The 144,179-nt window shown below is 42.6% G+C and overlaps 2 protein-coding genes across 2 annotated transcripts in view; one reads left to right on the top strand and one right to left on the bottom strand.

Moving 5' to 3' along the window:
• LOC137371293 (mitochondrial intermediate peptidase-like) overlaps window positions 1-7,635 on the bottom strand; it is a 252,397-nt gene extending 244,762 nt beyond the window's left edge. Inside the window, exon 1 of the mRNA XM_068033632.1 lies at window positions 7,444-7,635. Coding sequence (XP_067889733.1) covers window positions 7,444-7,593 — 150 coding nt within the window. The 5' untranslated portion in view covers window positions 7,594-7,635. The remainder of the gene's footprint in view (window positions 1-7,443) is intronic.
• Window positions 7,636-42,081: 34,446 nt separating this feature from the next.
• On the top strand, window positions 42,082-134,417 carry LOC137371291 (anoctamin-7-like). Its single transcript, XM_068033627.1, has 21 exons — window positions 42,082-42,360; window positions 54,667-54,834; window positions 55,764-55,818; window positions 57,862-58,005; window positions 67,087-67,300; window positions 69,732-69,854; window positions 71,917-72,012; window positions 75,018-75,106; window positions 79,311-79,432; window positions 81,597-81,644; window positions 88,822-88,911; window positions 89,977-90,129; window positions 105,956-105,992; window positions 109,097-109,206; window positions 109,292-109,443; window positions 122,908-123,088; window positions 124,396-124,525; window positions 129,333-129,466; window positions 131,184-131,264; window positions 131,626-131,706; window positions 134,358-134,417. The coding sequence occupies exons 1-20, from the start codon at window positions 42,082-42,084 to the stop codon at window positions 131,692-131,694; spliced, it is 2,475 nt and encodes an 824-aa protein (XP_067889728.1). The 3' UTR covers window positions 131,695-131,706; window positions 134,358-134,417.
• The last annotated feature ends 9,762 nt before the right edge of the window (window positions 134,418-144,179 follow it).

Here is a 144,179-nt window from a genome sequence, read left to right as displayed (position 1 = left end):
TACCTGAATGCACAGAGCATGCATAATAAGATGAATGAATTGATAACACAAATAGAAATGAATAGGTATGATTATTAGAGAGACGTGGCTGCAGAGTGACCAAGGCTGGGAACTGAATCTTCTTCTTTGGCCTCCTTATCTCGAGAGACAATGGGTAAGCGCCTGGAGGTGGTCAGTGCTGTGTGGAGCAGCACCTGGAGTGGCTATAAAGGCCAATTCTAGAGTGACAGGCTCTTCCACAGGTGCTGCAGAAAAATGTGTTTGTCGGGGCTGTTACACAGTTGGCTCTCCCCTTGCGCCTCTGTCTTTTTTCCTACCAACTGCCAAGTCTCTTCAACTCGCCACACTTTAGCCCCGTCTTTATGGCTGCCCGCCAGCTCTGGCAAACGCTGGCAACTGACTCCCACGACTTGTGATCAATGTCACAGGACTTCATGTCACGTTTGTAGACGTCTTTAAAGCGGAGACATAGACAGCCGGTGGGTCTGATACCAGTGGCAAGCTCGCTGTACAACGTGTCTTTGGGGATCCTGCCATCTTCCATGCGGCTCACATGGCCAAGCCATCTCAAGCGCTGCTGACTCAGTAGTGTGTATAAGCTGGGGATGTTGGCCGCCTCGAGGACTTCTGTGTTGGAGATACGGTCCTGCCACCTGATGCCAAGTATTCTCCGGAGGCAGCGAAGATGGAATGAATTGAGACGTCGCTCTTGGCTGACATACGTTGTCCAGGCCTCGCTGCCATAGAGCAAGGTACTGAGGACACAGGCTTGATACACTCGGACTTTTGTGTTCCGTGTCAGTGCGCCATTTTCCCACACTCTCTTGGCCAGTCTGGACATAGCAGTGGAAGCCTTTCCCATTCGCTTGTTGATTTCTGCATCTAGAGACAGGTTACTGGTGACAGTTGAACCTAGGTAGTTCAACTCTTGAACCACTTCCAGAGCGTGGTCGCCAATATTGATGGATGGAGCATTTCTGACTTCCTGCCCCATGATGTTAGTTTTCTTGAGGCTGATGGTTAGGCCAAATTCATTGCAGGCAGCCGCAAACCTGATGATGAGTCTCTGCAGGCACTCTTCAGTGTGAGATGTTAAAGCAGCATCGTCAGCAAAGAGGAGTTCCCTGATGAAGACTTTCCGTACTTTGGACTTCGCTCTTAGACGGGCAAGGTTGAATAACCTGCCCCCTGATCTTGTGTGGAGGAAAATTCCTTCTTCAGAAGACTTGAATGCATGTGAAAGCAGCAGGGAGAAGAAAATCCCAAAAAGTGTGGGTGCGAGAACACAGCCCTGTTTCACGCCACTCAGGATAGGAAAGGGGTCTGATGAGGTGCCATGTTGAATTGTGCCTTTCATATTGTCATGGAATGAGGTGATGATACTTAATAGCTTTGGTGGACATCCAATCTTTTCTAGTAGTCTGAAGAGACCACGTCTGCTGACGAGGTCAAAGGCTTTGGTGAGATCAATGAAAGCAATGTAGAGGGTCATCTGTTGTTCGCGGCATTTCTCCTGTATCTGACGAAGGGAGAACAGCATGTCAACGGTCGATCTCTCTGCACGAAAGCCACACTGTGCCTCAGGGTAGATGCGCTCGGCCAGCTTCTGGAGCCGGTTTAGAGCGACTCGAGCAAAGACTTTCCCCACTATGCTGAGTAGGGAGATTCCACGGTAGTTGTTGCACTCACCGCGGTCACCTTTGTTTTTATAGAGGGTGATGATATTGACATCGCGCATGTCCTGAGGTACTGCTCCCTCGTCCCAGCACAGGCATAGCAGTTCATGTAGTGCTGAGAGTATAGCAGGCTTGGCACTCTTGATTATTTCAGGGGTAATGCTGTCCTTCCCAGGGGCTTTTCCGCTGGCTAGAGAATCAATGGCATCACTGAGTTCCGATTTTGTTGGCTGTATGTCCAGCTCATCCATGACTGGTCGAGGCTGGGCTGCATTGAGGGCAGTCTCAGTGACAACATTCTCCCTGGAGTACAGTTCTAGGTAGTGCTCAGTGCACAGTGGCGCAGTGGTTAGCACCGCAGCCTCACAGCTCCAGCGACCCGGGTTCAATTCTGGGTACTGCCTGTGTGGAGTTTGCAAGTTCTCCCTGTGTCTGCGTGGGTTTTCTCCGGGTGCTCCGGTTTCCTCCCACATGCCAAAGACTTGCAGGTTGATAGGTAAATTGGCCATTATAAATTGCCCCTAGTATAGGTAGGTGGTAGGGATATGGAATTAGTGTAGGATTAGTATAAATGGGTGGTTGATGGTCGGCACAGACTCGGTGGGCCGAAGGGCCTGTTTCAGTGCTGTATCTCTAAATAAAATAAATAACCCAGCGGTCCATTTGTTTGCGTTGGTCAGTGATTATGTCCCCTGATTTAGACTTGTGGGGGGCGATCTCCTTGATGGTTGGCCCAAAAGCTCTCAATGCCATCAACATTCCTCTGATGTTTCCGGTGTCTGAGGCCAGCTGAACATGACTGCAAAGGTGTTGCCAGTAGTCATTTGCGCAGCGCCTGGATGTACTTTGTGCAGTGCTTCTGGCTGCTTTAAGTGCTACGGATGTTAACTCGCTGGGGGCTTTCTTGGAGTTCAACAGTGCAATGCGCTTAGCGGCTAGCGACAAGCTCTTCATTATGAGATTGAAACCAGTCTGCATTTCTCTTCGCACGTTACTTAAGCATATTTGACATTTTGGAAGGGTAGGAAGAAAGGAAAAGGAGGTGGGGTAGCTCTGTTAATAAAAGATGAGAGCAGTACAGCAGTGAGAAATTATCTTGGCATGGAAGATCAAGATGTAGAATCAGTTTGGGTAGAGGTAAGAAACAGCAGGGGAAATAAGTCACCATCGGGAGCAGTATATAGTCGAGGCCTGCTACCCGACCCGACGATAAGTGTCGGGTTCAGGTTGGGTCGGGATGATATTCCGGGGGCTGCCCTTCAGGCTGGGGTCGGGTCGGGCCAAGTCCAGGTCGAGTTGAGTCGGGTCGGGCCGGACACACACGGCAAGTGCTCTGCTGGAATTAAAAAAAAACTTTACCTGAGCTGGGAGTCTGGGATGAAACTGAGTCTGCGCAGAGCGACTGGCGTCACTATGACGTCATCACGCATGCGCTGCAGCTTCTTGCAGGTTCGACATCAGGAGCGTAAGTAAAGGGATGGTTCCGCTGTAGTTCAGTTGGATTCGGGTCGGGTTCTTTTTCCCGATCTAAAACAGGCCTCTAGTTTATAGGCCAACTAGCAGTAGCCACGCTGTAGGACAGAGTATAAATCAAGAAATAATAAAGGCTTGCAAGAAAGGTCCTGCAATAACTGTGGGTGATTTTAATCTCCTTACCGATTGAACAAATCAAATTGGCATAGGTAGCCTTGAGGATAAGTTCATAGTGTATTTGGGACAGTTTCTTAGAACAATACATTCTGGAATCAACCAGGGAACAGGCTATTTTCGACCTAGTAATGTGTAATGAGACAGGATTAATGAATGATCCCACAGTAAAGAATTCTCTAGGCAAGAGTGATCATAACATGATGAATTTCACATCAGTATGAGAATAAGAAACTGGGGTCTGAAACAAGTGTCAAACTTAAATTAAGGCGTGGAATGCCCTGCCTGCAACAGTAGTAGACTCGCCAACTTTAAGGGCATTTAAGTGGTCATTGGATAGACATATGGATGAAAATGGAATAGTTTAGGTCAGATGGTTTCACAGGTCGGCGCAACATCAAGGGCCGAAGGGCCTGTACTGCGCTGTAATGTTCTATGTTCTATGTAAGGCAATTGCAAAGATACAAAGACAGTTGGCTAAAGTGAACTGGGAAAATAGGTTAAAGGTAGCCCGGTAGATAAGCAGTGTCAGACATTAATGGAGATATTTCATAACTCTCAACAATGATATATACCATTGAGAAGGATGCACCATCCATGGCTAACTAAGGAAGTTAAGGATGGTACCAAATCGAAAGAAAAGGCGTACAAATGCTGTATAGATTAGCAGGAGGCCAGAAGATTGGAAAAATTTTAGAAACCAGCAAAGGATGGCTTTAAAAAAAAGGGAAAAATTAGAATATGAGGGTAAGTTAGCAAGAAATGTAAAAAAACAGATAGTAAAAGCTTCTACAAGTAGTGAAAATAAACATTGGTCCCTCAAAGGGTGAGAATGGAGAACTAATGGAAAACAAAGAAATGATAGAGACTTTAAACAAGTATTTTGTATCTGTCTTCACAGTAGAAAACCTTCTAACTTCTTAATTTAACCTAACTCCCCCATTCACAGAGATACACTCAAAAATCACAGTAAACTGGTTTTCTTTTTTTTTTAAAAAAGGATACTTTAAAATATCTTAAGCTGTTTCTTAAGAATAAATAAATAAGTCTTTGTGGGTTACGTTCCTAATGGGTGAGGTATTCTAATGTGAAAATAATCAAATGCTACTCGCAGTCTCCATGCGGAATTTGATGAAATAGTCTGTTCTTGATAGGCATTCAAAACACTTCGGCTGCGGCAGGCATCAAACAGTTCTTTCAATGATGAGCACAGCAATAGGTCAACTTGATTTTTAAACACAACAGTCTCTCAGTTGAAACTTTACTTCGAATTCCAGCAAACAATGTCAGTCAAGAGAGATTCAATCTTGAAGCAAATACTTCCTGGCTTGGAAGAAAAGGAGTTTGGCTACCTTCAGCAATTCAAATGGTCTCTTCAAAAAAAAATTAACTCGACCTCTAGCTCCTTGTAGAATTTCTGCTGAGAGACAATAAACAGCTCTTTCCTTCAGCACCAGCTTCCTGGTGAGTCTCCCAAAACAAACTCGTTCAGACCAGTTTTTGCCAGTTTTACACACAATCAAATTGAAGCATGTGACCTCTCGCTCCTGCTGTGCCCTAGGTAACAAATGCAGCTGGCACACTTGGTCTCAGAAATCCAAAAGCTTCTCTCCCTGTCTTAAAGGCACACTGTTTCAAACAGAGTCCTAAAGGCACACTGTTTTAATCCGAGGAGAAAATCAGTATGGTTCTGTGACACAGAACATTTAGAAAAATCATAATACAATCAGGCAGAGTCAACGTTTTATGAAAAAGGAAATAGTGTTTGACAAACTTATTAAGAGTTCTTTGGGGATGTAACAAGCGGGGTAGATAAAGGTGAACCAGTAGATGTAGTGTACCAAAAGGCATTTGATAAGGTGCCACATAAAAGGGTAACATATTAGCATGGGTAGAGGATTGGCTAACTAACAGGAAACAGAGTCGGGACAACTGGGTCATTTTCAGGTTGGCAAGCTGTAGCTAGTGGGGAGGCCCCAGTACTGATCCCTGTGACACAACTATTTACAACCTACATTAAAGCCTGGCTCAGGTATAAAATTAAAACCTGACCTGGGGCCGACCTAACCATAGCCAACCCAAACCAGGCACAGAGTCCTTCAATTGTTTTTCATGCCCGACCCAATCCGAAAGTATCAAACACCAACCCAAAAATATCAAACATGTTATTAATACAGCCGAAGGGCCTGTTTCAGTGCTGTATCTCTAAATAAAAAATAAAAATAAAATGTCAAAACATAGATGAAAAAGAAAACAATACAAAACAAAACCCGACCACAGCCAGCCCGAACCCGACCTGGGCCCGAATGCTGGACACCAAATATAGACCCGACCGGACCCGAACCCGACACATAGTCGGGTTTGGGTCGGGTAGCCAGGCTTTAATCTACATCAGTGACTTGATGAAGGCACTGAGTGTATTGTAGCCAAACTTGAGGACAATAAAAGATAGGTAGGAAAGCAAGTTGTGAGGACACAAAGAGTCTGCAAAGGTTAAGTGAGTGGGCAAAAATTCAGCAGATGGAGTATAATGTAGGAAAATGTCAGGTTGTCCACTATGGTGGGAAGAATAGAAATGCATATTATTTAAATGGAGAGAAACTGCAGAATGCTGCAGTACAGAAGGATCTAGGTGTCCTCGCACATGAATCACAAAATGTTAGCATGGAGGCACAGCAAATAATTAAGAAGCCAAATGCTAAGGAAGTCTTGCTGCAACTGTACAGGGTATTGGCGAGACCACACCTACAGTACTCTGTACATTTTTGGTCTCCTTAAAGAGGGATATATTTGTATTGGAGGTAGTTCAGAGAAGGTTCACCAGGTTGATTCCTAGGATGAAGGCACTGCCTTATGAGGAAAGGTTGAGCAGGTTAGGTCTATACTCATTGGAGTTTGGAAGAGTGAGAGGTGATCTCATTGAAACTTACAATTCTGAAGGGACTTAACAGGGTAGACGTTGAGAGAATGTTTCCGTCATGGGGGAATTTAGAACTAGGAGGCACAGTTTCAAAATAAGGGGACTCCCATTTAAGATGGAAGTGCAGAGGAATTTCTTCTCCCAGAGGGTCATTAATCTTTGGAATTCTCCACCCTAGAGAGTAGTGGAGGCTGGGTCACTGAACATATTCAAGGCTGAGACACAGATTTTTGGCCTACAAGGAAATAAAGAATTATGGGGGCAGACAGGAAAGTGGAGTCAAGGTCATAATCAGATCAACCCTGAGCTTATTGAATGGCAGAGAAGGATCGAGGGGCCAAATGACTTATTCCTGTTTCTATTTCTTATGGATCTAGAATGCACTGCCTCAGAATGTGGTGGAGGCAGATTCAGTCGTGGCTTTCAAAAGGGTATTGAATAGTTATAGAGTCATAACATCACAGAAGCTGGCCATTCAGCCCACTGAAGAGAAAAAATTTGCAGGGCTACAGAGACATGACGAGCCAAATGACCACTTTCGGTTCTGCAACCATTCTGTGATTCTAGGATTCCAACAGTGCAACACTTCCTCAGTACTGCATCAAAGTGTCATTGTATGGAAATAAACACGACCATCTCTTTCATTGTTAAAGATGAACATATTTCAAAATTGATGAAATAAGAAAATAATTTGATGTTGCAATGTAAGTTTGCAATCAGCACTCACTGCATTTCTTTCCCTGCTCACTACACAGCAAAAATTTAAAACAGAATGGTATAGGCTGATACAAGGACTACCAACAGCCAATAAAAATCCCTCTTCCTGCAGCACGAGATTATTTTCCCAGCATTCATCAGTTCCTAACATGCTTTTGAGGCAGAAGGTTGGAGGTAACATTCCAGTGTGAGAGGCCATTCCCTGGGTTGTAGAAGTTAAAGCAAGGTTGCTATTCTAATAGTTCAAGTGCCCAGTAGCACTATTCCGAGATCCCGGGGCAACCTGGCCCATAGACCGTCTCAAACAGTATCACCAAAAAGCAGATAAACTGGACACTCATCTCTGGGATCTTGCTGTGTACAACATGGCTGCTGCACTGACCAGTAAAGAAACGGCACACGGGGTTGGTGACCGCGTTCTGAGCTTTTAACAGTTTAACGTGCACCAACCTCATGCTCATTTCACTAATAAGCTTCACTCACCACGTTCTTCCCAAATAAATTCACTTTCCTCTTCGGTTTGGCATTGAAGGCCGCTCCCACGGGAGACCACGAAGTAGAAACATTTCTGAACGCTTTCAAGCGACGACCCCGAATCCATTTAAAAACCGTCAGGACGCGCCTGTTCAACATCTTTGAGAACTCGCGCACCGACACTCGCCACGTGACCCCAGAACAGCACGCTGGAGGCTTCTAGCTTAGAAGTTACTGCGCCTGCGTGCTGGATTCTGGGAGTTGGGGTTTTTCCGTCCCTGGTAGTTTTTGAAATTGGGCATGCGGGGAATCGAACTCCTGTCCCGTAACCTGGCAACGGAGGCCACGCGGATCAGGCTTGTGCTGCAGCCCTGGCATTGACCCATTGTTCGGCAGGTTAAAGTCATGTGGCTGAGTGAGAGGAGGATTATTGACACGTTTGTAACAGCCATGCAAGGTCTGAAGGGGGAATTGGGAGTCAGGAATGATGAAGTCCGGAGAGGGACTTAGAAATGGGGAAGAGGACTAGGGAATGGGGGGTGGGAAGTGTTGGGGATGGGCTTTCAGGGGAAAAGAAGAAGATTCGGGCTCGGGGGCGAGAGAGGTAGACCAGGAACTGGGAGTCGGGGAAGAGAGCTCAGGAGAGAGGGAGACAGGGGCGCTGGGTGGGAGAGGTTGGGCTTGAACAGGGGAATCCTTGAGACTGGGATAATAAAAGCAAAATACTGCAGATACTGGAAACAGAAAGTGCTGGAAATACTCAGCAAATCTGTCAGCATCTGTGGAGAGAGAAGCTGAGTTAACGTTTCAGGACCGTTCTGATGAAAGGTCACCGACCTGAAACGTTAACTCTTGAGAGTGGGATCTTGGGGAAATATATTCGACATGGGAATCACTATCTTCTGCAGAGTCGAATTCTGCAACGTCGACCAGCAACGTAGTTAGTGGGAGCAGAGCCGACAGAGGAGCACCCAGTAAAAAGGTAAAGTAGACCTAGGGGTAAATAGGGACAGAGATGAATGATTCTCTAAAGAACTAAGGAGTGTTACGTCTTCTTGTTTTCTGGTTCCCAGATGTTGGAAATAATCACACTTTAAAGGCTGAGTCAGATAGATTCTTGATTGACAAGGGAGTCAAAGGGTATAGGGGATGAACAGGAAAGTAGAGTTGAATCCACAATCAGATTAGCCATAATTATCAAATGACAGAGCAGGCTTGAGGGGCTGAATGGCCTACTCCTGCTCCTAATTCGTATGTTCATATGTACTCATTCTCTTATGTTGCCCTGAATACAGATTTGCCTTCCGCCTTCCTCCTCCCACTTTTCGTTGCTACGACCCCAAATGGACATGACTTGACCCCCTCCTCTCCCCCCACTATAGCTAGACGCCCATTGCTGCCTTTCCGACCATGATCTGGGAACCACTTCAAGCTCTTCAAAACACTCCTCCACTTTTACTAAGATTGTTGAAGCACAGTAAGCACTATAAGAAAAAAATCCAGTTGCACAGTCATGGATACAAATGTGACTATAATACCTCATTACCCCATTCCCACTGTTCCCACCACCAAGATCCACATCCATTACGACTACACTCAACAATGCTTCTCTCCAGTACTGTAACACCCTACCATCACTCCAGCTCTTCCAGACACTAAGACCACCCTTCCACCTACACATCTCATTCTGCCACTTTTACATTTCCAGCACTCACTCCCATAATACAAAATCTAAGAAAGCTGCCTCCTACCATTCCAATGCCCAATGCCCCGCTTCCCGAATACTCAAACATTCTTTTGCTCCTCCAACTCCCTAACACTCGGTTCCCAGTACTTTGACAACATTCCCAAAAGTTCAAAAACACATTTATTTCCCGCCTACCGTCAAACTTTTAAAAAGACATAAAATTCACTAAATACCGAAACAAACACATGATAATAATGAAGACACAGCACTGTCATTTGATTTCACACTTGCAGCCACCAGCTCTGACACAGGCACTACATGTATCTTAGAGGATTGATTATGTGAGACACCAACACGAGTAGGCTGCAGCCAGGGCAGAGAGCAAGGATAGTGCAGAGGTCAGCTCACCAGAATGTGAAGTCACACACAGGTTCTGCTGCAGAGGACCCACATGAACATTTGGCAGACCAGCCTACAGAAGAACGCTGATGGGTGTGCACAATGAAATGCTTGGTGCATGGGAAAACTACCAGAAAGCCTGTCATCACTAGAGGATTCCAGCACCAACTTGACAAAGGGCTTGGCCATGTAGTGCAGTGTTATATAGGGTTGTTACTGGGCAGAATATGTAAATAGACTGTGAGCATCATCACAGGAAGTGATGTAATGTAATCGGTACAGAACCTTATGGAAGAGTTGTAGTGGAAGCATTACATGCAAGATGTGTGTAAATAAACTGTTACTTTAACCCTCAGACTACTATATATATTCTGTACTAAGTCACTAGTTACCAAAATCTTACAGGCCAAAACTTGTAGCCAATCCTTTCCTGCATGTCCTTTATGTCACCTGTGGCTTGGTGTGTAGCACTCTCACATATGAGTCATAAGTTTTTGGGTTCAAGTCTCACTCCCGGACTTTAACGTGATTCTTGACAACACGGCCAGCTGGTAATGTCATCAGACTGCACCAAGCTGCGCATGTGCGCAAATGGGCTCCTGCTCTCTGCGCATGTGCAGATAACGTCATCACGTAACGCAGGGAAGCAGGGAAAGAGCGGCGGGGAAGCAGGGAGAGAGCAGGGGGGAAGCGGGGGAGAGAGCGGCCGAAGACCTTGGTGGCAGTGGGTGCGCTCTCCTCCCGCCTAGTCTCTCTGGCCACTCGCCCCCCGCTCCCCCCCACCCCCACTCTCGCTCTTCCCCCCCCCCTCACTCTCCCCACCCCCCCCACCCCTCACTCTCCCCACCCCCCACCCGCTCTCTTTCCCCACCGCGCTCTCTCCCCCCCCCCCCCACCACCCCCCACCCACTCTGCCCGGCCATTGTGAGCGGCCATGGGTTTAAGTTGCCTTTGTGTGATTATTTGAGCAGTGCCATCTTTAGGCCTGGCAGCTGCCTGAACGTCACAGACTGTGCAATTTTAGTGGAACAGGCTGCATTTGCGCATGTGCCAATGCAGCGCCACCTAGTGGTTGCATTGTCAGCAAACGCAACCCCAGGACTTGAGCACAAAAATTAAGGCTGACGTTCCAGTACTGAGGGTGTGCTGTACTGCCTAGGTGTTGTATTTCAAATGAGATGTTAAACCAAGGCTCCAACTGCCCTTTCAGGTAGATGTAAAAGAGTAATAAAAGCAAAATACTGCGGATGCTGGAAATCTGAAACAAAAACAAGAAATGCTGGATTCACTCAGCAGGTCTGGCAGCATCTGTGGAAAGAGAAGCAGAGTTAACGTTTCGGGTCAGTGACCCTTCTTCGGAACTTCGGTCCCTGGCACTACCTCAAAGAAGAGCAGGGGAGGTGTCCTGGCCCATATTTATCCCTCAATCAACATCACAAAAAGAGGTTATCTGGTCATTATCACAGAGCTGTATGTGGGTGCTTGCTGTGTGCAAATTGGCAGTAACATTTCTTACAACAGTGACTATACTTCAGAAGTACTTCATTGGCTGTAAAATGCTTTGAGTCGTCCTGTGGTTGTGAAAGACTCTATATAAATGCAACTCTTTTTGCATGAAAGAGGTGGCCAACTCCGTTTGCACACTTGTGGACCCAACAATGATGCCCAATGTTGCAGGTTCCATTGCAGCATAAGTAGCAGCCACCCAATGAGTGCTGCAGTGGAAGTTCAGACTTGAAGGACATGAAACAGTTAACCTTGAGGCACAGGACGAATAAGTTAACTGAAACTCATGCTTAGCCGGAAGGACATTAACAACTGGACAATGCAAGAAGTTAACTGAAATCATCAGTTCCTGGCAAGAATGGAAGACACATTAATAACTGAATAATGCCATGAGCTAAGCGTCCATCACCTTGATAGAGATCACATTATCTTTATGCTGTGTAGACAACAGGGGAGGAGATGAGGAGTTGTCTCTGACCTTGCAATTCTGCATAGCCCAGGAGACTGAAAAGACCAAGATAAAGAGGTGTGAAAAGCCAGGCAGCTCAGCAGGCTGGTAACTGATACTACAGCCTGAGGTCCAGGTGTGGGACAGCATGACTGGATCACTATAAGAAAGGACAACATCAGAATGTGGGCACTGCAGTCAGGTGAAGAAGGACAGGGACCAGTCATCTCCAAATACAGGCCTACAATTAACAGCGGTAACGACCAGCCGCATGGGTGATTGTAAGTTTCAGTCAAATGATAGAGGGGTTTGTACTGTGGGTTTGTTGGTTTAATAAACTAATGAATTTGGGTTGAGCCAAAACCTGTTTGTCGTGTGTATTTTGTTCTTGTAATTCCGGGGTCCAAGAATCATTCTAAGGAGGAAGGGAAATGAAACCCTGACAGACTGCTGATATGGAAGTTCAGACTGCTGCCATCATGGCTGTGGATTACAGTGCACAAAAGGGCATGCAGGGTATCACAGCAGTCCAGCAAACTGTCCTTGAATAGATGGCTAGAATTGCTGAGGCTCCACCTCGGGGGAATGCCACAACTCGATGGAGCACAAACCTACTGTTCTCTCTCAGGAAGATAGCATTTATCCTCCCACCCCTGCCATTCTGCCAATGCCCTTGCTGTTACCTGTCAGCTACCCAGCCAGCTCAGACTGCTGCCATCCATGTTGATGGTGCAGTCCACAGCCAGACCTTTTATGCTGAGATGATGCAGTCCACAGCCAGACCTTTTAGGCTCAGAGATGCTTGAGGTCAACCTCCAAGGCCATCTGCACTGAAATACAGCAGCCTTCCACCAGCCATGCCGCAGCTACTGGGGTAACATTGTAGGAGCACTAGGACAGGCACTAGCACATGGAAGACAGGCACTAGGGGAATGCACAAGGGTGTTAAGTTGACTTTTGTATGCAATATGGAATGATTTCATTTATAAATTTGGTTTGGAAAGTTTATTTTGTGATGGCTTTTATTTTTACATTGTAGACAAGCAGATGCTGTGATGGTCAGTGACGGAGGGAAGGTGGAGTGCAGCCTTTCGTGAATGAGGAATTGATGTTGCAGTTGCTGGTATCGCACTTGGATGAGTTCTTCACGGACAACCCAGCCAGAAAAAGGTTGTCTAGGTTGCTACCTCCCTTCCTCTTCCTTCTCATGTTCCTATTCCTCAGCCACTCGCCGTAAAGCTGGTGGCAAGGCCTGTCTCGTCATGATGGCGAGGTTGTGCAGCACGCGCAGACCGCCACAAACCTTGATACCCACTCTGCTGAGTACTGCAGGGTTCTTCTAGAGCAGTCCAGGCACCAGACGTGTTGTTTCAACATGCCAGTGGTCTGCTGTTTCACATTTCACGTGGCAGCATGGCTTTGATTGTATGTATGCTGTACACCGCACGCCTGCGTCATCAGCCATTTCATTAGCGGAAAGCTATTGTCACGCAGTAGCCACCCTTAGGTTTGTCATGGTGGCTCAAATGCAGATGGCACATTGCATGCTGTAAAATGAAGGCATCGTGACTGCTGCCAGGATTCTACGCATTGATCTGCATGATTTGCTGCTGAACATTGAGGGAGTGAAATTCCTTACGATTCTGGTATGGGACAGAGTTGACATGCAGCACCAGCAAAGTGATATGCATGTAGTTAATGGACCCTAAATCATGGGGAAGCCTGCAATCCTAGCAAAGCTGCCTACTCGATCTGCGTGCTTTTCTCTGGCAAGAGAGAATAAAATTTAGTTAGCTCTCATTGAATAAAGAGCCTCAGTTACCTCCCTCACACAACAGTGGATGACAAACTTTGCGATGTTGCAAATATCTCCAGCTCCAGCTTGGAAGGTGCCAGACACAAAAGTTCATTGCTACCATCACCTTCACTTCCTGCAATACAACGGTGGCTACACATCAAAAACTATTTCATTGGCTGTAAAGGGCTTTGAGACATCCAGTGGTCATGAAAGGTACTCTGTAAATGCCCTTCCTTCCTTCCTTCCTCCGTCCCACTGGCAATGTGATCTTTGCCCTACTCTGAAGTTGTAGTTATGGGTGCAGTAGGTGGCAGATTTCACTGAGGATGTCTGTACTTTCTCACACATTGTTCCTCACTGGCGGCACAGTGGTTAGCACCGCAGCCTCACAGCTCCAACGACCTGGGTTCAATTCTGGGTACTGCCTGTGTGGAGTTTGCAAGTTCTCCCTGTGTCTGCGTGGGTTTTCTCCGGGTGCTCCGGTTTCCTCCCACAAGCCAAAAGACTTGCAGGTTGGTAGGTAAATTGGCCATTATAAATTGCCCCTAGTGTAGGTAGGTGGTAGGGAAATATAGGGACAGGTGGGAATGTGGTAGGAATATGGGATTAGTGTAGGATTAGTATAAATGGGTGGTTGATGGTCGGCACAGACTCGGTGGGCCGAAGGGCCTGTTTCAATGCTGTATCTCTAAACTAAACTAAACTGAAGTCTAGGTAGGAAAATTGTTCCCTAAACACCCTGGGTGGATATGACTTCCTACTGAGAGCTCTTCTCCCTTTCCACTTTCTCCCTCTTCCAGTAGCTTGTCCAGCTCTCCGTGGTGTTACGGCCAAGTTGAGGAGGGGGCCGCAGTCGCCCCTCTTGCCCTTCCTCTTATTTGACCACAGCAGTGTTTGTTCCTTTTTTAAACAGTGGTTGTAGTTACCACCTCAGTGAGTGTTTTACCGTCAACTTTTAATGTGATTGTGAAAGAACCAATCCGACAGTTTTCTTGAGTTTAAACAAGAGGTAAGTTTATTATATTCAACAAGCTACACCTGATCTAAAAATAATAAAAATACGCTACACATTCACTCACACATTCACACGAGAGTCTCACACACACAAATAGATTACAGGGTGAAAAGTAGTTTTTGTGGCCGAATTAAAGTCCAGAATAAATGAAAAATTAAATACACAGTCTGAGAGGTTGGACAATTCGACTGTCTCCTGGCGGGAGTTGTATCTTTGAAGTCTTTGCTGGTCAAAGTGCACTTTGTGGCTGGCCCGCTTTGCTCAGGGTTTTCTTGGAGACAGGCTTGTAGGTGACTCTGCCTGGTCTTTGGCTGTAGCAGTTTGTAGGCTTGGAGGGTCCACTGAATTTTTCTGGAGAGAGAGAGAAAGAAATGGAGGCACACAGCCTTCTCTGCTGCTGCAGTCTCAGTTACTGCTTGTCTCTTGTGTGTGTAACAAAACTCCCAATTTTTTCAGAGATAGACGCATGGACATGACGGCCTCAGGGTAATTTCTGGGACCTTCTAATGAGATACAAAGTTCAGAATTGGCTCCACAGGCCCCAGTATGGCAGTATTTACACTCAGAGGTGTTTGCTCTTTCAAAGTCAATGTGTCAGGATTGCCTTGACAGTCTTGCTAATGAAGCAGTCCAAGATAATTCTTGGACTGTTGTAATTGTTCTGGGTCCATGGCTTCTCAGACTTCTGGCTCTGGTTTTGGCCTTGGAATGTGCAAAGGTGTTTCAGATGCAAATTGCAGTGACAATCTTGCTGCCAACTTTTAAAAAAATTAACTAGGATTTTCTCCATTGAAAGTCTAAGTTTCCAACCAATGAATTAATATTTCTCATTTGGCATAGAGTGGTTTTTTGACAATGGTTTCCATTCATTCTGCTGTATTCTAAGGGGAATGTTGACAAGTGCACCCATATCTGGGAGCAACTGCTTTGTGCAGAAGCCTTGAAGTCAGCAAAAAAGTCCTTCAGCACCTGCCATACCGCTCACAGTAGACATTGGCAACTTTAAACAACAATAGACAGCACCAAACACTTGTAGAATTGCAGCGACAGCCAGAGTAAATCAACCAGCAATTGACCCGTAAGCAGTTGATTGATGTCATGATCTGCATGCTCCTCTTACCTCTGGCGGACGTTCACTGCACATGTGCTAATGCCCTCACCAATATGGCATCTGACAGAATTCTCCCCACAGTATGCACATATCGCATGGATGCTATTTTGGAACTCTAAGAGTATTCATTGTGCCCAAAATGGGGCACTAATGAGCCCAGGTTTCCACCCAGTGAGTCTTTCAATGCACAATGAACAATTCCATGGTTGTTCCTTAGTTTATTTTTATTTTCAGGCATTGTCATTCTGCTGAGAAAGTTGGAGTAATGAGTGATTTTAAAAGTAACTTAGAATACTATAATGTTACCAAAAACAGTATCCAACATAGTAAAGTATTAGCTTACCCGAATTTTCTGAAGGAACTATCTACTGCATAGAAGCTCATTGGGTGAAATACATAGAAATATTTAAAAGTTACGACATAGAAACAGGCCATTCAGCAAAATCAGTCCCTGTCGGCATATGCCTTCCATGTGAGCAAATAATTTTCACCCCATTTTCCCATATCCATTCAACCCTTTTTCCTTCATCTGGCTATCCACTCTCATCTTGAATTTTGACATAGTTTCTGCTTCAACCACCAACCCTCATAACTCTCTGTATAAAGAAGTTTCTCCTGTCCTCTGTTCTAAATCTCTTACTTAACATATTTTTCAGCAAAACCACACCTGCACTAGAGGAATACCTTTTCACCATCCCAAAACATAATTAGTTCTAGACTGTGGTGTAGCCTTCCACTAGACCTAACCCTCTGAGGCTGCATCTGTTTGTGACACAAAGAACTACAGGGAATTTACTGCAGCAGTTTTTTCTGTTTTTGTTTTTGCTTTTCTCCTAAGTGAATATGCAATGGAGTCTCACAAACAGCCACCACCATGATATCACAACAGTCACGAGAAAGGGCAGAGACTTTGAAAAACAAAAAGCAAATAAAATTTATGGCACTGCATATGCATGAATTCTTGAATATTGACTCATTCTGTAGTTTTCAAATATAATATATTCTGAAGAGATGAAAAATCAACATTTTTAATTGCAACTCATTTAAAATTTCGGGCAAACATGACTCGAGATGAAATTTTAAGCAAAGCCCAAAATTACTTATTCATGCTATGAATATTGAATTATTTAATTGCAATGTGAATACTGAATCAAAAATTATGATTTTTTTTATTAATTAATGGTAACTGGTTGAGTTTAGCAGGAATATGTTCCTTTAGCTCCATAACTTGAGTCGTAACAATACTAGTTAGCATTCCCATTAAATGGTTGATCGTGTTAGAAATTGCATCACTTCAGAAGAACTCAGCCTCAAAATTCTTCAGAGGTTCTGCTAGTCTCTTGCCAAAATTCCAATGGAAAACCAACAGGATTCCCGGGAAAATGATGGAGAACTGGTTTCAGCAAAAGTGACTGGGCAACCCCACCCCACAGCCAGGTGCCCTGAGTTTCTAACCAGCATGGGCAGTTAGGTAACTGGATTTGTATGTAGAAATGCACTTTTATTTGTTTGCACAAATTTTATCAGTTGCATTCTCTCGTAGAATTGTCAATGGTCTTTCCGATGGAAAGTTTAGGTATAAACACCTGAGCTTAACCAATCATATCCTAACCATTGAATTTGTACATAATTTATTATACTGTGCATAATACTTATGTAATAGAATTCAAGCATTTGTCTATTCTGTTAATCTTGTGTCAACTGTGGCTCTGTTGATAGCACTCTCACCTCTGAGTCACAAGGTGTGGGTTCAAGTCCCACTCGAGGACTTGAGTATAAATAGCAAGGCTGACACTCCAGTACAGTACTGAGGGAGTGCTGCACTGTTGGAGGTGCCATCTCTCAGATGAGAAGTTAAATTGAAATCCTGTCTGCCCGCTCAGGTGCATGTAAAAAATCCCATGGCACTATTTCGAAGGGGAGCTGGTGAGTTATCCCTGGTGTCCTAGTCAATATTTGTACCTCTTTCAACATCACAAAAACAGATTATCTGGTCATTATGACATTGTTGTTTGTGGGACGTTTCTGTGCACAAACTGCTGACAAATTTCCGACAACAGTAACTACACTTCAAAAGGTACTTCACTGGCTGTAAAGAGCATCGGGATGTCCAGTGGTCGTGAAAGGTGTTATATAAATGCGTGTTTATTTTTTCTTTGTCTTCGGGCGGCACAGTGGCGCAGTGGTTAGCACTGCAGCCTCACAGCTCCAGGGACCCGGGTTCGATTCTGGGTACTGCCTGTGCGGAGTTTGCAAGTTCTCCCTGTGTCTGCGTGGGTTTCCTCCGGGTGCTCCGGTTTCCTCCCACATGCCAAAGACTTGCAGGTTGGTAGGTTAATTGGCCATTATAAATTGCCCCTAGTACAGGTAGGTGGTAGGGAAATATATAGGGACCGGTGGGGATGTTATTGGAATATGGGATTCGTGTAGGATTAGTATAAATGGGTGGTTGATGGTCGGCACAGACTCGGTGGGCCGAAGGGCCTGTTTCAGTGCTGTATCTCTAAACTAAACATATAACTTGAAAGGTTATCCCCATACTTTGCAGTGAACATGTCTTACCATTTAATTAGTTTGTAATTAATTTAATTACATATGCATACCACATACTAAATCTTTGACTCAATCTGAATAGCTACTCTTTTATGTAAACTGTGATTAATTTTTCTTAACCTTTCACCAATATTGATACCATCTATATAAATTTACAATGAGCACATAAGGTCATAGAGAGATACAGCACTGAAACAGGCCCTTTGGCCCACTGAGTCTGTGCTGACCAACAACCACCCATTTATACTAATCCTACATTTAATTTCATATTCCATACCACATCCCCACAATTCTCCTACCACTTACCTACACTACGGGCAACTTACAATGGCCAATTTATCTATCAACCTGCAAGTTTTTGGCTGTGGGAGGAAACCAAAGCACCTGGCAGAAACCCACATGGTCACAGGGAGAACTTACAAACTCTGCACAGGCAGTACCCAGAACTGATCCTGGGTTGCTGGAGTTGTGAGGCAGCAGTGCTAACCACTGCACCACTGTTCTGCCCCAATCTTGCCATTGAATTGATCATGTATAATTTATATGGTTTGTGATAAAATGAGCTAAAATAAAGCAGCTCCCATGCTATGGAGAAAATGAAGGGTTCATTTTTATAGACCAGGAGTAATTGTTTTTTATCAGCCTTGCCTTCTAGAGACATTGTTCTCTGTTCTTCTGCTTTACAACTAGTTAGACCTACTTTACTACAAAATCCATATATGACACATGTGATCATGCATAAGAACCTCACACTGAATGCAATCCTATAGAGTTAATCAGATCTTGTAATGTTTTTGCCAATTTTGATGCTGAGTACATATGGATAATATACTAATGGCGCCTTGTCATTATTGCATTTATGCATTTAATCTTATTCTGGTTTATCTAATAAAATGGTCACTTATGTAAACTACGAATAAAGAATTAATGTGTCTTGGGAATCGTAGCTTCCAGAAATGTGTCCATACTGTCATTTTACTCTTCATATTTCACCATTTCAATGTGGGCAGTGCAGCTGATAGTACTGAATAGATGTCCTCTACAATTAAAAGGAATCTGATCTACCTATCTGGCTTAATGTTATTTACTTCTGAATGCAAACATCTTGTAAGTTAATTTTTAAGACTGTCATCTGTATAAAAACCAGTCATAGTCATAGTCAGATGCATTTTGGCTTTGGTAACATTGATTCTATAATTTCTCCCATAAAGACAAACATTATAGTTGTTGTTGAGAAGGTTATTTTGTGTGTCTAGAATGGCCCTTCACAGACAGTTTTTCAGATGATTGGGGGCATCGAGGAGTATTAGAAAGGTTCAATTCAGAGAGACCAGCTAAGCTAAACTACATCATCAATTTTTGGAATGTTCCAGATGTTAGAGTGCCATATTAAGAAGAAAGATTGGGTAACTCCAATTGTTACGTGATTGGTTTTAGTTTGAGGTTATCTTTTTTTATTTTGATTTCAATTTTTCTATCTGCACTTCTTTTCTTGACACTGTATATATTTAATAGAATATCAAGGACAGAATCAACAGTTCACCAACAATTCTACAATGTTCAGCTCTATTTACAACTCCTCCAATAATGAAAAGTTTATGCTAGCCTCCAGCAGGACCTAGATAACATCCATGCTTGGTTCATTAAGTGGCAAATAACATTGGTGTTACATAAGTGTCATGCAATGACTGTGTCCAACAAGAAAATACCTAACTATCTTCCCCTGACTTTCAATGGTACCGCCAACACTGAGTCTCCCACCATCAATATCCTGAGGGTTTCCATTGAAAAGAAGCATAACCGGAGCAGTCATATTAATACTGGCTAGAATACTAGGGTAGAGGCTCCATACTATGCCATTGGTGGCTTACCCCTCATGTCTTTTCACCATCTACAAACCTCAAGTCAGTAGTGTGAGGGAAACTTACCACTTGCCTGGAGAGAAGCAGTGGCAATAACATTCAAGAAGCTCGACAGCATCGAGGATGAAGCGATCCACTTGATTTGGATCTTGCTTCTGAACTCAGTGTGCATCCCTTACATATCAGACTGCAGTATGTATAATCTGAAGATGCACTACAGCATGACAATGTTGAAAATGCTGGTCCCTTTAATTAACCAGGACTTAGTTCAGAGTTAATAGAGAGCAAGTGATGCTCATAGCAGCTTGTATTTCAGGGCTGCAATTTTCTCCAGTCAGAGGGACCGGGAATTATTGCAGAAAGGAAGAGTGGAAACTGGTATTTGTACTGAACTGTGGATTGAGAATAAAACAGTTGTGGATCACAGACTGTCTCCTGATTCCTGATTTTGGTGAGTGGACATCTGCCAATTGATCATGGTAGCAGAGGATTAACTTCAACTTCTTCAGGTGGGAAGATAAAGAGAAAAAAAAAGTAATTTCTTTTTCTGACAAAAGCAAAGCTCCCGGCATATTTCAAGGTGAAATGGCTGAGTCACGCTGCAGGCTCTCAAGCTATGATTACCCACCAGTCTTTTCAGAATTGGTACCATACGAACAATGGAAGAATGAGGTGGCAATGTGGACTCGGGTCACTTTCCTAACCAAGAGGAAGCAAGGTATGGTTTTGGCTTTGTCTTTACCAGGAAAAAGTAAGATTAGATACAGTATTTTGAGAACTAGATGTTACTGACTTAGATACCGAAGAGGGATTGCCTATTCTAATACAATTTATGAACAAGATTTACAAAAAAGATAATTTGTTGGAAGCCTATGAAGCATGGTCGATTTTTGATAAATTTAAGAAGATGGACAATCAGTCCATGGAAGAATATGTCGTGGAGTTTAGTAGGTTATATAACAGACTAAAAAAATAAATAAATCCAGAAATTCCTGAGTCTTACTTGTGTTCAAATTGTTAGATTGTGCACAAATCTCATTCATACGGATAGACTTTTGGTTTTGACAGGGGTTCAGTTTCATGGTAAAGATTCTCTTTTTGAGCAAATGACTGCTTCCCTAAAGAAATTTTTGGGAAAACAATCGTTTCCATCCACCTTTATATCACAAATTGGAAATTCTGCAGTGATACAGAGAATGGAGGACTCCATGATTACAGACTCAATCAATTGGGGCCTAGTTGCAAGCGCTTGTACAAAGAGGGAGTTGCTGAAAGACGTTCTGAGATGCGTCGTACTTTTAATAGATCTATGGATCAAAACAAAATGCACAATTGAGATGATAGCCAAAAGTGAATGAATCCTATAAATGTACGGGGAATTATTTAAGAGGTGTTTTTGGTGTGAGTCTAAGTACCACGACGCAAGGAATTGTCCAAAAACCAGGAATCTGGTATTTGAAGTAACTCATGAAATGGACAGTACTGATGATGAATATGATCAGGATGAACGGCATGAATATATTGTACTAGTAACCATAAACTTAAGTCAGGACAAGAGCATCTTGGTTGATGTTTTATTCAATTGTGCAGTATTATAGCAGCTGTACCTCAACAGTGTGTGGGGTCGATTGGCTAAACATACTTGGAAACCCTTGACCAAGCAGATAAAAGTAGTTAAAGAATATGAGCGCGCTACCTGCTTTAGGTTCTGGGACGATAATACATTAACATCTTTAAAGAGAGTGGTCCTCCCATGTGAAATAGCAGGAATGCGTCATTTCATCAGCACTGATGTGGTTCAGTGACATACCGTTATTGCTAAGTATTCGATTGAAAAAAGTGAAGATGAGATTTGACATGGACAAAGAGCAGTGGTTAGCACCGCAGCCTCACAGCTCCAGCGACCTGGGTTCAATTCTGGGTACTGCCTGTGTGGAGTTTGCAAGTTCTCCCTGTGTCTGCATGGGTTTCCTCCGGGTGCTCCGGTTTCCTCCCACAGCCAAAAGACTTGCAGGTTGATAGGTAAATTGACCATTATAAATTACCCATAGTATAGGTAGGTGGTAGGGAAATATAGGGACAGGTGAGGATGTGGTAGGAATATGGGATTAGTGTAAGATTAGTATAAATGGGTGGTTAATGGTCGGCACAGACTCAGTGGGCCAAAGGGCCTGTTTCAGTGCTGTATCTCTAAATCAAAAAAAAATCAAAATCATTTGGCCTTGGTAGAGCTGTAAATTTACCATTCACTGCATCAGGACATTATTGTATTCCGTTAAGGATGCTGAGTGCTTCCTGCCGAGTAGTTCAAGAGTATTATTGACCTCTGGAGACAAGAGTCTGGCTAACAAGAAGAGAATTATCTAAGTTGCACAGACAATTTGCCTATCCTTCATCACAAAAGTTAAAGCTACTGCTTAAGGATGCCAGAGTTGTGGATAATGAATATGAATCTCTTGTTGGACAGATGGCATCTCAATTTGACCTGAAAGTATGGAACCAGGATCGAAGTATTTATCTATTACATTTTGTAGATATGGTGACTAGGTTCAGCATATCTACAGTATTAAACAACAAGGACAAATGGACGATAGTGGATAAAGTTATGGAAAAGTGGGTTGGCATGGGCCTTGGAACGCCAACAAAATTTCTAACAGATAACGGAGGGGAGTTTGCAAATTACGAATTTAAGGACATGTGTGAGAATTTCAAATATTGTAGTTATGAACACTGCTGCAAAAAGTCCATTTCAGCAATGGCTTGTGTAAGAGAAATCATGTGATAGTTGATAATATGTTACACAAGATACTGGGAGATCAACCAAACTGCAAACTGCAAATGGCTCTGGCATGGGCAGTACATGCAAATAGTTTTTTTTACAAATGGTCGGGGTAGGGCGATACAGCCCATATCAATTGGTATACGGCTGTAATCCAAAATTGCCTTCCATACTATGTGACGATCCTCCAGTCCTAGAGGGAACGGCTATTAGCTCTACTTTCTCTGCCCATCTAAACGAGCTACATGCCGACAGGAGAGCATTTATCAAAGCTGAAGCGTCAGAAAAAATTCAAAGAGCATTAAGACATTGCATAAGAGAGTCTGGGGAAGACTTTAGTTCCGGCAACCTTACTTATTATAAGAAAGAAAGGCATAGGGAATGGAGGGGTTCATGAAAAAATTATAGGATGTGACAAGAAAACTCGAACAATAAAACATGGGAATCAGACCATAAAAGTACATTCTTCATGAGGAATAGGGATGCATTGTGAATTTTCAAACACTGAGAAGGTGGTGATCAGGAGGCAGCTTGTACATCGCATATCTATGAATTCTGGTTTTTTTTGAGCCAGAGGGGCAGGATCTGAGAGCTTAAGAAATAGATACCGATACACATACTAATCATACAGAACAAGAAAAAGCAATCTCATCCAGGGATCATTTGCCTAAACCAGATGGTGTACTGGTCAGATAACTGAAGGGAGGCTACGATACTTGGATGAGCAGGGAAGTCTACGGGAAAATACAAAAATTGGTTAAATGTCCAAGAAGAGTGACAAGAAGTGAAGGCCATGGATTGGCATATGGGAGTTCAAGGATGGAGGACAAGAAAACATAGCTCAAGTTCAAGTAGTAGGAGATATGTCTAGGAAGAGGAAAAGATCGCGTACAGTGGAAAGGACCTCTAGTAGACATCCTGCTAGGAGTAGTCCAGAGAGACCTCAACAAAAGAGAAGAGGCCACAGCCTGATAAGGCGATGGCATAGCATGGGTAGTGCAGAGCCTTCTCGGAAAAAGGACAGAAACAGAAGTCCCCATGATCTAGAGGTGTTTTGTAGCTGCTAATAGATTAGAAGATAAGGCGATAAGAGAGGCTAAACTAAGAGTTAGACAGTTGGATAGAATTAGAGGTATATTCAGAGGCCAAGCTGCTCTATCACACAGATGGATCTGTACTGAAAAGGTCCTACCAGATGGGACCTATAAAGCCAAGGCCAAGTTGGTGGCCAGAGGTTTTGAGGAGTGCTTAGAGGATAAAGATATCAGGGTGGACTCTCCCACAGTGGGAAAGGTGTTTATGAAAATCTTTTTGGCCATTTTAGCAACCTATTCCTGATTCTTGGAGGTGTAAGTCCATAGATATCAAAGTGGCTTTACTTCAGGGTGACCTGCTTCAGAGGGAGTTGTTTCTCCATACTCCAAAGGAAGCATCAGACGTAGAAGGGAAGCTATGGAATTTGAATAAAAGTGTTTATGGGTTAAATGACATTTCTCAAGTGTGGTATTTTTCAGTGAGGGCATTTCTGTTAAAGGTTAGGGTGTTCACAACTGAAGGCGGACCCTGCAATGTTTAATTGACACTATACTAGAAAACTTTTCGGGCACCTTTTATGAATCATGTGGACGATTTTCTTTTGTGGGGTGACACAAATGAGTTTGAAAATAATGTTATTCGTTGGATTACGAAAGAATTTAAAACTGGCAGTTAAGCGTCTGGGGCTTTTAAATATGTGGGTTTGGAGATAAAGCAGGGTGAGTCAGATGTAATTTTACATCAACATTCTAACTTGGAAAATGTCAATCCCATCACAATTGGTCGCACCAGATCCAGACAGAAAGATGCAGCTGCTTCCAAGGATTAAATGGAACAGCTGAGGAGTCTTTTCGGACAACTCAGTTGGTTAGCCACACAGACAAGACCAGATGCAAGTTTTTGATGTGCTGGAACTTAGTGTTGTGATGAAAAAATCCAAAGGTTGAGGACATCCTGAAGGTGAAAAAAACTTTTTAAAAATTAAAAATAGAGAAGCGTATGCTGAAGTTCCCAGCTTTGGGTGATCCCAAAAATATGAAATTAATCATTTTTTGGTGATGCCTTGTATGCAAACCTTCATGATGGATTTTCTAGTGCAAGAGGGTTTGTGATATTCCTTGTGGGAGAGAATGGGAAAAGTTGCCCTTTGGCATGGGAAGCCAAGAAGAGTGGTGAAGAGCATACTAGTCACTGAAAATCTTGCACTCATTGATGCTGTTGACCTGGCATTTTATTTGTCCAAGATCTTGGAAGAAAAGTTATATTAAAAAAGAGACTAAAAGGACAATACCAACAGAATGTTACATAGATAATTGTTCCCTGTGGGATAATGCACATTCTACAAAAAGTGGGCAGCCATAAAGACGGGGCTAAAATGTGGCGAGTCGAAGAGACTTAGTAGTTGGCAGGAAAAAAGACAGAAGCGCAAGGGGAGAGCCAACTGTGCAACAGCCCCGACAAACAAATTTCTCTGCAGCACCTGTGGAAGAGCCTGTCACTCTAGAATTGGCCTTTATAGCCACTCCAGGCACTGCTTCACAAACCACTGACCACCTCCAAGCGCGTATCCATTGTCTCTCAAGATAAGGAGGCCAAAGAAGAAGACAAAAAGTGTAAATGGAAAAAAGGCTGAGGATAGACATAAAATAAAAGCAAAATACTGCGGATGCTGGAAATCTGAAACAAAAACAAGAAATGCTGGAACCACTCAGCAGCATCTGTGGAAAGAGAAGCAGAGTTAACGTTTCGGGTCAGCGACCCTTCTTCGGAACTGAGGATAGACATAACCAGTTTAAAGAAAATGTTGGAAAGGAACTAAACCTCTAAGCTAAGGCATGTAATTATTAGTCATCAACAATCAGACTGTTTCACCAAGAGGAATGTCTCTACCGAAAAGTTGTTGAAGATCCTAGAAGGAGGACACCTCGCTACGTAATGTTTGAGGATCTGAAATTTTACAGGGAGTTAGTCGAGAAAGGAAGAGTGGAAACTGGTATTTGTACTGAACTGTGGATTGAGAATAAAACAGTTGTGGATCACTGTCTCCTATTTCCTGATTTTGGTGAGTGGATATCTGCTAAGTGATCACAGCAAATAATAAAGCCTGCTTTGACAGCACCTCCTAACTCCACAACCATTGCCACCAAGTACAAAATCAGTACTATCAGGGGAACATCATAAACTGTAAATTCCTCTCCAAGTTACATATCTTAACTTGGACATATGATGATCACTGGGTCAAAATTCATCTAATTCCTACTTAAACTATTATGGGAGCATCATCACCACATTGACTGCATTGGTTCAAGGAAAAATCCCACACCTTATTAGTGCAATTGGAGATTGACAATAAAGGTGGCCTTGTCGATATCATCTATGAGTGCTTTATTGCCATTTTTGACTTTCCTCTTTTTAGGTCTCTGCACTGTGCTCCATTCCCTAGACAAGGGCATGGGTTGCTGAATGTTCGCTTCAGGCCTATGTGCAATGTAACTCTTAGTGATGCATGACAGTAAAGAACATTCATTCTGCAAAAGTGTGTCTGCTCTTTTTTTTTATGTAAATACTTCACCCACATTTTCTGTCTACCCCTCTCCCTGCTTCTGCCTCTGCCTCCGTCGAGGACTACCAGATCATCCACTGTTTAGTTAAGTTCCATTTATTCTGGCCTTTACTTCAACCACCAAATCTATTTTTCCCTTTGTAATCTATTTGTGTGTGTGATTCTCTTGTGCATGTGTGCGTCAATGTGTAACTTTTTTTATTATTTTTAAGTCGGGGTTATATTATTAAGTATAATAAACTCAAGAAAACCTGTCCGATTGGTTATTTCAAGGTCACAGTAAAGGTAAAACACCCAGAGGTGGTAAGCACAATCACTGTTTAAAAGCACTAAATCCTGTTGCGATCAAATAAGAGGAAGGACAAGAGGGGCGACTGTGACCCCACCCCCTGCTCACTTGGCTGTAACAGTATGTATTACACCCTTCTTTTTTGAGTTAAATGGACACAACATGTACCCATTTACCAGTAAGCCCACTGCTAAATTAATCAGGCCCATTCTTTAAGCATCCCAGGCGCCATGTAAAACAGGTGTTAGACCCCTTGCATATGTGAATGAGGGGCCTAACATCTGTTGAAGATTCTGGTACTAAAATTAGTTTAGGATGAACAGACCAGTCATTAGGCCTTCCCTGCTCAGAATTCTTCAGTCGCCCTGCAACTGCGAACAAGTGGTAAGATTTTCATAAAACTTTCCTGTGGATCCAGGAGTAGGAGTGCTGCTCAACTCCACAGTCATCAGAATCAGCACTCCCTCTACCCCATAGCCTGTTCCAACCCCTTGACCAGGATATATCTAAGGATTGCGGGCGGGCCACACAGCCTAAAATTGATTTTTCTCATCATGTGAGCTGGCTGCAGAGGTGCGACAGGCGCCAACAACTCTCCGAATATGTAGATGAGGCCCCAGGATCAATTCTTGCTAATTCTCAGGCCTCTCAGTTCAGATGTTTGGCGTCGAGTCTCGGGTCAATAACAGGCCCAGGTGAAAATCTACCCCAGATGTCAAATATGGAACCTTCCTCATCCGTTGGGCTCAGTTAATCACTAGTTAAACTTGCTGTCATCAGGTAAACCTTGAAGGATTTGCCTCTCCATTTTAAGAACAAAAGAAATAGGAGCAAGAGTAGACCATACAGCCCCTTGAGCCGCATTCAATCCAATCATGGCTGATCTTCGGCCTCTACTCCACTTTCCTGCCTGCTCCCCATATCCCTTGATTCCCTGAGAGATTAAAATTTATCTATCACATTATGGTATTATGTAACTGTCCTGGTTGGATTCTAATTTATTGGTCCAGTTGCACACCATTGAACCGTATTGACACCAGGGGCAAGATTTTCCCCTTAGGCTTTGGGACCCGGACAAATGGGGGACAGAAGCCTGCATTGTGCAGAAACAGTCATCGGGCTGTGATTTTCCCTGAATTGGCCAATTAGCGGCAAGCATCCAATTAAGTATGATGGGCATGCTGATCTGTGACCACAACAAGAGCTTCCTCCATGTGTGCGCTCACTTTCCTGGCAGCTGCCATGACTCCTTCACCCTTCGCCAGTCCAAGCTGCTGCAGCTCTTCACTCCACACCAAAAGTCCGTGGATGGATCCTAGCGGACAAGGGTTATCCCTTGAAGAGATGGCTACTTACCCCTCAACGAGAGCCCATGACAGAGGTACAGAGGCAATATAAATGAGACCATCTGCTCACTAGGGCAACCATTCAGCAAGCTTCTGAAGATGCGGTTCTGGTGTCTAGACCAGTCAGGTGGTGCCCTGAAGTACACTCGCGCATTGTGGTGGTCTGCTGCACTCTGCCTTCCAGAGAGATGTGGACCTTGACTTTGAGACCCTGGAACGAGATAGCTCCTTGGAGGAAGCGAAGTAGCAGGAGGTGGGAAAGAAGGAGGATGAGGAGGCGCCCGGGGGGCTGCAGAACACTGAGGTGCCCGGCTGCACAAGGAGGTAGCTGACGACGGCACGGGGCGTGAAGGTTTTGTCAGGATGCCATGAATGTCAAGGATTATCTTATTCAGGAATGTTTCAACTGAGTCCCTCTGACTCAGGATGAAGGGCATGGAATGCAAGTCACTCTGAGGTACTTGTGTTAACACATCCATTGAAGATGCAGCCTGGAACATCTAAATTCTTACCTCCAATGAAGGATGCATATCTGCCCAGAACCTTTGCCCTCACCATGTACGAATCCTTGACCGCCTTTGTCACATTATACCACTTTTCATGTCACACCAGCAATAAAAGGAGCCTCAGACATGTGCCTTGAAATAATTATTTAGACAGTGATAAGAAAGAGGAACTCTGCACAGAGACAGTAAGAAGACACCCTAGTGGCCTACTCCGTGCTCTGCATGACGCGGTGCTTGCCTTGGAGGAGGTGAAGACACCCTGCTCTCTTGTCTCTGCCTGCAGCTGAGATGCATGTGGCGGTCGACCTTGTTGTGGAGGTGGCCATGGGGGCATCTCCAGAGGCTGCTGTACCTGCATCATTGCAAGGGCAGCCTCCATCTCTTGGCTCTGCTGCACAAAAGCTCTCACAGACAGAGGAGTCAAGGAGGTCAAGGATGATGACGGTGCCCCGTAAGGGGTGGCACATTCATCCTCCTCCATGACATCCTCAGACCTTGGCCGGCACAGGGGTAGGTGGTGGCGTCGTGGTATCATCACTGGACTAGGAACCCAGAGACCCAGGGTATTTCTCCTGGGACATGGGTTCGAATCCCACCACAGCAGAAGGTGGAATTTGAATTTAATTAATAAATCTGGAATTAAAAGCTAGTCTAATGATGGCCATGAAACCATTGTCGATTGTTGTAAAAACCCATCTGGTTCACTAATGTCCTTTAGGGAAGGAATTCTGCTGTCCTTACCTAGTCTGGCCTACATGTGACTCCAGACCCACAGCAATGTGGTTAACTCTTACATGCCCTCTGAAATGGCCAAGCAAGCCACTCAGTTGTACCTAACCGCTATGAAGTCAATAAAAAAGAATGAAACCGGACAGACCACCTGGCATCAACCTAGGCACTGGAAACGACAACGGCAAGTCCAGCCCTGTCGACCCTGCAAAGTCCTCCTTACTAACATCTGGGGGCTTGTGCCAAAGTTGGGAGAGCTGTCCCACAGACTAGTCAAGCAACAGCCTGACATAGTCATACTCACGGAATTATACCTTACAGACAATGTCCCAGACACTGCCATCACCATCCCCGGGTATGTCCTGTCCCACCAGCAGGACAGACCCACCAGAGGTGGTGGGACAGTGGTATACAGTAGGGAGGGAGTTCCCCTGGGAATCCTCAACATTGACTCCAGACCCCATGAGGTCTCATGGCATCAGGTCAAACACGGGCAAGGTAACCTCTTACTGATTACCACCTACCGCCCTTCCTCAGCTGATGACTCAGTACTCCACCATGTTGAACACCACTTGGAGGAAGCACTGAAGGTGGCAAGGGCACAAAATGTACTCTGGGTGGGGGACTTCAATGTCCATCACCAAGAATGGCTCGGTAGCATCACTACTGACCGAGCTGGCCGAGTCCTAAAGGACATAGCTGCTAGACTGGGTCTGCGGCAGGTGGTGAGGGAACCAACACGAGGGAAAAACATACTTGACCTCGTCCTCATCAATCTGCCTGCTGCAGATGCTTCTGTCCATGACAGTGTTGGTAGGAGTGACCACTGCACAGTCCTTGTGGAGACGAAGTCCTGCCTTCACATTGAGGATACCATCCATCATGTTGTGTGGCACTATCACCGTGCTAAATGGGATAGATTTCGAACAGATCTAGCAATGCAAAACTGGGCATCCATGAGGAGCTGTGGGCCATCAGCAGCAGCAGAATTGTACTCAACCACAATCTGTAACCTCATGGCCCGGCATATCCCCCACTCGACCATTACGATCAAGCCAGGAGACCAACCCTGGTTCAATGAAGAGTGCAGGAGGGCATGCCAGGAGCAGCACCAGGCATACCTCAAAATGAGGTGTCAACCTGGTGAAGCTACAACACAGGACTATCTGCATGCCAAACTGCGTAAGCAGCATGCGATAGACAGAGCTAAGCGATCCCATAACCAACAGATCAGGTCTAAGCTCTGCAGTCCTGCCACATCCATCCGTGAATGGTGGTGGACAATTAAACAACTAACTGGAGGAGGTGGCTCCCCAAATATTCCCATCCTCAATGATGGGGGAGACCAGCACATCAGTGTAAAAGATAAGGCTGAAGCATTTGCAACAATCTTCAGCCAGAAGTGCCGAGTTGATGATCCATCTCGGCCTCCTCCTGAAGTCCCCAGCATCACAGATGCCAGACTTCAGCCAATTCGATTGACTTCGCGTGATATCAAGAAATGACTGAAGGCACTGGATACTGCAAAAAGCTATGGGCCCTGACAATATTCCAGCAATAGTACTGAAGACCTGTGCTCCAGAACTTGCCGTGTCCCTAGCCAAGCTGTTCCAGTACAGCTACAACACTGGCATCTACCCTACAATGTGGAAAATTGCCCAGGTATGTCCTGTACACAAAACGCAGGACAAGTCCAACCCGGCCAATTATCGCCCCATCAGCTTACTCTCAATCATCAGTAAAGTGATGGAAGGTGTCATCAACAGTGCCATCAAGCGACACTTGCTTAGCAATAACCTGCTCAGTGACACTCAGTTTAGATTCCACCAGGGGCACTCAGCTCCTGACCTCATTACAGCCTTGGTTCAAACATGGACAAAAGAGCTGAACTCAAGAGGTGAGGTGAGAGTGACTGCCCTTGACATCAAGGCAGCATTTGACCGAGTATGGCATCAAGGAGCCCTAGCAAAACTGAGGTCAATAGGAATCAGGGGGAAAACCCTCCGCTGGCTGGAGTCATACCTAGAGCAAAGGAAGATGGTTGTGGTTGTTGGAGGTCAATCATCTGAGCTCCAGGACATCACTGCAGGAGTTCCTCAGGGTAGTGTCCTGGGCACAACCATCTTCAGCTGCTTCATCAATGACCTTCCTTCAATCATAAGGTCAGAAGTGGGTATGTTCTCTGATGATTGCACAATGTTCAGCACCATTCATGACTCCTCAGATACTGAAGCAGTCTGTGTAGAAATGCAGCAAGACCTGGACAACATCCAGGCTTGGGCTGATAAATGGCAAGTAACATTCGCGCCACACAGGTTCCAGGCAATGACCATCTCCAACAAGAGAGAATTTAACTATCTCCCCTTGACATTCAACAGCATTACCATCACTGAATCCCCTACTATCAACATCCGAGGGGCTACCGTTGACCAGAAACTGAACTGGAGTAGCCATATAAATACCATAGCTACAAGAGCAGGTCAGAGGCTAGGAATCCTGAGGCGAGTAACTCACCTCCTGAATCCCCAAAGCCTGTTCACCATCTACAAGGCACAAGTCAGGAGTGTGATGGAATACTCTCCACTTGCCTGGATGGGTGCAGCTCCAACAACACTCAAGACGCTCAACACCATCCAGGACAAAGCAGCCCACTTGATTGGCACCCCATCTACAAACATTCACTCCCTCCACCACCAACGCACTGTGGCAGCAGTGTGTACCATCTACAAGATGCACTGCAGCAATGCACCAAGGCTCCTTAGACAGCACCTTCCAAACCTGCGACTTCTACCAACTAGAAGGACAAGGGCAGCAAATACATGGGAACACCACCACCTGCAAGTTCCCCTCCAAGTCACACACCATCCTGACTTGGAACTATATTGCCGTTCCTTCACTGTCGTTGGGTCAAAATCCTGGAACTCCCTTCCTAACAGCACTGTGGGTATACCTACCCCAAATGGACTGCAGCGGTTCAAGAAGGCAGCTCACCACCACCTTCTCAAGGGCAATTAGGAATGGGCAATAAATGCTGGCCTGGCCAGCATCGCCCACATCCCATGAATGAATTAAAAAAAACATCGTTTGGCCGGAGGGGACACCAGCTAGAGCGGAACTGGCATCCACTCCAAACATCTTTGCGCCACCAGCTCTACTTGTAATTTGTTCAGTTTTTTTCTACTGTGCCTACCCACTTTTTTTTATGTTTGTGTTTGTGGCTGTTCAGTTTTCACTCCATTAACACCCTATCTGTATTAATGCTTTGTCTTTCAACACACCATTATCATATTGTTTGCCTTTGCTCCATGACCTTCTGGTCAGTTATTCTGTGACCTTGTCCTATCAACACCTTCTCTTTTGTTATCTCTTGCCCCAACCCCGCTTTTACTTGCTTAAAATCTTTTACATTTCTTATATCTGCCTGTTCTGAAGAAGGGTCACTGACCTGAAACGTTAACCCTGCTTCCCTCTCCACAGATGCTGCCAGACCTGCTGAGTATTTCCAGCGTTTCTTGTTTTTATTTCAGATTTCCAGCATCCGCAGTATTTTGCTTTTAAATTATCAGAGATCTCAGTTTTGGCTTGCCTTTTTTAGAATTTTGAGAGATAATAATAAATAAACAGACTTAATTCTCTTCCTTCAGTTTAAATGGCTGAGAGCTCGTCTTTGAGGTGTTAACACCAGCTGTCTGTCTTCTGTTAGAACAGACTGTTTACACTATAAGCCAGTTCAAAATTGAATTGTAACAAATGTATCTCTCGATGCTCAGTTCCAGTGGCTGTATCCAAGGCAATGAGAATGCAACTTCTTGGTAACTCCTGAAGCCTGCTTATTCTTAAAGCAGTAGTGATCCTTTGCTGTCTTAAAGACACACCACATGTTTTCCCCCAAAAAACTACAGGATCAGAACAGTGGACACTCGCACCTGTGGAGACATAAGAAGAGATCATGAGAGCTAGCCTTGGAGAGCAGAAACCACTGCAGTGCTGAGACGACCCAATACAACTCAGTGCTTGACATGCTATTGGACGGGGTAGCATCCACTGCACCCCCTTAATGAATGCTTTTCCCTCTGTAATAAGCATTTCCACCATGAGTTCCCATTTCACCAGGGCCGACTTCCTCTTCATCCAGGATCCTGGCTATCAGTGGGTCTTCCATTGTTGTTATGCTCTGGAAATGCCCCACCTGTTTGTACCCTTTCCCAGGCATTATGCACCCATTTTTCCTGCAAGGACAAAAGAGAGCGAAATAATGCACTGCTGTCCTCTGTGGCCAATTGCATCTGCCCCTATCCATTAGAAGCTGCATGTTTCAGTGATGACAGCTCCTCAGCAGCACTATGGCTATGAGCCATTCTGAAGGGTCAGTAAGTGCCCAGGGCACACACCCCTCCCATGTTCAGAAGCAGGACGCATTCTGAGGGTCCTCAGTTGGAGTGTCTGCTGGAGGGTGCATGTCCAAAAGCCTGTCCTGAGGGTTGGGGTGCATTCACCTTGCCAGAGCTTATGAGGTCAATTAACCTTTTGTGGCACTGAATCCAGGATCTCCGATGACACTTCTGCTGCTGACAGTGGTTGCTATCTGAGCCCAGCCCTGTTTTGTTTGTATCAGTGGCCTCCTCCTGCCACCCTCCGGGAAGAGGATAAACCTCCTCTCCCTCACAGCCTCCAACATCACCTCAAGGTCGTTGTCTGAGAACTGAGGGGCTGCCCTGCTCCAGGTGCCAAGCCTTCAATTTTCCAACAACACTTAGTGATACTGTAGTCCAGTCCAAGGCTCCCTCAACACTCACACTTCAGCTATAGTAATAGCTTTCATGGAGAATTTAAATCGGGCCCACACTTCATCTAGTCCCCCTCTGCTTTCATCCCCAGGATCTCTAGTTGGCTGCTGAAACTGACTCCAATCCAATTAAGGAGTTGCCCTTGCAAAAATCGTGAGTTTAATCAGCCTCCCCCTGGGAGTGACTTTGGGACCTGGAAATAGTCCCGACTTCCATTTCTCTCTCCAGATTCTTTCAGACCTGCTGAGTATTTCAGATTTAATTCAGATTTCCAGCATCCGCAGTACTTTGCTTGTGCAGTTTTATTCCCAAGTTTTCCCTGCCTTCCAGAACACCATGTGTTATATTGGGATATAATTTCACTGGTGCTGGCAGCAGTACATATTTCACCCGACAAGCTATTCAATCAAGCAACTCATCAAGGGTCCTTCAACAGCACCTTCCAAACCTGCGACCTCTACCATCTAGAAGGACAAGGGCAGCAGATGCATGGGAATACACTACCTGCAAGTTCCCCTACAAATTGCACACCATCCTGACTTGGAACTATATCGCCATTCCTTTGTTGCTGCTTGGTCAAAATCCTGGAACTCCCTTCCTAACAACACTGTGAGTATACCTGCACCACATGGACTGCAGCGGCTCAGGGGCAATTAGGGATGGGCAACATGTGCTGGCCTTGCCAGCGAGGCCCACATCTCAAGAACAAATTAAAAAACAACAGAGTTCACCACACTGAGTCTGAAATTGTCCTCAGCTGTCATCCATATACATGTTTCCCAATATATGACACTAGACCAGCAATCAAGAGCAGTAACCTTTACTCATTTTTCACTTGTAAGGATGCTGAGGACATTTATGGTGCCTATTACTATCCTGCAATAACTGCATAGGTCAAGGACTGAACTTTGGTGTTTGTGGTCTGTGTTTCTTAGTCCCAGATTATGTGGTAAATATATGCACATGGGCCATTAAGAGATTACCCCAGAGATTTCCCACTCTAAATTCACTATAACTGTGAAGTGGGACCAGTAGGGCAACATTAGTAGATTATTTAGCATTAGGATACCCTAACAGTCTTAGAGGGAATATGGAAACACTGTAGTTGTGGGGAACCAGGGCATGATGAGATGCATGGCAATGGTCATGGGAAAAGTTGTACAACCCAGAGCCTAATGGCCTCTACATCTGTGTAAACATGCTGTCCTTGCTTCACTAATCAGAGAGACAAGGGTACGACTGCAGGAGGGACAGGATGCCATAAACTATGAGAGATGCCAGCTTTAAGGCTGGGGAGGAGACGGCAGGGAGATGATTAGTGGGGCAATGCAATCCAGTTTATTGATCAAGCTGCAGACTTGGAATGTGTTGGGGGGTAGTGTGAACAAATGAGTAATGATAATTGAATCCTATGAATGTGAGTTTTAAATTCTATTTCACTGAGAAGCTGTTTGGGTGACCAGAGACCTTCTCCCTTGCACCGTGCTTGAATAAACCTTTATTTACTTTAATCTTGTGGACTTGAGAGTGGTTAATTTCCCCACAACACTGTAATTTAGAAAAAAGTTCATAAATTTTAATCTGGCCAACAAACACCAGTTGTAATAAAAACAAGAAATGCTGGAACCACTCAGCAGGTCTGGCAGCATCTGTGGAAAGAGAAGCAGAGTTAACGTTTCGGGTCAGTGACCCTTCATCGTAATGTTGCACTCCACGTTTCAACTCTCATTTCATATCTTTTTGCTAAATGTGAATTGAAATATAGGCTACAAATTGGTGATGTTGACAGTTATTCAACATTTTAAATGCAGGAATTTCCTCCCACTACTCCATTTTTTGTCAACGAAGGAAAATTCTGTGTTCAGTGTTGTAATGATCTGTTAAAATGTTGTTTTTTGGAGTATGAGTGCAGTTCTTGTGGAAACTAAGGGTCTCGAAGGAAATTAGACCAAATTTCCAAGCATTGGGTCCTGCAATGAGCAGTTTTGAGTCTCCCACTTAGTAAGGGTCGTCAGAAACAGGTGTGTGTTGGCAACCAGGTTGGAATTTTGCACCTTCAGACCTGCAGCAATATCTGTACTTTGAGGATGTTCCTGGATGGTTTGTGTTGACGACATACTTCATACGTCAGCTGCATGGCCTGAATTATGACACGCAGCTCCTGTTCATTAATTTGTTAGACATCCATGCATCCTTGCAGGAGCTGCCTATCTTTGGGCAGCAGCCATCCCATGGGAGCTGCTGCTTAGGAATCTGCACTTCACGTGGTTGGCTTCGGCGAAACACAGCTGACTGAGACAACAGCCCTGGCTGCCAAGGTAACCAGAGTCAGGGAGATACTGGATGATGGAGGATGAGATTGGATAGCTACATTGGTATTGGCAGAACTGATGTCCTGGTGTTTCATCCAGCCAGCCGGCAATGCCATCAAGGCGCTGAAAGTCGCGCTTGACCATGACTCCACTAGGGTGTATAGAGGAGGCTCTAGAGTGTGAAGCGATCTTGTCTGAGATGAGTCTCAAACAGATGGGATTTCTCATTTGCACAAGGCCCTGAAATCTCCCTCGGAAGTCTATGCCTCATAACCTGAGCTATCTCTCAGAAATTTCCTCTATGCCATTCCATCCTTGAACCCTCTGTCCTTGCAAACTACTGTCACATCTCCAACCTCCCATTCCTCTCCAGGGTCCTTGAATGTGCAGGCACCTCTGAAATCCATGCCCAACTTTCCCAGAATTCCATGTTTGAATTCCTCCAATCAGGTTTCCACCTCTGCCCAGTACTAAAATGGCCCTTTTCAGATCTGAAAGTATAACATTAGGTTCCACATATACGCTGACGACACCCAACTTTACATCACCACCACCTCCCTTGACCCCTCTCTACTGTCTCAAATTTGTCACTGCTTGTCCAATATCCTGTACTGGATGAGGAGAGATTTCCTCCAACTAATTATTGTGAAGAGTGAAGATAAATTCTGTTCCCTAGCCACTGACTCCATCCCTCTCCCTGGCAACTGTCAGAGACTGAACCAGACCGCTCGCAACCTTGGTGTCCTATTTGACCCTGAGATGAGTTTCCAACTGCATATCTACACCATCATCAAGACAGCTTACTTTCACCTCCAGAACATTGCCTGACTCTGCCCCATCTCAGCTCATTTGCTGTTGAAACCCTCAACCATGCCTCTTGTTACATCTAAACTTGACTATCCCGATACTCTCCTGGCCAACCTCTCATTTTCCACCCTCCGTAGACTTGAGCACATGCAAAACACTATTGCCTTTATCCTAACTTGCACCAAGTTCCATTCACCCCCGCCAGCCCTGTGCTTGCTAACCTACATTAGCTCCTAGCCAGGCAACACTTTAATTTTAAAATTCTCATCTGTGTTTTCAAATCTCTCCATGGCCTCTCTGTAACCTCCTCCACCCCAACAACCCTCTGAGATATTTGCACTCCTTCAACTTTGTCCTCTTGCGCATCCCCAATTTTAATTGCTCCTCCATCAGCATCCATGCTTTCAGCTGCCTATGTCCTAAGCTCTGGAATTCCCTCCCTAAACCTCTCTCTCCTCTCTACCTCTCTTTCTCCTCCTTTACGAGACTCAGTAAAACCTACTTCTTTGACCAAACTTTTGGTCATCTGTCCTAACATCGGCTCATATGGCTCAGGATCAAATTTTATTTTATAGCCTTCCTGTAAGGCACTATATAAATGCAAGTTGATAGTGTTGCATGGAGGGGTTTCATGTTGGGGTGCTCCTATAAACTCTTCACTTCCTCACCATCATCTTCTGTCTGGATACAGCTATCTTGCCATCTGACAGAGATGATGGTCCCCTGTGGAGAGCTCTCTATGTGGAAATCCTCCCCGTTCCATTAGGGATCTGCGCGGAGAGTGTTGCATGGAGCAGTGCCATCCAATAGATTTTTAAGTCAATTCATGGACCCCTAGGACGCCTGTAATTTCCGTGGCCTTGATGATACCTTGTTCCACATTCACACAGATTGTGTGAGGTTGCAGCCCATGTTCTGTTATTTGAAGGAGCCGTTCCTCAATTTGTGGCTGCAATTCAGTCCCACCTTCCTGATCTTTGACAATCGGTGCCAGGGGGTGGGTGTGGTGTTGGGGGAGTGGCAGACAAGTCAGAGTGCCTTCTCATGGGTCTGTTCTTGAGTCTTGCAAAGTAGCTATGAACAGATTCAGCTTAGGCACGGCCCATGGGGATGACCGCTCTGGGTGCCTGCCTCTCCTCATTGGCTATGTCCCCGCCAGGGTGTCCTCAGAAAAGGAGCATGCGGAGTCTGCCAGTACGCTTGAGGCCTTCCATGACTGATGGATACTACAGCGCATTGTTGACAAAGAAAATATTATTTTCATTTGATGTTTCCTTTATTTTTAAATTGAGTGTTTATTGTTTTGTGCCCCTTTTAAAGAAAGCTTCTGTTAGATTAACTTTATTTTGATTGATAACTTCTAGGGCAACCCAATGTCATCATGATTGGCCAATAAGAAGAGAAGACCAAATTTCCAAACATTGGTCCATTGGTGCAGTTCTGCTTCCCACTTAGGGAGGGCAGTCAGTCATTGGACTGCATTCGCACCCAGATTACAACTTGTTACTTTCAGACCCTGCAGCGATACCTGCACATCGAGGGCCCTCCTAGGTGGTGTACGCTGGTGACCTATTCTTCCACCAGCTGCATGGTTGAATTATGACATGAAGGTACTGTTCATTAAGTTGCTCAACATCCACATGTCCTTGTAGGAGTTGCCCATCTTTTACCAGGATCTGATTAGGGTCTGGAAAATGTTTGCCTCCAGCTGCAGCTCTGCCTCATTTGAGGTAGTGGCTATCCTACCCGAACTGCTGTTTAGGAATCTACACCTCTGCGTAGTTGACTTCGGCCAGTCGACAAATGGCTGGCAGACAAGAGGGCCAAGGTAACAGGAGTTAGGGATATACTGAATGGCAGAGGAGCAGGCTGGATGACCTGAGGAACATTGGCAGAAAAAGATCCCAGTGCTACGTCTGGTCTGTGACCAAAGTGATCCAGGTGCTAAAAGTTGCCCTCGGCCCTAACTCCACTAGGTGTGTTGAGAAGCCTCAAGCATGTGAGCAATCCCATCTGAATGGAGGTCCGCTCAGACAGAGTTTCTCATTGGTGTGAGGCTCTGAACATCCATTTGGGGCCTGTGCTGCACAACTTGAGCCATCCCGTAGAAATTCCCTCTGCCATTCTACTCTGCGGAGCGGTTTCCTGTATGGGCTGCTCTTGCACACTCTCCACTTCCTCACATTCATTTTCCATCTGGACACAGGTGTCCCCATGGAGGGCTCTCTACGTGGAAGTCCATCCCTTCATTATTAGGAATCTAGGCTGGAGATTGTTTCAAGGTGCAGTGCCAGCAAATCATGTATTAAGTCACCACAGGCTCCCAGGCCGCTTTTAATATTTGTGGTCTGGATGAATCCGTATTCCATGTATGCACAGAGTGCGAGCGATTGCAGACCCTTAATTTCTGGCTGCACTTCAGTCCCATGCTCCCAATCTATGGTTACATGTTATGGCATGGTGGGGTGGGCAGGTTGGATGGGGGGAGTCGAGCAAGTCAGAGAACCTCCTTGTGAGTCTGCTTCTGGGTCTGGACAAGGTTTCTATCCACAGGTCCAACTTAGACATGGCCCATGGGATGGTTGCTTTGTCTTTCTGCCTCTCATCTGTGGTTATGTCCACACCATGGTGGCCTTAGAAAATGAGCATACCACATCTGTCAGCATGCTTCAGGCCTTCTGTGACCGATGTGCATTGTTGTTAACATATTAGCTTATCCAATTTGATAAGTTTTCTTTGGTTTTTATGATTTAGTTTTCTATTAGTTGTGCCTTTTTAAAAGGGGGCATTTTTATTGGTTTATTTTTTAATTGTGTTTTAATTGAGCAACCCAGTGTCTCCTTATTGGTCAATTAAAAGAGTAGACCAAATTACCACAGCTGAATAAACTCTGTTAGTGAGGCAGCATTGAATATGCGCTTATTCTACAACTTACACTAGTAGTCTGCACAAGTGGTACTCAGCACTCCAAATAATTAGCAATAAGGAAATAAACCAACTCTTTAGGGACTGTCTTAAAAGTTCTCATTCCAAGCTAAATGTATTGTGTAAACTCTCCCTTCAGTTTAGGATTGTGAAGATTTGGCTCTCTTATGAAGTGTGTCCCAAATATTTACCTTTCCATAAACTTTACATTTTTATTACAGAAAATGGAGGATAATTGTAGAATTGTGTACTATTTGTCTGATCCGTTTTCAGAAAACTTCCATACAAGTAGAAATTGAGGGCCCCAATGATGATGAATTTTAATTTTCTTCTACCCTTTCTTGGCTTGTCTCCAATTTTCTTTCTTTGTCCTCTTGCTTACTCGAGTATAATTAGATGTAAAACTGGCAGAATTAAGTTACACTACTAACTGGGCCTGGCACTGATTTAGTGTCAAATAAATTCTGCACATAAACATTTGGAAACATTCAGAGTTTCTCTCCTTGGGTAACTAATCTTTAAAGGTAGGAGAAAAAATCATAAGGAGCAGACCATTCTGCCCATATTAATACATCCATCTAGAAAAAACATCTATCATGGCAATTGCAACACTTAAAAAAAAAGCACTATTATTTAAATAGCACTTTTCATGACATCAGGATGAGAGATAAATATTGGCCAGGACACCAGCAAGAACACCTCTTCTCTTCTTGGAATAGTGACATGGGAACCTATACATCCACTTAAGACAGTAAATAGGGCCTAGGTTTAATGTCTCATCTGTAAGTTGGACCCTCCAACAATGCAGCACTCCCTCAAAAGTGCACTTAATTGTCAGCCTAGACTATATCTAGTCATTTCTTAAATAAATCCAGCAGTTTTGCTTTCAATAGTTTGCCCAGAAGTCCAGTCCAAGTGTTGATCTTTGTCAGCATGAAGAACTCTCTCCTAAAATTAGTTTTTACTAGTTTGAACCAATGTTCTTAATTTCAGGACCTACCATTTTAATTGAAGTAATATTCCAAGTTTACTGTATCCATATCACTGACTATCTTATGTACCTCTATAAAATCATCACTTATGTGCCCGCTCTTCATGGTGATGCCCAAGCGTCTCCAGTTGTTCCTCATGTCATAGATCCCTGACACCAAGAATCAAACTTTTGGCTTTTGTCTGCATTGCCTCCAGTGCTTGTTTATCTCCCTTGTGTCCAGTGCTTGAATGGCTCCTTTGTGTCTCAGCAAACAGAACCAGGCCAGATCAGGTAAGGACAGCAGACTTCCTTCCTTAAAGGACAATTTGATGATGACTTACATTCTAATGCTTGCTTATGTAGTTCAACATCCTTTTGGCCTGTTGCTTGCTACTTCGCATTGGTTGGCATATTTAGCAATAGAGTCTATTAAGGCTTCCAGGTCTTTTCGATTGCAACACTATTCATGGAGAATGTGTGTGCTTATTTTTCCATCTTATCTGCAGTGCTTCACACTTGTCTCCACTGAAGATAAACTTTTTTTTTAATTTGCCTACATACTTATTTAGTCCAAGTTTTCAGCTAAGTCCATTGCCCCCTTCCCGCTTGGCATTGTCAGCAAACTTGACCACTTTGCACTTAGCTTGTGGATCTATCATTTATGTAAATAAGGAACCGTAGTGGTCCCAACATTGAGCCCAAGAGACCCTACTTTATGCTTTCCTCCCACCGCCCCTCACCACCCTCCATGCCCACCAAACCCAACCTAACCTCTCTGATCAAGTACATGTTGCTTCTGTTCTTTCAACCAGTTTCTTATCCACTCCCAGGTGTTTCATAAAGGATTTCTACCAGGTTGTTAAGTACACCTTAGCAGAATTGTTGTCTCTCCTCTCGAGCAAACAGGAGAGTGAGTCTGAATCAACTAGGAAGTGGAGAGGAAAATAACATGCAGACCAAACATAGTTTTTGAAGCCCCCAAAACAGCTTACAAAAAAAGGAAAGGGACAGCAGCCGAAATTTTTTTTAGAAGTATACGTTTGCGAGCTAATTGTGAAATTTGGAGATAACCCCTTACAGTGCAGTGCCGGAGAATGCGCTGGGGAGCTGCTGTGGTACAAATACGGGGTAGCCCAGGGAGAGCGGTTTTTTTTTATTGGTGACATACTAGTATATTCTGCGTTGAAGTTAGTGGATTGCTAACAACATAGACGAAAATGACGGAACATATCCCAATTATTGACTATGTGTTAATATATGAGCTTGAGGCAGGACGCAGTGACCCTTTCGCCAAACAGAGGATGGCGTTTCTGAGCCAGGTGAAGAAGGTCGGGTTGCATTTAAACATCAATATAACCCAAGAGGAGTGGAATAAAGAAGCGAAAACTGAACAGAAAGTAGCCGCAGACAAGTATCGTATTATTAAAATCTATGCACCCTTTGAGCTGTTGAGTCAAACAGCTGAGAGGATGAAATTGAAGATGCCTTTGGCTGAGGTAAGGTTGTACTGACCATTAGTGACTGAAAGATTTGATGTAATGGACTAGGGGTTTCTGATTGTAACCTTATCTCCCGTTTTAACTATTATTTTAACAACTAGGACGCAGTTATAGGTTAAATATCACTTGTTAGAAATGTGTTCTTTTGATGGAGGAAACCGGCTCTTGTTGAACAATATGCTGAAGCTGGACTGCTTTTAAACTATTGCTAAGTTTTTGGTTTACAGTAAATCTTCATAGATTGAAGGTATTCGGTATTTTTTTAAATGAGTGAGAAATGATGAGAAACATATTGAGTGACCGATTATATTGCATGGAAATACTAACGCTATAACATACTGCGGATACTGGCAATTTGAAATAAAACAAAATGCTGAAAATGTTCAGGTCGGGTAGCATCTGTGGTGAGAGAAATAAAGAAAGATAATGTTTTAGGTTGATAACTTTTCTCAACATTTTTTTTGAGAAAAAGGTCAAGAGGTCATCAACCTAAAACATTAACTTTGTTTCTCTCCACAGATGCTGTCTGATCTGCTCAGCGTTTTTAATGTGTTCTGCTTTTACTAATGCTGAAACATTGTTACAGTTTTATTGTCTATCAGCCCTTCAACACGTTATATAGCCCAACTTTTCTCTGGGGCATCTTGATCTCCCAACATAAAGTGTAAGCATCAGATTGGGGATATTAAATTTGTGCCTAACTTGGGTGAGTATTGGGCTGGATCCCAGTGCCACTGATTTGGATGTAAAGTGAAAGCTGCCTGTTTTATGGTGGTTAGCTTATTCTGAAGCTACTGGGTAAACCGAAACAAGCAGGCATGAAATATATAATACATGACTTTGAGCCCCCAGTGCACCCTAACCAAGCTCCTGGGTGTGGGAAGCTGCACCCTCTTTTATAATAGATGATGCTGCCTGTCTTACTACAAAAACTTTGAAGTCTGGATTTGAAAACAAATGTACAGAAAGCACTGCAGAGACAATTGGCACCAAGAATGGCTTCTGTAATATGTTTCCTGATAATGAAATAGATAATTAAGTACCTAGATGTGTAAACAATTATTTTCAAAAATAAGGTCCTCCCCTCCAAGTTTTTTTTAGTCTTTTTTTATATAAAAATCATTTTACTGTAACCTGGTTCTCTAGCCTAGGAACAGGATTACCTGCTTCAAACTTCTGTTTAGATCACCTGTGACTGGAGGTGCTTGCACAAATCTAGTGACCCTCTAATCTATAGCTTATAACGCCTTGACATCCCACCCACCCACTTCAATTCAGACACTTGACTTTTACTTACCATAGAAGTTTTGCAATACTGGAAGGGAGGCCATTTGGTCAATGTTTGCCAGCTCTGTATGCCAGACAGGAGACAGTCTGTGCATTAGAATTTAGATGTATGTAAGCTTTGACCAGCTATAAGCCATGTATCACATTGGGGAAATGTTGGTTTAGCAGCAGACTGTAGTATTAAAACTTTTTTCACAGCAAATGTGAAGATTGCTTGAGCAATTCAAAACAAACCACATTGCCATGCTTTCTTTACCCATAGCCCTGTATTTTCTTCTGTATTGAAAAATATATACAATTTTCCCTTAAAAGAAGCAATGTGCTCTGCCACAGATAGTCCTTATGGCAAAGCTTTCCATGCTCCAACAACCCTTTTGAGTAAAGAAGTTTCACTCAACTTCTCTCCTCTGAGTTACTGTTTTAAGTTGATTATGTAAGGAAAACCTTCACAAATGTAAAAACCTCAATTGAATTGTCTCTTGGCCTATGTTCCGCTGCAAAAAGTCCTAACTTAAAGAATGCAAAGTCTGTCTGGTCAATACTGCAACTACAAGTCTCCCTTCTAGTAACTGTAGTTTCAAATTTCTGAAATCCAGGCTATATAAACTGTAGGCTTTAATATTGTTATAGCATGCACAAAACCACAGACAGGAGTCTGACCGAACATCATTAATCTTGTTTGTATTCTTCAACTAACTATAGAAGTCATAAATGCTTTTTGATGCACTTTTAAGGAGTTGTGCATTTGTACTATAAGGTGTCTCCAACTTTCATTTTTATATATTGCCCTTAATGTAATATGTTTCAAGACACTTAACAGGAGTGTTCTAAAACATAATTTGACACCAAGCCATGTGAGATGTCGAGGCAGATGACCAAAAAGCTTGGTGAAAAGAGGTAGGCTTTCAGGAGCAGAGGGAATTCCAGAACTTGAGGCCTTGGCAGCTGAAGGTATGGTCACCAATAGTGTAGCAATTAAAATCCAAGATGCTCAAGAAGCCAGAATTAAAGCAGTGCAGATATGCAGTTTGTGGGATTGGAGGAGATTGATTGTATAGATAGGGGGTGGTAAGGCATATAAAGAACAAAGAAAATTTCAGCACAGGAACAGGCCCTTCGGCCCTCCAAGCCTACGCCGATCCAAATCCTCTATCTAAACCTGTCGCCTATTTTCTAAGGGTCTGTATCTCTTTACTTCCTGCCCATTCATGTATCTGTCTAGATACATCTTAAAAGACACTATCGTGCCCGCGTCTACCACCTCCGCTGGCAATGCGTTCCAGGCACCCACCACCCTCTGCGTAAAGAACTTTCCACGCATATCCCCCCTAAACTTTTCCCCTTTCACTTTGAACTCGTGTCCCCTAGTAATTGAATCCCCCACTCTGGGGGGGGGGGGGGGGCGTGGAAAAGCTTCCTGCTATCCACCCTGTCTTTCCCCCTCATGATTTTGTACACCTCAATATGAAAACAAGGATGAGAATTTTAAAATCAAGTCCTTGACTTCCAGTTAAGCAATGTAGGTCAGTGACCATAGGACATCTCCAACATCACCAGCTGAGTGGGATTGTGCTCAGCTGCTTTCATTCTTGTCTTTCTAATAGCTAGAAAAATAACCTGCAATGCCTTCTCTTTCTGCTCTAGCAGCATTACCTCTGGAGAACAATCCCAGCTTCTCCAACCTAACCTTATAGCTAAAATCCCTTGTTGTGGGACAACTCAATCACCACATGAGACTCTGGAATAGGTTTCGATCGTTTATTCTAGTGTACGTGGGGAGAGATTATCTCGGGCAGTCCAAACTAGCACTCTGATTTTGTTTTTAATTCAAAGTTGCCAGTTTATGTATGTTTCCTGTCACACAATATGGTTATACAATGAGTAGTTCTTCATGTAGCTGTCTGATTAATCAGTTTTGTCTTTATCACATTAGCTAGACCTTCCATGACCTGTTGATTGTGCAGTCTGGGTTGCATTCTGGTTTCAATCACTCCTAACCTTGCCCCTAGCAGCTTGCTTGTTTATTTCTCATCTTACCTGTTGTATATTCTGCTGAATTGCCTTTCTAACTCTCATGTTATTTCTTCTTAACCCCTTCACCCTCATCCCTGGAACCATTCTGGCAAATCTCCTCTGCACCCTCTCAAGGACCTTCACATCCTTCTTGAAGTGTGGTGACCAGAACTGAATGCAATACTCTAGTTGTGACCTAACCAGAGCTTTTATAAAGGTTGAGCATAACTTCCCTGCTTTTGTACTCTATACCTCCCTATTTATGAAGCCCAAGATCCCAATGGCTTTTCTAATTATATACTGTCTGTCCTGCCACCTTCAAAAATTGATGTACTTGGACCCCAGGTGCTTCTGTCCCTGCACACCCTTTGAAACTGTGCCATTAACTTACATTTTCTCTCCCTAACTCTTCTGCCAAAATGCAGTGGTCCTAGGTCTGACCCTTGGAACATTACTATCTACCATCCTCCATTCTGAAAAACATCCATTTAGCATGACTTGCTGTTTCTCTCTTTAAGCCAATTTTGTTTTCACATATCCAGTTGGACACTGACCCTCCTTTGAGTCTCAGTTTTGTTAACCAGTCTTTGACAAAGTACCATATAAAACACTTTCTTAAAATCCATATAGACTATAGACAACATTCACTGCATTCCCTTCATCAATCTTCTCTATTACTTCGTCAAAAAATTCAATTAGATTAGTCCAGCACGATCTGCCTTTTACAAAGCTGTGCTGGCTCTCCTTAATTAACTCAAACCTCTCCAACTGCCTGACCCTTTTTCTGGTTTATTATTTCCAAAACCTTACCCACCACTGATAAACTGACTGGCTTGTAATTACTAGGAATATCCTTGGACCCTTTCTTGAATAAGGATGTTGCATTTATCACTCTCCAATCGTCTGGTACTGGGGTCTGCAACCTGCAGCTCATTAACATCTCCTTTGCAGCTTCCAACCTTTACCAGTTGGATAATGTTAACAAGAAGCCAAAAAAGTCAGAAAAGTGCTTTTTTTTTATTGTGTGGATAAAATGCTAATCATAATGCACTTTATGCTTTCAAATGATTTTAACAGAACATCAGTGCTCTAAACCTATGTGAATGGTATAGCTACACTATGGTTATAGGTCATGCCTTTGGTTCGAAGAACAGCTTTTATGGTTGTGACCATTGTTTCTAATATGGCTGACATCAATTATTCTGAATGTGCTATTGGAAGCTATTTTTAATCACAAGAATCAATAGCTGAAAAAAATTCTTAATTTTACGTATCTTAAGTTTCAAGTTTGTTTTAAAGATGACTTTACTGACCATTATAATAGTCAAACATGATAATTCAGAGTTGGGTCTCGGAGTCATAGTGTTATACAGCACAGAAACAGGCCCTTCAGCCCATCATGTCTGTGCCAGCCATCAAGCACCTATCTATTCGAATCCCATTTTCCAGCACTTGGCCCATATGCTATAGTGTTTGAAGTGTTCATCTAAATACTACTTCAATGTTGAGGGTTCCTGCCTCTACCACCCCTTCAGATAGTGTTCCAGATTCCAACCTACCTCTGGGTGAAATTTTTTTTTTCCACAAATCCCTTCTAAACTTCCTGCCCCTTACCTTAAATCTATGCCCCCTGGTTATTGATTCCTCCGCTAAGGGAAAAAGTTTCTATTATCCTATCAATGCCCCTCATAATTTCGTATACCTCAATGATGTCCTCCCTCAGCCTTCTCTGTTTTAAGGAAAACAGCCCGAGCCTTTTCAGTTTCTCTTCATAGCTGAAATGCTCCAGCCTAGGCAACATCCTGGTGAAATTCCTCTGCACCCTCTCCAGTGCAATCACATCCTTCCTATAGTGTGGTGACCAGAACTGTACACAGTACTCCAGCTGTTGCCTTACTGGCATTTTTATACAGCTCCATCATAACCTCCCTGCTCTTATATTCTATGTCTTGGCTGATAAAGGCAAGTATCCCATATGCCTTCCTAACCACCTTATCTACCTGTGCTGCTGCCTTCAGTGATTGATGGACAAGTACACCAAGGTCCCTCTGATCCTCTACATTCTAGGGTTCCACCATACATTGAATATTCCCTTGCCTGGTTTGTCCTCCCAAAATGCATCACCTTACACTTCTCAGGATTAAATTCCATTTGCCACTGCTCCACCCATCTTATCAGCCCATCTATATTGTCCTGTAATCTAAGGCTTTCCTCCTCACTACTTACGACACCACCAATTTTCATGTCCTCTGCAAACTTACTGATCATACCTCCTATATTCACTGAATCATTAATGTCTATTAATTTGTTTTTTCTATTGATTCATAAATTCAATGCATGCATTAACATCCTTGCCAAATTCCAGCACTTAGCACTGTCGCTAGAATGCTTGCTACCCACCAAAACCTTAACTGGAAACACTGCCAGCATTGATGAGTTTAGTGACTTACAAGCTTCAATCATCTATGAAGCGGCAGAAGCATAATTTTTGTAAAGACAAAACCTGCAACAAGGTTTGAGACCTACACAGCAGGGATGATGTCATTGATGCAAAAAACAAAACCTACACAATGCACAACATTAAACCCAACAAAGACCTTGCATGACCTGAAAGTAGCCAAGACAACCAGGCAAAGGAGAGGGAGATACTGCGCAAACAAATACAGGATCAGCTGATGTCAAAAAATCCAAACTACATGTGACAAAGAAAATCTATGAGCTATGTACTAAGGGATCACAAGGGTGCTTAGCCCTGCCATCACCAAAGTTGCTCACTGAAGTTGGCAGATGGTGAAGTACACAGTAAACAATGCCCTGCTGGGCTGAACGCTACTGAGTTGGATATCTCCCAGTCTGTGCTTGATGCTTTCCCACAACTTCCTGTCATGATTGAGTTGGATCAAGAACCCTCATCTCTGGAGCATGAAGGCCATAGACTGCTGAGCAAACAGCAAGGCATGCAGCAAGGACAGAATTGCAGCTGAACTGCTCAAGCACAGAAAGACCCATCTATTGCCACTCCTTTTTATGACCACCTTCTCTGCTGGAAAGTAGGTTCTGTTCCACAGGAGATGATGCCAAAATCATCCCACTGTACAAAAGCTACAGCAACAGGAGATTGCAACAACTTTGAGCAGGTGACCAAGCAAGTGGATGAGGGTAAACCAGTGGATGTGGTGTACATGGATTTTAGTAAGGCATTTGATAAGGTCCCCCATGGTAGACTTATGGAGAAAGTCAGGAGGCATGGGATAGTGGGGAATGTGGCCAGTTGGATTAAGAATTGGCTAACTGATAGAAGGCAGAGAGTGGTCTTAGATGGTAAATACTCAGCCTGGAGCCCAGTTACCAGTGGCGTGCCGCAGGGATCAGTTCTGGGTCCTCTCCTGTTTGTGATTTTTATTAACGACTTGGATGAGGAAGTCGAAGGGTGGGTCAGTAAATTTGCAGATGATACAAAGGTTGGTGGAGTTGTGGATACCGAGGAGGGCTATTGTCGTCTGCAAAGGGACTTGGATAGGTTGCAGTGCTGGGCTGAAAAGTGGCAGATGGAGTTTAACCCTGAAAAGTGTGAGGTCGTCCATTTTGGAAGGACAAACACGAATGCAAAATACTGGGTTAACGGTAGGGTTCTTGGGCATGTGGAGGAGCAGAGAGACCTTGGGGTCTATGTGCATAGATCGTTGAAAGTTGCAACTCAAGTGGATAGGGCTGTGAAGAAGGCATATGGGGTGTTAGCGTTCATTAGCAGAGGGATTGAATTTAAGAGCCGTGAGGTGATGATGCAGCTGTACAGGACCTTGGTAAGGCCTCATTTGGAGTACTGTGTGCAGTTCTGGTCGCCTCATTTTAGGAAGGATGTGGAAGCCTTGGAGAGGGTGCAGAGGAGATTTACCAGGATGTTGCCTGGAATGGAGAATAAGTCTTACGAGGAAAGGCTGAACATTCTAGGCCTCTTCTCATTAGAACGGAGAAGGATGAGGGGTGACATGATAGAGGTTTATAAGATGATCAGGGGAATAGATAGGGTAGACAGTCAGAAACTTTTTCCCCGGGTGGAGCAAAGCGTTACAAGGGGTCATAAATTTAAGGTGAAGGGTGGGAGATATAAGGGGGATGTCAGGGGAAGGTTCTTTACCCAGAGAGTGGTCGGGGCATGGAATGCCTTGCCTGGGGAAGTTGTTGAGTCAGAAACTTTAGGGACTTTCAAACGGCTTTTAGATAGGTATATGGATAAAGGAGAATGATGGGGTATAGATTAAATTGTCCTTGACAGAGGACAAAGGATCGGCACAACATCGTGGGCCGAAGGGCCTGTTCTGTGCTGTATTTTTCTATGTTCTATGTTCTAACTACAGGGGCATCTCCCTTCTTTGTCACAGGGAAGGCCTTTGCTAGGGTCATACTTAAAAGACTCCATTTACTTGCAGACTGAGTGTACTTAGAAGCACAGTGTGGTTTGTATGCCAGCAGATCCACTGTGGAAATGATCACCTCTGTATGCCAGCCACAAGAGAAGTGTAGAACTTTTGCAGATCTTGCCTAAGGCATTCAAAACTGACGGAGCAGGGCTGTACAAGATTTGTGGGGAGGGGGGGGGGTGGAAATAGTGGCTGTCCACCAAAGCTCCTCTGTCTCGTCTCATCCACTCCTTCCATGACCACATCCACTGAACTGTACAATTTGGCTACACTTCCGACCATTTCGGAGTGAAGAATGGAGTGAAATGGGGTTGTGTCCAGTCCCAACCCTGTTTGCTTGGCAGCATCTCCATGCTCCTGATCTTTGCCTTCCCTGCTGATATGGAAGGAGTCTACTTGCACACTAGGTCAGATGGCAAGCTCTACAATCTCTCAAGGCTGAAAGCGAAGACAAAACAATCAAATGCTGATCAGAGAACTCTTCTATGCTGACGCTGAGCTAGTTGCTTACATGGAAACTCTGCTACAATTTCTCATGGACTGTCTCCCATGCCAGTAACTTGTTCTTGACTAAGCATCAAGACAACCATGATTATGGGACAAGGTGTTGCATCTCTGCTCCTGATCACACTAAAGACACCACTGGAAGTCATTGGCAAATTTTGCTACCTTGGGTCCACACTGACAGACAATCTGTCCTTTGATGCAGAGCTCAATACACAGTAGAGAAAACAGCTACAACCTTTTTTTCTTTTGGCTAACTAGTAAAACACACAAGGGATAACACCAAGCTGATGGTTTATAGGGCCTGTGTTTTCAGCACCTTGCTGAAACATGGGTGACTTGCATCTACCAGGAAAAGCTCAATTTCCATCTTCACTGTCTGCAGCACATTTTATGATTATATCCTGGCAGGACAAAATCACAAATGTGGCAGTTCTCTCTCAAAGGCAGAGCTTCCGAGTGTTGGCAATAAACAGATTGCTTCAGCGGATCAGACATGTCTGCAGAATGGAAGACGGTTGCATAACCCAATGACCTTCTGTATGGTAAGGTAGCCAGGGCCAGGCGACTAGTGGAGCACCCAAAGCTCTCCAAGTATGCTTGCAAGCATGTCATGAAGGCCCTAAAATGTTAACTGTCACACCTGGGAGTCACTAGCTGCCAAAAGAGAAATTGCGATGCATTCTGTGGACTGATGTGCACTACCATGACCAGTGGCTACAGCAGCTTGGCAACAGGTGCTATCATCAAAAATGACAACTCTGCATCAGCTTGGTAGGTTCATGTGCAGCACTTGTGGTTGAACGTGGCTGTTGAGGATTGGCCTTCACACCCACCAGCAAAGTTTGCACCACACCTAAATGCAGAAATAAAAATAGTGCTGGAAATACTCAGCAGGTCAGGCAGCATCTGTGGAGAGAGAAGCAGAATCAACGTTTCAGTTGTGACCTTTCATCAGAACCTAAAAAATGCATGGTTTGCAGTGTCTTTTTGTTTTTGGTCAATGAAAGGATGCCAACCATGCCTTTTACCAGAGACACTTGGAAAATTGCTAAGTATTTGGTTTTGAAATGTTGAATTTGTCTTGCAGCTCCCAATTTGTATTTTCTCTTCAGGTATAAAAGGTTGTTGACCCTGCTTTGGCACTTTTCCTCTTTTTTTCCCTTCTCCACCTTCCCTGCCCTCCGTGCCCCACCACCCCCCCAGCCATATCTAGGAAAGGATTGGAAGATAATGGGAAGTGTTTTTCTTATCTCCACTCTTCCTTTAGCAACCTGGGATGCAAACCATTTGGAACAGGCAAATTACCTGCTTTTTCAGCAAAGCTAGCCTTCCCAATACTTCCAGCCTACCATCTCTGCTTCCAATATTGTCAGCATCCTGTTTCTTAGTAAACATCAATACAAAATACTCTCGTGTTCTAACTGCTCTGCACCTCAAGTTTATATTACGACCTTTATTTCTAGTAAGTCCCACCCTACTTACAATTCACAGAAGAAAATGTAATTTAACAATGCTGTGTTCCTAAAGCAATTTGCAAGTCATTCTATGGCTCTTCCTGGGTGTTCTGGCACTTTTTTTTAAATAAAAAGTTACTCATCTGTTATAGCTTCCTTTTTTTCTGGAGGATAGGTCTATCTCTGAATGTTCTCTCCACAGATGCTGCCTGATTTGCTGAGTTTTTATTGTTTTGGGATTTTCAAGCATGGAGTATTTTAGTTTTCTTGGATCTTAATGGGACACCCCACAGAACCAAGTTTAGACAAAAGTGAGTTGGTATTGAAGGGCAGATATTTTATAAATATAAGCACATTGTTTTCTCGTGAATTAAACAACCTATGGATTTTAGTGTGGGAGGCTGCATGATGTAGAAGGAAGAACACTTCTTGGTAATGGATAAGCCTATACTTGAGTAGTTTTCTCGACATTCTAAGGTTAATGACAGCAATGGCCATTTCTCTCCCTTTTGCTTTCTGGAATATGGGGTTGCACTGTTAACTTATTGTCCTTCTGAACAGCACTTCCTGCAAAATGAGTCATACTCCCATGTCTACAAATACCTCATTTTATGAGCTAATTGTGTACTTTGTTCTGAGCAGTATTACAAGAACAGAAGTAGACCATATAGCCCATCGAGCCTGCTCTGCCATTCAATACAATCATAGCTGATCTTGGGCTTCAATTCTACTTTGTTGCCTGCTCCCCATATCCCTTGATTCCCTGAAAATAAAAGCAAAATACTGCAGATGCTGTAAATCTGAAATTAAACCAAGAAATGCTGGAGATACTCAGCAGGTCTGGCAGCATCTGTGGAGCGAGAAGCAGAGTTGACATTTCAGGTCAGTGACCCTTCATCAGAACTGGTCGGCACAGACTCAGTGGGCCGAAGGGCCTGTTTCAGTGCTGTATCTCTCTATGACCAAAAATATCTATCAATCCCAGCCTTGGAACATCCACAACCCTCTGGGGTAGAGAATTCCAAAGATTCACAACCCTTTGAGGTGAAGTAATTTCTCCTCATATTAGTCCTAAATGATCAGCCCTTTTTTATCCTGAGACTCTGCCCCATGTTTTAGATTCCTCAACTAGTGGAAACAATCTCAGCTTCTACCCTATCCAGCCCTTTCAGAATCTTGTGTCTCAATTAGGTGGTGTCTCATTCTTAACTCCTGGGATATAGGCCCAATTTACTCAGCCTCTCAGGACAGGCCCCTCATCCCAGGACCAATTTTTAGTAAATCTTTTTGCTGCACTTCCTCCAGTGCAAGTATATCCTTTCTTCAACGTGGAGACCAAAATTGCATATAGTGTTCCAGGTGTGATCTTCATGAAGCCCTGTACAATTTTTTATTTTTTTAGTGATACCTCTTTATTCCTGTATTCTAATCCCCTTGCAATAAAGACCAACATACCATTTGCCTTCCTAATAACATGCAGGTGCAGCAGGCTAACTGTGTTCCGTGTATGAGTACCCCAAGTCTCTCTGAACATCTTGTGTGTGGGGGGAGGGAAACTGAGAGACTGTTAGGGTTGGGATGGAGGCAATGATGGCAGCCGTTGAGGGGATTTTCAGGTTGAATTCGTTTTTTGCGATAAATTGAGCGATGCCATCTTTCACCCTGGCAGCTGCCTGAAAAGTCGTTGAGTGACATTTCAGTGGAAAGGCTGCATTTTCACACTTGCTAGTTACTGTACCACCTAATGGTTGCATTGTCAGCAAACTGCCTTTTTTTTTGTTAGCCCCTAGGTTACTGCCTACTTCTGGTATTCAGCTTGTATCTTCTATTGTGAAAACAGATACAATATTTGTTCAATGCCTCTGCCATTTCCTCATTCCTCATGATGATTTCTCTTGTCTCTGCCTTTAAGGGACCCAATGTCTACTTTAGATACTTTTTTCCCCTTTAATGTACTTATAAAAAGCTCTTGAAATCTGTTTTTTTAAAAAAATATATTGCTGGCTAGTATACACTTTTCCTTTTTTTTTTCATCAGCACTTTGGTGGCCCTTTGGTTTCTAAAACACTCCCAATCCTCAAACTTGCTTTTTCTTTTTTGCAACATTGTAAGTCTCTCCTTTTAGTCTAATACACTCCATTTTAACTTCCTGAGTGAGCCATGGATGAGTCTTTCTTGATTTTTTTTGTTTTTGATCAGAATGTACTTTTGTTAAACCCTTCGAATTGTTTCTTTTAAATGTTTCCCACTGTTCGTTTACTGCCATACCTCCCAGTATATTTACCCAATAAACCTTAGCCGTTTCTCCCCTCATACCTTCATAATTGGCTTTAAGATTCTTGTTTGTGATTGAAATGTCACTTTCAAACTGAACTTGTGGATTATTGGATAAATTCTGTTTATGGGGCTCAAAAGGTGAATTTCTTGCTTTACTGTATTGATGAACTGTAATTGTAGCGAAGTTTTTTTTTAAATTTCTGAAACTTAGTGAATGTTTTATGGGATTCAAAGAGGAATCAATGACCATCATTTTTCTCCTCAAACAACTGCAAAAGAAGTGGCTCACAGATTGCAGGTACTCAAATAACTAATGGGCTTTGTTTTTTTTTGTTCTATTAAAGGGTGTGGATGTGAAAATGCCTGGACGTTTTCAGAGATTCATGGTTCACTTTGCAACTGAAGTTGTGGTCAACTTTATCGGTGCACATTATGAACATGACAAAAGACATCTGTTCCGAGGAATTGAAAATAAGGAAACGTTTTTTCGCCCTGCACTGAGATCTTTAATTGTAAATGGAGAATTTTGTTATAAATTCTTGCTGTGGGAGTACTTTCAGATTAGTCATCAATTATATATTCTATCTGAATAAAAGGCATTTTTTTAATGTCAAATTTTTCATCTCCATGCTTTACTGATCAAATCACAGATTTGAACCTCACCAGAGTGGCTTCATTAATTGCACTGGAGACTTTAATTTTAAACTGGCCTGCAGGGTAATTTTGGAGTGTCCAATTGTTGATAGCTGGGTCTGCAGTTCTGACTGAGTTGTACTAAATACTTTGTGTAATTTTAGCATTTATATTTGTGCAAACAAATATTAATACTAATCAGTTAATTTGGCTCATCTTGTGTTTCCATTATCTATATAACTCATTTGCTACATAGAATTCAGAAGTAGTGTATTGTTTTGTAGAATGAGAAAAGTGGGTGTTTTGATCTTGTCAGAGCCCTACAAAAGATATATTTGGGCTGTTTGAAGTTTGTTCTAAATGGACATAACACCATAAACTCAAATCTGTATAGGATTCTGACAAGGTGTTGGGGTGATAAGTGATCAAGGATTTGTACAGGATATAATGTGGAGCATAAGGCCGAAATGAGTTTAGGATTTGAGTTGTAAAACTGAGGAAGTTGGCCAAGAGCATAAAGGAAAAATTGAGCCTGAAGATGGCAAAAGTGCAACTAAGCATTCTGCAGTCATGGAACTGAGATTGGGGGTAGATCCACTTATAAATGTTCAGAGTTTTGCACAAATTGTGGACAAGACAAGATGGCTTCTGTTTCCACATGTGTATGTTGCCTTAACACCAGACACATGAATGAATTGTTGGTTGTTATTCATTACCATCAGTTACAAGATTCTCATTAAATGGGACATTTTTATATGAAAAATTAATCTGGGCGAATGGATTAAAGTCATTTGTTTTGTTTTTGTAGGTTCACTATATCCTCACTAACATACCTATAGATATTGGAAGTGATGATGCAGAAGGTAACTTCAGTTTTAGTAAGCAATTTAAGTTATAACCTATATACTTTAACAGTCTCCTTTTGTTTACTTCTGTGGTTAAGCTGCCCCAATTTAAAGCATTCTGTAGAGCCATTAGATTTTGAGCTATAATTACTGTTAGAAATTTAAAATGTTTGTTAAAGATGGCTAATATTTGATTTAAGGCAGAAATGGGCCTGAGATTCCTTTTTGTCAGTGTACATAGCCAGGCCACACTGCTTTCTCTGAGCTAGAACAGCTTAATTTCTCTTGTATTAAGTGAATATGCTGAGCAAGAGCTATGATCAGTTAGTTCATTTGGTACAACCTGTTGATTATTTGATATAAAGATATGCTGCACTATATCAGTGGGTCAGTAATATAAATGGTCCCTTATGAAAGTCTACATGTCATCACTCTTGAATTATGGATAGTTGCCTATGTTCCTGGCCAACCATGAAATAGTACAGCTTAGAAAGAGCCCATTAGCCCGTGGAGTATGTGCTAGCTCTTTCAAAAAGAATTCACTTGGTCCCACTTCCCATGCTTTCCTCATTCTTGCAATTGTTCTGTTAAGTTATTGAAAACTCGTTTATAAAAAAAAATCTGCTTTCACCACCCTTTCAGGCAGTGTGCTCCAAATTCTAACCATTCATTTGTATAAATGTTTTTTCCCCTCCTGTCACCTGATTTTTTTTTTTTTTGGAGTGTGGTGGGGGGAGAAATCGTCTTTAAGTTTGTGCCCCCATTTATTGACTCTTCTGCCATTGGAAACAGTATTTCCTTATTTGCTCTATCTTAAAACTGTTCATGATTTTTAAACACCTATCAAATCTCCTTTAAGGAAAATAACCCCACATCTCAAGTCTATCTGGATAACATCATCCTTCATCCATGGAACCATTTTAGCAACACTCTTCTGTACCCTTTCCAAAGCCTTTGTGGGGGGGAGTGGGTGGTGAAAATCTCTTATATAGGCGACAGGGCTCTCTGCCACCAGCTGAAGAGCTGGTGAGAGACCTGTGTCGCCTCTTTGTGAAGACCCTCCATGTAAATCTAACTACATTGTATTGAATGAATAATTTAGTTGCAACTAAATCCTTTTCTTTCTTTCCATCTTTGATATTGTTCCTAATCTTGTAATGAGTTCTTTATGTGCAGCAGAAAAGATGCATGGAGTCCAATCTGAAGATTTTAGTATTATTAACAGCTAAACAAGTATGTACTCTACAGAATAAACCATTTACAGAACCTTCATCTGGGTGTTAGTTGCAGAATGACAAACGTCTAGTCACATGACTATATCCTGGTACTTGGCTTATTAGCATACTGAGATCTTAAATGGACATCACTCTTAAGGCAATCCTACAACAAATCCCAAAATGTATTGGCCTACTTAATGGGGACCAAAACATTTTTTTTTGGCAGAATTTTACACTTTTATAGTCAGTGTAAAATTCCTTCTGCAATTCTTTAACCCTTGGTTTGATTAGTATATAACTTCTTAAAACCTGTTTGTCTTGTATTTGAGCCCTGCCCACAGCTTGGTACCTCTGACAAAACTGGGTATTGTTACAAAATGTTTTCTCTTGTATGTTAGCAGGATCAGGAGTTTACATGAGGGAACAAACCATATTATTCCAAGTCCTTCTACAGAGCAATACATTAGCAGCAATTTTCCAACTCTCTTCCCCCGATCGGAAGAACTTTCCTCCTAGGAATGCATATTGGATAATCTGCAGTCTTGTTTTAAAAATGAATTCATTGTCAGCTGTATCATGTAGTGAAGGTACCCACCAGAGTCTAATTGCTCCTCCATAGAGAGGAAGGGAAACCTGAAGTGAAGGTCATCCCAGCACTAGTAGTAACCAGTTACACAGTAGCATTCAGAAAATTTTGGATATCTGTCACCAGCCTTTTTAACTGGGGAAGGTGCAATAATCAAGGCAAGAAAGTGATAATGTAAATACATTTGAACATTACTGCTCTTAACTAACCATAAGCACTTTATTGAAATAGTTTACTGTATTTTTTTTTTTTTTGCAGCAGCAAAACCCAAAGTTACAAGAAGGGTTCCAGCTCTCCCATACCTACTCATGCAGAAGGCATTTAAATCTGCTTTTCCACTGCACGATCTAAAAGTATGCCAATCTGAAGTAGATTCCAGTCAGTTGTTAACGCAAAACAGTGGTGAGTAAAAGAAAACTTCTGCTGAAATTTGGAGATGGGTAATCTAATTTAACAGGCTTTTACATTTTCTTTTAAAGACTAGAAAATGCTGGAAACCCTCACCAGGTCAGGAACTATAGGCTGAATTTTATTCGGGCGCTGCATGGTGGCGCCCTTTCAACTCAGCCGCAGAGCCCCCGTAATATTGTGTGCGGGGGCTCATTAGAATCACAGCGCTGAGCCGCCCTCCCCATATTACGTGGGGAGAGGTGGGACATTTGAAGCAGTGCAAACATTTTTGACAGTTGTACAGCTACTGCTTTCTGACAGCTGTCAAAGAAATACTTACTGGACTGCTGAAGAGTGGAGCTGCTGTCAATCTGGCTGAAAAGCAGAGTGCTGCAAAAATCCAGCAGGTCAGGCAGCATCTGTGGAGAGAGAAGCAGGGTTAACTTGTCCAAGTTCACAGACTTGAACTTCACTGGGTGAAAAAGTTTTTCCGCATGTTCCCTCTAATCCTTCTACCAATTGCCTTAAATCTGTGCCCCCTAGTAATTGCCTTACCAGAGAGGTCAATCAGGTCTTTCCTGTCTACTCTATCTAGGCCCCTCATAATTTTGTACACCTCTGTTAAGTTTCCCCCCCCCCCCCCCCCCCTTGCCCCCAGCCTCCTTTCTAAGGAAAAGAACCCTAGCCAATCCAATCTTTCCTCATAGCTGCAACTTTCAAACCCTGCCAACATTCTTGTAAATCTCCTCTGTACTCTTTCCAGAGCCATTACGTCCTTCCTGTAATGTGACCAGAACTGTACGCAATGTTCCAATTGTGGCCTAACCAGTGTTTTATACAGTTCCAGTATCACATCCCTGCTTTTGAATTATATACCTTGGCCAATATAGCAAAGCATTCCATATGCCTCCTTCACTGCTCTCTCTACCTGTCCTGCCACCTTCAGGGACCTGTGGGCATGCACTTCTACCCCTCTCAATATCCTCCCATTTATTGTGTATTCCTTCACTTTATTTGCCCTCCCCAAGTGAGAACCTCACTTCTCTGGATTGAATTCAATTTGTCACTTTTCCACCCACTCAACCAAACCATTGATATTTTTCTGGAGTCTGCGGCTATCCTCTTCACTACCAACTACACGACCAATTTTTGTGTCATCAGCAAATTTCTCAGTCATCCCTCAAGATTTAAGTCCAAATCATTAATATATACCACAAACAGCAAGGGGCCCAACACTGAGCACACTGCCTGACCAACTTCAGTGTTGAAAGAACATATTTAGCCAGGTTAATTGGAATCAAAGATTGGCAGACAAAACTAAATAGAACAATGGGCTGCCTTTTAAGAGGCAATATTTCATTTACAGCCAAGGTACATTTTGTGGGGGGGGGGGGTGGTTGCGAGTAACCAGGGAATCCAAAAGTGTTGTACAGGTGTAAAAATTGCAAATAAAGAGTGGGGTTAATTAGGGACCAAAAAGAAAAAAAAGTGGGGAAACTGCTTTCCATTCACAAAAATATCTGTTGACTAATACCCTTTGTTTCCTGTTCCTGAGCCAATTCTGGATCCAACCTGCCACATTCCCCTGTATCCCATCGACTTTCATTTTACTGACCAGTCTATGTGGGACCTTGTCAAATGCCTTTCTAAAATCCAAGTCGACCACATACACTGCACTGCCCTCATCAATCCTCGTTACTTCCTGAAAGAATTCAATTAAGTTAGTAAGACATGACCTTCCCTTAACAAATTCATGCCTACTATCCCTGATTAATCCGTGCCTTTCTAAGTGGCAGTTTATCCCGTCCCTCAGAATAGATTCTAGCAATTTATCCACCACTGAAGTCCGACTTACCGGCCTATAATTATTTGACCTGCTGCTTGCACCCTTTTTAAACAATCGTACAACATTCGCAGACCTCCAATCATCTGGTACCTCGCCTGTATCTAATGAGGATCTGAAGATGATCCTCAGTGCATCTGTTATTTCTTCCCTGGCTTCCTCTAACAACCTGGGATGCAATCCATCCGGCCCTGGCAATTTATCCACTTTCAAGGATGTCAGTCCTTTTGGTACTTCCCCTCATTATGCTTATCGTATCTAATATTTCACACTCTTCTTAACTGCAATGTCTGTCTACATCAGCCCTGTCCTTTGTGAAGACAGACAAAAATCTCATTAAGAACCCTGCCCACATCTGCATCCATGCATAAGTTCCCTTGTACATCTCTGGGCCCTACCCTTTCCTTAGTTATCCTCTTGCTCTTAATGTACTAATAAAACATCTTTAGGGTTTTCCTTGATTTTACCTGCCAATAATTTCTCATGTCCTCTTTGCTTTTCTAATTTCCTTTTTTTACTTCACCCCTGCACATTCTATACTCCCCTAGGCTTTCTAAAGTATTAAAATTTTTGTAATCGTCATAAGCTTTCTTTTTATGCTTTAACTTGCCCTGTAAGCTTCTAGATAACCAGGGGGTTCTAGATTTGGCTGTACCACCCTTTATCTTTGTGGGGACATGCCTACACTGCCTGTAGTATCTCGCTTTTGAATGCCTCCCAATGGTTTGCCACTGATTTTTTTTTTTTTTTTCCCTTCAAGTAGCTGTATCCAGTCCACTCAGTTTCTTTAAAATTTGCCTTCCCCCAATTTACTCCTGTTTTATCTTTGTCCTTTTCCATGATTATGCTAAAACTTTTTTGCTTGCTCTCTAATGCCTTCACATCCTTCCTAAAGTGTGGTGCCCAGAATTGAATACAATACTTCACTTGAGGCTGAACCAGTGTTTTATAAATGTTCATCATTTCCTTGCTCTATGCCCCAATCTATAAAGCCTAGGATCCTGTAAGCTTTATTAACTGCTTTCTCAACCTATTCAGTGATTTGTGCATATGCACCCCCAGATCCCTCTGCTCCTACACCCTATTTTGTTTTATAGAATTGTGCCCTTTTTTATTTTATATTGCCTCCCTTCATTCTTCCTATCAAAATAAATCGCCATGTGTCTGCCATTCTACCAGTCTGTCTATATCCTCTCGGTTTATCACTATCCTCCTCCAGTTTGTTTTTTTTATTCCTTCAATACTTCCAAGTTTTGTCATCTGCAAATTTGAAATTGTGCTCTGTACACCCAAGTCTAGATAAAGAAAAGCAGTGGTCCTAATACTGACCCCTGGGCACCACCTTCAGTCCAAAAAAAAATTGGCATTACTGTTTCCTGTCGCTCAGTCAATTTTTTATCCATGCTGCCAATGTCCCTTTTATTCTGTGGGCTCTAACTTTGACAAGCCTGTTACGTGGCACTTTATCAAACTCATTTTGGGAGTCCATGTACACCACATCAGCCACATTACCCTCACCATCACCTAATCAAAAAACTCCTCAAGCAAATTAGTTTTAACCATGATTTGGCCATAACAAATCCATACTGGCTTTCTTTTAACTAATCCAGATTTTGACAGTTTTGTCCCAAATAGGTTTCTCAAAGCTTTCCCACTATCCAAGTTAAAATGGCCGGGATTCTCCTTTACACTTGCAAATGTTTACACCCTACAAAAAAAAATGCAATTGTCCAGTCTGCTGGCACCACCCATGTATCTAAGAAGGATGGCCAGTGCCTCCAATTTCTACCCTTCCTTCGCTCAGTATCCTCCGACGTATCTCATCTGGTCTAGATGACTTATCAACTTTAAATTACAGCCAGCATATCTAATACCTCCTTTTTATAAATTTTTAGGCCATCCAGGTTCAACTACCTCCCCTTTCACTTCTTCCTTGGTAAAGACCGATGCAGAGTAGTCATTTTAGTACCTTTTTAGCTATGCTACTTATCTTGTGTAAATTCCCCCCCTTTTTTCCTTTTTGGTCCCTAATTAACCCCACTCTTTATTTGCAATTTTTATGCCTGTACAACACTTTTGGATTCCCTTGTTACTCGCAAACCCCCCCCCCCCCCAAAAAAAATGTACCTTGGCTGTAAATGAAATATCTCCTCTTAAAGGTAGCCCATTGTTCCATTTAGTTTTGTCTGCCAATCTTTAATTCCAATTAACCTGGCTAGATCTGTTCTTTCAACACTGAAGTTGTTGTCCTTTTTTTTTTCTCTCTCCTTTTTCCCCCAATTAAATTTTACTCCTAGATTGCTCTTTGTCCTTTTTCTATAACCAACCTAGACCTTGTGATCACTGTCCCCTAAATGTTCCCTGACTGACACAAAAGCAAAATACTGTGGATGCTAGAAATCTGAAGTTTAAAAACAAGATGCTGGAAATACTCAGCAGGTCAGACAGCATCAGGAGCAAGAAATGGTTAATATTCCATTGATCCTTCATCAACAATGTGTTTTAAATAGGTTAAATGGGGGAGGGTGGAAAAATGACAAAAGGGAAGGCCTGTGATAGGATGGAAGACAGGAGATGTTAATGGGGCAGAGCCACAGGGAATAGTAATGGGACAAGTAAAGAAACAAAAGGTGTGCCCAGAGGAGCTATGAGTGGCAGAATAATGAACAGCTGCTATCCAAAAGCAAAAGCAGATCAAGACTGAAACATTCAAGGAAAAAGAAACCATGGTGGAGGGGTGGGAGCAGGGCAGAGAATACAGTCTCAAATTGTTGAACAGTGAGTCCAGAAGGCTGTAAAATGCCCAAAGATGAGGGGCTATTCCTTGAGTTTATTTGGAATGCTACAGTGTCCCAAGGGCCAAGATCTCAAAGCAAAGTGCAGGATTAAAATGGCAGGTCACCAGCAGCTTGGGATCATGCTAGCAGACTAAATGTAGGTGTCCTGCAAAGTGGCCATCCAATCAGCATTTGGTCTTCCCAGTGCAGAGCAGATTGCATTGAGCTGTGAATACAGTATACTAAATTGAGATGCTTACTTTGCTGTTTCAATTGGAAGGAATATCTGGGGCCTTGGCTAATAGAGTAGGTGAAAGGGCAAGTGTTGCAGCTCCTGTGCTTGAATGGGAAGGGGCTGGGTGTTGGTGATTGAGGAGTGGACCAGAGTGTTGCAGAGGGAACAGCCCCTTTTGGAATGCTGAAAGGGGAGGGGAAGATGTGCTTCGTAGCATCACGCTGGAGGTGATGGAAATGGTGGAGGATGATCTGTTGAGGCTGGTGCTGTGAAAGATGAGGACTAGGGAGCCCTAGCATGACTCTGGGAGGGGGAAAGGATGAGAGCAGAAATGTGGGAAATAGGTCGGACATACTAAAGGGCCTTTTCATTTACAGTGGGGTGGTGTCCTCGGTTGAGGAAGAAAGACCTATCGGAAGCACTGGTGTAGAAGAATGCACCATCAGAACAGATGCAATGGAGAAACTGAATAGAATGGAATCCTTGCAGCAAGCAGGGTGTGAAGTGTAGTTGAGGTGCAAATCCACTGACTGCTGCAGCTAACAAATATATGTTCATTTCTCCATTTCTGGGGATAGGCTGAGAATTTGAAGGGAAGAGTTGGAGATGGACCATGTGAAGCTGAGGAGGGTGAAAATTGGAAGCAAAGCTGAAGTTTTCCAGTTCAGAGTGAGGGAGAGAATGTAACAGAAGAAGTGAGGTGCGGAGGGGGTGCTAGAAATGTTCAACATGTATTTCAAAGGCAGGCATAGTTGGGACTCGTGGGTACCCATGGCAGCACCTTATTTGGAGGATGTGAGACATGTTAAAGGAGAAGTTGCTCAATGTGAGCACTGGTTCAGCCCAGCAAAGGAGGAGGGTGGAAGCTGGTTGAACCTCTTCAAAGAAGCAGCAGAGAGCCCTTAGACTGTCCTGGTGGAGGATGGAGGTGTCGAGAGATTGGACATCCTTGATGAAGAGGTGACAGTTAGGGCCAGGAAATTGGAAACTGAGAGCTTTGGAAGAGTCACTGATGTAGGTGGGAAGAGACTGGACAAAAGGAGAAAAAATAGTTGAAGAAATCCGTTTGGTCGGGCTACCAGGAAAGTCCTGTTTGGATCTTGGGAAGGAGGTAGAAGCAGGATGTTCAGGGTTAGGGTCTGAGGTTGGAAGCTGTGGTGCAAAGATCTCGAGGAAATGAAGTCTGACAGTTCTGGGACAAAATGGTTTGATCAGTAATGGAGTCGTGGTCCATGGGGAGGTAAGAGGAAGTATCAGAGTTGGCGTTCAGCCTCTGCTAGGTAGAGGTCAGTTTGCCAGGTAACAGTACCACTCTTGTCAGTGGGTTTGAATTTAATGTTGGGGTTGGATCTGAGATTGGAGTGCTGCAAGTTCAGTAGGAGATGGATGTGAGTGAAGTGAACAGAGAAATTGAGACAGCTGATACCTCACTGGCAGTCCTCAAGGGAGGAGATCATGAGGGGGAGTGGCCCAGGTGGAGGGAGAATACTGGTGAAAGGGTCCAGTGTGCTCTGGGAGGTTCCAGTCCTCCTGAGGTTGGTGTTGGCTGTTGGAGGGGGAAAGAGAAGAGCAAGGGAGGAGTGTCCCCTAAACCTTTTTTTCCTGGTATGTGGATGATTGTATAGATGTCATTTCCTGCTCTCCCTCACAGACACACGTGGTTGACAGGACCTTTGACTTTTTGTCCAGCCCATTTCCCGCACTTCTGCTCTCTCTCCTCTCTTTCCTCCCCACCCTGCTCTCCGAACCACGATAGGGTTCCCCTTGTCTTCACCTTCCACTCCAGCAGCCTCCATATACAATAATTATTTTCTGCCACACCCAGTGTGGTGCCACCACTAAATGGATCTTGCTGTCCCCTTTCGGCATTCTGAAGGGAGTATTTCCTCGACAACACCCTGGTGCACTCCTCAATGACCCACAGCACCTTTCCACTCTCCTCCCCGTCCAAGGCCCCAAACACTTTCCAGATGCAACAGTAATTTGTGTACTTCTCTTAATTTAGTATGCTGTATTTGCTGCTCTATGTTGGAGAGACAAAACAAAGATTGGATGGGTGACCAATTTTGTGGAACACTTCCATTCAGTCTGCAAGCATGATACCAAGCTTCTGGTGGCCTGCCTTTTTAAATTCCCTTGCTCCTTGCTCTCATGCTGACCACTCTGTCCTCTGCCTACTTTAGTGTTCCAATGAAGCTTGGAACAGCACCTCATCTGTTGATTAGGCACTTTACAGCCTTCCGGACTCTACTTGAGTTCAACATTTTCAGACCATAATCTCTGCCACCATCGCCCTGCCCATTTTTGTTTCGTTTTTCTTTGCATTTTTCAGTCTTAATCTTGTTTTCTCTTCTGCTTTCTGATGGCAGCTGTTGATTTTTGTTTTACCATTCACACCTACTCTGGACTCTTTTTTTTTTTTTTCCCCCTTCCCGCCCCCCCCCCCCCCTTATTACTCTGCTTGCCTCTGCCCCACTAATTTTTTTGTTGTTGCCATTTTAATGTTTCTTGTCTTCTCTGCTATCATAGACCTTTCCCCCCCCCCCCCCACCCCCACCCCTACCCAACTACTTAAAACCTACTACATTTCTAACTTCTCTCCATTCTAATGAAGAGTCAGTGACCTGAAACATTAACTCCTGTTTTTCTTTCTCTCCACAGATTCTCTGCTGCTGACCCTTGATCCACTTGACCCACCTCATTCCCCAAAACCCAATCCAGCAATACCTCCCTCCTTTCTCCTTGGGCTGGAAGCATAGTGAATTAAGCGAATTCTCCTGAACGCACTTTAGAAATTCTTTCCCCTCTCTGCCCTTTACACTTGTACTATCTCAGTCTATATTAGTTTTTCTACATCTTTCCCTCTGGTTGGTGGCCTGTAGCATACACTCAGTAGTATAATGGTACTTCTATTGCTTAACTCCGTTTTCTGTCTCCACTGATACTTATTGACCAAAGTGTTTCCAGAGCTTTCTAGATTTATTTCCAAAATATCTCATCCATAGTTTGCTTTTTGATTTCAAATTTTTTTTCTAAAGTTTAATTTGAAATGCCAATTGATTCTTATCTGCAGCCTTCAAGGGCAGTCCATTCCATTTTATTACACTCATTTGTGTGAAGGATTTATGTATTATGCTTTTTGTTCTGGAATTTCATATCAAAATGGAGAAGTGTTTTGCTATCTGACTGACCAACAAATCCCTACATTTAGTCACCACCAGCCAGCCCTGTCTCCCTGTCTTCACCCCCTCCTCCCCACCCCCCCCCACCCCACTCTGATCACGCTAGTGATGGCCAGAATCCTATTCATCCTTTTTCTGTTCCACCCCATGCCCACACTTCTCCATTTAAACTCTATTTCTATCTGCTATTCTTGCATGCAAAAGCTACTACCTCTCACACCTTTTAGTGAATTGAGCTACATCTATTTCTCCAGCTACAAGAAGGCATGCCGTATGAAAATCAGGGCAAGTGGCTTGAGTTGGCACACTTCTGACTGCACATACCACCTTCAGGCTTGTTAGCTAGGCTGCCCAACTGTGAAGCATAGTTTTTTTTAAACCTAATAACTCTTGGTAGTGATCTGAATCTCTTATTGTACTGATGTTGCTGTTGGGCTGCAAATTCGGTTTTGATGCTGTACAACCTTGGGCAAACAATTCCTGGCAGGATTATTGAAGCCATATAGGAAAGGTCATCTTTCACCATAAGCAGTGGTTGTTATCCAGAAGTAACTAATGGAAAAGCCCTTGCCAAAAATGTAAACCAACTTCAATCATTGAAGAGAGATATGAAGTTTAAAAACATTACTGGAAATGGGAGGTCAATGAAAACCATTGTTGCAAATATTTAATACATTTGTAAAGCTTTGACCTCAACAATATGAGCATAAAGTGCAAACACTGGTTTATGCTTGTACTGCTGTGAAAAATCAGGCCAATATTTGAATCCTTTGATTCCAGGTATATAAAAATAAAACCATTCTCTTGTGCACTTATTTTTTGCTTTCCATCCTAATGTTTTTTTCTATTTCTCTTGTCTGGTCCCTATTGGAATGGGGAGGCAAGACCTTTACATCAAAATGGTTTTTGGTTTATAAAACTATATACATAATGTAAAATATTCTGTTAACCTTTGGGTTTAACATGTTTATTAACAGCAGTCTTTTATATTGTGCAGTTTTCATTGCTAATATCAATGCTTTTTTTTCTGGATGTGTCTTGTCTGACTTTCTGCAGGTCGTACTAAACCAGCCAGTCCTCCGGATACATGGTCAGAGCTCAATGACTTGTGGGCAAACACTTACCTAAAGTTCCAGCCTCTCTGGAAAATCCGAAATTATTTTGGTGAAAAAATTGCACTTTATTTTGCTGTGATGGAAACACTTTTAATTACACTCATTATTCCTGTGCTACTTGGTTTGGCTATTTTCATTTATGGCCTTTATTGCAGGTATTGTAATTTTCTCACTTAACTTTTCCAGCAGGATGTGATTTTTGTATGAATTTTGTGAGCTGCTAATGCTTGGGTGGTACAATAGGATGTTAAATTAGTTTTTGTTTCCCAAGGATCACAATTGTGTCTTGTTAAGAATAAATAGAATTTTCTAGCCAAGAACATTTTTACTGTGAGGTGCTTGTGAAGTTTTGTGTTGGCTCCCTAATGGATTATTCTGCAAGGTGGCATGACATGGATTTATAATGGTGTGATCTTGATTGTGTCCTCTGAAGCAGCTGAACTGAGGCTCATTCCCTTCCTTACTTACTGGAAGGGAAAAGCTACTGGAGGCAAGTGAGTTGGTTTATAATTGTATTTTTGACAACAATGGCAAAGGTCTGCCTAAACAGTTCTTTTCTCCTTCCTATAATACAGGCTCAGCCATGCAGGTGATTTGTAGCTGCCTGAAAGTCCATTCCCCTCCAGCAGTGTTGTGCAACCCCACACTTTATATAAAAAAAAATTTAAAAAAATCTCATGGGTAAAGTGACTGGGACAGCTCAGTTGGAGCAAGTGATGCATGGGAGTCGGTCCTGTGCCTCTTTTTGAGGAAGCTACAGTAAATAAAAATTTTCTTCCCCATGTGACCCCCCACCCACCCAAATTAACTGCAAGAAAAAGCATGCAAGTCCCATGGATAACCTATACTTCAATGACGACAACAAATTAGGTAGCGCCTCTTCCAGACTTCATATTTCAACTAGAGCAGAGCTGCTTGGACACTCGAGCAACTATCTATGTGCACGCAGTCTAGAATTGGGGGTCATAGCCTCTGAATAAAGGATCAGCCATCTAGGACTGAGATGATCAGTTTCTTCAAAGGGTTGTAAACCTTTTGGAATTCTCTACCCAGAGAGCTGTGGATGCTTAGTATATTTGAGGCAGAGATTGAAGATTTTTGGATACTAAGGAGATGGAGGAATATGTGGGTAATATGGGGAATGTGTAGCAGCCATGATCTTGTCAGATGGTGGAGCAGGCTTGATGGCCCTATTTCTTGTTACATTAACTGAGTAGCCATGTAACACTATGTAAAACTACATACAAGTTACTGAGGTGTACAAAAACTTACTGAAGTATGTAGACAATTACTTAGACTTATTGGCAAAGAAAGCTTTCTTTTTAAAAAAAAAATTTGGCTGCAGTGTGGGGACAAAGGGTAAAACGTCCCCTTTTTGTTTTTGCCATGATTATTAGAAGAAAACATTAGAGTCCTCCATTTGATGTGTAGAACATAACTTAAAGACAAGACATTGTATTTATCAAAAACAAATTTTGATTCATGAGTTACATGTCCTGAAGGTTCATATGACTTGCCTGTGGAGTTTGCATGGAAATACAATTGCAGATCCAAATTCTCTTATACAGAACTTCAGCATTTTTGCTGAGTAACTTCTGCTTCAGTGATGCTAAAGTTGCTGAATGCTCCATATTGTGGGCTGAACTCTACTCCAGAACCCAGCACTGAGGATCTCTCCACCTCCCCCCCCCCCCCCCCCCCCCCCCCAAAAAAACAGGTGGTGGTCCCACACCACTTAGATTTAACACCGTAAGGAATAAAATTCCAAGGCACCACCAAATCCATTTATATTAAAATAAAATGCTGGGTAAAGTGTAGATTTAAATCTTGAATATAGCTGCTCGAGCTGTCCAGCACAATGCAAACTGTTTATCCTGGTCAGGAAACTGCAGTTTAAACCAGGCAGTATTGAAGTGGATTCTACCTGGCTGGAATCTTCCCAGTTTGGGGTAATGTCTACACTTATGCTGCTATATCTGCTTTCATTTTTTTTTTTTTAAATAGTTGTATTGGATATTCAACTTGTACATTCACTCTATCCGATAACTCCATTTTCTATGAGAAGACATTCTATTAAATCACAAACTGTTTCCTTGTCTGTTCGATGCAAAAGGTTTGGCTCCATGAAAGGAATTTTCAAGTGACAATTAACAGCAAAACCTAGTCATAGGAAGCAAATGGTCACAATAGTATGAGATGTTGTAAACTTGTGTACAAACTTTGTTTTTGCTGGGCTGCAATGGTAGTACCTCTGACTCTAAGATTAACATAATCCAGATTAACACTTCAGTCCAATACTGAGTGCACCATTTTTTCAGATGAGGCATTAAACAAAGGCCTTGTCTGTGCTCTTGTAGATATAAAAGATGCCATGGTCAACATCTACCCTTCAGCTCCCTAAAAAACCAATTATATGGTCCTTCAGTGCTGTTTGTGGGAGCTTGCTGTGTAGAAGTTGGCTGCAATGTTTCTTGACTTGCAACAATGACTACTTCAAAAGTGCATCATTTGGCTTTAAAGTGCTGTGAAATTAATGTACCTTTTTTCTGTTGATCTAATTCTTAACTATTTTTCTCCTTTTTCCAGTATATCCTGTAACAATGCCAGCAATAACCTAGATGATTTTTTGAGTGGGCATAATTATAATGAGCTCTGTTCATCTCCAGACCTCCTCTCTGAAGTGGTAGACAAGGCTGTGGCTAGAATTCGGTATAATCATTTTGAGCATGACTCTTAAATGTATTGTTTTATTTCAGAAATAGATGCTATAATCACTAATCCTTACTATCTATTTAGCTTGAATGATGAAAGGATAATGTACTGCAGGAGTATTTATACAAGTTTGTTACAAGCTGATCAGCTGTAACAGCCTTTTTCATGAGTGCATGCACCATGTAATAAAACAGCAATGTTGAAATTTTTGCTTTATTACATTGACATTTCATGGAATGTGTTCTGAAAAATCTTCTGCAGTTCAAGAAATTGTAATGTTAATTCAGAACCGCACAGAATAATTGAGCAAGTGACATGATCTCTCTGAAGCCTAAAAGGCCCTGCAATTCCTCTATCTACATTCTGGATAAGATGCATATAATGGTATTGAGCAAATCTAATGGGGGAAAACGATGCAAAAATCAATATGCAGTATTCAGGCCAGCTACATATTTGCTTGCAGACTGCTGGGAAGTAATTCTTATCACCCTGGGTCTCTGTGCACATGTGATCTACTTGATGCATTTTAATAGAGTAAGCAATCCACTAAAGATTCACCACCAAAGAAACAACTTTCCCAGGCTGACCTAAAGAAGACTTCACTGCCACTATCTAGTCTCGCATCAATATTACCAAACCTCTCCAATCATCAAACAGACCAATTTTATTAAGAAAATGATTGTACAGGAACAGAAAAGATAACTTCAGTCCACTTAGTTGGGTCCCCAAACCTCAAATGTCATTCATCACTTGCATCTTTCAATCACTCTATTTTTCTGAACATTCCACCCAGCCTTCTTGCTGACATTATCCAATCCCACAATCTTTTCTGGGAAGTCTGTTCTACCCTCTGCATGAAAAGTTTCAATAACTTGTCTGATCATCACCCCTCAGCTGAAGTTTATGCCCTGGTTAGAGTTTATAATAAACTGAACTGTTTTACGTTTAACTATAACCCATATAATTTTTTCCCAGTATAAACACTTCTAAGCTTTTTTTTTAGTCTTTGCTCTTTCCCTGACTTTTTTTGTTGTACTACTTGATACCTTCTCTAACATTTCCCCACTGTAGTACAATAATCAAAAGTGAGAATGTCACAGTCCAGCACACTGATCTCTCCATGCCTCATTGAGACTTTGGCTGGAATTTTACAAACCCCCCACCCCCGCAAAAGAGCAGGAAGTTGGCGGCAGGGGCGTAAAATGGAGCGGGCGGCTTTGGGGGGGCCTTCGTGACCTGCACCTACCTCCACCTCCACTTTACACAGGGTGGCGGCAACAAATGACCTGTCCGCCCCAGGCCAATCAAGGCCCTTAATTGGCCACTTAAGGGACCCTGCTGCTGCCATGGGATTTTCTGTGGCTCGTCGGGTGGCCCAGGCCCGAGAGAAGCCACCTGACAAAAGCAGGCGGCTCTCTGGCCTGGGGGGTGGGGGGCCCCTCATGCTTGGGCACTCTGTGCCTGACAGAGGCCACCCCTGCTGTCCCAACCATGCCAACAAGCCCGTCCCACCCCCCCCACCCCATCGACCACCTTTGGTCAGGCCCTGGTGAGGCAACAAAAGCTTACTTTTGTTCTGGGGTTCCCTGACATCTTCGTCACAAAGCTGGGCTGCAGTCGCCACAGCTCCTGGTGGAACTAAGACTGGTCTTCCTGCCTCAAATTGGTGGACACTCGCCTCAGAACAATTAAAGGCCAGGGCACTGCAAAATGCAGGTTGGATCCCCAGGCCAGGTGGAAGCGGGTGCACCACCAAACTTTCAGTTGGTGGATGGCTCCTGTCCGCTGTGGGGAAAAGTCCCGGACTATGTGTGCATTGTGTTGGTAATGCAGTTAGATATTTGACAAAGCAAGTGATTGATGGGAATGTGAGCCATAATGGCGAACAGTGTTTCTGGACTTTTGGGACCAACTCAATGAAGCAAAATGGCTTTTTAAAGTACTGTAAGATGTATTCCTATTATGGGTAGATAGTGTTATTGCCAGTGGTTTAATACTCATAGCCACATCAAGACACATTGTGGTAAACTTAACCAAGTCTTGTGTTGCTTTATTTCAGAGATGTATGTAGTAACATTGCTGGAAGAAAAATTATAATTGAGAAAGCACTTAATACAACCTGTACTACTAAGAAATGGAAAAATGCAAATTTTCAGTAAGTGTTTGGCTCCTGATTTGAAATTTTTGACTATATGTATCCATATCTGTTTACTTCTGTGATGTGTAATCTATGCCATTATTTTTGCTGATCTTTTTGTGTCTTTTTCCTCATTAGCTTCCTATGTCCACATTTGCAAAGGATTCACTTGCGTAAATGTATCATGCTGATTCTGTAATTGGGTGGCTGAGAGGAATTTGAAAATTGATTTCTCTTGCTATAATGTTAAAATGATGCAACACAGAAGGAGGCCATTTGATCCATCGTACTTGTGCTGTATCTGTTAGTGTTATCCAATTAGTCCCAGTCCCCTGTAAATTTTCCCTTCAAGTATTTGTCCAACTCCATTTTAAAAGCTTCTATTGAATCTGCTTCCACCACCCTTTTCAGGTAATGCATTCTCGATCACAACTCGCTGTGTAGCAGAAATGTTTCCTCGTCTTTTGTCTGGATCTCTTGCCAGCCAGCTTTTTAAATCTGTGCCTTCTGGTTACTGACCCTTCTGCCATTGGGAACAAACACAGGAGACCAACACATGTAGCAATGAGGCTTTTATGTCAGCTGGAGAAGATATGCAGTAAGCCATGGTGGGGTAGCAGGATTCAATGGTATTGAACAGGGAAAAATGGAACGGTAAACATAGGATATCCAAGATGGAGGCATTTGGGATTAGGTGGTCATAACCTGGGGTATGAGCCACGATGGATGACCATTGTAGAGTGCAGGATATAGGAGTGACTAGGGTGCTGCAGAGACTGTATGCAATTGGATGGCCTTTTCTAGGAAGGGAATGGGTTCTGCAATGAGATTACAGTACAATTAACAGTAATTTACAATACAAGGCATAAAGAACCGTTTCACTCAAACAAATTTTGAATGGATAGGGAATTGGGTGTCTGTGCCCTGACCACATTCTCTGATCCACAACTTGAAACCTTCCTTAAAAAGTATATCTCCATTCCAACATTACACCCTAAATTACAGCTATGACACCATGCCATATAATGGAGTTTTGCTCCTGATGATTTTTATCACAAGTCTTGCTCTTTTTTTGCCTATTTTTGTAGTCTTCTGCCATTTCTGTTTTTGAGCCCTACTGTCTTCTGTTTTGTTTCTAAACTTTTATTTTTGGTATTGCTGCCAATGTTTCTGTATTTAAATAAAGCTCTGCTATTTCCTTTAACTCTCTCTTTATTTTCAAACTACAGCTCTGCTCTTTCTCTTTCCCCTACATTTTTTAAGAACCACTTTTTTTAAAATACTGCCACTCCAAGTCTTTAATGTAGCTATCTTTTTCATATTAATCTTTCTCCCACTCTTGCAATCTTTTTACTCCCACTTCTGGTATGTTTCCCAGTGTTTCAGTGGTTTATAATCCTACTCCATTCTTTCAGGGGAAAAAAATCCACCAGCTCATTAAGTCCCACATTCTGCTTTTATATAGATTTGAGTGGATACGGAGTTAAACTTTGCATTCCCTGGTCCGATTGGCCTACCTACTAAACCCTGTTCACCTATAGCCTATTTATTTTTGGCTCCCTCTGTACACAACCAAGATATTTGGGCAACTTTCCACAAACTTTACTTTCTGTCAACTTTTGGTACCAGCAAGATTTATTTACCATTGCAAGTAGTGCAATTGATTCTCAGCTGGCAGCTCTGTCATAATGATGACACTTCTGTACCTGACAACTAATGCAATTCTTGCATAGACAATGGTTAAACTGTTCCAAAACCATGAGAGATGCAAAATCTTTGTAGTTCTCTTCAGAATCATTTTTGAGTTCTTTAACGAAACATTGCATGAGCTGAGCCTTTCGTCACTACTGCGTTTGAAAGTAAGCAGTTTAAACAAGAATTAAAATCTTCTGTGAAGCCTGTTTACTTTGTATGTATCACTGCCCCAAAACATGACCTGATCAAAGGCATTGTTCAAAGTACAAAATGTAACTTGCTCAGGCCTGAAACACTGCATGTTGGAATTTTGACTAGCATGAATTTTATAACCTTGCATACATTAACATTTCAGAAAATTTAAATTCTAATGCAATTAACTGCTGACAGCAATGTGTTCTAACAATTTGCTGTACATGGGAGGTCAGATGGCTTCCTGGAAATTATGGATAGCCCTAGAGGGTATCTTTATTGGTACGAGCAAGGAAAAATAATTGTCTCCACACCAACTACACGAAGTAGTACAAGTGTCATTATTTGATCCCAGGATGGGTTACTGGTCATATATTCAGACCATCACTAAGACTGTCTATTTTTACTCCTGCAACATTGCCTGACTCTGCCCCTGCCTCAGATCATCGGTCACTGAAACCCCCCCATCCATGCCTTTGTAACCTCTAGACATGACTATTCCAGCATGCTCCTGGTGAGTTCTACCACATTCTACACTCAAACTTGAGATCATCTAAAAATCTACTGCTTGTATCCTAATTCACATTAAGTCCTGTTCACTCCTCATCCCTTTGCCAGCTGATCTACATTGGCTCCCACTTAAGCAACACTCATTCCACCCAGTACTTTTTCGCCCTAGTTTAAAAACTTCCTCCTTTTGACTCTACCTTTTAGTCACCTTCGTTTAACTCTTACCTCTTCAAACTTTTTTGACCCCTGCAAATTACTTTGGGATGTTTTAACTGAAAGGTGCTACCTTTGGGTGAAATGGACAATGTGTGACGCCTTTTATTTTTCACTATCTCTTTGATTACATAAACAATAAAAATTGTTTAAAATCTTGTATCAAGCTACAAAGATCTGCTTTTAGCACAGATGTCAAACCTAGACATTGAGGATATCCTATGCAGAGTTTTTTCTTTATTCTTTGTGCATTTTTGTAAGGAAATCATTCCAAATTCATTGGTTTAATAATCCAGAAAGATCACATTCATACTTGGATTTGAAGTTCTTGCCAGGCATAATCAAATAATTCTTGCTCCAGTTTATATTCATGAATGTCATTATTTTCACTCATTATTTTGTTTTTTCCACAGGATCTCTTCAGATGATTTCTTTACTGTAATCCAGTCTTCCTTTGATAATGATGCAACACCATGGTTTGGTCTTGTTATTTGCCTGTGGGGTAAGGAATTTCTAAATGGCAATAATAGAAATTGAAAAAATAATACTTTGAAGTGCTTTTATCAGGTAAACTAAATTTAAGCTGGAGCAATCACTCTGTATCGCTTTAGTTCATAGTCACACTATTGACTTCATGCTAATGAAATAAAGATTTTGGCCTTGTATATCTTAACTTTTCATTGAAGTATTACCAAATTTATATTTAATATTTTAAGATTTGCAATGATTGATCAGTTAGAATTTGGATACAATTCAAAGTTTTAAAATTGCCTGTTGGCATAAGCTTCAGTAGAAACCATTGTAATCCACCTCCAGTGTTTGATTCTGGCCAATAAGTGGTAATTTGATGAAAGCCAATGGGGGTGTGGGACTAGCTAAATTGTTCTTGCAGAGAGTTGACTTGGACTTGATGGGCCTCCTTCTATGCTGTAACCATTCCATGATGCTGTAAATAGAATCGGTTTCCTTTGGTCAGCCAGTTCACCTTGGCTAACTTAAATGAGGCACATGGTATCTTTTTTGTAACCATCCAATATCAGGCCAACCAGTAAAATGCATCGAAGGCTGGAGTTTACCAGTCCTCCATCAGGGGTTGTGGTGGTGGTGGGGGGGCCAGAAAATACCTCTAGGAGAGCCCTGCCATCTTCCTCTATGCCAGGAAGGCCCTGCCCCATATTACCGGTAGCAGCGACACCCTGCTGCTTGATGATGGGAGCAGGATTTAAATACGTTAATTAATGTAGTAATTACCTACCTGCTCCCGTCAGCCATCCCACTGCCATATTCTGGCCGGTTGTCAGGACTCCCATGCCTTTGGAATCTCCAACCAGAGAAACTATGTGAGACACTGATGGGGAAGGAGGTAGGTTTGCAGGGTGAAACCACTTTGGTCTAGGGGGTGGTGGGAAGGGGTAAGGTTCAAAGTGTGTAAACTTTGGGGTGGGGGAAGGTTGGGACGGAAAAGTAAGTTTTATTTTGGGGGGTGGGAGGGGGTTTGAAACTTAAGTTTTTAAAAAATTTTAAATCCACACTCCCTATTACTCTAAAAATGTTTAATGAATTGGAAAGGCTTGAAGCCCTTTAAAAATGGTGCCTGCATGGTGGCAGCTGATGATGTTGCTGGGGATGGAGTATCCACCCCCTCCACGTCAACTGGTTGGGGCGGATCCATCCCGGCCATTTGAGCTGCCATTCTAAATGGCACAGTGGCTCTGTGGTGCACATCTCGTGTGGCGGCGAACTTGAAAAATTCAGCCCCGAATCATAAAATAGTTACAGCACAAACAGGCCATTTGGCCTGTTATTTCCATGCTGACTCTCTGCAATAGTAAGTCACTTTAGTCATGAAGCCCTGCAAATTTTTCTTCAGGTAATTATCTAATTCACTTTTTTTTTTTTTTTTGAAGGCCTCATTTGAATCTGCCTCCACCATGTATTCAGGCAGTGCATTCCCGGTCCTAACCACTCGCTGCGTGAAGTTTTTTTTTTTCTCATGTCGCCATTGCTTCTTTTGCCAACCACCTTTAAATCATTCTACTCTGGTTCACATCCGTTCTGCCAACAGGAACAGTTCTCCCTATCTACTCTTCCCAGACCCCTCTTTTTTTTGAATAAAGTACTTATCGTAGTCTTATCTTGCAGTCTTGTGCAAGTCTTGCCTTTCTATTTGTACTGTTTACATTTTGCACAGATTAACATTATGAAGAGTAGTCATATTTCAATTTTTTATTTACTGGGCACCATGGTAAAATAAAGATTCAAAATTCTGCATTTTTAATTTAAACAAAATACGTTATTCAATAAAATAAAGGTTAGAGTGCTGGTAGTTTCCAAACTAAATCCAGCAGTGTGCACTTGCCCCTCTGATTATATTATTTGCTCTAAGATTTCATTGTTATGAACTGATGACATCTTGTAGCATTTCTTAGCAGACTTCTTCGAAGATGACGTCCCACTGACTTCAGTTAAACTGAGAATTTAAAGCATAATCATCTTTCTGCCTTGTGTATGATTTCTAGTGTTTAATAACTTAAATCACCCTGGTCAGGGTGACCTTTGGACTCTGCTGAGTTAGCCGATCCTTGCAAGAATGCTGGCAGCAGAGAGAAGATGAATAAACTACAAATCTCAAATAAAAAGAGAATATGAAATTCATAGGTCTACTGCATCTGAGAAATGTAGGTTACACCCCAAATATTAGATGCTTCCTCTCGGCAGAGGAAGAGTTTTTTTTTTGGAAAGTTTATGGTCTAGATTTTAAGAGCCTGCCGTCGATCTCCCATGCGGCGGCTCACTTAAATAGCCGGGTGACCTGCACACACCACCCCCCCCACTCGTGAAGGGGGTGGGCTGTCTGTCACCAGTGATTGCATCAGCTGCCTGTGTGCAAGCACTGCTGTCATTTTTTAAAGGGCAGCCAGCCCTGCTGTATTATTTAAATTTTAAGACAATGCCCTCCCCCGCAAGTTATCAAACGTCTAGCGCCCCATTACCACTCCCCAATAACAATTATGTAAATTATTGACCCCACACCCCCCTTGCCAAAACACTTGCCTTTCTATATCTGACCATCCCCACCTCTCCCAACTGCACAATGTTTAAAGTTCACCCCCTTCCCACCAACCCCGACACCCATTATGTTTGTTTGACCCCCTCCCCACACTGAAAATCTTAATTCCTGCACCGCACCCCCCCCCCCCCCCCCCCCCCCCCCCCCACCCGGCCCGGTGTTTCAACGGCTTTCCCCAGACGGGGAGTTGAAGGCGCGGGAGTGCTGCCAGGTCGAAGATTGCGACAGACCTGTCGCGATCTAAGGTAAGTTGATTTAATTTCAATTTGTGCATGTCAGGAACTTAAATATTTAAATCCAGTTTCTGTCACTCAGCGGCAGGGGAGGGGACTGCCACAGAGCCTTGCCATGGGCAGGAGAATCGGCCAGGCCCTTCCAGTGTTGGCATCTGTGATGGACCCCTGCCAGAACCATCTTTCGGCACCCTCCCCGGCCGTGGAGCTCAACATTGTGGGCTCAGTAAAATTCAGTCCATGGGCTGAGTTGGTGGCAAGCTTCCAAAATTGCGGCCTGGCGATTCCCAGCATCACAGCTCATTTTGAATAGCTGGGGCAGGCTGCACCCACCCACCCCATGATCACGTTGAGGGGGTGAGCAGTCTGTCCCCGGCAATGGCATAAGCTGCCTGTGTGCAGGCGCTGACACCATTTTTAAAGGGCTGTTGGCCTACCAGCAGATTTAATACTTAAATAGAGATTTTTATTTTAAAAAAAATTTTGTTCTTTTTAGTTCCTCTCGCCCTGCTAATAACAAGTTAATTATTGGCCCTTCGTGCCACCCCATCCTCCCCAAACCCTCCTAAAAACACTTGCCTTTACCATCTGATCTTTCCCAGCCTGAAACAGCACAAACTTTAAACTATAACCCTTCCCACCATCCCCTACACCCATGACATTTATTTGACCCCATTTCCCCCCCCCACCCCACCCCACCAGTGTCGCGTCTTTCCCCAGACAGGGATCCAAAGGTGCAGGAGTGCCAGCTGCTGGGCCACAGATCGCAGCGGGACATCAAGATTCATGGTAAGTGTATATGTAAATCTCTATTTTATTAATTTGCATATGCTGTGTGTGGTCCCATCACTGAACAGCAGGAGGCTGCCGCAGTGCCTCACTGCCAGCATTGAGGCCCATGGTGGGTCCAGAGCCATCTTCAAGCCTTCCCTGCTGTGGATCCTGATGTTGAGGGCTCCTTAAAATCCAGCCCTATATCTTTTGGGTGAGAACAGGATTGCACTCCATTGTGATGTCCTGCATATCTCCACAAAATCTTCCAGCATTCACTGCTTAGATCCAGAATGTGTACATGGGGAACAATACCCCAGCTTGTTTCCCTGCTTCTAGGAAAATGAGGCAAATGAAGAAAATTTGCAGGGCTCCAGTAGAGGAATGAAGGGGTAGGGAAAACTCCATGTGATTGTCAACTTGGGCAAACAATTCAAGCAAGTTACACTTAATAAAAAAAAAACTAATGTCTAGTGATTTCATCTATAATTTGAATTTTAAAATAACAAACTGCATTGAAGATTAAGAAAATATAGTTTTGATTCTTGGCCATGGTGCTCCTGTTGTGATCATTTGGGAACAGTACAAGTCTTGGGTCAAACTGACTGAATAAAAATATGCATTGCTTTCAGGAACAATTTTTCTGGAAATGTGGAAAAGGGTTAATGCAAAACTAGTGTACGAATGGGATGTTGACAACTATGAAAACAATGAGCCAGTCAGACCTGAGTTTTATGGAACAACTGTCAGAAAGGTACATGTTTTTCTGCTACTTGTAAATTCTTAATCTGTTTAATTGTTATGCAACTACTTCAATATATAAGGTTGTTTACTCAGTAAATTCTGTGATTGACTTTCAACAAAGTGGGGGAAAAACATAACTTCATGACAGATTTGGATTTTATTTGTCATTTAATATAAATCGGCAATTGTTTGGGTGTCACTACACAGGTTCATTCAGTTAGAGGATAGATCGAACATACTATTTATGATTCACAGGCCTCTATCTATAGCACAAGAGCCTTTTTTTAATCATCAAACCTTTCCAACCCTGATGGAGATTGTACTGATATTGCATTATGAATGATCTCAGAAGGTAGCAATTTAAACTTTCGTGGTGCATACATTTTTCTTGTCAGTAGTTGTCAAAACAGCAGAAACTCATTCATTGAAACTATACTGCTGATGCTTTGTGTATAGTTCCCTACTCAGTGCAGTATGCAATAGCAAAATTTCCCATAAATGGAAGCTGTCCTTACCTGTACACCCATAAAAATTGGGGATATCCTTTGGTCTACATCAGTCCTGAATTCCACAGCCTACAATATAGAGGGAACCTGTAAACACAGAATGCATATGCTGAAGGTAAGCATGTAGGTGCAACAGGTGGTAAAAAAGGCAAATGGTATGTTGGCCTTCATAGCAAGAGGATTCAAGTGCAGGAGCAGAGATGTCTTGCTGCAATTATACAGGGCCTTGGTGAGGCCACACATGGAATATTGTGTGCAGTTTTGGTCTCCTTATCTGAGGAAGGATGCTCTTGCTACAGAGGGAGTGCAGTGAAGGTTTACCAGACTGATTCCTGGGATGATGGGACAGATGTATGAGGAGAGATTGAGCCGGTAGGATTATATTCGCATGGAGTTCAGAAGAGTGAAGTTGGGGAGGGGGGGGAAATCTCCCAGAAACCTATGAACTTCTAACAGAACTTGACAGGGTAGATGCAGGAAGGATGTTCCTGATGGGGGGAGTCCAGAACCAGAGGTCATAGTCTAAGGATATGGGGTAAACCTTTCAGGACTGAAATGAGGAGAAATTTCTTCACCCAGAGAGTGGTGAGCCTGTGGAATTCGCGACCACAAAAAGCGGTTGAGGCTGAAACATTGTATGTTTTCAAGAAGGAGTCAAATGTAACTCATGGGGTGAAAGGGATCAAAGGGTATGGGGAGAAAGTGGTAACTAATTACTGAGTTGGATGATCAGCCATGATCATAATGAATGGCAGAGCAGGCTCGAAGGGCCGAATGGCCTACTCCTGCTCCTATTTTCTATGTTTCTATGTTTAACAAGGTAAACTTCGTCAAGGATATGACTTGAAACCATAGTCCATTTAATCTGAAGTCCACAAATGGAACCTGGTCCAATTGTAACCAGCATTTAAATTCAACTGGGCATAGATTTAGAATACTGAAACTAAGGCAATTTTGGGATTGATCTAGTGGTGCACTAATTGTCTGATAGAGCAAAAGTGTGCAGAATGCAATGTGAGGCTTCAAATGGAGCTATCTGTGTAAGCAGTAAAATGTCACTGATCTCCTGCAGTGCTGCAATATAATTGGAATTGAGACTATGATGAAAATGGTCCTGTTAATGTTGGTCCGAACAGGTTCACGTGTTTGATTATAGAGTTCTCAAAGCTGTCTTCTATGTCAAGCAGCAGTCTGGCTATTACACCGCAGGTGGGCAGATGAAGCATTATAAAGATGAACTGAAGGCCACTTCGAAATTTTGTAATGTTAACCCCAATACCTTTTGGAAAGCATGGTCATCAATGGACCACGATGGTGGCACACCTGCGAAGTATGTTTGAATGAATTTTCAGGTTACAAAATCTGGCTGGCAAACAAGGCAACTCCATCTGTTGGCTGCATCTAGCTTTAAATGGAATATGTATGTGCATCCAGGATGTGGCTTTTCTCAATTAGCTGAGACTCCATCAGGTCAGTAAAAGGAAATTCAGCATATCTTCAGGTATATCTGTTGAAGGTATGCAAGTCCTCCACAGAGCCCAAAGAATCCAGCACAAAGCTTTGCATGAACAATTGCTGGATTTAATGGAAGTGACACTTTATTGTTTACTGAGTCAGATATTATTCATTGATGCTTTAAAAAATAAGAATAAATAAATCTTTTTTCAGCTTTACATGTTGCTACTAAAGATGTTAAATATGTTTGAACATGCGACAGTGAGTACAAAGCCATTTTAGCACTCTCATCTCAGTTGTGTAGACAAGATAGATTTATTATCTATAATTCTCATTCTGATTCTTTAAATTGAAGGTCCTTTCCACAGCAACACTGGCTTTGGTTGCAAAGTCGCAACTATTTGGCCCTTCTCCCCCCACCTGCCCTTCATTTCTGCTATAGGTAGGACAATCTCCAGGTCAGCTGTGTTTCCTGAAAGAAAGCCATCATTGTGCATCTGCAGTTCAAATTCTGAAAAAGTAGCCATTACCTTGGGGGTGTTTTAAAATTGTGGGGGACCTTCTGCTTAAAGAATACGCAAGCTCTGCTTGTAATAGCTTTTCCTGAGATCTTCAGTCAAAACATTGGCAATCAATACCCAAGTAATATTACAATGCATGAGGCATGGTGTAGTGCATGTTGTTGAGACCCATTCGTAAACAGTGGTAGATAACACAATTACATCCACATTAACCTGATCTTTTCTAGAATCATCTAAGCAACAATGATTTGATTTTTTAAAAATGTGATGAGATGACCAAGTGTTACCAAATAAATTTGTTAAATGGGCAATGGAAACTGGATTAATTCCTCTTCAAAGAGGAATGAGGCAACATTGAAGATGGATGATGGTGAAACCATGATGTTTGCATGGAATAATTTAAGAATATGTTTTGGAAACTTGGGAAAGAATTGCTCGGTTTCTTCTAACCCAATATTGTGTTGGCATCTCCACCTGGAGATCTATTGCTCTACTCGCAACTTTTGAATAATGGGCTACTCAGTGGAGTTTGGTGGTGGATACTGCCAAATGCAAGATTATAACTTTATACAGTTTGGGAGGATTTCTAAAATATTGATGCAATCTGTTCCAACTGTTGACTGACTGACTACCTGTGGGCTGGTTGTATTGATGTCAACTTCAGCCTGCATTTGGTCTTCTGGAACTGTTGAGGAATAAAGGACACTTGTTGGTCTTTCTCACTTTTCTTTGATCGATAACAAACAGTTGTCTCTGTTCAGTACTCCTTCATTTTACACTAGTGGTTACTTTTTTCTGAGATAAAGGAACAAGCTGTGAGATGGATTTATGGCAAAAGCCAAAAATGGTTGCAAAGGCTCTGGCCTATAGCAACCTGTTGGAAGTCAACACATCTCTACCCTTGCACAAAAACCTGGATTAAATATTTGAACAATGAGCATGCATGCAATTGGATTTGGAAAGTTAAAAATGAAAAGGTGCTGTCCCTTTTTTATATGGATCCTTCTACTACATAGAAAGTAAAGGTCCATCATGCACCCAAGATGTAGCCAAGGCTATAAATAGTTGAGTGTATTGAGCTTTGATTTTTGAAGGGAAGGGTATGTTCATTTTAGTACCAGTGATCGTTGCATATGCTTGCCTGCCAGGTTCAGTGGTGAATGCTTTTATGGTTGGCATCTAAAGATGATGGACACACAGCAAACAATCCATTTAAGTGGTGTGTTTTCTCATGGTGCACCTTTTAGCTGTGAAGGCCTGAGAGGCAGGTTCTGCTACAAGTGCTGCATGTGAAGCTGCCAAGTGACGCTGTGAGTTGGTTTTGACATTGGCGCCTGTTGCCAAGCTGCTGTAGCAACTGGTCATCGTGGCAGTGCATACCAGTCCACAGGATGTCTCGCCATTTCCCTCTTTCGCCAGCAAGTGACTCCCAAGTGCAATAGTCGACATTTGGGGCCTTCATGTCACGCTTGCAAGTGTCCTTGAAGCAGAACTTTGGACGCCCCACTGGTCGTCTGGCCCCATGCTATCTCACCATACAGAAGGTCCTTGGGTATGCGACAGTCTTCCATCTTGCGGATGTCTCCAATCCACCGAGGCCACCTCTGTTTGATTAGAACCAACACACTTGGGAGCTCTGCCTTTTGAGAGGACTGCCGCATTTGTGATTTTTGTCCTGTCAGGATATGCCCATAATGTGCTGCAGAAAGTGAAGATGGAAATTGAGCTCTGCTGGTAGCTATAAGTCACTTTGTTTTAGCCATACAGCAAGGTGCTGCAAACACAGGCCTTCTAAATCATCAGCTTGGTCCTAAGGGTCAGCTTGGTTATCCCATGCACATTTCACAAGTTGGCCAAAGGTTGTATCCGCTTTCCCTATACGCGCATCGAGGGACAATGTCTATCTGTCTGTCACCATGGACTCAAGGTGGCATAATTTGCTAACCACTTCCAGTGGGGGTGTGTTTAGCGTGATCGGGGACAGATGCAACACCTTGTCCCATGATTATGGTTTTCTTGACACTTGTATTCAAGGAGAACAAGTTACTGGCACTGGAGAGACAGTCCATAAGTCTTTGTAGTTGAATTTCTGTGAGCGATGAACACAGCATCAGTGTGGAGGAGTTCTCTGATCAGGACGTGATGTACTTTATTTTTGTCTTTGCTTTCAGCCTTGATCGATTGTAGAACTTGCTGTCTCTACTAGTGTGCAAGTAGACTCCTTCCATATCTGATCAAAAGTAGAAACTTTTTAACACCCTTTCCAATTTGGGATTTCATTCTGGAATACAATATCCCAAGGTGAATTATAACTGCCTTACTTTAGTTATTATTGATCAGTGCTGAGCACTCCTGACCTTGGGAATAAGGGAAATGCCATCTAATGGTGAATGTAGGGGGAGTAAAGTGATCGCTCAGACAGCCTGACCTGAAGAGAACCGAGGCTGAACCATTTCTCAATTGTCACTATATAAACCGAAGAAACAGGTGATACAAAAGCAAAACACTATGGCTGCTGAAAATCTGAAATAAAAACACAAAATGCTGGCAATTCTAATTCTGGCCTCTTGTGCATCCTTGATTTTTACTCGCTGCACTATTGGTGGCCGTGCCTTCAGTTTCTTGGGTCGCAAGCTCTGGAATACCCTCCCTATACCTCTCCACCTTGCTTTCCTCCTTTTTAGGATGCTCCTTTAAAATTTACCTTTTTGACCAAGCTTTTGATCAGCTGACTTAATATCTCCTTATGTGGCTCAGTGTCATACTTTTTGATAATGCTCCTGTGAAGCACCCTGGGACATTTTATTACAGTAAGGTGCTATAAAAATGAGTTGAACTCCAAGTGTGGCAGAATCTGGAGAGAGAAACTAAGTTAATGTCTCAGGTCCATAACATTTCACCAGAACTGGAAGAAATACAATATTTGGGATTATAGTGTTATGGACAGGTGGTAAGGGTGTGGGTGGTTCCCACTGTTCACTTCCCACCTGACAATTGTTAAAATGATGCTATAGCCCCTGAGAGTCTTCAGGGACAAAAAAAACCTACAGGTTTTCTTGTAGGTTTAAAAAAAAAAGTGTTTAACAAATCCCGAGATGATCGCAGCCTTACTCATTTGTCCACGTACTTTTTTTATTCATTCATAGGATGTGGGTGCTGCTAGCTAGGCCAGCATTTATTGCCCATTCCTAGTTGCTCTTGAAGGTGGTGGTGAGCTGCCTTGAACCACTGCAGCCCTTAAGGTGTAGGTACACCAGTGCTGTTACAAAGAGTTCCAGAATTTTGACCCAGTAACTGAAAGAACGGTGATATGGTTCCAAGTCAGGATGGTGTGTCGCTTGGAGGGGAACTTTCGAGTGCTGGTGTTCCCATGCATCTGCTGCCCTTGTCCCTCTAGGTTGTAGAGGTTGTGGGTTTGGAAGGTACTGTCAAAGGAGCCTTGGTGAGTTGCTGCAGTGCATCTTGTAGATGGCACACTGCCACTGTGCACCAATGGTGGAGCAAGTGAATGGTGAAGGAGGTGAATGGGGAGGGGGCGGCAATCAAATGGGCTGCTTTGTCCTCGATGGTTTCAAGTTGCTTCTCCATCCAGACAAGTGGAGAGTATTCCATCACACTCCCGACTTGTGCCTTGTATATGGTGGACAGGCATTGGGGAGTTTACAAGAATTGATGGAGAGAAAAAAGTAAGCTAGTTTAAAGTCCCAAGTGAGGTAAGTTTCAGAAGATTATGGAGTCTTCTCAGGAGGCTACCACCAGTCTGGGTGCCATTCCTCATCGCTGAGTACTGTTTTTGTCTAAAAGGCTGCTAGTAACAACAAATTGTAAAGTATCTACAACAACTGCTTGTATTTACTATGATCAAGCTATTCTTTGCTACCATTATGGAGTCCACTATTTATGCATATGAAGATTCCCTCAAGATGTTGAAGTGCTTCACTGCCTGATGCATACCCTGGTGATGCAATTATTTGTCCTGATTTGAAGACTCTGCATATTCTGGTTGGGAGCCAGCAAATGTTTTCAAAAAATTCTTTCACAGGTTGTGGGCGTCACTGGCTCGGCCAACATTTATTGCCTGTCCCTAATTGCTCTTAAAGCCAAACTGGTAGTATTAATTTTTCTGTGCTCATGTGCAGATATCTAATGGATATTTGTGAAGATGATATTCAGGTTGTGTTTTTGTGGTACCGATGTTGCTGGAAATGATTTTTGACATGCTGTGGCAAAGTTAAGTGTGCGTGTGATGAGAATATGAATGACACCATGGGGAAATATTTGAGTTTATACACTTTTTTTTTCTGCCTTTTTTCCTTTTGGCTTGTGGTCATCTTGTGCCACTAACAATTTATCTGTTGAGGTAACAGTTTGTGCTTTTACAATCTCCCGTTGAGCCTCTTGCTTCAGTTTTTGGGATCCTTTTTTATTTAATTACTGCCTCCTGCCAAAAGCATTCAACTTCCTCTTTGAACCTTTTTTTCCATTGTTAATGGGATGTGGATATCAATGATCAGGCCAGCATTTATTGCCTTTGCGAAGGTGGTGGTGGTGAGCCTCCTTCTCAAACCACTGCAGTCCATGTGTTGTAGGTATACCCACTGTGCTGTTGGGGAGAGTTCCAGAATTTTGATCCAGTGACTGTGAAGGAATGGCTATATATACTTCCAAGTCAGGGTAATGTGTAACCTGGGAGGGGAACCCACAGGTGGTGGTGGTCCCATTGTTACAACCAAATGCTCAAGTCAAAGCCCCCAATCAAATTATCTAATTATGATTTGTGGTGGGAGAAACACACTGATTCAATCGCCAAATTGTACCATCTATTAACCCCTGAATTAGGGGGAACCAAACTAGGTGTCTTTAAATCAACAAATTAACTGTTTAATTAGAAAAACTGAAATTCTTAAATACTACTAAGATATAAACCACATTTAAAATAGAAAAAGTTAAGAGTCCGTGCAGATTTACACTCCTGCTGGATATGGAACAGTTCAAGGTTGCTTGAAGTCCTCCGAGCCATCCAATTTGTGGGGGGTGGGGAAGGTTCTTCAACAGTAGAACAGTCCGCAGTCTAATCTAGAAGTCAAAGTTGTTGCTTTTCTTCTCCAGCGATGAGTTTCAACAATTAACAACTTGCAAACACTTTTTAATCAATTTGGCTTTAGAATTTTTGAGGGATAAAAGATTGTCAGTCTAACTTCCCTTCCTTCAGTTTAACTTATCAGAGATCTGCTTCGGCTTGACTTTAGAATTTTGAAAATAAATAGACTAAATTCTCCAGTTTAAATGGTCTGAGTGCTCCTTTTCAGGTGCTAATGCACAGCTGTCTGTGTCCTTGTTAGAACAGGCTTTTTGCCCCCACTATAAGCCAGTTCAAAATTAAATTGTAACAAATGTATCTCTGCTCAGTCTGAGTGATTGTATCCAAGGCAACCAGGATGCACCCTTTTGAAGCTGGTTGGTTCCCTCTCTGTATGGTTGTCCAACGGCAACCAAAATGTACCTTCTCGGTAACTCTTGAGGCCTGCGTGTTCTTAAAGCAGTACTGATCCTTTTGCTGTCTTAAAGACACACCACATTTTTCCTGGAGAGGAAGAAAAAGACAGGATCATGACACCATGTGTCTGCTACCCTTCTAGATGGTAGAAGTCAAGGGTTTGGCAGGTGCTGTTGAAGGACTCTCCAGTCACTTGGGGAGTTACTGACTTAAACTATTGAAGGTTCTAATTTCTGGCTTGTTGCAAAACTTGTGTTTTCATTTGAATTTTCCAGTGCCCTAATAACAAACAATTTTATATTGTGGGATAGATTATTGTTTTTGCCCCTCATTCACTCCAAAACAGTCTAAACCCCACCAACATACCTTTTTTTAGGATATAAAAGCACGTGGAAAGTTTTTGACAGGTCAAAACTAGAAGCTACCTCCATGGCCTAATCTATCGTGGACTCTGTCCCGTCTATTTGATCTCTTGAGATTAAGTACTGCAGATTTTCTCCACCTATGCCACCCCAACCTTCTTACAATCCAAAGCATTTGTCTACCCATCTGCACTAGTCCACCCCAACTTTATAGCTTTATAGTTGACAACTACTTGGTCACAGCAGCACACAAATCATTGTTCCTTTTGTGTTCCTGATTTAACTTCTTTATATAAAACTTTTTCCCATTGGCTTCAATTAACCAGTTGTTAAAAATTAATTGCATTTATTAGGACTCTGTTGCACATGCTTATTCAACAGAGTGGATAGATTTTGTAGTTGCTTGAGGTGTATTAGTTTTTACTCTAGTGCATGTTCATAGTCTGTGTTTAAATAATGCTTTTATCTATATTGCCTATACTATCTTGCTTTCCTGCATGCTACCTGGATAATAGCTTTTGGAGGCTACCTTGGCCAAATCTGACTTGTGATTTCTAATTATCTTCTGTGTATCGGATAGGGTCAGTGAAGAAAATCGCAAAGTAGCGGTTAGATATTTTGAAATATTGTTCTAAATGCTAATCGCATGAGAAATTTTACACTGGATCTAATCATTTCTGATGTAGATGATTTTCTCTGCCTTGCTGAAATTTAGGATTCTATGGATATTGATATGCCCGCCCTTTCAGCATTCTCTTTATGAAGAGCTGTTTTGAGTAAATCTGTTTTTAAAATTTATTGTTGGCTGGTTTTGAAAAAGATTGTTAAATTTAGAATTTTAATGAATTTAAAAAAAAATTAAACCTGTCTCCAACCTGAATTTACATGTGTGTGAGCGCCCCAAGGCCTTTATGTATCTAGGTCTGATATGTTCCATAATTTAAGCTTTTGGTTATTTTGTGAATAAAATATTCTACCTCCTATATAGAAAAGAACACTATTCAGCTGCTGGTGTAAAATGAGCATCTATGACTACTAAATATTCACTTATTTTGTAGGACCCAGTTACAGGTGAAATAGAACCTTACTACCCAGGTACTCTGCGACGTACAAAAATGCTACTTTCATTTTTAGTGGGGATTCTGATGGTAAGTATCATGTCCTTTCACTATCTTTTTCTCATCCTGCTTTACAGAACAAGTTTCTGTTATCCCAACTCTGCCATTTTGTTTCCCCCTTTAGCTACCTAGCTGATCAGCCCTATGGCCACTTCCAGAATTATCATTGTTCTGATTCCCGGTAGTAGAGAATCTGGTACACAAAACACATCATTGTCTAATCTGACCATTTTTATCCTAAATATAGCCAATATAGATATGTTTTATTTACCCCAAGAGCTCCTTGCAGGTCACACCAGAGCTGCACTCAATTATCATGGAAATGGTGTACAGTGCCTATTACTCATGATTTGAAGTTTCGATTGAGCCTTCTGTGCTATTAATTACTTTGAATTATATTATAGAACAAATCTCATTATATTTGCCAAAAATGAATGAATATTTGATGGCATTAGAGCTACCAGGAGACATGTGCATTTCAAAACTGTTGGTATTTGTGAAAGCTGGTAAAATTGTCTGTAAACTAATTACAACTCATGAGCTGATGGTGCCCATCTTAAGTGATCTCTCGCTTAATTGCATGCTTCTAGGTTTTTGTCCCAGTGGGTTCATGAGGTAGAAGGCTGTTGTGGCTCATAATTGTTCTTGATCAGCAACCTCTAGGAACTTGGGTCTGGGACTGCATTGACTCTACCATTACCAGTTCAGTATGACCCAGCTGCCTTTCTAGAACTAAGTCAGTTGAGGGATTCATAAAGGTGCAGCATGCTCTCATGCCAAGAAGGCAATATATTCCACACCCATTGCATGACTCCCTCTCAGACTATAGCTTAGCACTTCCACTGATCTGTAGGAGAGCACACTTTAGGAGATTGGTGCTCGAACTGAGGTCCTTTTATCTATTTGGTCTTTCCACCTGTGCATCCCTGAGGTATACTACTAGTGCCACCACTGAATCCAAAGAAGGAGTGTGCTGCAATTTCCATTGAGGTGGCCACATGCTCCACAGTTGACTGCAGAGTATCAATGGAAATGAATGAGATTACCTAACTACTTTTATTCTAGATGCCTAATCACTGCTTTGTATTAACGCAGGTCTGCTGGGTATTTGCCAGTCTCATTGCGGTGGTTATTTACAAAACCTGGGCAAGGCTTAGAATAACTACTTCTAACTCAGTTGAGAGCTTTTTATTGACCACAGTTGCTGCTGCACTCCTCAATGTAGTGTCTATTATAATCCTAGGAAAGGTAAGTGCCTCTTATATATGTGATTATTCCTGGTTTAGATCAAAATCTGCCTTTTGACCACTTCTAATTCATTTTTGTTAATTTGTGTCACTAGCTAGGGAAGCATTTATTGTCCTTTGCTAATTTGTCCTTTAATTGGCTTGCAAGGCCATTTCAGAGGGCATTTAAGAGTCAACCACATTGCTGTGGGACTGGAGTCACATGTAGGCCAGACCAGGTATATGGCAGATTTCCTTCCCTAAAGGACATTAGTGAACTGATGATTTTTTTCAACAATCATGAGCTAATATAAAACCTCAAAGCATTGTATGGTAACAATCTAACAGAACTGTGCTGTTATCATTGGACAATACTCTGAAAGCTTAACTCATGGTGAATATTTAGCTCTTGCACTTGTAGTTCAAGCTATCGTGTAGAAACCTAGAAACATAAGTATGTTTGTCACTTTTTATATGTTGCAAGGCCAAAATCTCATTTTATTCCCTTGTCCGAAATGGTGAGTGTTGCTATGGATGATTGGAGTTGGATAAAGCTAAGTTTTCCTGAAGTCCTATTTTAATGTAATCAGAAATTGCACAAATTTAGTTTATTGGAACAAATTTATCTTGAACATAAACTGAGTCATACTGTCATGGCTAATAGTTTGATACTTTGACATGAGACCATGTACTTCAACAAAACCACCATTTCCAGGAATGGAAACAGTTTTTTTTTCTCAAGAAATGCCTAAAATACTTCATCTGGATTTAACTAAAACTGACACGGACATGGCTAGTCAGAAATAAAATTTCCAAATGCTTATCTAGAAGTAGTGAGATGTGGTTAGACCACTGGCAAGCAAGAACTTGGTTTAAAGTGTGTCTACTTCAACGCCAGGAGCATCCGGAATAAGGTGGGTGAGCTTGCAGCATGGGTTGGTACCTGGGATCTCGATGTAGTGGCCATTTCAGAGACATGGGTAGAGCAGGGGCAGGAATGGATGTTGCAGGTTCTGGGATTTAGATGTTTCAGTAAGAACAGAGAAGATGGTAAAAGAGGGTGGGGTGTGGCATTGTTAATCAAGGAGAGTATTACAGCGGCAGAAAGGACGTTTGAGGACTCGTCTACTGAGGTAGTATGGGCCGAGGTTAGAAACAGGAGAGGAGAGGTCACCCTTTGGGAGTCTTCTATAGACCTCCGAATAGTTCCAGAGATGTAGAGGAAAGGATAGCGAAGATGATTCTCGACAGGAGTGAGAGTAACAGGGTAGTGGTTATGGGGGACTTTAACTTTCCAAATATTGACTGGAAATACTATAGTTCGAGTACTTTAGATGGGTCAGTTTTTGTCCAGTGTGTGCAGGAGGGTTTTCTGACAGTATGTAGACAGGCCAACCAGGGGCGATGCCACATTGGATTTGGTACTGGGTAATGAACCCGGCCAGGTGTTCGATTTAGATGTAGGTGAGCACTTTGGCGATAGTGATCACAATTCGGTTAGGTTTACCTTAGCGATGGGCAGGGACAGGTATATAACGCAGGGCAAGAATTATAGCTGGGGGAAAGGAAATTATGATGCGATTAGGCAAGATTTGGGATGTGTAGGATGGGGAAGGAAACTGCAGGGGATGGGCACAATCGAAATGTGGAGCTTATTCAAGGAGCAGCTACTGCATGTCCTTGATAAGTATGTACCTGTCAGGCAGGGAGGAAGTTGTCGAGCGAGGGAGCCGTGGTTTACTAAAGAAGTTGAAGCGCTGGTCAAGAGGAAGAAGAAGGCTTATGTTAGGATGAGACGTGAAGGCTCAGTTAGGGCGCTTGAGAGTTACAAGCTAGCCAGGAAGGATCTAAAGGGAGAGCTAAGAAGAGCAAGGAGAGGACACGAGAAGTCATTGGCGGATAGGATCAAGGAAAACCCTAAGGCTTTCTATAGGTATATCAGGAATAAACGAATGATAAGAGTTAGAACAGGGCCAATCAAGGATAGTAGTGGGAAGTTGTGTGTGGAATCAGAGGAGATAGGGGAAGCGTTAAATGAATATTTTTCGTCAGTATTTACAGTAGAGAAAGAAAATGTTGTAGGAGAATACTGAGATTCAGACTACTAGGCTAGATGGGATTGAGGTTCACAAGGAGGAGTAGTTAGTAATTTTGGAAAGAGTGAAAATAGATAAGTCCCCTGGGCCAGATGGGATTTATCCTAGGATTCTCTGGGAAGCCAGGGAGGAGATTGCAGAGCCTTTGTCCTTGATCTTTATGTCGTCATTGTCGACAGGAATAGTGCCGGAAGACTGGAGGATAGCAAATGTTGTCCCCTTGTTCAAGAAGGGGAGTAGAGACAGCCCTGGTAATTATAGACCTGTGAGCCTTACTTCGGTTGTGGGTAAAATGTTGGAAAAGGTTGAGACAGGATTTATAATCATCTTGAAAAGAATAAGTTCATTAGCGATAGTCAGCATGGTTTTGTGAAGGGTAGGTTGCGCCTCACAAACCTTGAGTTTTTCGAGAAGGTGACCAAACAGGTGGATGTGGTGTATATGGATTTCAGTGAGGCGTTTGATAAGGTTCCCCATGGTAGGCTATTGCAGAAAATATGGAAGTATGGGGTTGAAGGTGATTTCGAGCTTTGGATCAGAAATTGGCTAGCTGAAAGAAGGCAGAGGGTGGTGGTTGATGGCAAATGTTCATCCTGGAGTTTAGTTACTAGTGGTGTACCGCAAGGATCTGTTTTGGGGCCACTGCTGTTGGTCATTTTTATAAATGACCTGGAAGATGGTGTAGAAGGGTGGGTTAGTAAATTCGCGGATGACACGAAGGTCGGTGGAGTTGTGGATAGTGCCGAAGGTTGTTGTAGGGTACAGAGGGACATAGATAGGCTGCAGAGCTGGGCTGAGATGGCAAATGGATTTTAATGTGGACAAGTGTGAGGTGATTCACTTTGGAAGGAGTAACAGGAATGCAGAGTACTGGGCTAATGGGATGATTCTTGGTAGTGTAGATGAACAGAGAGATCTTGGTGTCCAGGTACATAAATCCCTGAAAGTTGCTACCCAGGTTAATAGGGCTGTTAAGCAGGCATATGGTGTGTTAGCTTTTATTAGTTGGGGGATCGAGTTTCGGAGCCACGAGGTCATGCTGCAGCTGTACAAAACTCTGGTGAGGCCGCACCTGGAGTATTGCGTGCAGTTCTGGTCACCGCATTATAGGAAGGATGTGGAAGCTTTGGAAAGGGTGCAGAGGAGATTTACTAGGATGTTGCCTGGTATGGAGGGAAGGTCTTACGAGGAAAGGCTGAGGGACTTGGGGTTGTTTTTGTTAGAGAGAAGGAGGAGGAGAGGTGACTTAATAGAGACGTATAAGATAATCAGTGGGTTAGATAGGGTGGATAGTGAGTCTTTTTCCTCAGATGGTGATGGCAAACACGAGGGGACATAGCTTTAAGTTGAGGGGTGATAGATATAGGACAGATGTCAGAGGTAGTTTCTTTACGCAGAGAGTAGTAGGGGCGTGGAACGCCCTGCCTGCAACAGTAGTAGACTCGCCAACTTTAAGGGCATTTAAGTGGTCATTGGATAGACATATGGATGAAAATGGAATAGTGTAGGTCAGATGGTTTCACAGGTCGGCGCAACATCGAGGGCCGAAGGGCCTGTACTGCGCTGTAATGTTCTAATTCTAATCTAGAGTACTGTGCAGTCTGAGCACTGCACCTTGGGATATATTGGCTTTAGAAGGCATGCAATGCAGATTTACCTAGAATGTTACTAGTGCTCCAAGGGCAAGACTGAGGCAAGATTACATATATAGAAGACTAAGAGATGATTTGATTGAGGTTTTTAGGATTTTGAAAGGAATTGATGGGTAGATAGGTTTTCTGCTAGTGAGGGAGCCTAGAATAAGGGGATGTAACTGCTCCTGATTGGCCTGATTCTGATTTAAAGTTATGAAACCCATCATGCAAAGGGTGGTAAAAATGAGAAATGTTCTACAAAAAGCAATAGACACTAGTTCAACTAATTTTAAATCAGACATGGATTTAAAAAAAATATATTTCCACGAGCCAAGGATATGGAACCAAGGTAGGTGGTTGGAGTTGGGATATTGAGTAGTGGAAAAGGCTCTGAACTGAGACAACCTCGTCCTCCATCACCACCCACCACCCTCATTTTCTTAAATTCCACATTGCTGTTACATGGTTCTATCCGTCGCAGCATTAAATTTGTAACAGGACGTCTTATTGACCGACACTAAGGAGTGAATTTTAAGCGGACTCCAACCTGCCTGCTTCTGGGCTCCCAGGAGGCGGATGGACAATTAAGAGACTGGCAGACTGATTTAACTTGCTTTGCTGGGTTTCCCAGGCCTTTGGAAATTTATGGCTAAAAGAAAGCAAAACAGCTTTGGGGAGAAGACATGTGCCTTTTACAGCACTGCTTGTATGCCTGGAGCAACAGATGTGATTCCAATGCCCACAAACCCATGTTTCTAGTAGCAACTGCAAGTTTCCCATCTGAAACCCCACCCAACTCTAGCCTAACATCCTGGCCCTGCCTGGATTGGAGCCTCAATCATTTGCAAAGCATGTATTGGCACAACCTGGTGAGCCAAAACCTGATTACTTAATAAAATGAAATGCATTGATAATTGATAAAACTTTGATATTCTGATACAACTGTGAATTATGATCTTTTAAAGGAAAACAAAGTAGAAGTGCTAATGTTCTAGGCCACAATTCTCCAGAGTTCATGAGGTTCTTCGCAGATTTAGTAGGCAGAACATATATCTACATTAAAGGCCTGCTACCCGACCCGAACCAGACGACATGTTTTGGGTTGGGTTGCACTTCTGGGTCTGGCATTCAGGCTTGGGTTGGGCTGGATCGGACACTCTCCACCTGGTAAATGGCTCCAATGTTAATTTAATTTTTGGACTAGAAAGGTGGTTTTGTTTTAAGCTTGTGTAGATCAGCAACAGTGAAAAATGGAAGGTAAGTTAACTGATGGTTGGGTCGGGCACGGGAAAAATGGAAGGATTCTGACCAGGTCAGATATGGTTCTGTTGGGCTCTGGTCGGGTTTTGGTTTTTTTTTTTTTTTGCAGACCCGAGCAGGCCTTTAATCTACATCTTAGAATGATGTCCTTTTCTAAAAAAATATTAAAATTTCCTAATGGAATTGCAAATTTTATTTTAATAGCAGCCCAACCAGTACATATATTTTCACTTCAGGCAGATGCTAGTCTTCTGCAATCCTAACATAAAGATCTAACTTAATTCTGCCCCTGCCCCCATACCCTGCAACATTCTAGACCTTAGAATTAAATGATTCTGTACAAATTCAGAGCTCTGCCCCACCTTTTACTTTCACCATAAACTAAGAATGCTGAATTCAACATCAACCATGGGGGAATAATACACATTGGAATAGTTTTGTGCATATATTATAAATCCTTATTTCGAAATGAATAAATGAGAATGAGCTGAAATATGAAATCACTTAGAACTGTTGGTGTATTTTGACTGAATTTGGTTAATAGCTTTACGTGTGAAACAAACTAAACAGGCCATCAAGTCTACTGCATTCAGATGGGGTACAGCCACATACAGCAACAACTGGCACTTGTGCCTTTTAACATTAGGCATCTTGATGTTTTATAGGAGTAATTTATCTTTTTTTAAAAAAAAAAAGAAAAAAAATTGCACCAATTCTCAAGAGAATGTTTGTTTGGGTAGGTGACCAAAAGCTTGATCAAAGTAGTAGGTTTTAAGTAGCATCTTGGAGTGAGGTGGAGAGATTTAGGAAGGGAATTGGGTTAGGGTTTTGGCAGCTGAAGACATGGCCACTGATAGTAGGGTGAAGAAAATTGGTGATGTGCAAGAAGCCAAAATTGGAGGAGCACAGATCTCTGGTTGTAGGGCTGCAGGAGGTTAGAGATAGGGGAGAGGTCATTACAAGATTTGAAAATGAGGATGAGAATTTTCAAATATAGCAGTTGAACAAAGGGAGCTAGTGAGCATGGGTGAATGGGACTTGGTGCAAGGTGGGAGACAAGACAGGAGAGCTTTGGAATAGTTTAGTTTAGCCTAGAGATAACAAAGATATGGATGAAGGTTTCAACAGCAGATGAGCTGAGGCAGGTGCAGAGATTGGCAATGGAATGGAAGTGAAAGTAGGTAGTCTTGGTGATGAAGATACAGGATTGGAAACTCTGCTCTGTCAAATAGGATGCCAAAGTTGTGAGCAGCCTGGTTTAGGCTCTGGTATGGCCAAGGAGAGGGATGAAGCCCACTATTTGGAGAACTGAGTTTGTAGCAGGCACCAAAGACAATGGCTTTGGTCTTCAATGTTTAATTGGAGGAAATTTCTGATTGTCTGACGTCCAGTATTGGATAAATCAGCATGACAATTCAGAGGTAGTGGTGGGGTTGAGTAGGTGGTGAGGTAAAACCGGATGTTTTCTCACATTTGGAACTTAACATTTTTTTGGGATGTTAATGTGAGGTGGGGCCGAAGATGGATTATTAGGGATTCCAAAGGTAATGGTGCAGCAGCGGGAAGAGAAGCCAGTGCAAATGACTATCTGGCTACAATTGGATAGATAGGAATAGAACCAAGCAAATGCACCCAGATGGACAATGGTGGGGATGCATTGGTGGATAGTGGCACAGATTAAGATCTGTGGCAAAGGCTGCAGACAAGTTGAGGGATAGGGTACCACGGTCAGTCTCACAGGATGTAATTTGTGACACTAAGGGTTGTTTTCCGTGCTGTCGAGACCAGAAACCTGATTGGAGTTCAAAGATAAGCATGGATTTGAGGCAATAGCACATTCCAGGATTTTGCAGAGGATTGGGTGGTAGTTTGCAAGGACAGAGGTGTGAAGGGTTTTTTTCCAAGAGTGGGGGGTTTATGTAATCTGCTTACTGTTGGTCTAGTACAGAATATCTGAAGTCAGATGGGTTAAAAGAAACAGCAGATGTAAATGCCTTGCTGCTATGGTTTGTGTCTTCCAAGCCTGTACGCAAGGTATCAACATCTATTACATCACTGCCTGTGATATACTGTATCTAGTATACCACATACTGTATCTCCTGTTGTCTCTGACTTCCATTTTTTTTGCATAGATGATCGCTGTGGCCATCCAGCAAACCTGTCATAACAAGTCCTCCCCTTTTGAAGGGGATTGAGGTTTTATTCTCTGAGTAGTCTCTGACTCCGCTGTGCAAGAGTGGAATTGGTAGATTATTCAGGTTCTTCCTTCAGGTTGTCTTCTGGATTGGTGAATGAATGCAGCATCTCTGGTCCATTTAGATTTTGGAGATAACTGATTTCCCAGAATACAAGGCTGCTTCTGTATGGCCTGCAATGCATATCTATTTCATCTCCCTGTACCATGCTTTGCTTGGATAAGATAGGACCTTGAACAGACACCATATCCAATCACTTATCTAATGATTATGGTCTCTGATCCAAACTGGCTGTCCTGGTTGGAGGTTTCATACCTTGTGACTTTTTTTTTTGTCGTAGTTCCACTTTTGGAATGATCCCTATCCTTTCTCCTTTGCTTTCTCCAAATCTTCAACTCGTGCGTGCATACTGATGGAGGCATCTTTGCTAACTCCTGTTTTTTTTTAAATGCAAAGGAATTAGCATTTGGTTTTGTGGTCTCTCGATCTTGAAGTCAAGACTAATAACGTCATCTGCAAACTTTTCACAAGGCCTAGATAGCTACATGGCGGCACAGTGGCGCAGTGGTTAGCACTGCAGCCTCACAGCTCCAGGGACCCGGGTTCGATTCCGGGTACTGCCTGTGTGGAGTTTGCAAGTTCTCCCTGTGTCTGCGTGGGTTTTCTCCGGGTGCTCCGGTTTCCTCCCACAAGCCAAAAGACTTGCAGGTTGATGGGTAAATTGGCCAGTATAAATTGTCACTAGTATAGGTAGGTGGTAGGGAAATATAGGGACAGGTGGGGATGTTTGGTAGGAATGTGGGATTAGTGTAGGATTAGTATAAATGGGTGGTTGATGTTCGGCACAGACTCGGTGGGCCGAAGGGCCTGTTTCAGTGCTGTATTTCTAATCTAATCTAATTCAGATACTAATGCTTTATCACTGCATATCTCTATTCAGTTTCTGTCAGAACAGTATGTGTAGTAAACTGGTCTGTACTTTCCATATGTCTGTCTGAAACATTACAGCTACCAGCCCTGTAGAAGATGCATTTGTAGCAATGATGGTGGGTAGCTCTGGATCCAAGTGAGTGAACACGACAGGTGATATCAGCATTTCTTTTGATCTTTTTTTTTTGTCAACAGATCCCCTGTGCTTGCTCCAACACCATGTATTATCTTGTCAATGAGCCACTACGTCAATTGTTTACAGCTAGGTTGTGCAAAAACTTTCCAACTTGGTTTACCATGCCCATGAATCTCTGTAGCTCAGTCACGTTCCTAAGAGCTGGAAACTCTGCTCTTGTCTTTTGTGGATCAACTTGCACCAGATCCATCTACAACGTGTCCAAGGAATTTGACCATCTGTTGCAAGAACTTTTTTTTAAAAAAATAAGAGTCCTGCTTTCTTTAAGTGTTGCAACACTGCTCTGACTCTAGTGTCCTGTTGGAGTGGATCCATAGCTCAGGACATCATCTGTATGACATATGACTCAATCTAGTCCTTCCAAGTTGCTTGACATTGTCCTGTGGAAGATTTCAGTTTCATCTGTTGAAACAAAACCTTCCAAATGGGGTAATGAAGGTTGTGAGCAACTTGGACTCTTCAAGGGGTAGTTGCCAAAAACCACTATTTGCATGCAGCTTCATAAAGATTAAACCCTTCCCCAATTTAGTTAACCGGTCATCTACAGAGAACATTTGGATGGACTTCACCTTCCACTGCTTTGTTCAGCTGTGTAAGATCAATGCAAATTCTAATAAATGCATTTGGTTTTTATACGGGAACCATACCTGAACACTAGTTTGTAGGCTCTGTCATGGATCAAATAACACTCCTCCTTGCTTCACCATACAGTCAATTTCTTTACCTTTGGCAAGAGTGAGTGAGGAACTTTTCTGGGTGTAAACAGGCACACTGCCTTCGCTTCTAGCTGTAGGGTTATATGGTATGCTGTTTTCAACTTCCCAAGTCCTGTGAACAGTTTTGGGAATTCCATTCTAAAATTTCTGGGTTGACCACCTCTGCTTTCTAGTTCCTCCACTTTGCAGATTAAATGTAAGTTGGTGCAAGCTTTCCTGCTCAAAAGTGAACAATTGTGATTTTGAATCGCCTCATGTTTGTGATTTCTTTTTCTTGGTATTTGAGGGTTGCGTTCAGTTCTCCTATGACTTTTTAAGTTTTATTCCTCCTGATCCATTTAACTTCTTGCTCAATGGTTGAAGAATGTTCTTTAACCACTGTTCATCAGAAAGAACCAAAACTGGTGCTCCAGTATTCAGGACAAAACAACCCACTTGATTGGCACCCTGTCCACAAACATTCTCTGTCCACCACTGGCCAGCAGTGTGTTACCATCTGCAAGATGCAGTGCAGCAATGCACCAAGGCTATTCAGGCAGCACCTTCCAAACCTGTGACCTCTACCACTGAGAAGGACAAGGGCAGCAGATAGGTGGGAACACCACCACCTGCAAGCTCCCCCTCCAAGCCACACACCATCCTGACTTGGAACTATATCGTCGTTCCTTCATTGTCATTGGGTCAAACTCCTGGAACTCCCTTCATGATGGCATTGTAGGTGTATCTACCCCACGTGGAGTGTAATGATTCAAGAAGGCAGCTCACCACCTTCTCATTGGCAATTGGAGATGGGCAATAAAATGCTGGCTTGGCCAGTGACACCCACATCCCATGAAACTAATAAACAATTTTAAAATGTTTTGTTTCCCTGTACAGGAATCTCTGCTCCAGCAACTCCCACTTGATTCCTGGATTTCAACTTCATGGATATCCTCTACTTCATGCATTTTTCCACTTTCCAAAAGTTTCCCTTCTGTATGTTCTGTACTGGCTTTTTGCTATAGCACACCACTTGGACGTGGCCCATCGTCCCGCATGATGGCGTTCAGTGGCAGGACAATTTCTCTGCCTGTTTCTCTTGGCCACACCTATTGCAGTTAACCTGGGCAGCCAAAGTTATACAGTACTGAAACAGGCCCTTCGGCCCATGTCTGTGCAGGCCATCAAGTACCTATCAATTCTAATCCCATTTTCTAGCACTTGGCCCATAGCCTTGTATGCTATGGTGTTTCAAGTGCTCATCTAAATACTACTTTAAATGTTGAGGGTTCCTGCCTCTAACACCCCTTCAGGCAGTGTTCCAAATGCCAACCACCCTCTGGGTGACAAATTTTTTTTCTCAAACCCCCTCTAAACCTCCTGCCCATTACCTTTTTAAATCTATGCCCCCTGGTTATTGACACATGCGCTAAGAGAAAATGTTTCTTTTCTATGCCATTCATAGATTTGTATACCTTGATCAGGTCCCCCTTCTGCCTTCTCTGCTCTAAGGAAAACAGCCCTAGCCTATCCAGTCTCTCTTCACAGCTGAAATGCTCCAGTCTAGGCAACATCCTCACACCCTCTCCATTGCAATCACATCCTTCCTATAGTGTGGCGACCAGAACTGTACACAGTACTCCAGCTGTGGCCTAACTAGCATTTTATGCAGCTCCATCATAACCTCCCTGCTCTTGTATCCTATACCATGGCTAATGAAGGCATATGGGATACCTTCCTTTCTAACCACCTTTATCGACCTGTGCTGCTGCCTTCAGTGATCTATGGACAAGTACACCAAGGTCCCTCTGACCTTCTGTACTTCCTAGGGTCCTACCATCTGTTGTATATTCCCTTGCCTTGTTAGTCCTCCCAAAATGCATCACCTCACACACTTCAGGATTAAATTCCATCTGCCACTGCTCTGCCCACTTTACCAGCCCATCTATATCGTCCTGTAATCTAAGGCTTTCCTCCTCACTATTTATTTACGACACCACCAATTTTTGTCATCTGCAAACTTACTGATCATCCCTCCTATATTCATGTCTAAATCATTAATGCACACTACAAACAGCAAGGGTTCCAGCACAGATCCCTGCAGTACTCCACTGGTAACAGGCTTCCAATTGCATAAACAACCCTCAACCATCACCCTCTGCCTCCTGCCACTGAGCCAATTTTGGATTGCTAGATACTCCTCCTGTCTCCCTTGCTTTTTGCTGCCATCTTTCCTTTTTTCTTATGCCTAACAAACTCAACTGAAGTGGCTGCCCTCAATGGGACTCTCCCGGTCTCCTCAGACCATGGATTGATTCTTTTTCCTGACCTCCACTTGTCTGCTGAATTGAATTACCTTTGCTTGGGTTAGATCATCTCTTGACTGCAAGTGATCAGACAAGGCATCATCAAACACTCCAACAATTCTATCCCTGATTAGCTCATCCTTCAAGCTGCCATACTCTAGTCATCTGTAAGCTTGTGTAGGTGGTTTTATAAATGCATCAACACTTTTTTTTTTTTTTCCCCTTGCTGCTGAGTTAAATTAGGTGTGCTCAATAACATCCTTTCTCAAATTGATAACTTATGTGGGTTTCTCCTCGTTGATACTTTGTGCGAATGATATGTCCTACAGTCACCCATCACACTTGCAACAATGTACTGACCTGTTCACTGCTCAGTTTTGTAGCTTGACATGACATGGTGCTGTACTTGGCAAATCTTTGATACCACTTTGGCCATATCTCAGCTTGATTTTAGGCTTGTGACTTTTTTGAACCTTTCTGGTAAAGGTAGGGACTTTTCCATCATTTCTAGTTTATTGCCACCATATGATCTGCACTGTTAAACTAGTACAGAATATCTGAAGAGTCTGGTTAAAAGAGACAAGAGCTTTATTAAACACTTCTTACGACTATGGTATTCATCTTCCAAGCCTGTACGCAAGGCATCCACACATGGTGTTCATCACTTCCTGTGATGAGGGATACAGCATCATTTTGCCCAGTAACAAGCCAGTGTCTATTAGACTACAGGGTGCAGTACCTGAAGAAAAGAAACTGCTACAGTATCCTTTAATACAGTGGCCTGAAACACATTGAATGGTTAGCAGTTTGGTGGAAGAGTGTGAATGCAGCAGAACATGGGTCTCATGGACAAGGTGAGCTCCGAGGGCATGAGAGGAGATAAAGAAAGACGAGAGTTCACAGCTTGTGCGAGGGGTAATTTTGGGAAGTTTTTGTCTTGTGCAGTGGGGGAAAGGAGGGAAGTGGCAAAGCAGCTGAACATATGGTCTCGATCTTGGTTACAAAGAAGCTCATGAGCTCCTTGCACTTGTTGGAAATCAAGGGGGAGGGGTTTAAGGAGAAGGTTTGTAATTAAAAGAAGCCAGGGCCTATGATCTTGTAAAAATGTGGTTTTTGGCAGAGAAGAGCAGGACCTGATGGTGTTTGTGGTCCAGTCAGATCTGATGAATGGCTAAAGCAGTTGTCTGCATTCTTTGGACCTCAGCGAATGTGAATGGGGGCCATACCAGAGTGAGATTAAAAGGGACAAGGGCATCAAAGGTGGCAGTGAGTGTGATTGAACAGATCAGTCACTACAGAAATGCTGTGGCAAACAGAGGGTGCCAACAGTTAGTGTTGTGAACAAAAGGGCTAAATTCCAGAAGTGAGGTGAGTGACTGCCCTTGATATCAATGCAGCATTCAACTGAGAGGCATCAAGTCAATGGAAATCATTGGGGGGAGGGAGAGGAAAACTCTCCACTGCTGCAGACATATCTAGCACAAACAAAGATGGTTGTGGTTGGCCTATACCAATCATCTCAGCCCCAGGTCGTCATTGCAGAGTAATGTCCTCGGCCCAACCATCTTCAGCTGCTGCATCAAGACCTACCCTCCATTGTAAGGTCAGAAATGGGGATGTTTGCTGATTGCACAGTGTTCAGTCCCATTTGCAACTCCTCTGATACTGAAGCAGTCTCTGCCTTCATGCAGAAAGACCTGGACAACATTCCGGCTTGCTGACTAGTGACTAGGAACATTTGTGCCAAGCAATGCCATCTCCAACAAGAGAGTAACTAACTAACTCCCCTTAACATTCAATGCATCACCATTGCTGAATCTCTAGCATCAACATCCTACTGGTTACTATCGATCAGAAACTTAACTGAACCAGCCTTATAAATACTGTGCCCACGAGCAAGTCCGAGGCTGGGAATTCTGTGGCAAATACTTCACCTTGAGTCCCCAAAGCCCGTCAAACATCTACAAGGCCCAAATCAGGAGTGTGACGGAATATACTCCACTTGCCTGGATGAGCACAGCTCAACACCATCCAGGACAAAGCAGTCCACTTGATTGGCATCCTATCCGCCACCTTTAAACAATCACTCCCTCTGCCACCAGCACATTGTGGCAGCGAAGGTTAAGAAAAGATAGTTCTATTCCATGAATAATTTCAATGGAGTAAATAAGGAGAAACTGCTTCCAATTGCAGAAAAGCCATTAATCGGAGGACATGGATTTGAGGTGATTGGCAAAAGAACTAGAGGTGTTGTGGAAGCTTTTTTTAAAAAAAAAAATCAAGTTGTGATCTAGAATGCACTGCCTGAAAGTGGATTCAATAATAACTTTCCAAGGGCAAGTGGATAAATACTTAAGGAGGGAAATATACTACACTTATGGGGAAAGAGTGAAGGAATGGGACTAATTAGTGAGCTGTCAAACATTGTGCCAAATGGAAGCCTCCTATGCTATAACGTGGTTCAGTGAAATCTTAAGTAAGAACTTGCTCTCAAACTGGAACTGCACTTTTCCCTAAGCTTTTGCCAAGTGCAAATCCATATACTGGAATTTTACACGCACCCCGACAAAAATGCTCTGGAGAGGGTGGGGTCGTAAAATTGAGCGGAGGGCAGTGGGTGCTGTTCCCATCTCTTTTTCCTGCCCTGCTGCAATTTTATGACTGGTGGACTGTTTGTCCCTGGCCAATTAACTCACTTAAGGGCCTCCTGCCACTGCTGCTGGTATATTACCGGTGGCTCAGGATCCAATTCAGTAAAACCTGGAGGCCTCCTTATGGGCTTGGTGGGGGGTGGTGCCCCTCTTGATCAGGCACACTATACCCCTTGAAGGGCCCCCCATGGCACAAGTTGCCCCCACTACACTACATTTGCCCTCCTACCTAACCAGCCCCCTCTTGCCGAGGCCTGGCTGACTGTCCCTAGCGAGGTCCCACGCACTTGTCTTCATTCTGGGGCTGGCATCCCTCTTGCTCTTCTGGCTGGGTGCAGTCCCAGCAGTGGCCACAGCTCCTGTAGCGCTGCTGAGACTGAGCTGCCAGCCCACTGATTGGCTGGCAGCTCTTGGACATGGAACCTCCTGTCTGAGGGGTATAAGTCCACCTGAGGCTAATTGAAGAGCAGAGGTGGGCTCGCCCTAACTTTTTGGCTGGTGGGCAGGGCCTCCTGCCCAACATAAGTCCGACCTACACAGTTTTAGTAATACTTTCCAAAGATTCTTCCTGGCATTTAACCTAATTCTGGTTTATGGATTTAATTTGCCTCACCCCTCCATCCTATCTATCTCAAATAACCTGTTGTCTGAGTCCTTGAACATTAAAATGTTCACTCTAAATCTGCATTTCTTAAGTAAATCGCGCTAACACTTGTAGCCCATCCACATAACAAAGCTTTTGGGGTGAATATAATTTCAAGTTGCCATCTTATACACTTTCCTCGGCGCCTCTGTGTATGGACCAAAACTGATCAAAATACTCAATGTTGGCATAGAAAAGTTTTTTTTTTTTATTTATAAAAATATTTTTATGTGCATGCATGGCTCCTAAGTAGTGTTCTACAATTTTATATTTTATGGTACCAGCAATGCAAACTAAAACCCAGAAATATAAATAAAAGCAAAATACTGCAGATGCTGGAAATCTGAAATAAAAACAAGAAATGCTGGAACCACTCAGCAGGTCTGGCAGCATCTGTGGAAAGAGAAGCAGAGTTAACGTTTCGGGTCAGTGACCCTTCTTCGGAACAAATTTGTCAGTTCCGAAGAAGGGTCACTGCCCAGAAATATAAACCTTTGTTTCCCTATAGTCACCTTCAAATGCTTATTAAGCTTTGAATAAGTCACCAACTATTAGTCAAGTTTCTTTTTTTAATCCACTATCTTTAATGGGAACCTCCTGCATGTTAGGAAAATGTTTGCAATCCTAAATGCATAACCTCAGCATTTGTCCATATTAAGCCATTTGCCACACATGGGCACAATTCCAATAGCTTGTCTCAATTAACAAACATTGTGCATGTTTTGATATCTGTAAACTAAAAATGGCCCTTTTATGACCTCAATCATTTGATGGACAGCAATGATACAAATGCAGTCTTGTGGAAGTCAGCTCTGCCCTGTTCACGTCCACTCCCATTGATGCCTAATAGATTTGACCATGGATTGAAATCTTATCAATAATCCTGTAATATTTCATGTTCTCCAATCAAGGCAATTAACACCAACAAGAGTACCATTATTCACCAACCTGGTGACTTCCTCAGGTCATTTTTAGGACCTGTGGGGAATTTCTAATATCTGAATTTCCAAATTATTTAGGAGCAGATACATTTTGGAGTTAAACAGTTCAGTGTTAACTCAAACCCAAAATTACCTTTTTCTTTAAATAATTGGACTATATCTGCTTTCCTCCAGTCCATGTGAACCAGCCTAGACCTCAGTGAGCAACTGAAGATATCTTTTTATCTTTCAAATAAGTTCCATGTATAAAAATGCGAAGTAATTTGTGGTGTTTGTTCTTTAACAAGTATTTCTATTTTAGGTATATCATATAATTGCAGTTAAGATGACAGATTGGGGTAAGTAACTTTCTTTGTACATATTTCTAGCACGCTACTGTGTGCGTGTACTGAATGTTGGGACGTCTGATGAATCTATATTGTTTGGACCCTGGTAACATTCTTAAACTGAACAAGATAGCTTGCAACGTCCGTTTGACCCCAAGTTGCATTTTCCTCTATGGCAGCACCATCACCAACACTGCCTACTTCCACCTCTATACCATCACTAGACTATGCTTATCCTTTCGGCTCCCTCAGCTTATCTGCTGCTGAACTCCTCACCAATTCCTTTTTGTTATTTCTACATTTAATTATTCCAGTGTTCTCCAGACCTGCCTCCTATCTTCCACCATACATTTGTGCTCATCCAAACCTCTGCTACATGTATCTTGACTCAATCCAAATCACATTCATCAATCACCCCTGTACTGATGTTCACTGGCTCCTCCATTTGAGAACATATCAATTATTTTATTTTTAAAATCCTTATCCTTGTTTTTAAATCCCTCTATGGCCTCACAACCTCCTGTAGCCCTACAGGCCTTAGCTCCCCATGCTCTTTTAATGCTGGCCTCCTGCATATACTTTTTTTTTTTAAATTGCTCCAACATTGGCTGTGCTGTCAGCTGGCATGACCAAGTTCTGGAATTTTTTTTCTCTTTTTTTTTTCTTCCCCTGCCGGACACTTTTTTTTTCCATCTACAAACATACAAATTAGGAGCAGGAGTAGGCCACTCAGCCTGTCGAGCTTGCTCTGCCATTCAACAAGATCATGGCTGATCTTTATTGTAACCTCAACTCCACATTCCCACCTAGCCCAGATAACTTTTCACTCACTTGCTTATCAAGAATCTATCTACCTCCTGCCTTAAACATATTCAGACTTGGCTTCCACCACAACTTTGAGGAAGAGTTCCAAAGACACTCAACCCTCTGAGGATAAAATGGGTGAATGTGTTGGGGAGTTTACATAGATGGAAAGATTAAGGGAGGATAAGGGGGCTCTGAACTCGAGAGAACCTGATGAGCGAGAAATCACTCTATGCAGAAGCTGAGGGAGGAAAGCTGTTAAAGTAGCTTGGTGAGAAAATTGCCATGGTACTTGTGTGGGTGGTGGATAACAAGGATTTTAAATGAGGTGAGGGGGGTATAACCAGGTGAGATCCTCAAAGGAGGAGAAAGTACCAGAGGGGTAGGGGACAGACCATGATATGATATGCAAGGTATGATTCTATGCCTTTAAAGCCATGGATTCTGTGCCTTTTTTTAACAGTTTCTCAACTTGTCCTGCCCCTGCAACAAAAGTAATACCACCTATGGCAAGTAGATAAATAGTATAAAAGCCTTTTGTTTGCTTCAGCAACCAGAACTGAAAATGTATTGGTATTTGTATAAATAGCTTGTTCCAAGGCTTAGTGTAATTTTAAATCATTGGCTTGTTCTCTCTTGGCCTTGCATGTTTGCCCTGGGGTTTTGCCATTGTTAGCTGTGGCTCAGTGGTACTGTTGCCTCAGAATAGGATTTCAAGTCCCACTTTTAAGACTTTCATGGAACTGCAGTGCTGGCCTGTCAGATGAACCATTAAAATGAAACTCCGTCTGGCCCCTCGGGTGAATGTAAACAATCCCGTGGTACTATTCAAAGAAGAGCAGGAGAGTTCTCCTTGCTGTCCTGACCAGCAATTATTCTTCAAGCAACAATGAGAAGAAATTACCTGGTCATTATTGCATTGTTGGAGCTTGCTGTTAAATTGGTTGCCACATTTTTGTTTATACGTTCCTGGGGTGTGTGTTGCTGGCTAGGACAACATTTATTGCCCATCCCTAATTGCCCTGGAGGAGGTGGTGGTGAGCTGCCTTGAACGACTGCAGTCCATGTGGGGTAGGTACACCCACAGTGCTGTTCAGAGAGGAGTTCCAGGATTTTGGCCCAGTGACAGTGAAGGAACAGTGATTATATTTCCAAGTCAGAATGGTGTGTAGCTTGGACGGGAACTTGCCATGCGTCTGCTGCCCTTGCCCTTCTAGGTGGTGGAGGTCACTGGTTTGGAAGGTGCTGTTGAAGGAGCCTTGGTGCATTGCTGCAGTGCATCTTGTAGATGGTACATACTGCAACCACTGTGCCTCAGTGATGGAGAGAGTGAATGTTTGTGAATGGGGTGCCAATCAAGCGGGCTGCTTTGTCCTGGATGGTGTCGAGCTTCTTGTGTTGTTGGAGCTGCACCCATCCAGGCAAGTGGAGAGTATTCATCACACTCCTGACTTGTGCCTAGTAGATGGTGGACAGGCTTTGGGGAGTCAGAGGTGAGTTACTCGCTGCAGGATTCCTAGCCTCTGACCTGCTCTTGTAGCCGTGGTATTTATATGGCTACTCCAGTTCAGTTTCTGGTCAATGGTAACCCCCAGGATGTTAGTGGGGGATTCAGTGATTGAACATCAAGGGGAGATGGTTAAATTCTCTCATTTGAGATGGTCATTGCCTGGCACTTTCCAGCTTTGCAACAGACCTGTAATTCTAAAGTCCTTCATTGGTTGTAAAGTGCTTTGGGATTCCTGAGGTTGAGAAAGGCACAATATAAATGCATGTCTTCAATATTAATACCATTGGGTTTTCTCATTTAGTAAAGGCTAACTGAATAATTTTTAATTTATTAGGTTATTCAGTGAGTCATTAACATGTGCTGAGACTTAGCATATGAAGTTTTGAAATGCAATAAAATATTTGTGTATTTAAGTCTAACCATCAAATTGACTTGTGATTTGGAAATTATTTTCTCCTGAAGAAAAACTAAATCTCTAATGTAAGATAGGTAATCCTAAACTAATGAGCTTTAAACCAGACAATTTAAAAAAAAAAAAATTAGACTTTCTCGCCTTGTACATTGGTATCAGATCTTGGCTTTTCTTTCTTCAAGCTGCTATGTAAAACTTTACACTTTATTTCCTCAAACAGTAGATCCCTGTTACATGGAGCTACATAGAGACCAGAGCCATTCACCAAGGAGAGAAAGAGCTGTTGTGAATTTACACTTTAAATCTGTTTTATATAATGAATGTTTGTTTGTTGATACTAACTTGTACCAGGCAACATAAATACTAACAAAAACTGCCTTTTTTCTCTAGAAAACCACAGGACTCAGACCAACTACAGTGATGCTTTGATATTAAAGCTGTTTGCCTTCCATTTTGCCAACAGTTACTCATCTCTGTTTTATATTGCCTTTCTTAGAAAGGTAGGTAATAGTGTAAATATGTTTGCAAAGTGGTTACATTGATTTTTATAAATATTAACCATTGATTTTTAAAAATTATTTACAGAACAATCAAAGGTTTTTCCAATTGATTGGACTAACTGATTTTGAGGATAATTGTGGAGTGCTGAACAATTGTATGTCAGAGCTTGGCGTGCAAGTTGTTATACTCATGATCTTCAAACTACTTCCCAAACTTGTGACTGATATCGTCATACCGTAAGTCTTCGCAATGATGTGTTATGTAATTGCATATAATATATCATTCAAAACATAAGTTTTCCATTTTAATATTTCAGATCACTTTGGTTTGGGCAATCCAGTATGGAAAGAAAGAACTTGACTTTATATAGTGTTGTATTGTGTCTTCTTCCAATTACCTTTTAAGTGCAATCACTGTTTTGTGCAAACCAACTGTTTGTATTTGCTGATTGTGGACCCTTCATGTGTAAACAAACACCATCAATAAGCAGTTAAATTATTTTTTGGTGGTGACTGATGAATTGAGGGATAAATATTAGCCAGGACACTGGGAGGAGTTTCTCTTTTTTTTGGTCTTTGCATCAACTTGAAAGATCTGTCTGGCCAATAGTTCATCTGAAAGATGGAACCTCTGACAGTACAATTCTCTGAAATATTCTAGAGTGACAGTAGAGGCACCTGGTATTCAGTTCCACTTGCAACTCACACTGAAGCCTCTGCCCATGTGCAGCAAGACTTGGACAACATTCAGGCTTGGGTTGATGTAGCAAGTAACAAAGTAACATTCATGCCACACAAGTGTCAGGCAATGACCATCTCCAACAAGAGAGTCTAACCATCTCCCTTGAACATTCAATAAAATTACCATTGTTAAATCTCCCAGCATCAACATCCTGGGGGTAACCATTGACCAGAACCTTAACTGGATCAGCCATATACATACTGTGGCTACATAGGCTGGAAATTCTGTGGTGAGTATCTTGCCTTCTGACTCCCTAAAGCTTTTCTACCATCTACAAGGCTCAAGTGAGGGGTATGATAGCATATTCTCCACTGAATGAGTGCAGCTTCAACAGCAGTCAGGAATTTTGATACCATCCAGGACAAAGCAGCCCACTTGATTGCCACTTCTTCCACCACTGGCAAGCCATAACTGCAGTGTGTACCGTCTGTAAGATGAACTGTAGCAACTTGCCAAGGTTTCTTGACTGCACTTTCCAAACCTGTGACTCTTCACCTAGAAGGACGAGGGCAGTAGGCATATAGGAACACCACCACCTGCAAGTTCTGCTGCAAGTCTCGCACCATTCTGACTTGGAAATTCCTTCATCACTCGGTCAAAATTTTGGAACTCCCTTCCTAACCGCACCATGGGAATATCCAATGCCATATGGATTGCAGCAGTTCAAGAAGGCAGCTCACTACCACCTTTTTCAACGGCAATAAGATCCATAATTAACTTAGTGGCAGGAAGCATTGGGTAATGGTTGACAGATGTTTGTGACTGGAAGGCTGCTTCCAGTGGGCTTCTGCAGAATTTCATACTTGGTCCCTTGCTTTTTCTGGTATATATCAATGATTTGGACGAATGTAGGGGACAGGATTAAGTAGTTTGTAGATCATACAAAAATTGGCTGTGTGGTTGGTGAGGACAAATAATGTAGACTGCAAAAAGACATCAATGGACTGGTTAGGTGGATAGAAAAGCAGCAAATCTAATACAATCCAGAGAAGTGAGGTACTGCATTTGGGGAGGACAAACTAGGGCGACGCAGTGGCCAGCACTGCAGCCTCACAGCTCCAGTGACCCTGGTTCGGTTCTGGGTACTACCTGTGTGGAGTTTGCAAGTTCTCCCTGTGACCATGTGGGTTTCCTCCGGGTGTTCCAGTTTCCTCCCACATGCCAAAGACTTATGGGTTGATTGGCCATTGTTTTTATTAAAAAAAAATTGTCCCTAGTGTAGGTAGGTGGTAGGAGATTTGAGGGAAGGTGGGGATGTGAGGGAAAATGGGGTTAATGTAGGATTAGTAGAAATGGGTGGTTGATGGTCAGCGTGGACTCGTTGGGCTGAAGGGCCTGTTTCGTTGCTGTATCACTCTAAGGCAAGGGAATAATGGCCTAGACTTGGTGGTGGGGGGAGGGGTGGTTAAGTTGGTTGGTGAACTGTCTGCATTTGCCATCATTACTGATTTGAAACCGATTGACATCAACTTCTTCAGGATGTAGCTCGTGTGCAGATTAGTGTGGAAATCCTAAAGTTGCAGTCTCATTCAGCTCCAACGCAGGCTGCTATGTGACTCCTCCCAGAGCTGGCAATTAGTGAGAATGACAACTTTCCCGGTCCCACATCACCAATTGAATAAAGTGTAACTGGCCCTGAAAATATTGTATAATTGTAGAATGCTGTTAAGTGATTAATTAGTAGATGTTTAAGCTTTTTAATATTTTACACTTTCAAAATATTTTGCCTTTTATCACCTTGTAAAAAATAATCATTTTTTATTTTGCTGCTTTTCAATTTCTTTTGGTGGAGTGTGGCATGGTGTATATGAAAATCCTTTTACTTTAATTGGCTACTTGGACAGCCTGATGACATCACTGCAGCTCCATTCTGGGAATGCCCAGTAAAGAACACTGATCAATTGCCACACCACTGCATGGTGATGGAGGTGAACTTCATGCCAGAGATATTGCTAGATCTCAGCAAGACTGACTTCATGGCCAGCAGCAAATGTTCTGACTGCAGAACCTGGCCAAATGAATGATAGGATAGTGAAGTTTAGAGGAACAGGGAACTTGGTGTGCATGTTCACAGATCCCTGAAGGTAGCAGGAAAAGTAGATAAAGTGGTCAAGAAGGCATACTGGATATGATTTCCTTTTATTAGCTGAGGCATAGAATCTAAAAGAAGGAAGAATATGCTAAAACTGTAGAAAACACTAGTTGGGCCACAACTAGAGTATTGTGACTGCATTACAGGAAGGAAGTGATTGTGCTAAAGAGGGTGTTGCCAGGAATGGAACATTTTAGACATGAGGAAAGATTGGATAGGCTGGGATAAATATAAGCAAAATATGGCAGATGCTAGAAATCTGAAATTAAAAACAAAGTGCTGTAAAAACTCAGCAGGTCTGGCAGCATCTGTGGAGAGAAGCGGAGTTAACGTTTCAGGTCAGTGACCTTTCATCAACTGGTAAAGGTTAGAAGTGTAATTGGTTTTAAGTGAAGTGGGGGGGGGGGAGAAGAGGGAAAGAGGGAGGACAGGGAGGGAAAGGGAAGGTGTGTGATGGGATAGAGGGAAGGAGAGATTAACTGATCAGGAGGTCATGGGGTAAAGGAAAAGGAGTGCACTAATGGTGTGTTGAAAGACAAAGCATTAGTGCGGAGAGACTTGATGAACAGCTCTGTCCAAAAGCACAAATGTGAAAAACCAAGTTTAAGGCAGGCACATGGCTTTAAAAGATCAAATAAAATAAAATGACTGTCATGCTCTGAAATTATTGAACTCCATGTTCAGTCTGGAAGGCTGTAGAGTGCCTAATCGGAAAATGAGGTGCTGTTCCTCGTTTGTGTTGATCACTAGAACACTGCAGCAGGCCAAGGACACACGTGTGGAGACAGAACTGTCACTGACCTCTCCTCCAGAGATCGTCCCTCTACAGGTTACAACCTTATAGTCCCGCAACCCCAGACACCCGCTTCTACCTCCTTCCCAAAATCCACACAGGATTGCCCTGGTAGACCCATCATTTTCAGCCTGTTCCTGCTACACAACTTATTTCTTCCTAACATGACTATCTTTTTTTTATTTCTCCCTGTTCCAGTCTTTTCCCACCTACATCTGTGAATCTCCAGTTTGCTGGCCCGAACAGCCTCCTGTTCACCATGGGTGTCCAATCCCTCTATACCTTCATTTTCCCCCATCAGGATAGTCTGAGAGCTCGCTGCTTCCTTTTCAACAGAGGTTCAACCAGCCCGCATCCACCACCACCCTCCTCTGCCTGGCTGAAATAAAAACAGAAAATGCTGGAAAAACTCTGCGGGTCTGGCAGCATCTGTGGAGAGAGAAGCAGAGTTAATGTTTCAGGTCCGTGACCTTTCATCAGAACTGGCAAAGGCTAGAAATGTAATGGGTTTTAAGCAAATAAAGCTGGGGTAGGGGGCAGAAAGAACAAAAGGGAGGTGTTGATAGGACAGAGGGTCAGAGATTAACTGACAAGGAGGTCCTCAGGCAAAGGCATTGTGTGCTAATGGTGTGATGAAAGACAAAGCATTAGTGCCGAGAGGGTGTTAAATGACAGAATAATGAACAGTCCTAGCCAAAAGCGCAAACCTGAAAACCAGTGGGCAGGCGTATGGTTTAAAAAAAAAAATGAAACAAAACAATAAAATTAAAAAAAAATAAAATAAAGGGGGCAGTTATTCTGTAGAATTATTGAACTGTGTTCTGTCCAGTAGGCTGTAGTGTGCCTACTCAGTCACATGAGGTGCTATTCCTCGAGCTTGCATTGATGTTTATTGGAACACTGCAGCAGGCCCAGGACACATGAGGGGGGTGGTGGTTGTTGAAACAGCAAGTGACTGGAAGCTCTGGGTCATGTTTTCGGACTGAGCAGAAGTGTTCTGCAAAGCGGTCACCCAATCTGCATTTGGTCTCCCCAATGTAGAGATGTTTTTTCATTTTTGTGCTTTTGGTTAGGGCTCTTCATTATTCTGTCATTTAATACCCTCTCTGCACCAATGCTTTGTCTTTCACCACACCATTAGCACACTCTCTGCCTTTTCCCCATGATCTCCTTGTCAATGAATCTCTCTGACCCTCTGTCCTATCAACACCTCCCTTTTTTTGTTCTCTTCCTCCACCCCCACTTTATTTGCTTTAAACCTATTGCATTTCCACCCTTTGCCAGGTCTGATAAAAGGTCACTGACCTGAAACGTTAACTCTGCTTCTCTCTCCACAGATGCTGCCAGACCTGCTGAGTATTTGCAGCACTTTGTTTTTTTTTTATTTCAGATTTCCAGCATCTGCAGTATTTTGATTTTATTAGCCTGGTTGAACATGTTCTTAAATTGAACAACTTCCCCTTCAACTCTACTCACTTCCTTCAAATAAAAGGTATTATGGGTACCTGCCTGGGTCCTAGTTATGCCTATGTCTTTGTGGGGTATGTTGAACATTCCTTGTTCCAGTCCTACTTGGGCCTCCTCCCCCAACTCTTTTTTTTTTTTCCCCTGTACATTGACTGTATAGATGCCCCGAACTGAAAAACTTCAACTTTGCTTCCAATTTTCCACCCATCTCTCCTTTTTTCCCATCTCCAACACTTCCCTTCCTCAACTTATCTGTCTCTATCTCTGGTGATACTGATATTCATTACAAGCCCACCTCTCTCCACACCATCTAAGGCCCCAAACTCTCCTTTCAGGTGAAGCAGCGACTTACTTGTACTTCCTTTAATGTAGTATACTGTATTCAATGCTCACAACGTAGTCACCTCTACACTGGGGAGACCTAACGCAGATTGGGTGACTGCTTTGCGGAACACCTCCACTTAGTCCATAAGTTTGACCACAAGCTTCCAGTTGCTTGCCATTTCAGCACCACCCTGCTCTCATGCCCACATGTCTGTCCTTGTCCTGCTGCAGTGTTGCAGTGAACATCACAAGCTCAAAGAACAGAACCTAATTTTCCAAAACTTGGTTTCTCATGTTTGTGCTTTCGGACTGAGCTGTTTATTATTTGTCATTAACGCTCTCTGCACGAATGCTTTCTTTCACCACCCAATTAGCACACTCCCTTTGCCCCATGACCACCTTGTCAGTTAATCTCTCCTGCCCTCTGTCCTATTGCACATCTTCCCTTTTTTGTTTTTCTGTACCCCCACTTCACTTGCTTTTAAACCTATTTCGAACCTTTGCCAGTTCTAATGAAAGGTCACAGACCTGAAACATTAACTCTGCTTCTCTCTCAACAGATGTTGGATATGCTGGGGTTGTTTTCTTTGGAATTGTGGAGATTCAGATTTAATTAAGGTGCATAAAATTACAAGGGGCATCGATAGAGGATAGGAAGGTACTATTTTCCTTTAGAGGGGCATAGATTTCAAGTAGCTGGTTCAATAAGAGGTAAGTTGAGAACTTTTTTCACTGGGGGTCTGGAATTACCGCCTGAAAGGAGGTCGGGGCAGAAATGCTCACTGCTTAAACGCCCACTTGGATATGTACTTGAACTTTCAAGGCTATAGACTAGGAGCTGGCAAGGAGGATTAGGCTGGATAGTGTTTATGGCTCATACTGACTGGCTTGAATGGCCTCCTGTACTGTAAATTCCTGATTCTAATTAGGGATGTGCAATCATTGCTGGCCTTGTCAATGACACCTGCATCCCATGAATGAATGAATGATTTTTAAAAAATGGCCATTAGGCTTTTCATCAATTTCCTTCTCCACATGATCCACTCTGCTAATTTTTATGTCCCCTTACATTAAATAGCCCTCTTAAACCATGGCTTTCTGCAGTGAATTTCAGAGCTCAAATTCTTTTGAGCACTTTAACCCACTGTATAAAGATTCATTTTTCAAAAGTTTTTAAAAAATCCTTCCTAATTTTTTTTTTAACTGGCACTAGCTGTGTTTCAGTTGGTGGCACACCTGTCTGAGTCAGAAGGTTCTGGGTTCAAGTTCCACTTGAGGACTTGAGCACAAAATCTAGGCTGACGCTGCAAAATTGGTGATATAGTGGACAGTGAAGAAGGTTGTCTAAGGTTACAACAGGATATAGATCAACTGGGAAAGTGGGCAAGGGATTGGCAAATGGAATTTAATGCAGACAAGTGTGAAGTGATGCATTTTGGGAAGTTAAACCAGGACATATACGGTGAATGGCAGGGCCCTGGGGAGTGTTGTTGAGCAGAGACCTTTGGGACATAGTTCCTGAAAGTGGCAACACAGGTAGACTGGGTGGTGAAGAAGGCAAGCATGCCATATGCTTTCATCGGCCGAGGCAATGAGTACAAGAGTTGGGACGTCCTGTTACAGTTGTACATAACGTTGGCTAGGCTGCATTTGGAGTACTGTGTGCAGTGCTGGTCACTGCACTACAGGAAAGATGTGATGAAGCTAGAGAGGGTGCAGAAAAAATTTACAAGGATGTTGCCTGGTTTGGAGGGCTTGAGTTACAAAGAGAGATTGGATAGGCTGGGTCTGTTTTCCCTGGAGCGAAGGAGGCTGAGAGGGGACATGATAGAGGTATATAAAATTGAGAGGCGTAGATAGCCAGAGTCTGTTTCCCAAGGTAGGGGTGACTAAATCTAGAGGGCATAGATTTAAGGGAGAGGGAGGAGGTTTAAAGGGGTAAATTTTTCACACAAAGAATAGTGGGTATCTGGAATGAGCTGCCTGAGGAGGTGGTGGAGGCAGGAACAGTAGTGACATTTAAGAGGCATCTGGACAGGTACTTGAATGAGCAAGGCATAGAGGGATATGGAATTAATGCAGGCAGGTGGGATTAGTATAGATGGACATTATGGTCAGCATGGACGCGGTGGGCCGAAGGGCCTGTTTCTATGCTGTACGACTCTGACTGCAGTGCAATACTAAGGGAGTGCTATGCTGTCTGAGGTGCTGTCTTTTGGATGATATCTTAAACCAACGCCCTGTCTGTCCTCTGATAGATGTAAAAGATCCCATGGCACTATTTCAAAGAATAGGACTGTTTATCTCTGGTGCCCTGACCAATATTTATCCCTCAATCGACATCTCAAACTGATTATCTGGTCATATATTAGAGATGCTTGTGGGAGCTTGCTATGTGCAAATTGGTTTGTACTGTAGAAAATGTGGCAAAAGTGACTTTACTTCTAAAGGGACTTCATTGGCTATAAAGCACTTTTGGACATTCAATGATCATGAAAGGCACTATGTAAATACAAGTCTAATATTCTTGTGATAACTTTAAATTTTCACCCTGTCATTACCATTCTGCCAACTGTTACATGTACTTAGGTACAAAACTCCAATCTCCGAGGCGATTGGAAGTTTAAAATGTAAACGAGTAAATTTTTGTTGAGTTTGGCTGGACAGTTGGACAACCTCTGATTTGAGCAGGAGAATCATGACCTCCTGACATTTTGAACAGCTCCACTGGAGGAGGAGGGAATGGAGGTGATCATGGCCAAACTTCCACCTCAACTCCACTTTGCTGCCTGCTCTCCATGTCCCTTGATTTCCCCAAGAGATCAAAAATCTATCATCTCAATCTTAAATATATTCAATGGAGCATCCACAACCCTTTGGGGTAAACTATTCCAAAGATTCGCAACCCTGAGTTGAGAAATTTCTCATCTCAACCTTAAATGGTTGACCCATTATCCTGAGACTCTGTCCCCTGTGCTGGATTTTCCCCCAGCCAGGGGAAAACGACAATTCAGTGTCTACCCTGTTGAGCTCCTTCAGAATCTTGTATGTTTCAATTAGATCATTTTCTTTCATCTAAACTCGAATATAGCCTTAATTTACTCAACCTCTCATCAAAGGCCAACACTCTCATCCCAGGAACCAAACTAGTGAACTTTCACTGTACTACTTCCAAGGCAAGTGTATCCTTCCTTGCGTATGGAGACCAAAATTGTGTACAGTACTCTAGGTGTGATCTCACCAAAGCGCTGTACAATTGTAACCAGACTTCCTTATTGTACTCCGATTCCCTTCCAATGAAGGCCAACGTACCACTTGCCTTAATGGCCACTTAAGGGCCCTCGCGTGCCTCCATGGGTATTTTGCCCATGGCAAGCGGGTGTGCCAGGGATGTGAAAGGTCACCCAGCAATAGCTGTCAACCTTTTCTGTGCCTGGGGGGGTGGGCATAGCAGTCGAGCACTGCATCCCTGATTGAGGGCCGCCCCTGCCTCCGAACCCACCCCTGGGATCCAAGATGCCCCCCCTCCCCCCCCTCCCCCCCCCCCCCCCCCCCCCCAAACGAGGCAACGCAAACTTACCCACTCTCAGGTCCATGGTGTTGCCTGAGCTGCAGTCCCAGCAGTGGCCACTACTCTGTGGTGCTGCTGAGACTAAGCTGCTGGCCTGCAGCTCACTGAGGCAGGACATCCTCCCTCAAGTGGGTGGATGTCCCGCATTGGACCAATTAAAGCCTGGGGATCTGTAAAATATGGGACGGATCCCCAGGCTGGGCGGAAGCGGGTTTGTCACCGACATTTACGTCAGAGTCCGGCTCCCATTTTTTAATTTCCAAAATATAATTTATTCATCTGTAAATTAAAAAAAATACATTACCAAACCGTTTCAAACAGCACCAAGTCAAAAATTGCAAACAGTGCAAAGGTGATCCGTTTCCTTCAATACAATCATGAGTTGCCTCAACCCTTCCATTTCATTTGTCATGCCATATATTTTTATATTTACAGTAAATGTAAAATTTCCCAATATAGTTCGAGGGGTTTCCCATGGATCCAGCCCCTCAGTTCAGCTTGGTGGGGGGACCTTGCACAGTGGTCTTTCCCCATTGAGCCTTTGCTGCGGCTGCCCCAAGCTTTAGTGCATCCCTCAGTACGTAGTCCTGGACCTTGGAATGTGCCAGTCTGCAACATTCGGTCGTGGACAACTCTTCGCGCTGGAAGACCAGCAAGTTTCAGGCAGACCAAAGGGCGTCTTTCACTGAATTGATAGTCCTACAGCAGCAGTTGATTGTCTTGGTGTGCGTCTTTGGGAACAGCCCGTAGAGCACAGACTCCTGTGTTAGAGCTGCTTGGGATGAACCTCGTCAAAAAAACCACCATCTCTTTCCACACCTGCTTTGCAAAGACACATTCCAGAAGGAGGTGGGCAACCATCTCTTCCCCACCACAGCCACCGCCGTGGCATTGTGTGGAGGGGGTGAGACTTGGGGCGTGCATGAAGGATCTGATGGGGAGGGCCCTTCTCACCACCAGCCAAGCTACGTCTTGGTGCTTGTTTGAAAGTTCTGGTGATGAGGCATTCCGCCAAATGACTTTGATGGTCTGCTCGGGGAACCATCCGACAGGATCCACCGTCTCCTTTACCCGTAGGGCCTTGAGGACATTCCGTGCAGACCACTGCCTGATGGAGCGGTGGTCAAAGGTGTTTTCCCGCAGTAACTGCTCCACGAAGGATAGGTGGTACGGCACGGTCCAACTGCAAGGAGCGTTCCGCGGCAATGTGACCAGGCCCATACTTCGCAACACCGGGGACAGATAGAACCTCAGCACGTAGTGACACTTGGAGTTTGCGTACTGGAGGTCTACACACAGCTTGATGCAGCCGCACACTAAGCTAGTCAGCAGGATGAGGGTGACGTTGGGTACATTTTTCCCACCCTTATCCAGAGGTTTGAACATCGTGTCCCTCCGGACCCGGTCCATTTTAGATCCCCAGATGAAGTGGAAAATGGCTCGGGTGATCGCCACAGCGCAGGAGTGGGGTATGGGCCAGACCTACACCACGTACAGCAACAACGTGAGCGCCTCGCACCTGATGACCAGGTTCTTCTCCACAATGGAGAGAGATCGCTGCCCACACATTCTCAGCTTGTGTTGTACCTTGGCTACTCGCTCCTCCCAGGTTTTAGTGCATGCCCTGGCCCTTCCAAACCATATCCACAGCACCTTCAGGTAGTCTGACCTGATGGTGAAAGGGACAAAGGATCGGTCGGCCCAGTTCCCAAAGAACATGGCCTCGCTCTTGCCATGGTTAACTTTGTCTCCCGAAGCCAGTTCGAACTGGTCGCAGATGCTCATCAGTCTGCGAACAGACAGCGGATGCGTACAGACGGCGGATCCGAGCAGAAGACGGCGACATCATCCATGTACAGGGAGGTTTTAACCTGAGTGCCTCCACTGCCTGGGATTGTCACCCCTCTTATGCTCGCATCCTTCCTAATAGATTCAGCAAAGGGTTTAATACAGCAAACAAACAAGACCGGGGAGTGAGGACAGCCCTGTCTGACTCCAGATTGGATCGGGAAACTTTCCGATTCCCACCCATTGAGACTGCACTACTGATGTTTGCGTAGAGCAGTTTGATCCAATTGCAGATTCCCTCCCCAAACCTCATTTTGGAAAGCACGCCCATCATGTAGGTGTGCGATATCCTGTCAAAAGCCTTCTCCTGGTCCAGGCTGATGAGGCAGGTGTCCACCTGGCGTTCGTATCCCTGAGTAGCGCGAGTCTATCAGATCTTCCTGCTGGGTACAGTACAGGTCTGATCGGGGTGGATCATCAACTCCAGAGCAGACTTGACTCGACTGGCTATGACTTTGGACAGAATCTTGTAGTCAACATTAAGCAGTGAGATGGGCTGCCAATTTCTGATTTCTCCCCTCTTTTTTTTTTTTCTCCCCTTCCGCCCTGCTTGTAGATGAGGGTGATGATGCCTTTCCTCATGGATTCTGACATGCTGCCGGCCGGGAGCATACTCTCGTATACTTCCAGCAGGTCTGGGCCGAGTACAACTTGACCAGTAAGCTGTCGCTTCCGGGAGTTTTACTTGTTTCGAAGGACTCTACGGCCTTTGTCAGCTCGGCTCCCGTCTGCCCGCTGTAAAATTCCAGGCATTAACTCTGTTTCTCTCTCCACAGATTATGCCACCTGTTGAGTATTTCCAGCACACACTTTATACTCAATCTGCCATCTTGTTGCCCACTCACTCCACCTACCTATTTCTTTGCAGCCTCTTTCGTGTCCTCCACAGCTTACTTTCCCACCTAACCATTGTATTGTCAGCAAATGTGGATACATTACTCTGTCTCTTCATCCAAGTCATTTAATATAGATAGTAAATAGTTGAGGCCCCAGCACTGATCCGTGCAGCATCCTACTAGTTACTGCCTGCCAACTTAAAAAATGACTAGTTTATCCCTACTCTCTGCTTCCAGTCCATTAACCAATCCTCCACAACTACATTGATTAACTCTTGTTTATACAAGTGTTTATAATGGACTCGAGTAGTTTACTGCAGAATGAAGTTTAAAATTGGCTTGTCAGTTTGGCTCTGTTAGTAAGTGTGCTGGAAAGAATTCTTGAGTGACAGAAGGTTCTGGATTTAAGCTTCACTCCAGGATCTGTTCACATAACTAAAAGTAGGTGTTGTGATTATAATGGAGTGCAGCATTTTTTGAGGTACCATCCTTCAGATGAGATGTTAAGCAAGGTGGATGTCAAATATCGGTCAATACTTGAAGAGCATGTATTCTTTGTTCTGGGCAACATTCATCAATCTCTCAATCAACATTTTAAAAGACAACGAATTGTCTACTTTTTGTGTGGAGCCTTCCAAAAATAGAGGTAGACTAATTTATCAACTTTCCCCATCTATTACATATTCTTTTTGCTGCGATTTTGAAAAATTGGAAAGTCAGTATCCACTTCTTCCCTGAGCTTGGAATAGTTTCTTTAGTACAGTTCCCTTTTGAAAAGTAACCTCCACTAACTGTTCTACCTGCACTTATGAATGTTCTGCAATTGCAGTCTTCACAACTTCTGAAAACTGAGATGAAATATTTTGGTGTCTCTGCCATTCCCTCAGTTCCTGTCACAAACTTGACTTCATTTTCTCAGTGAACTGCCCTCTTTAGTACTAAGTTTTGTTTAAACTGCTCCTTGATGTTTTTTGTTAACTTTTTCTCTCTCTCTCGTGCACCCTCCTTGGCTATTTAAATTCATTTTTGTAACTCTTATATTTTCTACTAGTTTAATTTTTGTTTGCCTTCGGAGAGCTAAATGCCATTTTGTTCCAGATTTGATCTAATCACCTACCATCCATGGAATTGGAGTTTTTGATGCACTCCCTAATTTCCTTACTGAAATGTAATTCAGTATCCATATCCTGTTTAAAGATTTCCATTGCTGTTAAAAGGTTCTGTTTGCTAGTTCTCCTTCCATTTCAATTTGGCTAAGAATTTTTTTAGTTTTGTATAATTTGACATTAAAAAGGGCCTTGCCTTGGTTAAATTAAATCACTGACTCCAATAAACCTAATTGTGCTCATGGCATTCAAATATTGCCTTACTTTTTAGGTCAGTTCATTTAGGTAAACTATCACCCAAAACAGATGCTTCCCTCCTTCTTGGAGTAGCAATATATTGGCTGAGAAAACAGTCTGCAGATAAATACTTAGGACAGTACTTCTCCAAAAAAGTGAACATTTTAAGAGAGATGCATATCTTATCAAATACAAGAACTATGAATATCAGAATCTGCATAGCTAATTTAAATCTATTATGTGCACCGTTTTGAGTGAACAAGCAATATAACTCTAATGACAGATCATGCACAGCAACATCTTTAGTCATTGAATATCATGAAGTACACTTGTGACTGGACCTTTTTTCTAATTTTATTTAAATTAATAGATGGACTGAGGAAAAATCATCAATTTAATGTTTTTAATTGCATTCACCTCACCCAACTAAATTTATGTATTTTTAAAAAAAAAATAAACTTTGTCTTGTCTTTTGTTGACAAAAGGCAGACATTTTTCTCAACCAGTCTTGGCCTTTCCACCTGCAATCTGGGCAATGCCCCTCGCAGTGAATTTTAAAGGCTTCAAGAAACATTTAGGGGCTTGTGATCTAATTGGATCATAATCAAAGAATGTACATCGCCGCCATTTTTTTTTGTGTGCAACTAATTTATTTTAGCTTTTCTTCCCCCTTGATGTCTTGCAGATGGTTGCGGAAATCTAAAAACAGAATCTCCAGCTGGACAAACATTTCATTACCTGCAAAAAATGATGACATGAAAGTGACAGTGGATGATTGTATTATAAAGGAATCCAAGAAACCAGATCTTGGAGATTTTACGCTGGAGGAGTACAGAGAAAAAATCATACAGTATGGTTACCAAATGGTAAGATTGAACAAGTAACTTTCTTGAAAGGTATAGTTTGGACAATTGCAAACTGACAAGGATTTGAGTTGTGTAACGAAATCCATGTACTTTTTTTTATTTTCCACTTTTTTGCACTTTTCCCAAATTATTTGGAGGATAAAAAAGCTGAACAGAACTAGTTAGCTATACTGATGGAATATTTTAGTTCCTAATGGAATGGTTTTGACTCATCCTGAATTACAATATTGCACATGCTCAGACTGCAGAATTTGTGTTCAACTAAATTGCAGATCTAAGCAAAATATCAACTCTAACTGAAGTTTGTTTGAAATTAGGGTTACTGAAGAGGAGAATAGCAGATAGAATTTTTGAGCAACTTGTGGGTTTAAAAATTGTACAGGAGTACTCGGCATGACACTCCGTATGCAGAGGGTGTTCTGTACAAGGTTTTTTGTTCATGTGACTTGCATCAATGGCAAAGCTAGCATTTATTGTCCTTGAAGGTGATGGTGTGTTGCCACCTTGAAGCTGTGCATTCAGTGTGGTGTAGCTACACCCACACTACCATTGGGTGGGGAGTTCGAGTTTTGACCCATGACCAGAAGGAATGGCGATATGGTTGTAAGTCAGGGTGGTGTGTGACTTGGAGGGGAATTAGAAGGTGGTGGGATTCCCATGCACCTGCTGCACTTTCTCTTTTAGATGGTAGAGGTCGCAGGTTTGGAAGGTTCTGTTGAAGGAGGCTTGGCAAGTTGCTGAAGGGCATGGTGTGCCATTGGTGGAGGGAGTGAATGTTTAATGCAAATTTGGTGCCAATCGAGCAGGCTACACTGTCCTGGATGATGTTGAACTTGTTTTGTTGGAGCTGCACTCATCCAGGCAAGTGGAGAATATTCCATTATGCTCCTGATTTGTGGCTTGTAGATGGTGGACAGGCTTTGGGGAGTCGGGAGGTGAGTTACTTGCTGCAGAATGTCCAGCCTCTGACCAGTTGTTGTAGCCCTAGTATTTATATGACTGCCCCAGTTAAGTTTCTGATCAATGGCGATCCTTAAGCTGTTGATGGGGGATTCGGTGATAATGCCATTGAATGTCGAGGGTTAGACTTTTTTTTTCTTGGAGATGGTCATTGCCTAACATTTGTGTAGCACAAATGTTTCTTTAAACTGAAAAGTAGTTAATCTTCCCAAATAAGTGTGAAGAAATTATTTCCTTAAGCATGATCAAACACACTTTAATGAATGATGCATATATAAATATGTAACTTTTTTAATATGGATATTCAATGACCAAGTTAATTATTCACTCCCAACTTTTGTTTCCAGCTTTTTTCTATCTCGTTCCCTCTGGCACCACTTCTTTTCTTCATAACTATTTTATGTGACATACGTGTGGATGCCAAGCGACTGTTGTGGATGTACAAACGACCCATTGCTTTCATGGCTCAAGACATAGGTAAGATATTGTCTGACTGGCATATATCAGGATTTATTCATACTAACCATGATTAAGTGACCTAACCATACAAGTTAAATGTGTGTGAAGTCATGAGCAGTCATTAAGCATTGCTCTAATTCTCATCCTCTGCCCACAAGAGAAAAATGACCTATGATATCACTTTGCACCCTCATCACTCCACTATTCTACCCATGTAGAATGTAGAAAAATTAGGCCAAAATGAATCACTTAACATGGTCTTTTCTTGTGCATGTAACATTACTTGAAACCAAATTCTGCACTGGTTACCAACCTTATACCAAGAGCAATATCTTGGAGATGTAAGCAAGCTTTTGGATAATACAGTATTGGGAATCAAACTTTCTAGACTTGAACATTATTGGCTCCAATGTGTTTTTATCGCTTCCTGGTTTTGTACTTGTGTTGCTGCACCTCTTGGTGAAAGATCTTATTTGTGGAAATGGTCATTAGTCTTTTTAGCTCAGGATAGCACACTGCCCTGTGTCAGAAGATTCTCCATTCAACCCCATTCCAGGACTTAGTAGAGCACTCGCTCAGTTTAAAAAGTGCCAGCCTATTTGGAGTTTTGTCTTTTCAATAGATATTAAACCAATGCCCTACCTGACGTGAAGGGAATGTATAAGATCTCATAAGTTCTCAAGATATCCTAGCCAACATTCTCTCATCCAACATTGAAAAAGATGAACTGCACATTAATTCGTTTGCTACTTATGGGGCCTTTGAGTAAACTGACTGTGAACTAGTTTGGGACATCCTGAAGATGTCAGTCACCACATTAAAAATTAGTTTTTTTATTTTAGGTAGTGGGGCAAAAATTACTGTTAACTGCCATTAAAACTTGTCAAGTTGTGTGCTGTTAATTGAATAACTTACTAGTCCATTTAAAATAGGGTTTGAAGGAGGACAATAGCATAGTGGTAGGATTACTAGTCCAGTAACATTGAGTTCAAATCCCACCACGGCAGCTGGTGGAATTTAAATTCAATTCATTAATAAAAATCTGGAATTAGAAGCTAGCCTCAGTAATGGTGACCATGAAATACTGGTTGTTTTTAAAACCCATCTGGTTTTGGCAATTTTGGTACTGGTCCCCAGATGTTAATGAGACAGACCTTGCAGGGTGTGCTGTTGTCATTTCCTTTAGGGAAGGAAATCTGTTGTCTTTACCTGGTCTGGCCTACATGTGACTCCAGACCCACAGCAATGTGGTGGGCTTCTTAATTGCCCTCTGAAATGGCCGAGCAAGCCACTCTTGTACAACACCACTACAGAAAAGTTGGAGGGACAAATCTCGTCGGACCACCAGGAATCAGCCTAAGCACTGGAAATGACAACAGCACACCCTGAAATGTCTGTCTCATTAACATCTGGGGACCAGTGCCAAAATTGGGAGAGCTGTCTCATAGACTTGTCCAGCAACAGCCTGACATTGTCATACTCTCCAAACCATACCTTGCATCCAATTTCCCAGACTCCTCCTCCACCATCCCTGGATATGTTCTGTCCCACCAGCAGTTGCAGCACAGTGGTATTTAGTCCGGAGGGAGTTGCCCTGGGAGTCTTCAACATTGTCTCTGAGCCCCATGAAGTCTCATGGCATAAGGTCAGACATGGGCAAGGAAACCTCCTGCTGATTACCACCTGCCGCCCTTCTGCAACAGATGAATCATTACTCCTCCGTATGCTACTTAAAAGTACTGAGGGTAGCCAGGGCACAGAATGTACTCTGGATGGGGGACTTCAGTGTCCAGCACCAAGTTGCTTGATAGCACTGCTACTAACCAAGCTGGCTGAGTCCTGAAGGACATATCCGCCAGACTGGACCTGTAGTGGGTGGTGAGGGAAAAACATGCTTGACCTCTTTCTCTCTCTTTTTTTCCCCCCCCCCAATCTACCTGTCACAGATGCATCTTTCCATGACAGTATTGGTAGGAGTGACCACCACATAATCCTTGTGGATTCAAAGTCTCGTCTTCACACTGATGCCTTCCATGTTGTGTGGCACTACCACAGTGCTAAATGGGAAAGATTCAGAACTGATCTAGCTGCTCAAAACAGGGCATTCAGGAGGCACTGTGGGCCAACAGCAGAATTGTCTTCAGACACGATCTAACTTAATGGTCTGACATATCTTGATCTGCCATTGCCATCAAGCCAGGATCAACCTTGGTTCAATGAAGGGTGCAGGAGGGCATGCCAGGAGCAGCACTAGGCATGCCTAAAAATGCGGTCAACCTGATGAAGCTACAACACAGGACTACATACATGCTAAACAATAGAAGCAGCATGCAATAGACAGCTAAACAATCTCTCAACCAACAGATTAGATGGATCAAAGTTCTGCAGTCCTGCCACATTCAGCTGTGAATGGTGGCAGGCAAATACAGTTAACTGGAGGAGGAGGCTCCATAAGCACCCCCATCCTCAATGATGGGGAAGCTTGGCAAATCAGTGCAAAAGGAAAGGCATAAGCATTTGCAAACATCTTCAGCCAGAAATGCAGAGTTGGTGATCCATCACTGCCTCAGAGGTGCCCAACATCACAGATGCCAGTCTCTCGCCAATTCGATTCACTCCACTATATATCAAAACAGCTGAAGACACTGAATACAGCAAAGGCTATGGGCCCTGACAACATTCTGACAATAGTACTGTAGACTTGTGCTGTAGAACTAGCCTGAGCCAAGCTTTGCCAGTACAGCTACGACATTGGCATCTACCTGGCAATGTGGAAAATTGCCCAGATATGTCCAGTCCACAAAAAGCATCAAGTTAAATCCGGCTAGTTACTGCTCCCTTGGTCTACACTTAATCATCAGCAAAGTGATGGAGGGTGTCATCGACAGTGTTATTAAATGGCACTTAAACAAAAACCTGCTCCGCTTGGGTCCCGTCAAGGCTCTTGACCTTGTTACAGCCTTTGTCCAAATGTGGACAAGAGCTGAAATCCAGAGATGAGATGAAAGTGACTGCCCTTAACATCAAGGCAGCATTTGACAGTGTAGCATCTAGGAGCCCTAGCAAAATTTCAAGTCAATGGGATTCGGTGGTGTGGGGGTGAGCTCGCCACTGGTTGGAGTCATACCTAGCACAAAGGAAGATGGCTGTGGTTGTTGCAGGTCAATCATCTCAGCTGGCAGTACATTGCTGCAGGAACCCTCTGGGTAGTGTCCTAGACCCTACTATCTTCAGTTACTTCAAGAACAAAGAACAGTACAGCACAGGAACAGACCATTCGGCCCTCCAAGCCTGCGCCGATCTTGATGCCTGCCTAAACTAAAACCTTCTGCACTTCTGGGGTCCGTATCCCTCTATTCCCATCCTGTTCATGTATGTCAAGATGCCTCTTAAACGTTGCTATCGTACCTGCTTCCACCACCTCCCCCGGCAGCAAGTTCCAGGCACTCACCACCCTCTGTAAAGAACTTGCCACGCACATCCCTTCTAAATGAGTTCATAAGGTCAGAAGTGGGATGTTTGCTGATGATTGTAGTGTTCAGTATCATTCATGACTTCAGATACTGAAGCAGTCTGTGTCCATATTCAGAAAGATGTAGAAAACATTCAGGCTTGGGCTGATAAGTGGCAAGTAACATTCATGCCACACAAGTGCCAGGCAATGACCATCTCCAACAAGAGATTCCAGCCATCTCCCCTTGACATTCAACAGCATTACCATCGTTAAATCCCCCACCATCAACATCCTGGGGGTTACCATTGACTAGAAACTGAACTGGATTAGCCATATAAAGACTGGTTAAAAGAGCAGGTCAGAGGCTGGGAAATCTGCAAGAGTAACTCACTACCTGGCTCCCCAATGTCTGTCCACCTACAAGGAGTGATGGAATACTCTCCACTTGCCTGGATGAGTGCTGCTCCAACACCATCTCAGGAATCTTGGCACCACTGGCGGAGAGTGGTAGCAGTGTGTACCATCTACAAGATGCACTGCAGCAACTCACTAAGCCTTCTTCGACTGCATCTTCCAAACCCGTGACCACCTCCCCCTAGAAGGACAAGGGCAGCAGATGCATGTAAACGCCACCTGCAAGTTTTCCTCCAAGCCACACACTATCCTGACTTGAAACCATATTACCGTTCCTTCACTGTCGCTGGTTCAGCATCTCGGAACTCCCTTCCTAACTGCACTGTGGGTGTACCTACACCCAGATGGACTGCCGTAGTTCAAGAAGGCAGCTCATCACCTTCTCGAGGGCAATTTGGGATGGACAACAAATGCTGGCCTTGCCAGTGATGCTCACATCCCATGAAAATTTTTGTTATATTTTAACAAGGAATTTGTAACAAGACTTGCATCAGTTTCACCACATCTGGAGATGCTGCAATCCATCACACTGTCTGCAAAAGCATATTGCATGTGATTTTACTCAAATATTTGAATGCCAGACCAACTTCCCTTTTTAAGAAAATCTTTTTGCAATTACTCTCCTGTCTCAAAACATAAGGAGGTTTCTAGAAATCTAGTGTGCTCCAGCATATTCAAATTGAGATAAAAGACAAGAATTCTAGATCGTGAAATATCAAACTTTAATAAAGCTGCCGAATGGTGTATAATGGCTGCTTGTTATAAATAAAACTGCTTTAATGATTGCTCTTATAACTTCTTCCAATAGGTCATAAAATAAATTACCTAACATATCTATTGTGGCTCTATGGTATTCCTATGCAGCTATTTTATAGACTGTTCTCATCGCTAGCAATTTATATGTAATAGATTTTATACATTTTAAGTAATGGAAAATGTCTAATTCCATATTTTCAGGCCAATGGTTGACCATATTAGATCTTATAAATGGAGTAGCAGTGGTGACCAATGCCTGCGTGATTGCTTTCAACACAGATTTTGGGAGGGAGAGACCCTTTCATGAGCAACTGATCATCCTAATTATAATTGAGGTACCATATTACAATCTTCAAATCTCACTTAATTCCTGCAGAAAATATTCAAATGTTTTGCTAGATTTTTGTAACCAATTATATCTATAACTCATGAAGGTTCTTGAGATTGCTTGTTTACAGAGGAAAATACGACCATTTGTACTTTGATCTTGAACGAGCTCATCAAATGTTTGCATTGTGTGTAAATAAAAAGGATGGACATTTTCTGTCAGTTATGGTAGATTAATTTGGCTTGGGTTTGAGGGCATAAAGTGGATGGAAAAAATTGGGTCTAGTCCACAAGATTTTTGACACGATAACTTTGAAACATTTGAGTATTGATTGTATAACAGTAGTTTTCACCTATAGTCCAAGACTGCAGATATGCTACCGCTCCTGTTTTTTTTTTTTTTTGTCTTGCCTCCCTGGCGCACATCACTCCGGCTTTGTATTCATGTCTGATTCAGATCGTAGTGACATGGGCTCTCTCTAAAGTTTAGCACAGTATGAATCCATTGTGGTGTCAAATCTGGTTTTTAAAAAAGCTCCCAGAAGGATCCTCGTGCTCCCCGTACATTTTTTTTTTAACTAAGATTTCTTAAGCATTTTGAGTGTGTGCTACTGCCCATAATTTCAAGATATTTAATGACTGGGGCTAGAGTTGTCTGTACATGGTGTTTGTGGCCAGAGCTTTGTCCTGGCTGGGGCTAGACAATATAAAATGATGTTCACTGGAACACTGCAGCAAATATCAACGCAAGCTCGAGGAACAGCATCTCATTTACTGATTTAGGCACACTACAGCATGCCGGACTGAACATTTCCGAGCATGATTGGGCCCCCCATTTTACTTTTTTTTTTAACTTTTGTGTTAAGTTTGTTTCTACTGTGCCTACCCACTTTTTTTTTTAATGTTTGTGCTTGCAGCTGTTCAGTTTCAGTCCATTAACACGCTATCTGTACGAATGCTTTGTCTTTCAGCACACCATTAACATATTATTTGCCTTTGCTCCATGACCACCTGGTCAGCTATTCTGTGACCTTGTCCTATCAATAGCTTCTTTTGTTATCTCTTGCCCCACCCCCACTTTACTTGCTTAAAATCTTTTACATTTCTTATCTGCCAGTTCTGAAGGGTCACTGACCTGAAACGTTAACTCTGCTTCTCTCTCCACAGATGCTGCCAGACCTGCTGAGTTTTTCCAGCACTTTGTTTTTATATTTATATATAAATATTTCATGGCTTAAACTGATTTTAGTAGCTTGTGGACACATTTCCAGATTGATTTTATAAGAATGCCATATATCCTTTGGGAAGGGGGTGAGGGTGGGTGGCGGGGTAGTGTGGATGCAAGGGATGGAAACTTTACAGTATTCTATTAGAAATGCATATAGATAACCGACATGAGAAATTTGATTTCCATGCAACTACATTTAGTTTACTTCAAAGATATATAGGTGCTCGAAAACATAACAAATAAACTACCGAGTTTTCAGTGGTGGTTTTGCTGGAAGTCAAAGTACTATCTGATTTTGGTGCCTCATGCTCTGGAATTCCCTGCCTAAACCCCCTCCACTTTCTCTTGAACCTTCTTTTTTTTTTTAAACTCCATCTCTGACCAAGCTTTTTGCCACCCCTGCCCCCTACTTTTTGTGCCTCATTAATTTTTGCATTAAAGGTGCTATATAAAAGCAAGTTGTTACATAATGAGGAAAATATATTTATTTCTTTCAGCATATAGTGTTTGTGGTGAAGTTCCTGCTATCAAATATGATCCCAGATGTTCCTCAACACATACTCCTAGCAATGAGGAGGGTAAGTCTTTAATGGAAAAATATTTATCTCAAACATTATACATGCTGTTCCATTGCCTTAACAAGGAAAAAGGCCCATATTTTTATAGCATTGATTTTTTTTTTTTGGGTGGTATACCATGGGGAGTAAGTATTCTGGAGTTAACACAATGATGCGACAAGTATGTGCAACTTGATGTGATGCACCAATAGAGACCTGAATTCTGTGCAGTCCCTGGACCATGATGCTTCCAGTTAAATTTAAAGATAAAAGAATTAATACAAATGCTAGTGGTACATTATTTCTATCTGTTCACATTCATACAATTTTATATATATTATATCGAATTACCTGTAACTGTACTCTGCTATATTTGTTTTAGGAGAAATATAAAGTGGCAACAAAAATGAGAGGTTATCCACATCGCCTTCACCAATTCAGATCATTCTAGAAAAACAGGACTGTAAGTTATTTTATATTTTGTATAGTCTTTAATATTGATCATTATACAAGTAGATTTAATTGTGCCAGACTTCCTCCTGTGAAGCACCTCGGGATATTTAACTGCACTAAAGGCGGTATATAAATGCATGTTCTGTAGCTTGGCATCTTTTTTGTCTGATTAGACTTCCATTGTGAGACCTTGCAGTGTGCAAATTGGCTGCCACATTTCCTACACTTCACAAAATGGTTCATTGCTTGCAAAGAACTTTGGGATGTCATTTGTTAAAGGTATTAAGTCTTGTTTTCACATTTCAAGATCGCCAGCTGCTACAGGAACATTCTGACAAATTTTTAAACATTGTATCTCTCAGCCCTCTTCATATTTATCACTTTGGTGTGAGCTCCTTGCACGTAATCTGAAATGCACTTTACCTGCTCTACTGCTTCAAGGTGATCTAGCAGGGGCGGCACCGCAGCCTCACAGCTCCAGTGACCCAGGTTCAATTCTGGGTACTGCCTGTGTGGAGTTTGCAAGTTCTCCGTGTTTGCGTGGCTTTCCTCCGGGTGCTCCGGTTTCCTCCCACATGCCAAAGACTTGCAGGTTGATAGGTAAATTGGCCATTAGCAATTGCCCCTAGTATAGGTAGGTGGTAGGGAAATATAGGGACAGGTGGGGATGTGGTAGGAATATGGGATTAGTGTAGCATTAGTATAAATGGGTGGTTGATGGTCGGCACAGACTCAGTGGGCCGAAGGGCCTGTTTCAGTGCTGTATCTCTAAACTAAAGGTACAACATGAAAGGAAGCCTGTTGTCGTTGTTGATTCTGATTGGTCAGTAGTTCAACACTAACACCATATTGATAGTTATGACATTATTTAACTTGAGTAAGAATGACTACATTACAGTATTTAAGACCCTCCATTCATTCCTTATTGGCTGTGTCTCAAAATTGTTAGTGCACAGAATTTCTTTCTAATACAAATGTTGTGCCCTGAAATCTGCATCAGCTTTTTTTCAGATTTAGAACGCCATCTGGCCTGCTGAACTGAGTGTCCCTTTACCATCCTTGTTACTTCCACCTACTCCTGCTCACTTGTGCTCAGTGCCTCAATGCAGTCCCTTCAAACTCAAAGTTCACAAGATGTTTATTTCTGTGCTGGTGTTTGGTTAGTGCTGGTAACCATATATGGTTTTCCAGGGTTTTCATACTCTGTCTTCCTGGCAGTAGTCTCCATTCCTATGGCTTAGAAGGGTAGAGGAAAAGCGTTTGCCTGTAGTTTCGATGGCCAGCAGTTGCTGCAACATTGTCATGCCAGATTGTCTTGATTAGTAAGTGTGCAACTTAAATTATGAAGAAATGGGGAAGACATCAACAAATCCTGCTGTGGCAGTCCTGCAGCTCTGCTATCTATCAATGGTGACTGCTTCCATGGGGTTTAGAGTTTGCACCTCCTCCCATGCTAGTTGTCTTCACCCACTGTGTGCAAGTTTCTTCAAGAAGAATGAAAAGTAGGTAAATGTGTGCCCTGGACAAGGACATTCAATTCTTGCTCTTTATTGTGCCAGCTTACCTAAGTATGTATGGTAGCAAGAAGCAGAAGGTGTGACCACAGTGAAACGTTGAGGACAGCAGCAGCATTTGAGGGTGTTACTGCAAGCAAAAAGATGAGATGAGATCTGTCATATTGACTTCGACAACCAAGGGCCAGATAGAAGGGAAGGATTGATTGCTCATTCTTTCTGCACAATGTGAAGGAGAGTCCTGGCTGGGTGTGGCTCGAGGTCCTTAACTTTGTTCCTGCACTGCATTCATGTGTGTCCCTCTCTCCATGCCTCTTAACCAACTATCCCTGGGACCTGAGCGAAAGAGGACTTGCTTCCTTTCCTGAACTTGCTCTACCAGTTTCTTCCTAGCTGAAAACCTCATGACTTCATCAGAATTCTTGCTCTCTAAACATGTTCCTAGAGCTTTATGGTATTGCTTACCAATTTTGGTCACAAAACAAAACCTTCCCTTTTAATCTTCTGCAGATACCAGAGCCTGAACAGCACCCTATTTCCCACCTCCTAATTGAACTGTCGATGGAGAGCATATTTCAAGTCTCCTGCAAAATGAGAAGTAACTGTGTGCAAGTTCTCTGCCTGCTTTTCTGGACAGCCATTGCACCCGCTCCATCACCTGCCAGTTTCACTCCAGAGTACCAAAATCAATTTCTATTTTTCCACAGCTGAGAGTCCCCTTGTAATGTGACTACAAATATAGCTGCTCCATGACAAAGACTTGAGAATGTTAGTTTTACTTGATATCTGGTTTAAAATGAAAGGGAAGAATTTCATTCTCCTAGCAGCGCTGCCCAGGGGCAGACAGCACTGAGCCATTACCTGTGCAGACCGCACAGTGTTCTTTACTGATTGAAGAGCGCTGCATAACTATGATAACTGCCCACGGCTCTGCCTGCCCATCCCCGGAGATAGAGGGAAGTCTGCATAGTTCTGCTAGAAGCAGCACTAGGCAAATTAATTTCTCCCCTAATGTATGGTGAGTGGGTTCATTGCTAGCATATCCCACCTTGTAAAGTGCCAAGATACTAACTTGGCAATTTAGCGAATTGACTTGGGCTTAGAATTACAAGACTAACCACATGAATCACTGTTTGTTTTATTGTAGATTCTGCATAAATGATGCGGTCTAAAGTGCACTTTATTCCTGTAATTCCTAATGAATCAGTCTGTGGATACACTAATGAAGAGGAATAAATTCCTTGATGAAGTTGAATGTTTTCACAAAGTGACTTGTTCAATTATTTTAATACATCTCAACAAACGCTTTTCCCCTTAATGCTAAAATAGGTTAAGATGTTGCCATTATTTCATTTATATTTTTAAAGAAAAAAGCAGTTACAACAGCAAACAAATTTAGTTTATCAATGGGCCAAAGTTTGCTATTGCCAAAGGCCATTCTGTTTTGAACTAACCAGAGCATTTATACAACTATGGAAAACATTTTCATTTTTAATATGTCACTAGTGATCCTGTTGTGCTTTTGTACCAAATAAATTATTTCTCATTAATTATCATGTTTAATGCATACATATTTAACAATAGCTTAAAAGCTGAAGCTTTATTTGGTTGAGTGAAAAATGAATTGTGTGAAGAACAAATTGTGTACTATCTACACCTGTAATCATCTTCAAATTGGTAAGCCTTTTGTAAAATTTAATCCTGTCTTTACCACCATTGTAGTAAGTGGGGGGGAGGGTGCATTCCTCATTCTGGGTAACTAGCGAAGTAAAAATTAATATCTTGCCCTGTTGTCTTTTTTGTTTTAAAAAAAAAAATACCCTTGCATTTGCTCAAACATACTCACTAGTGAAAATAGCTTTTGCAGCATTGCATTAATGTCAGCTTTTGCAAAATGGAAAAGATTATGATTTTTTTATAATAACTATTTAACCTTATCTTAGTGCTGTACTGTTTCTCACACAAATCAATGTGAATCTTGTTCTGGTTGGCTCCAGTTTTGATGGGTCAATGCGAACAAATATGGTTTCAAGCTAATGTGCATTTATGCAGTTATAAGTGCTGTAATTTTCATGTTTGTTTTTTGTTTAAATGTGTTTTTGGTCATAATGTAAAACAATTAACCAAATCAAGGACTTCAGCTGCCTCAGTTTATGAATGTTACCTGAACGCCAAAATTGAATTACTGCCTTAAATGTATTTGATCTGTCAGTAATTCATGATTCCTTCTAACATTGTGTGTAATGTAGTAGTCATTAAATTTGTGGTGTTTGAAGAAAGTGTTGCATGACAGAGCAAAGAACAGTCAATGTCCTGAAGATGCATCAAACTAAGAAATAAAGGCCTGCATTATTGCCAGTTTTTTTCATAGATCAGAGGAAGGTGTGTGTGCGCAGTTCATAGATTGGGGTTTCAGAAACCTATTTGTAAAATGACCACCAAAGGGGAGCTCTAGAAAAAGGTGTGTCTGATTTCTCTCCATTGACCGGTGAGTTGGGGAAGCACTGTTAAGGAAAAATGCCAAGGAACAGTTTCATCCATGTATGTATTTTATAATTAACTCCTCTCAAATGTTACTAACTGTGAATGTGTCATTCGTGCTTGCTGAGTCACTGTAGAAAATTGCCTTCTGTGATTGTGAGGATCAGTGAAACATAGTTGCTATTGTCCTCTGTACCCCACTGGAATGTCCTGCTGTGGGAAAGGCATTGCACAGACAGAACCACCTTTGTTACCCTCTTGAGTAATATTCCAGTACTGTAAAGTCAAAATATTTGTAGTTTATGGTTTCCATCTCTTCACAATATTTTCAATGACAGTTGTCACTACCTTTTTTATTTTACATTCCACTACGTAGTTCAGCAAGCCACTATTTCATTCGAATTGTTTAAGTCTAAAGTAATGCACATGGTGACACCAAGCGTTGGTATAAACTAAATTTAGCAACTATTGTATACTTTTCAATAACTACTACTATCAGTGTATAACCACTTAGCCTGCCCCCTCATATCACTTTGATTTTCTGGTGCCCTTCAATTCCTTGGGTATTTTGTGGTGAAGTAGTCTGACCACAGGATAAAGATATGGTCCTTATCACAATCAGACTTGTCAAGAGTACTCAATTTGGCATGAAACTCGCTCATTTTGTTTGTTTTATTCTATCATTCTTGTGTATAAATTGAATTTCTATTTGTTTAAAGTGATTTGCAATTTGTTCTGACCTCATTCACTCCTAGCTTTCTCCAAATATTGACGCACTTTGGGAACAACTCTTCAAGCTCATTGGTTTTCAGTGACATTAGAACCCAGATCTCCATTCGGGCAATTTACTATTGCTCTGAATGTCACTTGCCTATGATTTTAACCCCTCTGGTCAGTCAGCAGGCAATAGTAACTGTTTCATGTTATGTAATTGTATTTTAGTCCATTTTACATTTAAAGCAATGGTGTAAGAATTTAAATAATTTCTGAAATATTCACTGCATTGACGACCATGTTTGTATAAAGCCTTGTAAATAACAGTAACCAAAAACTATTTTATGCTGAAGTATTAAAAATTAAATTTGATAGGAAATATCTTTGCTATTTTAAATGTTTTAATCATTTTCCACTTGAAAATCCATCAAAAAATTTAAATTATTTTCCAGAAGTCAGTTGTTGCTTTCAATGGGGAACCAGTGGAAGAGCTGTTCCAGTAGTTATTTTGCATGAATTATTAAATAGAACCTAAGGTACATGATAAAATTAGGCATTGAAGTTTTCTTCAATACTTTCATTTCCACTTTTCTACCTCTTGTAAAATATTTCCCCTTCCTGGTGTTTGAGCGAGTGGCTAAAGCTTATTTGATAATTGTAATAGGCACCATGCTTGCAGAAAGGCTCCAGTCACATCTCTAAGTGGAATGTATCATTCCACATGACCATCTGATCAAAAATTGATAAACTTGCACACGGGTGGCACGGTTCATGGAACATACTGAGACGGGAGCTGGATTTTCACTTTGGGGGTAGGAACAGCATTGTTACCAGATCCTAAGCCTGTCCCTGAAGGGTAACAGTCAATTTGGGATTTTGACCCAGGATGCTGCCTTAATTGACATGGAAACCAGTTCCCTGTCCAGTGCCAGCCCACTGCCCTTAAACTGGACATTACAGGGCCCATCAGAGGCCTTCCAGCTTGAGAGGAGCAGTAGGCTGCAATGAAGGGTAAGTAACTTGAACTTCAACATGGAGGAAGCCTCCAACTTTGTTTTTTTTTAAATTAAAGCTTTTTAAAAAAAAAAGTCAGGCCACTATGGGGAGGGGCTGGGTGGAATTGTTGACAGGGTGGGCTTTGGCTTGGGGGGTGGGGGGGATGGAAGAGGAAAGAGAAGAGAGAGAGATAGCACTGCCAGCGTTGAACCTGCCTCAGCAAAAATGGAAAATGGCATACCAGCTGGTGCCAGTATTTTCAGACCCTGTCTGTCTCCATTCCTGACCTCCGCTTGAAAATTCAGCCCATGGTGATAAATGCAAATCAGTAATCACTACTTTCTATTATGTACGGTTCATTTTTTTTTTAAAACAGTGGCATCACTTGAAAATAACTAGTGTTGAAGATGAAAGAGAAAAATTGCAGGGCCAATCATTGCATGAAATTCCATAGTGTTTGGTCAGTTAATGATTGTGGTGGTCTGGGAGAAGTTGCCTATCTGTCCTGTCCATACTGTATGAAATCCTGGAAGAATTTAAGTAATAAACCTTGGTCTTGAAGCTGCAATAACTCAAAGAATAAAATGCCTTGTGTTATAGGACAGCATGATATTAGGAGCTGTAATTTACTCCTAGTTTAATTGAAGCTGACTTCATTCCCTTCCCCTTCCCCACTGCCGCTTGGCTATTAGATAGGTAGAACATACCTGAAGTGCACCTGGTTGTAAATTGCTGTCACCCAGATATCCACGAGCCAACTGTCCCCTTGGGAAAACCAAGCACCTGGAGCAGAGAAGGAAAAGTCAACTGCTGGTGCTGGGTTTTCTGGCTGTTATCCAAACACAGCAGCCAGAATGTCTCCAATGCCCATATCTGACCTTTTGGAAAACTAAACTGTTACTGTTGAAACTGTGCTTCAGCTAGGTTTGTGTCTCATGCTCTTAGTCTATCTAACTCTAACTCTCACCATGTCTTGTTCACTCATCACACTTGTGCTCCCTGACCTACATTGGCCCCTGGTTAAGCAGTGTCTTGTTTTCAAATCACTGGCTTTGCCCCTTCCCCTCTCTGCAACTTCCTAAAGCCCTCATCTCTCGTCCTCCTCCAATTCTGGCCTCTTGGACATCCCAATTTTAATCACTCCACCAGTGCCACATAGACCCTAAACTCTGGAATTCTCACTAAACCCCTTTTTACCTCTCGGAGTGTATTAAAAGCTACCTATATGCCCTAATATCTGCGTGTGTGGCTGTGTCCAATTTTGTTAAATTTCTTGTGAAGTGCTATGAGACGTTTTACTGCATTAAAGTTTTTATATAAATAAAAGATGGTGTTTTTGCTGCTCAAACGGCCTATTCATTTGGACCAAGTTGTATCCTTTACATTGTTTTAAAGCCCTCAATTAAATATACTTAAAATCTGGAGGAAAAGTTCATTACCATGTTGAGACCAATTCTACCCCCTCACCCCCACAAATGCCAAATGGCAGTGGCAACTTCAAAGTGACCCAGATACATGCCTGAACTAGTCGTATTGAATGTTTTATCAGGGGCCTAATACCCATTCTGACCCTGTTCCCATATTCAGCAGAAACTGGGTTGAGCATGTGCTGTCTTCAGTGTTTCTGGGTCTACCATAACCTAGCCAGCAGTCCTTAAAGTGACCACAGGAGGCCACTGTAGAACAAACAGAGAATAAACAGACTAAATATCCTATTTAAATGGGTGAGAGCTTTTTTTTTAGGTGCTAAACACTACTGCTGTCTCTGTATCCTTTGTGTCTGTGTTCTGTTAGAACAAACGGTCTTCAACTAAAAAGCCAGTTCAAAATTGAATTGTAACAACTGCTTAATACTCCCTCCTCGTGACTGTATCTATGGTAACGAGCATGCACCCATTGAATCGCAGTCTCCAAATGACTGTTTCTAAGGCAATGAAAAGGCACCTTCCTAAAACTCCTGAGGCTTGCTCCTTTTTAAAGCTGTAGTGATCCTCTGCAACCCTTAAAGGTAAACTGCATATTCCTGGAAAAAAAACCTACAGGACCATGACATCAGCAACAAGTACTGTCTCTTTAGTGCTGACCATGAAATCCAGGCCATCATGGAGCGAGGAGGAATGAGTGCTTTCTCGGGATATGGGCATTACTGGCAAGGCCAGCATTTCTCGTCCTAATATCCTTGACAACAGTGGCTTGCTAGGCCATTTCAAAGGGCAGTTAAGAGTAAAGGGTCTGGAGTCACATGTTGGCCAGACTAGGTAAGGACAGCAGATTTCTGTCCCTAAAGGACATTAGTCAACCAGATGGGTAGTTTCATGGCACCATTACCAGATTTTTTTTGTAAATTAATTGAATTTAAATTCTACCAGCTGCCATGGTGGGATTTGAACCTATGTCTGCAGGGCATTACCCCAGGCCTCTGGATTACTAGTCCAGTGACATTACCACTATGCCACTCTCTCCCCACTGCTCTTGGTTACACAGCACTACTTGTTCACAATAACCCCCAGCAGTTTTGAGAATGAAACTGAGTGAAATGTTACATTTAACTTTATGAAGAGCCAGGTACCAGATATGGGCCCATTCTATCATATCCAGATCTGGCTGTGATCGAGTTCTTATGCTTGTGTAAAGGACCCTAGATATTTCTTTACATGCGAGTTTGCAGATGATACAGTCTCATTTCCCCCACCCCAGCTCATTCATGGATGTCGGTCTTGGCTCAATGGTAATACTAAATCCAAATGTCATGGGTTCAAGCCCCACTCCAGAGCACATAATCCCGGTTAACACTTCAGTGCAATACTAAGGGAGTGCTGTTCAAGAAAAGAAAGAGCTCCCATTTGCATTTAGTCCAGAAAATTGCATGAAAATTTCATTTAACATATTGTAAATCATATATTTGGAGAAATCAACTGTTTTGAATACTTGTATAAACTAAATTTCCACAGTAAATTGGCAGTATAAAACTTTCCGTGTTATTTTATGATGAGATATGGGGGTGGTTTAATCTATCTTGTCCACTTAGTATCTGTTTAGATAGAGTTCTGTTACCATTAGAGTTATAGAGGGCAGACTGAGCTAATATATTCAAGGAGATAGATATATTAATACCCAAGGGATGTGGGGAGAAAGTGGGAACAGGGTACTGAATTAGACGATAGGCCATGATCTTTCTTGAATGGTAGAGCAAGCCCAAAGGGCCGAATGGCCTACTCCTGCTCCTATTTTCTATGTTTCTATGATGACACACCATGGATCCCTATGGATGGAAATCTTTGTCTCCCAGAGTGCTTCTGATGGTTCAGGTGGTTAGCTATCAAAACCATTCATGAACACTGAAGGCACATATTGTCGTCTGATACAGTATTATATCTCAAACAGTTTAAATATTCTTGCTTGGTCCAAGTTATTAACATTTTTATTTTTTATTTAGCATTATCAAACCTCTTGGACCTTTTTAAATTTCCCAAAATAACCTGCTATATTGTGCTTGGGTCCATTTTATCTTTTCAAAATTGTCCCAAATCTAGCAGTATTGCTGTACTATTAGGACTTGTCAATGTTCAATTATATTTTCCCAAAAACTTTCTTCTTTTAATGCGCAACATTCAGCAAGAACTGCCTCGACTGCACTCCTCCTTTTTACTTTCAACAAAATGTGATTATCTCCTTAAATCTCGGGTAAATTTTTACTTCTTGAGCACTTGAAGAGCACTCCTATTCATTCATCTTCCGAAACAAATTATGCCCAATTTTGGTGGCTTTACAGCAGAGGCAGAAGCTCTTGTAATTACTTTTGGAGATGACCATATCACTCCCTCTTCCTCTTCTTCTTCCTCTTCCTCTTGTTCAGTCTGTGCCCACCCCCCACACTGCCACTCCTGAGCACAAATGACCCTGACTAGTTGAAACCAAGCATTTGAAAGGCAAGGTCTGGTCAAAATTGCCATGCAATGATATTTGATATCAGCTGCTGTCTGTAAATAAGGTCTTTAATTTTTAATGTGACTGGATCTCCATCCGCACGAACACTTCTCCAGCAAAGCTTGCTTAACTTTGATGTAATTTTTATGTCAAAGAACTTCTTTAGCAAATCCTGCACCATCACTGCTGTTGAGGTCCTGAAAGCCCATTGTCCCGTTTAAAAGGAAATTAAAACAAAAAAAACTCTTGTGGCACCTCTTGAGAGCCGAAGGGATTAATTTGTCAATTTGTAATTTCCTTGTATTACTGTGCAGAAATATCCACTCAAAGTAAGCAACTTTAAAATGTAATAATTCCCAATATGTGTTTACATTCAGCAATGCAAAAGCTGTTGCTTGGTGAATTAAAAATGGTTGTCAGTGAAGGGGGTTAACTTCTTTGCATGCTTATAAGACACAGATGATCAAACTCCAGTCTCGCTTCACATAAATGTTTTAAAATATTAGCTAATGGAACCAAGTTACTTTTGTAAAACATATGCAATGATTCTAATGCAATTAAATTCTGGATTAATTTTAAACATATTTTTGTCAGGGTAGACAACATTTTTCAGATTAAACTTGAATTGTTAATGCAGTTAGCATTTATTATAGAAGTATCAAGATTGATGTTGGCACTAATAGTTAATAGTCCAATTACAAGGTTTTTCCAGATTGTTCTCATTGGAGATAATGAGAGATCCTTTTTTTTTTCTTTCAGTCCTTCTTTGACTGTAATTTTAAATCACAAAATCAGTGTGTCATCTGTTTACTAACCATTATCATATTTAAATTAAACAAGCAAAATCACCACACTGTCCCAAACTTTTAACAATAGTATTCATGTCCTTCGAAAGTCAAACACATCTCTTACACTCAACATCAACTCCTTGTCCATTTCAAATCATTTAAGCATTAAAGAAATTCAAAAATGACCATTTTTTTATGTGCTAGTTTCATGTCTTGAATTAGAGACCCCCACATAATATACAATAACCAGAATTTCACTATGGCCACAATAATACACTGATTTGCACAATTTAAATCGGTTAACCTCAATAACTCCAATTTAATACAGCAATATCTTAAACTTAACAGAATAGAGAGCAGATAAAATCATCAAAATTTCACGTGCTTCCAAAAACTCAATAAATTGTCTTTTTTCAGACACTCTTCCAAATGATTGCAATGTAACTGAAGAAAAGGTTAGTCTACACAGCTGAATAAAATCTTTAACAGTGTTATAGAAAAGGGGCTCACGGTGGAGCTTCCCCCAGCTTGTGAGCCCTGAATCATTCACACAGGCTTCTTAAAGGGACAGGAGACTGAAAACTAAAGAACTCCTGCAGCTTGTAATGAGAAAAGGGCCCAAATCCTTCCCTTTCTCCTTCATTCCATAGTATAGATGAATTTAGTATTTTTCTCTCAACGTAATGTTCAATTTCTGATGTTTGCAACTCAATCCTATTTGGTAAATCGCGAATAATATATATTGTGCATTTAAACCAGTCCCAAGGGATTCTAGAGGGGTATTCTCAAACAAAATTTGACACTGAGCCATATAAGGAGATTTTAGAATGGGCGACCAAAAGCTTGGTTATAGAGGTTTTTAAGGAAATCTTAAAGGACGAGCGGTAGACAAGTGGAGAAGCTTAGGGAGGGAATTCTAGAGCCAGTCAGTTAAAGGCAAGGTCACCAATGGTGGAGCAATTAAAATCAGGCATACGCAAGTCACCAGAATTGGAGGAGTACTGATTATCTTTGAGTGTTGTAGGGCTGGATGAGGTTACAGAAACTGGGAGAGGCGAGCGAGGCCACGAAGGAATTCAAAAACTAGGATGAAAAGTTTAACAGTGAGGGATTGCTGGACTGGGAGCCAGTATAGGTCTACAAGCATAGGGCTGATGGGTGAATGGGACTTGCTGCGAGTCAAGATAAAGGCAGCAGAGTTCTGGATAAGTTCAAGTTTGTGGAGGGTAGAAAGTGAGAGGTCGGCTAGGGGAGCACTGGCATAGTCAAGTATAGAAATAGCAAAGTTATGGATGAGGGTTTCAGTAGCAGATGAGTTGAGGCAGATGTGGAGATGTGTGGTGTTATGGAAGTGGAAATAGGCTGTCTTGGTGAAGGAGCGGAATGTGGTCAGAGCTCATCTCCGGGTTAAATAAGGGATGCCAAGGTTGTGAGTAGTATTTTTGAGCCTCAGTGATCAGTAAGAGGGCTGGAGTCACTAGCTAGGGAACAGAGTTCGTGGTGGGGACCAAAGGCAACGACTTCTGTCTTCCCAAAATTTAATTGGAGGAACAGTCTGCTCATCCAGGTTTGGATGTTGGACAAGCATTCTGACAATTTAGAAACAGTGGAAGGGTAGAGAGAGTAGAGCTGGGCATCCTCAGCATACATGTGGAATCCATCATTGCAATTTCCGGTGATGTTGCCAAGGGGCAGAACATTGAGAAATAGGATGGGTCCAAGGATAGCTACTTGAGGGATTCCAGATGTAACAGTATGAATACAGGAGAGAAGTCATTGCAGGTGATTCTCTGGCTATGACTATTTAGATAAGACAGGAAATAGGTTAGGGCAGTCCCACCCAGCTGGATGATGGAAAAAAGAAAGAAAAATAAAGACAGACCTGCATTTAGATAGCAGCTTTTATGACCACCAGACATCTCAAAGCACCTTACAGTTAATTTAGTACTTTTGAAATGTGGTTGCTGTTGTAATGTGGGAAATGCAGCAGCCAATTTGCACAAAGCAAGCACCCACAAACAGCAATGTGATGACCAGATAATCTGTCTTTGTGATGTTGATGG

This window comes from Heterodontus francisci, chromosome 6 (genome assembly GCF_036365525.1).
Source record: "Heterodontus francisci isolate sHetFra1 chromosome 6, sHetFra1.hap1, whole genome shotgun sequence".
In the NCBI taxonomy this organism is placed as follows: domain Eukaryota; kingdom Metazoa; phylum Chordata; class Chondrichthyes; order Heterodontiformes; family Heterodontidae; genus Heterodontus; species Heterodontus francisci.
The sequence above is the reverse complement of the archived record's forward strand: the minus strand, read 5'-3'. Positions and strand labels throughout refer to the sequence as shown.

Bases quoted from the DNA above. Each gene is read 5' to 3' on its own strand.
- LOC137371291 (XM_068033627.1), top strand. From the start codon at position 42,082: ATGACGGAACATATCCCAATTATTGACTATGTGTTAATATATGAGCTT. The intron at 72,013-75,017 runs GTAAGTGTTTGG...TTTTTTCCACAG, and splicing joins TGGAAAAATGCAAATTTTCA to GATCTCTTCAGATGATTTCT. The intron at 129,467-131,183 runs GTACCATATTAC...TATTTCTTTCAG, and splicing joins TCATCCTAATTATAATTGAG to CATATAGTGTTTGTGGTGAA.